A 127,763-nucleotide genomic window follows, 5' to 3' on the forward strand; every position below is an offset into this window, starting at 1 on the left:
GATGGCAGCGGGGGCAGCCTCTGCCTGCTAAAATATGCACAGCGGTGTGGGCAGAGGAATTAGCTATTAGATACACGGAGTAAAGTTCATGTGTATTAAGGACTAAAGGAAATGTATATAATATCTTGAATAAAGTTATTGACATTGTTACACACTGAAACAGGGAAAAAACTCCTTTTTATTTCACTTTCAATGTTGGTCGATATTGCATTATCTGAGAATTAACTGGGCAGTGTTGCTATATCTGATCATTATTTCCCAACACCGCATTTGGATTAAAAAACAACAGACATGAACGCAGCCAGAAAAGCACCCGCGTGCTGCGGGACAGCCGTCGGACCTCTGCGCGTCCTCAGTTATGCTGCTAACTCAGTTTGTAGTCGCTATTGCCGATTTCAATGATTCCATATGAACACGTTTTGTAGTCTTTTGCCAAGTGTCATAAATGTTCAGTGAAACAACGTGCATTTTATAGCAAATGTAGCCTAATTTTAAAAATGTGCCAATAGGAAAATATATGGGGCAAATGCATACAGAGTACAAAAACTGGGGGGAGGTAATATTATCATGCAATTATGCAATTAATTTTAACTAGGTTTCCATTTTTATACTGTGCATGTGTTTGGGAACAAGACCTTCACATGTCTCACACCTCTAGTGCCATCCCATGGCATCATGAAGGTACTACACAGTTTTGCTCTTTATTAATAACATTTGATAAATGCAATAGCAAAGGGCATGCAGTAGACCCTGTTAGAAGAGTTTGCTTGCGCAGATGAGTAGGAGCTCAGTAATTTTAACTTACCAGTGCAGGTTTAGGCACGTATATGCAAATGAACATTCCGCTGCATTAAATGTGTCATTAAACTGGGATTCTGGGATACGAACGCGTGCCGAAACTAACAGAGACGCCCAGGGTTCAACAAAGCGTCTAACAGAGTAACCAGGCAGTGGTGTGGGTGTGCTGATCCACCTAGGGAACAGGGGCCTAGGACACGCTGCACGGTCCCCTGAGCAACAGGTCTATTAATGCAAACACCAGGTTACTATGGTAACCAGAGCAGCCACAAGTTTGGAGAAAGTTCAGTGAAACCTGCGATAAAGACACAGCAATGGAAGAAGAGGACTCGCCAGCGGTTGATAAAAGATTTTATTTCATAGAGCAATATGTCCTAAAGACAATGAAGCTAAAACCCGATCGCTGGCACAAATGTCTGTCCGTCGAGGAGCAGAAACAAGTTATCCAAGACTTTCTGGACAAATCTGACAACACAACCCTTGTTGTGTCCCTAAATGCCGCCGGCCAGTTGATACCAACTTTCGGATTTGCAGGGTATTCAAAAAACAAATCCGTTTACTTCATCAAACGGAACCAGGGGGCTCTTTCTTCGGACACAATGCAAACAGACCTGCTCTACGGAGACATGTCCCCCTCGCCCCTGGAACAGTTCTCAGCTTTCGTAGAAGAGGTAGTCTGGGTTTAAGTGTGAAAACACACACACCCTCACACACACACACACACACACACACACACACACACACACACACACACACACACACACACACGGGCTAATCGGAGCAGGGTTAAACTGGCTTACTGCGAATATACACAGATCATCTCTGAACTTCTCTACTAATACACAACTCATCATTTGAAGTCTCAGACTTTTAAACATTTAGTGCCGATACGTTTCTAAGACTTTCTGAACAAGCAAATGTAAGATATCTTGAATTCTATTTAGAACTAATCAGAAACAAAGACGGCATATCTAAAATTTGCTTTACGACTAGTTATTATATCATTTTGGATACATTTTTATTTATTTTAAAGGTATATTGCATATAGTCAATAGATATGTTGAATTCAAATCAACTGCAAACGTGACGTCTATCATTCTATTTAAACTGTAATTAGAGATGTGTTGAATTAGCGCTGTGTCTAGTCGTAAAGGAATGACAGACATCTTTAATGCGAATCTGTTCAGATCAATACATGTTAAAGCCGCATGCCATGAAGCAGCAGTAGAGCTTCCCGGCACTTAGACGTAACGCAGAAGTTCGTCATGTCGCGTGCAGGTCGCAGCGCCGGTGCTGCTGAACGCGAGGAACCACTCCGAGTGGCCGCACGTGGTGTCTCAGGACGTAAAGCGACACGTGCAGGCCCTGAAGAACAGCGTGTTTGTGGTGGCGGGACAAGTCAAGGGCAAGACTCTGCTTCCTCTCCCCCCGGGATCAGAGAGATTAGAACAAACTGCCCTGGAGAGCGAAAAGAGGTAGGCCAGAACATCAGGGGTTTTGTGTGTTTGTTTTTTAAGTCACTGGCCTTAATTATTGCAGGTTCCTTGCTATCAAATATGGCATATTTTTTTATAGGGTTTGCTATTAATTATGATAGATTTGACAGTTTTGAGGATAGTTATATTTATTCACTATATAGTCATTCTAAACTAGTAAACTATTTGTTTTGTGGTTGGAAGGGTCTTTGGTGGTTTTATGGTCACTCATCCTTCTTTATAAGTTTATATAAAGCGCAGTGTATTATAACAGAAAGCAACTTAGGTTCATGGAGAACTTCCCTCAAGAGCTTGCCCTGTACAGCTGTCTTGAAGGCACGTTTCCTCTTGTTCTGCTCTGTGGTTTCGTCCTTGCACCACTTCCATGGCAACCTTAACTTGGAAACGAGGCCCCAGTATCTAGAGCTACAGCAGAATTTAAATCCATGGCTGTGTTTAAAAACAACAGCTTTCTGCCTTGAAGGCCTTTTTCAGCCCCAGATGCTTTAACTCTCTTCTCCCAACCAAATCTACAAAGAAAAACAAAGTGAAACCTCCAAAAGTCCCAATGTTTGAGGCTACCTTATAGTCCAAGCAGTTTTTTCTATCCTGCAGAGAAGATCTGCTGGATAAGAGCGTCATTCATGTCATCGAATCGATGGTGATTGAGTGGAGTCATCAGATTCACGAGGTTCTGAAGAGGGACTCGTCTGAGCCCCTCCTGCTAGGGATAAATCCCACCCCACACATGGAGCTGAACTTCTGGAAAAACAGGTCAATAAAGAGTGTTGCTATTACTGAAAACCAGGATCCTTTTGGTCCCTGCAGTTGGCATACATATGCAATAAGTCTGTAAAAAAACAATAAAAATCACACATACAATACTAAAAATAACTCCATGGTATAGGACTAGCATGTATACTGTGTGCACAATTATTAGGCAAGTTGTACTTTTGAGGATTGATTTTATTATTGAACAACTACAGTGCTCTCAGTCATTCCAAAGTGTTAATAAACCTCAAACCTGAATATTTAAAAAAGTGAGGTTTTGGAGAATATCTGTGTGTGCATAATCGGGCAACTATTAGTGTGCAGAATTATGCAACTAAATGAAAAACAGAAATGTTCCCATCTCTGTATCAACCACAGCCTCCCAGACACTGTTCAGAGAGCTGTACTGTTTTCTTTCACCGTAAATCTCCCATTTAAGAAGGGCCCAGAAGATCAATCTTATTTTTGGTGATTTTTGCCAGAGGAAAAGAAGCTGCCTTATAATTCTGCACACCTTGATATAGGATATTGATCTCCTTAGGCCAGACCCTCCCTCATTACACAAATACACATCACTTGATATGCTTAAATCCAATAAGAATTCAAGTTTCTACAGCTTGGAGTTGGAAAATATGCATAAAAATGATGATATGGTCAAAATGCTCAGCTGCCTAATAACTGTGCAAACAATGTGCAATTTATACAATATTATAATATTTTCTACTTCACATTAAATATATCTGTGTAATATTTGAGATAAGTAATTGGATGGGGGCATACGTATAAAATATATCATTGTAATTTTTTATCATAACAAAACATATAAAGCTACATAAAAATTTACCTTTTTTGCTCATTGTTAATTTTTGATTGTTTACTAGATATGCTGACCTTGAGTGTATACATGAGCAATTTAAGTCACCTAAAGTGGCCAGGATGGCAGAGCTTCTGGATACAATGGACAGCAGTTATTATCCTGCATTTAGAAACATGCTTCAGGATGTCATGTGTGGTAAGGGTCAAATCATATGCAAATCCTTCATTTACAAATAGCAAAAATGCTTTTTAAATGCATTTACCCTCACTTGATATGTCAGCCCTATTGACATTTCAACCACGCGTTCCTCCTGTAAAGCTCTCGAGGAGGCCAGGGACATCAATACCTTCTTGAAGCCTTTGCAGCGACTTACAGAAGATCTGGAGAACATAGAGTTCAGTGAGGTGAAAGGACGGATTGCCCCTCTCATGCACATGGTGTGCCTTGTGTGGTCCAATTCCAAGTTCTACAACACACCAGCCCGACTGATTGTGCTGCTATGTGAGTTCTGCAACCTCTTCATTCAGCAGGTATGGTATGCCTTAGGTCACTTTTTGACCAAAACTGTGAGCTGTAAACTGTGATTTTTAAAGCACTGCAGCAACGTCTGGCCTTTGTGCCATTGGCTGTGTGTGCCTTTTTCGCTACACTGTTCCTATAGTCTGAAACAGTCACTTCTATATGAGAAGCATATAGTGTCACGCACTTGTAAAAAAACTTTGGTAAAGGTTAGATAAGCTTGCGGAACTGGTGAATGTGTCTTTCTTGAATGTTCCGTTAGGCGCAGAGCCATCTCAACCCAGAAGACATCCTGAAAGGTGACATAGTGGAGAGTCTCGCTCGTGTGCAGATGACACTGGATGTGCTCACACACTTCAAGAGAACCTTTGAGGACAGAAAGAACAATCTGAGTCAGTACCAAAGGAAGGGGTTGGAGGTTAAACCATGGAGCTTCTCCCCTTGCATGGTGTTTGCACGGCTGGACCGCTTTGTGGAAAGACTAAAGATAATTGAAGTGAGTAGAGTGATATTTATTGACAGGACAAGGCCAGGGCGGGGTGCTTCCAGTGTGATATCTAAGAACTAAACCATTTTTTTTACACACTGGTTAAATAATGGTTATTATAATGTGTTCTATTCCTTTGACCTCAAGGCCTTCTTACTGACTGTGGTTGATCTGATGAAACTGGAGAAGGTGGAATTTGGAGGTGTTCGTGGGAGATCACTCAGCCAGCAGGTCCTGTTGCTGTACGAAGAGTTCCTGGAACAATATAAAACACTCACTGAGAAGTCTTACGACTGCCTTGACGTGTGCAACTTGGTAAGTAGAAGACGTACAGCAAACCTGTACAGACATTTCGATATGTGCCCATGGAGTGACTCGGAGGTATTTTCCAGGAGTTTGAGGCAGACATGGGTGAGTTTAAGTGTAAAGTGGAAGACATGGATCGGTGCCTCGGTGCAATTTTTTGCCAGGCCTTTGATGATGCTTCAGGCCTGGAGTATGCCTTCAAGGTGAGTGACAGTAATCCTGTCAGCAGCATCTGTAACTAATAAAACACAGGGCTAAGTCTGTCCTTACAGCAACATCAATTACTTTTGTATGATTGTCAAACAGATGATGGGACATCACACACAGATGTTGCCTGTTTTCTGCTTGTCCCTTATGAATTTTGTATGTCTGCATAAGGAAATTGTCAACAATTGGAGCCTGAATTGCTGGCTTGTGCTGAAATGACAAGCATTGCGGATTCTTAGCAGAGCATGTCATGAGCTATGGAAGGGAATTTTGGGATTCGTTTTCGCTTTGTTTCTGTCACAACGGCCAACGTCTCTGGAGCGTCTTTGTTCTCCAGGTGCTGGACATGTTTGGGAGTTTGCTGGAGCGTCCCCTGATAGATGCCGATGCTCAGAAAAAATACCCTGTCCTGATCAACATGTTTGACAAGGAGCTTGACTGCTGCATGGCACTCTATAAAAAACGTGTGCAGACCGAGGAGGAGCTGGGTGAGACCAACTTGATGTGACCAACAACGGGAAACACGAGGGGACCTGTCTGCAGGTCAGTATGGGGTATCGGCATGGTCTTAACAAGCCCCATGTTGTGTCTGCAGGCTACTTCCCCGTCAGTAAGAACATGCCCACTGTAGCAGGCGGTCTGAAGTGGGCCCAGCAGCTGCAGCAGCGTATGCAGATTCCCTACAGCAACTTCAGAAACATTCCCCATCTGTGAGTGCTTATGGGACGTTTGTTTGTTTGTTTGTTTTTAACAGCTTGTGTAACAGCTGTAACAGCTTGGTTTGAAAAGATGGATGTTATTTTGGGTTATTGTACATGCTGCTGATGTGATTTTTTTATTCTTCCCTTCTATATGCAAATAGATGTATGGAATCAACAGCTGGAAAAAATGTCACGCGGAAGTTCAACGAAATAACGCAGCTGCTCAAGCAGTAAGTGTGTGTGTGTGTGTGTGTGTGTGTGTGTGTGTCCAAAAAAACCCCTCTAAAATAATCGCAGTACCTATGGTGCAATCACATGCTCTGTTTGCCTCATTACCGTGTGTCTTAGAGCCCCTTGCTGAGTGCGTTTTGTCCTGCTCCTGTCTGTAAGTTAGGTATTCACACAAAACATCTTTGTAACCATTACTGTTTCTGCTCTTGTTTGCTACACAGGTGTCATCTTAAAACAAAGTCCATAAACATTGGTTTACTACAAGGTTAATAAATGTAAGCCATAGAGTATAGGTGTAACGCGCTCAAAAAAATGGTTGAACAGAGATGAACAGAGACATCCAGTCTCTCATGTGATTTATGGGCTCATTTGAAGACCCAGCATTTGTAGATTATTGCACAGGGGTCTGGTTTTCTCAAGCGCCTCCCTCTGCTTTTCCATGCCAGGACCTACAGTGCACCACTTCTGCCATGCTGTTAACTTGCACATCGCTGTGATGGACTGAGCTATAGCTGTTCATGCACATGAGTTGGGCTTCCGTGTTTTTACATTGGTTTCCAGTATCTCCCCACTGCTTAAACCCAGATGGCAAATTACCCAGTAGCCCCGTCCCATATTCTCACTAGTAAAAAAAATTCAGCTTTCTCGTTAGATGGTGGTAATCATCAGTGTTGCACAAGTAATTTAGTTATGGCTATTACAGGCATCTCTAGTTATTACTTCTTGACATAGAGGACGATGATTTATGTGAACCGTGGAGCTATTTGATTCCTTGGGACTTCCTGTAACAGCAATAAGACAATTAACCCTACATTTACTGCACAGGGTTCCAATGAAAACCCCAGTGCTCTGGCCTTCACAACAAGCTTATGAAGAGATTTCTTTAGCAGTAGGGACTGGATATATATTTCCTGCCTGACTTGTGATAAATGTATTTTGTTGTGTGCTGCTTTTTTGTATTGCAACCGCTTCCTTCCTTGAATTTATTCTGAACCACTTTAGTATTAAACACTGGACCTTATGTGCGCTTTGCTTAGGAATTTAAAGCCTAGACTTTTATTTCTAACCTTTCTTCAGTACGGTATTAGATTAAAAAGCATTTTGATTTTTTTTCCCATCTTCTTCAGAAAACAAAACAGTCATAATAAGGTCCATCTACCATATATACCCTGAAATGATGATTCCACTTTTCTGATATTCTCATTTGAATAATTCTCTCCATGCTCATTCCACTAGATACTCCTCTAAGCTTTATGATAGATGGACTGATTCAGTGAGTGAGAAGTCCCAGTATAATCTCAGTCAGCCCCTGATATCTAGAGACCCGGCCTCCAGACACATCAGCGTCAACTTCAGCCCACAGGTATGACTAACAATATTCTTGCCAGTCTTGTATGTGTCTGTGTACGTGCAGTATATGTAATATTATGATCTGTGTGAGAAATCCTGTTCAGTGTTATGAATGTTGTATGCCACTATGACTACAAATGCAGTTATCCATCACTGAGATTCAGAACCAGGATTACCACAGCTGGTAACCCCTCTCTCTAGCTAATATCCAGCCTTACATTACGGCAACACTTCATTCTGTTTTCATATGATCCACTCATTCCCTTCCCTTATCCTTGTTTTTTTCCCCTTATGGATCTCAATGTTCACATTTCAGGAAAGGAACTATTATTGTGTTCCCAGCATTCAGCCGCACACTTTGGTTCTAGATTCTGATGCCCTCAGGTTGTCTCCAGAGTCCCCTAAAAATGAGACATTCATTCCTTCACAAAACTCATTCCCTGATCTCTGCAAGCGTCCACTAGCCTTCCTAAACTGTTGTCTCTTCTGCTTTATGGCATCTGACCACACTGAACCTCTAACGTCCCCCGCCACACATAACTCACCGTATTCCCTACCCACAGGCCCTTGAGCCCAGATGCCTGTCGCCTGCCATGCTGGAATTCATCCCTCTTTGCTGTCTTTGGTTTTCTTAAAATGTATTACTTTGATATTGTTGAACAAATGTTGAACTCAATACTACAGTCAACGGCACTCATCGCAAAAAAAACAGCAAGCTTCTGTCTTTTCAGTAATTCAGGTTGTGATTTCCTTTTTAGCTATAATGTTGTTCTGTAACAGCATCATTGCTGGGACTACTGAAATGGTACTGAAACTGTACTGAAATGGTACTGAAACTGTACTGAGAGTGCGTTTTTGTTTTGCTCATGTGCTATAGCTGGTGTCTGTGCTCCGAGAGGTTCAGTACTTGGATAGACAACCAGAGGATATCCCAGATATAGCAGCTGATATTTACACTAACAAGGAGCTTCTTCGGCAGTATGTGGCCAACCTGGAGCTTATGGTGCAGTGGTACAACAAGGTGATTGGTACGGTGCTGGAGGTGGAGTTTCCACTCATTCAAAGTCAGTTGAGGAATATTGATGTCCAGCTCAAAGAAGCTGAGGAGTCAATCAACTGGACAAGCAAAGGTACATTACAACAGTGGGAAAACTATCCAGAATACCCTATAATGCACTTTGAATTTGCAAATATTTATAATATACTAATATTTATGATACTTTTCATATCATGTTAATCATGTTATGGTAATTTTATTAATTTATACATTCCCTCAGTTTTGTGCTACTTTTTATTAATTTTTAATGTACTAATTTATAAAAAAAAATTTATGTTAATGGAACCAGTTGTGACTGTTGTGTAAAAGATGTCATGTCACTACTAGGAATATGGGAGTACATTCAGAGTGCATGTGAGACAGTGCACGATCTTGAGAGGCGACTGCAGAGAACCAAAGACAATGTGGAAGAGATCCAGAACACCATGAAGACATGGGCTAATCCAATCTTTGGGAGGAAGGAGGAAAAGAAAGATAGTCTCCTCAACCTGGAGGACAAGCTGGAGTGCCTGGAGAAAGCCCAGGGCCAGATCCGTACCTCTGGAGCCAAGATCCATTTGTTACTGAAGGTCAGCGGTGAAAGGAAACCTTCTGGGGCATTCCTGCATTGACGAATGTCCTGATCGTGAGCTTTTTGAATCATTTAAGATCATGTATGAATAGTGACCTTTTTTAACATTTCAGGAGAACTTGTCACTTTTTAAAGCTGAACCATCTTCACCTGAGTGGAGGTCATATGTAGAATACATTGACGAAATGGTCATAGATGGTTTCTTCAACAGCATTGACAGCTCCCTCAAGTTCTTCTTGGACAATACCGGTATATTTTTTAAATTCCATGCTTAAGCCACAGTAAGAAGATGTGGTGAGATATTTCTGGTTATCCCTCGTATCCTTTGCATTATAACACCGTTCTTTAAATCCCTCTTGTGACTTGATACAGAAGAGAAGCCTGGTGTGGCTCCACTCTTTGAAGCCCAGTTAGACCTCCAGGTTCCAGATATGGTCTTCTATCCTCCTCTGGAGTTTGGTGCCGCCAATGGCTTCTATGACCTGGTGGAGAGTCTCATCAATGATATCTACACTATCTCCTCTCTGGTACCGCGATTGGCTGAGGACAGTGGCTTCCTACACTACCAGGTACTGTCTGTTGCCTAATAATTACCTTTCACCTGCCTTGCACCACCAGTGGTTAGCTGCCTTCTCATCCGGGATTTTGACCATCCAACAGAGTTTGTGTCGGACAGATTTGAGCAGTTATCATTATTTTACATGCCTGCATCCACAGGCTGATATGGAGGACATGGTGGATCTCGCTGACATGCGCCAGCTCCTGATGGTGCGTGTGGAGAGGGTCATGGCCAAGTGCTGGGAGTACCGTGACGGGTTCGAACGCTATGCCTACCTCTACGTGGACGACAGGAAGGAGTTTATGCGTCAGTTCTTGCTGTATGGACACGTCCTCACGAGTGACGAGATTGAGGCCCATGCCGAGGACGGCGTCCCGGAAAGCCCTCCGACCCTGGAGCGCTTCCGGGAGCAGGTGGACACGTACGAGAGGGTATACGAGGAAGTGCAGAAGCTGGAGCCCGTACAAGTGTTTGACGGTTGGATGAGGGTGGATGCGCGAGCCTTTAAAAGCACTCTACTCAACATCATAAAGAAGTGGAGCCTTATGTTCAAACAGCACCTGATTGACCACGTAACACACAGGTGAGTCAGATCAAAACTAATCATGTGTTGAAGTGTTGGAGTGTTTGCCCAACCTTGACACATGACAAAACGGTACGATGGGACTTTTCTGTTTATTGACATCGTGTGTGTTATCCTTTTGCTTGGTAGTTTGTCGGATCTGGAAGAGTTTATTAAGGTCACTGAGACTGGCCTCAGCAGGAAGGTGGAGGAGGGAGATTACAACGGTCTGGTGGAGGTCATGGGTCACTTAATGGCTGTCAAAGAGAGACAGAACTCCACTGATGAGATGTTTGAACCCGTGCAGAACACCATCGTCCTGCTGAAGACATATGAGCAAGAACTGCCAGACATCGTGTACAAACAGATAGAGGTAACTGTTTTCACGAAAAGGACTAGAACGTTGATATCAGCTAACACCTTTAAAATGGCCACGATATTAGTGTCTGTTTTAACAGAGAAGCACAATAAACTGAAGAAACTGCACTTCCACATTCCACATAACCCGACATTTTGTTGCACACGTTAGTTGGACGTTACAGCCAAAATATAAGACCTGTTGCGTGGGGAATGGGAAAACTAGCAACAAGCAGATGAACTCTCATTTGTATGTGCGATGCTATTAATGCTCAGGAGCTTCCAGAGAAATGGGCCAACACGAAGAAGCAAGCTGGGGTGGTGAAACAGCAGATGGCACCTCTGCAGGCCAGCGAGGTGGCGAACCTGCGGCGGAAATGCGCAGTGTTCGACGTGGAGCAGCATGCCTTCCGTGAGAAGTTCCGCACTGAGGAGCCTTTCAGGTACAGCACACAGGGCGCCACTTACCGTCCTGTGGTTAATAATAAAATGACTGTAAATGTCAGAGGCTGCATTCTGCTGGCCACACAGTATGATGGTCTGTTTTTTTCTCTCAGGTTTGACAGTGTAAATCCCTATCAAATGCTGGACAACGCCAACAAACAGATTCAGGAGAAAGAGTCCATCATGGCTGGACTTATTGAGTCAGCCAGCCTGTTTGAAGTCAGCATTCCTGACTACAAACAACTCAAACAGTGTCGCAAAGAGGTCTCCATTCTCAAAGAGTTGTGGGACCTCATCATGGTTGTGCAGTTTAGTCTGGACGCCTGGCAGACCACCCCATGGCTGGACATCAATGTGGAGGACATGGAGCTGGAGTGCAAGCGCTTTTCTAAAGAGCTCCGGGCGCTGGACAAAGAGGCCCGGGCATGGGATGCGTACGGTGGCCTGGATGGCACCGTGAAAAACACCCTGACTTCCCTCAGAGCCGTGGCCGAGCTCCAGAACCCGGCCATCCGACCCAGGCACTGGCAGCAGCTGATGCAAGCCACGGGGGTCCGCTTCACCATGAACCGGGACACCACGCTGGCCGACCTGCTGAGCCTCAACCTGCACTGCTTCGAGGACGAGGTGAGGGCCATCGTGGACCGAGCGGTGAAGGAGATGAGCATGGAGAAAGTCCTGACAGAGCTGGACACCACCTGGACAGGCATGGCGTTCACGTACGAAGCTCACCTGCGCACAGGTGTGCCCCTGCTCAAGTCAGACGAGGACCTGATCGAAACCCTGGAGGACAACCAGGTGCAGCTGCAGAACCTCATGACATCCAAGCACATCGCCTTCTTCCTAGAGGAGGTGTCGTCATGGCAGCGCCGGCTCTCGGTGGCCGACTCCGTGATCTCAATCTGGTTTGAGGTGCAGAGGACCTGGTCACATCTGGAGAGCATTTTCATTGGGTCAGAGGACATCCGTTCACAATTACCAGAGGTTAACACCACATGCTTCTTCATTTTCACATCATAAGACACCATATTCTAATTCAATTACACAGCAAAACTTCAGCCTTAAATAGTGACAGTGTAGACAGAGAGTTAGCATGGATTGTGCATATAAATCTCTGAGCAAGTAAAGAACATCAGTGAAAACAGAAAATTTGAATGTACTGCAGAACTGATCTGTTATCAACGGACAAGTCCGATGTCAGAAGCTGGCATACCTAAAACCAGACCTTTACTGACTTTGGAAGCAAACTGTCCTCCCCACTGGCAGTACACTTGTTGATTTAGTTCAGAGATAAAAACGTATGTCTTTTGAAAACTGAGCTTTTGGCCAAATGTGTCTAGATAATTATCATAGCCTTAATAGGCAGAAACCCAGATGTTTGTTAATAATGTCAGTTTTTTTTTTTTTACCACTGGGGAAATAAAATGCACTTGAGCTGTTCTCTCTTGACTGTCTCCACAGGATTCCAAACGCTTTGAAGGAATTGATATAGATTTCAAAGAACTGGCTTATGACACTCATAAAACGCCGAATGTTGTGGAGGCCACCAATAAACCAGGGCTCTACAGCAGACTGGAGGGCATTCAGAACAGGTTCACAGCTCTGCTTTTTCTGCTCGCTGCGTTTTCCCACGGCAGTGAGATATGGAGAGGAAAATGAATGCCATGTGATGGCGCCACTCATAGATTTGTACTGCTTGGAACCCTCGCTTTCTCATCATGAGATATGGGGGTGGGGGGGGGAAATTAATGTGCTCTGGTGGTATAATTCTTTTTTTTTTCATATCTCCTGAAACCCTCAGGCCATATTTCAGTAGCTGTTTTTCACACATGCCTATGAAAGCATAAGCTATACACACACACACACACACAGTCTGATGTTGGGAGCACTCCCTCCTGCAGGCTGGCTCTGTGTGAGAAGGCCCTGGCTGAGTATCTGGACACCAAGCGACTGGCCTTCCCTAGATTCTACTTCATCTCCTCCGCTGACCTGCTGGATATTCTGTCCAGTGGCACTGACCCACAGCAGGTACCACACGCTCAGCCTCATAAAGGTTTTTCCTGCTGCCTTTGTGATTTAAACATGTTCCGCATTTACTGGGTGCTGATACCCCTTTAGCAAAAAGAAGTGTCTGCATGGAATGCTAAGAAGTGTGACTTTTAAGGAGGTGCTTTTGGTGCAGTACCTGGCATTATGCTCCAGGTGGCAGTGTTGATCATTGCTTGCTAGGTTGACTCCAGGAGCAATTTCCTACCACTGTGGTGAATCTTATGGAAGCCATGTCTGAACAAACACAGTGGTCTTTGATTTAATTGAAGCTTTTTTTTTTTTTCCCCTGTGGAAAAACACACAGGTTCAAAGGCATCTGTCCAAGTTGTTTGACAACACAGCGAAGATGAAGTTTGAATCTGATGCTGATGGCCAGCCAACCAAAACAGGCCTGGGCATGTTTAGTAAGGAGGAGGAGTATGTGGCCTTCAGCAGGCCCTGCGATTGTACCGGCCAGGTATGTCCAGCTCCAAGCCTTTCCATGGCGTTCCTCAAAATTCACCTCCCACAAAAACTGCTGTCTCTGTCTGCTTAGTCATTGGACAGAAGGCGAGTTCTCTCCAAAGAGACGTACTGCAGTAATCGTGGCGATTGCTGCTCTTTCATGTAAAATAAAAGACTGAGCTGTGTCGAATTCATTTATCAGCACATTCCAAGACACGTCCATTGTACTGCACAATACTGTAAAGACTGTACGTTAACACGGACACTGGAAGTGCACCTCCCAATACACGGCCATTTCCTCACCTCTGTGTAGCGCCAGTCTGCCCTTTGAGGCCAAAGCAGAGACAATCTCTCTGGTGGTAATGAAATGCCAAGGTGAGCGCCTTTTGTTTGCAGGTTGAATTGTGGCTGAATAGAGTTCTGGACACAATGAGGTCTACTGTGCGGGACGAGATGACGGAGGCGGTGGTAGCTTATGAAGAAAAGCCCAGGGAACAGTGGCTGTTTGACTACCCAGCACAGGTTTGTAATCCCACTCTGCTAGTTTTCTGCTGGAAATCAGATGCTACCTGTAAACACCCACAGGTAAGGTGATTTATAAAGGATCCAGGAACCATACCGTGGTATTAAGATACTGGAAAATATTCATTGCCGTGTGATAAATGTTTCATAGACAGTGGCTGCTGGACCTTTATTTGATGCAATGACCTCAGCTGCTATTGTCAGTTTTCAGTTGGTACTTGAATGCCAGGAGGCATTATCGGATATCTGTGTGTGTGTGTGTGTGTGTGTGTGTGTGTGTTTCATGCCAGGTTGCACTCACCTGTACTCAGATCTGGTGGACCACCGATGTGGGCATGGCTTTCTCTAGGCTAGAGGAAGGCTATGAGAATGCTATGAAGGAATACTATAAGAAACAAGTGAGCCAGCTCAACACCCTCATCACCATGCTGATTGGTCAGCTAAGCCCGGGGGACAGACAGAAAGTCATGACCATCTGCACCATAGACGTCCATGCCAGGGACGTGGTGGCAAAGATCATCGCTCAGAAGGTAACGCCGTCGCTGACGATGTCGTCCTCTGGCCAGGTGTGCTGTGATGGCGGTAACCGCACCATCGTTTTGCATTCAGTTGCAGTCACTACGGAGAGCGATATTCATTATCCAAGAAAGCACTGTATTAGCTTCCTTAGTAAGGGAGTTTGGAGTGTGCCCCCTATGGAATATGCACACGATTATAGTTTGCCTTCTCAGTAAAAAGTCTCGGTGTGTTCCCTTAAGATTTCTCATATATTTCACTGTTCTTCGCTGTTATTGTCAAATAAAAATCCTAATGAAAGTGAAGTGGAGTGCGTGGCTTAGCCCGCTCCTCAAACGTTCCGTCCCCTCGCGCTAATCCTTCGTAATCCCCCCTCTCCCTGTCGCACACCTCCGCTCTACCCGTACGCTCCCCCCCCAGGTGGAGAACTCGCAGGCCTTCGTGTGGCTGTCTCAGCTCCGTCACCGCTGGGATGAGCGCGAGAGGCACTGCTTCGCTAACATCTGCGACGCCCAGTTCCTCTACTCCTACGAGTACCTGGGCAACACACCACGCCTCGTCATCACGCCGCTCACGGACAGGTGAGTGCTCTCCGCCCGGGGCTTGCGGCGAGCGCTTCCGAGCCCCTTAAAGGAGGCAAGCGCCCCTATCGAAGGCAGTCCCACTGAACGCGGGTTTTTTGCCGAAGTTCCTCTACAAGCTGTTCATACGAAAGTGCCCCAAACGGTGTCCGCGTGTCTTTGAAACGGCAACAAAACGGAGGCAGGCGTCTTTGATGGCAGAATCAATGGAACTGCGTCTTCTCGAGCATATGGCGGTGTTTGTAGCTGCAGTGCTGCTTTGTTGACCATGTCAGAATGCTGGCTTTCATCCACACTGAGATGAATGTGCAGGGGATTGCTACCAGTACAGATGGTCCGTTACGCACTGGTCCTTAAAAGTTGTATAATGCGCATTAAGAAATTTGCAGGGAAATACATTTTTCCCCATAGACATAGACTTGGTAACTAACAGCAGTGTTTTAAGGGTGCTTTGGTTTCACAGAGACATGTCGACAGCAGGATTTCCAAAAACTGCTGCATAGCATCCTTGGAAGTAGTGTATTTCATGTGGTCTCCAAATGAGCATTTGGAAACAAGCCTGGGTTGCAAGCCTGGATTAACACTCCAAAAAGATTTTTCCGTTCAGAAGTAGATGTTGAGGGCATGCATGTTCACGTCAGGCTCACGGTGTCTTAGCAGCGAATGGATTACTGGTCACTAAAATCAAAGCACCTGCACCCTCAGTGCTCAGACCTGGGAAACAGAATTCCTTCTCTATTTTCTAACCTTCCGTGTCCTACTGTGTGTGTGTGTGCTCCAAGTGCCCACTTGTCATATTACGTGTGTTCACCCGAACGCAGATGCTACATCACGCTGACGCAATCGCTGCACCTCACCATGAGCGGGGCTCCGGCCGGCCCTGCTGGCACGGGGAAAACTGAGACTACCAAGGATCTGGGCAGAGCCTTGGGCATCATGGTCTACGTATTCAACTGCTCGGAGCAGATGGACTACAAGGTGACTACGATGGATGATGCACACATCTCGGGGTCGATATTCGCAGGGCTTTGGAGTTATTTGCTTCTCCGCTCCCCTTCTCTTGAAGGATTGGATTTAGAAGTGCCCTCACCTCAGGCTCAATAAAGTGCTTGATTTGTTGTTTAATTAAGAACGTAATCGTGGTCGCTGACTTCACAGCGAGTTGGGAGACGTGAAGGCACAGTCCCCTTTCAAACGTTGCTTTTACAGTGGCCCGTTCTCCCTCGCTCTCTCTCCCTCTCTCTCTCTTCCTCTTTTTATTCCTGCCCCTTTTCATCGCCTGACTCTGTCCATCATCTCTTAAGATGTGTATTAAGCCAAGCAAAGCTGTCCTCTCCCAACACGAGGGCCAGAAGATTAGTAAAGCTTCGATGGCTTGGCTTATTTACCTCCTAAGCCGTGTCAACTATCTCCTCAGTATTCTGGCCTCATCTCTGCTCTGTTGCTGTATTTGTCTGCTGGTAGGGGGACAGAATATATATATATATAAAAACAACCATATAATATGGCGGTCAATAGAGGCGCAGCACTAATCTCCTCATAGCGCTTGTACCTGCCTGCCAGGTCTGCGGCATCATTACAGGCGCCGGCTGTACCCTGCAGTGTGCTGTCAGCGAAAGGGAGAGATGGAGAGAGAGAAGAATGGAGGGAGAAGCTAAGGACAGCACAGGGAGTTGAGCAGAATAAGCCACAGTTAGATTTAGGATCACAGACACCCACAATCAATTCCCAGTCAGCGTCTCATCTGTATCAGAAAGAGCACTGCTTCGTCTGCCGAAAGAGGCTCCTCTGGTTGCTTAAGGCAGATGGGAATAATATGTTTCGAATACATATTGAGTATCGATTGATTGCGGGGGTTATTAGCAACGCTAATCCTCTCCTCAGAACCGCGGAGGTTTAAACGGCCACCGCAGGAGAGGAAATTATGCAGGATCCTCGTGACTCAAGTGTAGTGAGTCAGATGGTAAGACAGAGGGCCTGTATAATTCTGTTGTCATGCTGCAAGTCATCTGTTTCCGAAGTGAGTCGCTCGGCATTCTACAGGAACATAACCGCTTCCTGCATTCTCAACGTTCTCTTGTCATGTCTCCCCTCCTGTGTCACGCAGTCCTGCGGGAACAATCTACAAAGGTCTGGCCCAAACCGGTGCCTGGGGCTGTTTCGATGAATTTAAATCGGATCGCGGTGGAGGTGCTGTCCGTGGTTGCCGTACAGGTGACGTGAACCACTGCAGTTTGGCCTCCCGTTAGCGCCATGCTAACTGCTCTGCAGCAGCCAGATGGAAACCATCCCGTCTTCATCTTGGATTCATGGGGCCACATTTCACGCTCAGTTGAGGAACACTGACGTTACTAGACTGTGTGAGTCCACAGGAAAGCCAAGCCTACAGCGAAGTATCGAGAGTGCTAAATTCCAATTTGTTCCTTACTCGGCAACTGCACAGTCCAATTATGCTTTACATTGCTTTAAACAGTGTTGATGCATCCATTTGATGTTTACTGCCAGGGTTTTTATGTGGTGTATTCTAGAGAAATAAGGGTCTCTTAATTACACAGTTCTGTGAGTCATGTGGGGCCCGCAGACATAGTTTACCCATGATGATGGCTAAGTTGACAATGATGAGCGTCATCGTCTACAAGCACGGTGTATGGTGGAGCATTTATCCAAGACGCGCATTGTGCTCCACTACAACAGACCTGGTTTAATGGCACATCCCTGGAGTTGGTGACTCAGAGATAGCAGCGTATGAAAGCGAAGGCCGGGAGGTGTGGGGAGCTGCCTGAATCCTGGAAATGTCAGAGGAGTGAATGGGTGTTTCTGCAGTGATGAATTATGAATCAGCGCTTACCCTTCACGCGGCATGTTTGGGAAGCGGCCGTCGCGGCGTTCTGGAGAGCCAGAACATCAGAATGGTTGTGCCAGCACGTTCATCAGGCCCCTACTTCCTGCGAGCTTGTGACACAAAGTGACAGGTGTCTGGTGCAGTTGTGTTTGATAATCCATTCTATTTAAGCTCCACAGCAGACATGATGGGAGGATACACTTCACTGAAGTTTTTACCTATTTATTTATTTATTTATTTATTGCAATGCGAGACCTAATCAATTTTCCATTCGCTTAGGCAAAAGCAAACAGAAGGCCCTGCAGACATATCAATATTGAGACAAATTAGCCTGGCTCTACCTTTCACCTTACCACAGTGCTACACAGAAGGCACCGCATTATTGCTAAATAGGCTCCTATGTTTTGTTTCCCTCTTAAATTCTAAAAGCCTAGAGGTGGTTTGCAACTATAGCAATTTAGCTAATGCTTCTTCAGTTTGTCCAGATGTGGCATAAATTGGCTAAGTAAACCAGAGTTTTCCAGAACAAACTTTGCCCTCCGTGCTTGGATTTCCATGCACTTCACTGCACCACTCCTGGTTCTGCAGGTTCATGAGCTCATCTTGGTGAGATAATATGCAAAATTCATAAATCTGGGATTGGGAGTTTCGGCAAGGCCACGGGAAACGTTAGCCTTATATCTTATTCAGTCAGCTCCATACAACATGAAACACATTCCTAATGTTATGTCACTGTTTACCTGCCACCTGTGCTGCGTATCTTCAGTGTCGAGTGTCGGTTACCCTGAATAATATGCATTCGGCAAACAGCTGACAGTGCTCTGTGGCATAGGTGGAATGTATTATGTGATGTTGTTATTTTTTGATGAAGGTTGCACTTGATGGCTTCTTTATTAAATATTCAGCTTCTTTACAGGTGAGTTTACTGTAGCTGCTTGAGATCAAATAGACAGCCGTCCACAGGCTTGAGACATTGTGGGTGATGTCCTGGAACCTCCTGTCTGTCTGTCACGCCACTGTGTCTGACCAATGGCCAATTACACTTAAATACTGTGATTTCCTCTATAATGGGGAAAAAAAAAATAATTTCTTTTATGAAGGTCATCTTTTTCACTGAAAATGGTACTTAGGCATACAAGTGTAGTATTCAAGTGATACTACAGTTAAACCTTGAGCATCGAGTATCTGTACCAATATCAGGTGAAAAGTATCCAAGATGCCATTCGAGACAAGAAGAGCCAGTTTAACTTCATGGGAGAGGAGGTGAAACTGGTCCCTTCCGTGGGGATCTTCATCACAATGAACCCGGGCTACGCTGGCAGGACAGAACTGCCTGAAAACCTCAAAGCTCTTTTTCGGTAAGTGTAGGACAGGTCAGTGGGTAGTCAAGCTCTGCTCACCCAGAGTCATGGTGAAAGCTTAACGTAAATGCTCTGCTCCGTTTAATTTTGCCTTATTCTTCACTGTAACTTCTTGGACTGTGCCCTCAAATAGCTTGTCTTTACAGAGGCGTGCATTTCCATGAGCAACTGCGTGTCTGTTCCTTAGGCCTTGTGCCATGGTGGTGCCAGACTTCGAGCTCATCTGTGAAATCATGCTGGTGGCCGAGGGCTTCATCGAGGCCAGACTGCTGGCCAGAAAATTCATCACTCTCTACCAGCTCTGTAAAGAGCTTCTATCCAAACAGGTGAAGTGCATTCAAACCAGGAGGAGTGTTGAATCAACACTCCAAACTTCAGCGGCTAACTTACACATATTAAGCAAAGGCTGGGTGGGTATTACAGCAATATTTGCCCTGTCAAACGCTGTTCTATTATGTTTTATGGAGAGAGACAGTAGCTACAAAGAAATTCAAATGTGGGGGTTTTTTTTTATAATTTGTTTTTCATTTTCTACAAAGGCCACAATTTGACAGTGGAAGCAGGAGTATTTGACTGTTTTGACAGGTGCAGCCTATCGCATCTAACTGTAATTTAATGAAGCATCCAAATTTTTTCCAGGCAAAATGTCTCCACTTTAGTATTGTGCAATAAAAAGTCTTGAAGCTCTCTGTTTAAGATTCTGAGCATTATTCTTTACTGTCCTTGTGCTCTAAGCAGCACTTTTCTGAGAGGCTGTCATTTAATTACCCCTTTTCAAAGTAACCTTTCTGTAAGATTATGCAGTGAAGTGTCATACTTTATTAATAATGTTTTACTGTTCACAACAGACGAATGTCTTTATTCTAAAACCCTCTTGTGTCCCAGGACCACTATGACTGGGGTCTGCGGGCCATAAAGTCTGTGCTGGTGGTGGCTGGCTCTCTGAAGAGAGGGGATCCGGGGCCGACCCGAGGATCAGGTGCTGATGAGGGCCCTGCGTGACTTCAACGTGCCCAAGATCGTGACTGACGACATGCCTGTCTTCATGGGCCTCATCGGGGACTTGTTCCCGGCACTGGACGTCCCGCGCAAGAGGGATCTGGACTTCGAGCAGTCTGTCAGGAGGTCCGTGCTGGACCTCAAACTGCAAGCGGAAGACAATTTTGTGTTGAAGGTGAGTGCTGCAGCGAGTTCGGCATAATACAGTTTGGCTGCTGAGGCGCCCCGGAACAAACCGCTGGTTAAATAAGAATGACTGGATGTGGCAGTCTGGCCAACAGGCTGTGACAAGACAGATGTTTACGAATCCTCTACATGATGCATGACTGCCAGCCTTTTTTTAATTTTCAAAAAACAGACAATTACATGGATGCGATATATTGTTTGTCAAGTATTTTTGCCTTTTCAATACTTACATATCCTTTTTTTTCCTTGTGTGTCATGAACATCATGATCGATCTCGGATATTCAAGATGAGTGATATTGATGAACAATGGCATTCACAGTGATCAACAAACACAAAAATAACACAAACCAGCCTTATTTTACATTAGGGGCACACCATATTGTTTAGAATATATGGGAAGGCACAGTCACAATATGTAACATAATTGCAATACAGTATTTTGTCTATGTAGCAGACTAATGTGTAATCAAGTAAAATAACACACAGCCACAATGCATGCAAATTCCAGTCGCTGTTGTCAACAGCTCGTCTAGATGGAGGCTAATAAGCTACAGCTTGTGTATGCATTGTAATAGATTTCCAAATGTAGCCATTTATCTTTGAAGTACTGTCTCCATAATCACACGCCAACCCACGACTGACAGGTGCTACAGAGCAGCCGTCCCTGGTGGGAGGTTCAGAAGGGCTCAAAATGTCACCGTGTCACGGGCAGAGAGATAGCTAGGGGCTGTGATGGATGTGGCAATCAGCATTTTTTCCAGCCTCCTCTATGCCTCTTCTTTCCTCAAACATGGCCTTTCCTTTAAGAGCCATAACCTGCTGTTTGTGTTGAGGCAAATAGACATTAGCGTCAAAGGAGTCTGGAACTGGATATATTGGACAAATACAAGGAAGCAGGAATTGCAGTGTAATAGTGCCTCAGGTGCCTGCACCGAGTTCTAATTTCCAGCATTAGACGGGGCCTCAGATATCAGCTTAGCCGCGCTCTCGGTAGCCAGGGGAAATAAGTGCAATCTCGCGTGGGTCAGAGTGCCACCCAAACAGCATAACAACACTCCATCAGAGGAGGCTGGGCTCAGAGGGAGGTGTTTAACCCCTGCCACGGCGCGTGGGGAGACATCCAGACATCGGATCCCAGCCCAGCCGATCTGAAGGCGTTCTGTCCTGTCTGACAGCGTGAACTTTGGGGCGCAGGATCGCCCTTTGATTTGCCCGAGGAAAGGATTGGGGAGGGTGGGAGACAGGTGCGTGGCAGGGGACGCAGGGTTAAGTGTTCGTCTACCAATAGCCGTCTTCCCTGATAGACATCACTTCAGCGCTGCAATCACTCGGCCCTTTGAGACGGCAAAGCAGCTCTGAAGAGCACGATGGGGAGCGACGTCAATGCCATTGATTGAACATGCCATCGCTCTCTCTCTCTCTATCTCTCCCTCGCTCTTCATTTCTCTCTGTCTATTCTCTCGCTCTTTTTCTCTCCGGCTTCTGTTCAGTCACCCTCTTCTCTCTCTTTCTCACTCTCTCTGTCACTTCCTCTTCATCTCTCGCTCCTTCTCTCCCTCTCTTTCACTCTTGTTTTCTCTGCAGGAGGGGTCCTCCTGTTTTAATGTTTCTTGTATCGTGTTAACGTTCAGCCCAGCTGAGTCCTACAGAGCTGCCCGATCTTCACCGGACATGTCACTCCTAAGACTCGAGCATTGCCTTCACAGTCACTCCTGGTGTGTCGCTTACTGTGTTCGCAGTGTTCTGTAGCCTCCTTCACAGTTCGGGTCCTCGTAATCCAAGGCCCGGTGTAGCCGGTTTGTGGAATGCCTGCATGCAAAAGCAAAATTCGGTTCCCTCAGGTGGTCCAGCTAGAGGAGCTGCTCGCTGTGCGACACTCCGTCTTTGTGGTGGGCAACGCTGGCACGGGCAAGTCCCAGGTGCTCAAATCACTCCACAAGACCTACCAGAACATGAAGCGCAGGCCTGTGTGGGCTGACCTCAATCCCAAAGCTGTCACCAACGACGAGCTCTTCGGCATCATAAACCCAGCCACCCGAGAATGGAAAGACGGTAGGACCCAGCACTGCCTTTTCCCTGCCGTCTTTAAATCGCCTGTGTTAGTTCTCTCTTTTTTTAACACCTGATCTGTTCTTGAGTTGCCGGGTGTTATGTTGCGCAGCACTGAGAATGGGATTTTATTTCAGGGCTTTTTTCTAATATCATGCGGGAGTTGGCCAACATCACCCATACAGGGCCCAAGTGGATTGTGCTGGATGGTGATATTGATCCGATGTGGATCGAGTCTTTGAACACAGTAATGGATGATAACAAGGTACAGCTCAGAGTCTTCACATTTCAGTGCAGCAGAGTGTATATGAGTTGCTCTGCTTATGTCTTTCTGCTGACATAATTGTGTACATGCCTGTAATTAGCCATCTGCTTAAATCCGGATAGCATGGATGTATGCCGTGTGTTTCGTTAGAAGAGTGTGCTGATTATACATGTGTGTGTGTGTTGGTGTGGAACGGTTAGGTGCTGACTCTGGCCAGTAATGAGAGAATTCCTCTCAACCCCACGATGAGGCTAGTGTTTGAGATCAGCCACCTCCGCACCGCGACTCCGGCGACGGTCTCCAGAGCTGGTCAGCCACCCCTCCACTCTCCTGTGGTCATCCTTAAAGGCCCATTAAGAGTTTCTGAAATCAGCAGGAGCAAATTGACTTAACAAGATTGAGAAAATATTAGAAACGCATACATTTTACTGGTGTTGATATGTGGAGGCTTCTTTAGTTTCAGGACTAAAAAACTAACAAAGTTGTTCTTTGTTAGAGCTTATATGCGGTTCATTTAGAGACTTTAGCATAGTTCAGTTGTGCTTTTGAGTATGTGACTCAATAACAGTCCTGGAATCAATGTTCTGGAATTGTCCTTCGCAGGTATATTATACATCAACCCGGCAGATTTAGGCTGGAATCCGCCTGTGTCGAGTTGGATTGATGGGAGAGAAATCCATTCAGAGAAAGCCAATCTGACTATTTTGTTTGACAAGTACATCCCAACTTGTCTCGACACTCTCAGGTCAAGGTAACACTGAAAGTTCTTGCTTTTGGATCCACATATCATTATGCTTTGTACTCCGACACGCTTTATGAATGTCTGCTCTCTAATGACAGTACTGAGTCATTGTGACGACACCCTAGCAGCGCTTCGCTGTTCCTTGGCTTTGTGAATGTCTGCTCTCTGACGACGATGCTGAGTCATTGTGACCACGCCCTAGCGCACACACTCAAATAGCAAGCTGCCGGGTTCTTCTGCAGATTCAAGAAGATCATACTGATCCCAGAACAGAGCGTGGTGCAGATGCTCTGTCACCTCTTGGAGTGTCTGCTGACCCCAGAACACACTCCCCCAGACTGCAACAAAGAGCTGTACGAGCTCTATTTCGTCTTCGCCGCCATCTGGGCCTTCGGAGGAGCTCTGTGCCAGGATCAGGTGATTCAAACATGTCCCCAAGCTATTTTAGAATATATTCATGCAGCGTATAAAGCAGTATCACACATGGTGTTTAAGTCCCTTATTTTTATTTATTTTGCTGTGCTGGTGTTTCATCTTGCCTTTTGGAGCTTGTTAAGCATATATCATTCATCAGATTAAAACTGTATGCCTGTCTATGCAGCTGGTGGATTACAGGGTGGAGTTCAGTAAGTGGTGGGTCACTGAGTTCAAAACCATCAAGTTCCCCTCTCAAGGCACTGTGTTCGACTACTACATCGACCCCGAGTCTAAGAGGTTTGAGCCATGGTCTAAAATGGTGCCTAAATTTGAGATGGACCCAAACATACCTCTTCAGGTTGGTCCACAAATGGTTGACCTTATGTTTACCTTAAATGTGACTACGACTGGCCAGCTTTGAAAATTCATGTATGCTTATTTTGAGAATAAGAATATCTTCTTATGTAATATATTTTATCGAGGCTGAAGGTGTGTGTGTGTGTGTGTGTGTGTGTGTGTTATGTAGGCATGCCTGGTGCATACCACAGAGACCATTCGGGTGAGCTACTTCATGGACCGCCTGCTGGACAGGAGACGTCCAGTCATGCTGGTGGGGAACGCTGGCACTGGCAAATCTGTCCTAGTGGCAAGCAAGCTTGCCTCCCTGGACCCGGAGAAGTACACCATCAAAAACGTCCCCTTCAACTACTACACCACATCAGCCATGCTGCAGGGTAGGATTGTGTGTTTGTGTGGGTGTGCTCCTTTATGAGAAACAGCATTTTTCCATTCATTTAGTTCAAAATGAAATTTTCCCAATTAATGCCTTTTTCACATGAACAGAAGGTTTGGGTTTTTTGCATTTCTTTCTTTCGCGACAGCGATACGGAGGCGGGATGGTATCGCGGCCGTAATACCGGCGCTCTCTCTGGGCGTTGTGCTGCTCCTTTGTGCTGTTGTCCTGTACTCCCTGTTCAGTCAGAGTTTGAAATCTATGGTGCTGCGGTGCACGGGTCCCAGCGCAGGCCTGGGTCACAGCTGCTTCCGTGTATGCTGGAAAACTGCAACTACAAACCGCAGGTTGCGCTTCAAAAAAAACAGACAGCAGAGGAGACGAGGAGAGGCGCGTCTGGACGCAGCCATGGGCGCGGTTAAGGGCTCCTCTGCGCTTCCTTCTCTTTTTTGCTGCAGTAATCGTTTTCTAAATATTTCGTGTCATCTCAATCTCATATTCATGAGGCTGCAAATTGGCGGTTCATTAACTGCACTTGCATGGTTATGTTTGCATGCGCAGTAACGCGAAATGTCCATTAACGCAGAACGAATGCGCACGCGGGGCTTTGGAAGGCCGAGGCAGATTAATGCGTCATGTTTTAATGTGGCCCCGCCAGCCATTCTGGAGAAGCCTCTGGAGAAGAAAGCGGGCAGGAACTACGGTCCTCCTGGAAGCAAGAGGCTCGTCTACTTTATAGACGACATGAACATGCCCGAGGTGGACGCCTACGGCACAGTCCAGCCCCACACCCTCATCCGCCAGCACATGGACTACATGCACTGGTACACGCGCTGATCCCTTATCCAGTGTTATTTACATGGAGCTGTTGTGCAGGCCTGGATTGTGTGTGTTAAGGCAGGTTCTGCATTATTAACCGTGATGTTGGAGTAGGATTGTAGGAGCCCAGATAAACAAACCTGCGATTCAGACACGCTAAGAATATCTTTTCTTCCGAGACGCACCTGCGTGGGTGCGAATGTGTGTTAGCGGGTAATTGCTGTGATGTGCACAATTATTCTAACTGATGCTATATGTGGTATTTGATGAGGAAATTGGATCAAAATGTGTACTTTTGGACAAATCTGTCATATTTTCACCAGGAAAGGTTTGTTATTTTGCAGCATATGTCCAAGGAGCATTAGATTTAAAGATGGAGAGAAATAGCTGAGGTCAGTTTATCTTTTTGAACTGCAGTCGATAAGGGCAAAGGCAGGATGTGCATGCAGATATTGTGCGTGTGTAATGGGGTGCTGTCTTCTCAGGTATGATAGGACTAAGCTGCAGCTAAAGGAGATCCACAGTGTGCAGTACGTGTCCTGCATGAACCCCACCGCTGGCAGCTTTACTATTAACTCACGCCTGCAGGTACTCTGAGCATGCATTCACCAGAAACACACACACGCTATCTCAGCAGTTCGGCAGAGTAGCGGACTGCGGAAGAATGCAGTCCGTTATTGATTATCAAATGCCTAAACAGTAATTACTTATCTAATCTGGTAGATCGTTAAAAAAAAATTCAGGCTGATCAATTTTGGATTGTTTGCCACTTCCTTTGGCAGCTTTATCCTTTGATTCACTGTACAAAAGTTGTTTTTTTGTAGCATTTGAATGAGTTAATAGCACTGAATGAAACGAGAATGAGGGGTTGGTAATCACCGCGCTTATGTTCCCTGGTGTCCCAATCCCTCACGCAGGACAGAGAGGTTAATGGCACCAGGCCTCTTCCTGTCATGGGGCAGTGGGAGTTTGGGTTCCCAGACACCCCCACCGGGCCTCCCCAGAAGAGAGAAACGGCTGGAGATTAACTCCATCTGGATAGGTTATCTCCTCTGCGCTGTGGGGTTAAGACCTGACACATGAGCTAATCCAAAATGGGAATATGGATTACGTAGAAAATGAATATCATGTTTGAAAATGTATTATGGTATGGTATTTTATTGTTATCTGATCTAATCTATTATAACCAAGCTCTGTCTTCACTCTTTGGACTTTTGCCTTTTGCCTTTTATGCAGCTGTGTGTAGTAAATCTGTACCATACCCTGTATGCTTTTCTTTTCTTCTCCCTGTAGTATTTTTCTCTCTCTCTCTCTCTCTCTCTCTCTCTCTGTTTGTCTTGGGTACAGTGAAGTTCACAACATTGCCTGCTTTCCTTAACACAAGCCCGCATTTCTGAGTCCAGCATCCGAAGCTGGGGAAGTCCGTTCGGTGACCATACGGATCCGGCACGTCCGGTTTGGACGTGTGGAATGAAGCCCCCTCATTGCATTTCTCCGCAGAGACACTTCTCCGTGTTTGCGCTGTCGTTCCCCGGGGCAGACGCCCTAAGCACCATTTACTGCAGCATTCTGGGCCAGCACCTGGGCGGGGAGGGGTTTGGCATGCCGCTGCAGAGGAGCGTGCCCCAGCTCGTCCAACTTGCACTGGCCTTCCACCAGCGCGTGGCTGCCACGTTCCTGCCCACTGCTGTCAAGTTCCACTATGTCTTCAATCTGCGCGACCTCTCCAGCATTTTCCAGGTACATATTCCAAGATAGGGACATGAATTATTCACGCCAGCCGACCAACGTCGCATCCCAGTGCCTCAGGCAGACCTCGGTGCTGGTCCGGCCTGTTTTCCAGGTGTAATTAACATTTTAGGGGCCTTATTACGTTTAGATTTATGGTGTTGCTTTCATAAACCTTTCAGCTGTGGAGAGTGAAGACACTCTAAGTAATTTTTCTTTTAAATGACTTATTGATTGGAAGGCAAAGCTCAAAATTTGAAATGACTTGGAAGGTAGTATAAAGGAAAGGTGAATAGATTACATCTCGCAGGTATTACACTTTTAATATATTTAAATGACTATGCCAATTCAAACTTAGATATGCCTGATGGCATCCTCTTGGCAAATATCTGTCCTTTCTGACTCAAAGGTCTCCCCATCTTTGCTTAAATGACTCTCTAATGAATTATTAATTATGCCATGTTTTCTTTCTTAATCTGCATAATCTGATGGAAATTGTTTCAGTTAATAATAAGCCTAGAAAACAAACTCCCATATTCGGCAAAAGATGTTTTTCACAGCACTTGTCATTGTCATTGAACTTTCTTTTTTAAATGGAGCTGGGGAAGTGTCCCCACTCCATGCCATTAACGAAAGCTTTACGCATAAACAGCTCAGTGTCTGCGCCTGTAAGTGTGGCACTTATGTTCCTCCGCTTGTTATTGCGCCTGCTTAGACAAGAGCAGTGTTGACCCCCCCAGGGATTTTTGGTGAGGAAGGAAAATGCTTTATTGGGCCTCTTTGCCTGGTATGGAAAAGATGAAAGACAGAAAAGACAGAGAAGGGGGACTGGCCTCTGAACCCTTCCTCATCGTTTTCAGTGCTGCCGCAGTAATGAAGCAAAATGAGAGAGGGAGAGAGAGAGGGAGGGAGGGAGGGAGGGAGGGAGGGAGGGGGAGGGAGAGACGCAGATGTGGAAGCTGAGAGAGTATTTGAAGTGCTGGCCATAGTTCTGCCTTACTAATTCAGCTCCCAGTACCCAGCTACCTGAAGGGAGACACACACACACCCTTAGGTTCTCTAAAATTGTACAGAATGTTTTTTTTGGCAATTATTCATTTAGAACAGCTGTTAAATTTGGTTTTTTAGGAAAGCTGGAGAAGTTGAGGGCTTGATGACTTTCTCAGAGGTAATTGGTTTATGATGGATTGCACCAATAACTGACCATTATACTCGGGAGTGGCCCACAGGCTCAATCTTTGGCCAATTTTGTCTCATGATTTTTTAAAAAATAGAACTGAAATAGTCAATTGGGAGCAATTTTTTTCCCTCTATAGAATGGAAAGTTTCTCCTGTAAATTTCTGAAAAAATGCCTCCTTTATTTAAATAGTGGCACAAGATTCTGACAGAAATAAAGTAATTAATTTTGAGCCTGTGAGTGTGGATTCTTAGATAATGAGACTCCAGTGAGGGCTAAATCCATCAGCGAGTGCTGCGAAGGCCCTGCAGTGAGGCGACAGCCTCCTGTTTTCTGTAGGGTCTGCTATACCTAAGAGGTATGATGCTAGGCTGTCTGTTGGGTACGTGTGTGTGTTTGTGTATGTCTGTGTGTGTTTGTGTGTGTGTCCTCAGGCGCTTTGCTGCCAAAGCTGTAGGAGAGGGCTGGGATTGTGGCTCACTGTGATGCAACCAGAAATCAGCTCGATTTATTAGACTTTCAGAGGAGGCCACCTTTCAAAACATGCCTCACCACCTCATGACAAGCTAATTATTTGACATACAGGTGCTGGTGAAGGCTGAACCAGCATGCAGATTTTGAAGAGAAGCTCTCCTTTCAAATAACATCTATGGATGGATACATTTCCAGGGATGACATTATGTGTGTGCCGAACACGAAGCCACGCCCCTTATGGGCGGTCTGGCATCGGTGTGGCTGCCCTGTCCTCTGTTTTTGCATCTCATCCATCAATTGCTGTATGTCACACCAGACATGTGGACCAATGTCACCTCACATGCAACGGCTGACTAATCGGATCAAGTGGTCATTGGCGCAGATAACTTGCCGTGGTGCATCCACGTCCTCGCCGCGAAATCCTGGGTGTGTTACGTTTACACATATGCGTTTGGCAGAGCAACGAGGCAGGCAAATATAGCGTTAAGACTCGTAAGGGGCGCTTGAGGCACGTAACGGAACAGGGGACCAAACCCAGGCCGCTGCAGGAGAGGCAGCGCCTCTACCCATTACACTATATCAGCCTGGTGTGCTCACTGCTGGTCCCTAAGGGCCTATGGGGCCCCACCCAAGCCGGCCTGTGCCGCGTACCTGTGTATCTGGGGACCAAAGATAGACTTCAGCAGGGGGAATGTCAGAAACATGATTAATTGCCAGTTGTCATAAACGTCTACGTCTTAATTAAAGCAGCGACAGCTCTGCTAAGAAAACCTCCGTCGTGGTGGTTGTTGGATGAGTTTGACTGAGAGCTGCTATGGGCCTGATTGGCTGGCCCTCACAATACATGCTGTTCGGTGACGCGCAACAGCTTGTGGTGAATGGGAGCATCACTTAATAACAAACAATTAGTAGGTAATGGGGTTGGGCGCAGATGCTGAACGCAGGCCAGGAAAGCACCTTAGCAACGTAACCTCAGCCGAGGAGTCTGCATTGTTCAACTTAGAATGCACGGCCTGTCAGAACCAAGGTGATGCTACGGTAAAGATAATTTTCTCTCTGGTTGTATAGGGCCAGTTAGCACCAGATACTGGGAGGGGGTATTTGTTCTGTCTGTTGAGTGTTAGGAGGTGTGTAAGCTTGCGCGCGCTGCCAGTTGTTGACGCCGATCTCCTGACTTTAGAGGTCTGAATAGAACAGAACTGTCAATCTCGTCTAATGAAGAAAAAATATTATACGTCATGGCAATTTAATAATGAATTTAATAAACTGACATAATAAATTCATGGGGAGGATATAATACCCATCAGATATCAAATGTTCTTGACAAATGGGTTGTGCTGCTCCCTGTGGACTATCAGTTACACAGACCCAAGCCTCTTGATTTTTAAACTCTCATAATTTGCTCTGAATGCAGGATGGCTGCCCTCCAGAGTGCTGCATAATGAAGCGCGTCGTTCTGTTGAAAGAGCCCCTTCTTTCCTTGATCCTGGTGTAGAATGACAATGCCTGACCAACACCCATTCTGATGATTTCAGGGCATTCTCTTCTGCAAAAGTGAGTGCTTGAAGACCCCCGAGGACCTGGTGAAGGTATATCTCCACGAGTCTAACCGCGTTTACCGAGACAAGATGGTAGAAGACAAGGACTTTGCTGCCTTTGACAAGCTGCAGTCGGAAACAGTAGGGAACCTTTCCAAGGTGAGAGGCTTCAGCTGTGCATCTGAGGAAGCAAGCAGCGTCATTAGGCCGGGTGAGGCCGCCCCACTCCCGCGCCGGCTCACGGGGGCAGCGTTAATCAGAGCAAAACCATGTCAGCCCCACTGCTATCAGTCCAGCAAATTAAGGGGGATTGAAAGGATGGCGAGAGGAGAAGAAAATATTTCATAGTTTTTCTTTTCCACCGCACTCCCCGACACCCTGTTTATCAAAGAGTGGTCATGCTAGAGAGACAGAACTGACACCCCATCTTCATGAAACACACACACACACTCACACACCCACGCACGCTGTCCAGTCAAATCTGCCAGGCCCAGCTGTGCTCAAGTTTTTAACGAACCCGTCAAGAAAGGAACCCGGCCAACAAGCAGTGCTGGCTGCAGAGATAGGAAAGAAAGAATTACATTAACAGTGTCAATTGAAACACAAAAGAGGCCAGTACTCTGGGTAAAAAGAATTTTAATGCAATTGGAGAGGGTCCCCTCCCAAGCCAACGACATGCTAGAGTTTTTAATCAAGATTTAATACTTGCTGCCGTGCTAAGAGGAGTTGGTGTTCCTGACAGGTTATAGAGGAGGCCCTGGAGGAGGCCAAGGTGATGAATATGTACTGCCACTTTGCCCTGGGCATCAGCGAGCCCAGATACATGCCCGTGCAGTCCTGGGACAGCCTGAACAAAACCCTCCTGGAGGCTCTCAACAGTTACAACGAAGTCAACGCCGCTCTCAATCTCGTCCTCTTCGAGGATGCCATGGCCCATATGTAAGAAGGAGGTTTTCCAGAAACTGTTCTGAGATCAGGGAGAAGGTGTGCTAAGTTAGCGAACTGTGATACGGTTCTTCCGTCGCACACTGCTGTCCCAGAACTCAACACCAACGAGGACAGAGCTGATGGGAAAGCATCAGGCTGATTATGATAGTGTTCTTGACGACAACGATGACGACGATGATGATGATGATGGTGGTGATGATGATAATGACTGTGCTCTGTTCTGCAACAACAGCTCTAATTTCCTTTCTCCTTTCTGCTTTTCCGCCCTCCTTGTCTGGTTCAGCTGTCGGATCAACCGCATCCTGGAGTCTCCCCGGGGGAACGCCCTGTTGGTCGGGGTGGGCGGGAGTGGTAAGCAGAGTCTGACGCGCCTGGCAGCCTTCATCAGCTCTCTAGAGGTCTTCCAGATCACGCTGAAGAAAGGATACGGCATTGCGGACCTTAAGGTGCTGTCTCCAATACCGCAATTGTCCATGAGGCAGCATTAGAGTGCCTCTCAGTTCCACAGACACATCGCCCCATCACCGTCGCATCACACTTAATGATGAGTTGACATATTAATGAGATACTGTTGTCAAGGGTTGAGGGTTTTTTTTGCCATTTGCTCTATTGTTGCGGTGTTTCTCACAGGAATATAAATCTTTTATGTGAGTGTGCTGGACAGCTCTGCAAAAGCTGAAGCCAATAGCATCTGAATAATTAACAAGTGTACGAAGAGGCTCTTTGGCACCTTGTGATAATATGTAGGCCTCTAGCTCATCAACTTTATGTCCACCACGTATTTCATTCCGGCTGTGTTCCTGGGGACATGGACGGGCTGAGTGTGTGTGTGTGTATTTGTGTGTGTTTTCAGAGCGATTTGGGCACGCTGTACATCAAAGCCGGGGTAAAGAATGTTGGCACGGTCTTCCTCATGACAGATGCCCAGGTCGCAGATGAGAAGTTCCTTGTGTTAGTGAACGACCTTTTGGCATCTGGTAAGCGCTGCCGTGGGTCCATGCCTGTTGCCGTGGGCATTAAAGCCAGCTCTTTTCTCCTGCCAGCTGTGAGGAGCAGGGTGAAGCACTTCTTATGCCTATGATGCATGGATTGCAAGATATTTAGTGGTGTGAGTCTGTAAACGCTTAAATGTGGTGATCTGGGCACTCAGTACCAAACCCACAGTCTAGGCCTGGTGGAATACTCACATCTGTTAATTCAACAGGATACCTGGGCCTCTTAGCCGTCATGGCCCCTAGGTCAGCCTCTTCCCTCCCACACAGGTGAGATCCCAGACCTGTTCCCTGACGACGAGGTGGAGAACATCATCGGCGGTGTGAGAAACGAAGTGCGTGCCCTCGGCCTCCTGGACAGCAGGGAAAACTGCTGGAAGTTCTTCATCGATCGCGTCCGCCGCCAACTCAAGGTGTGGGAGCGCTGTGATTCATGGAACCAAATGCATCTATGATGCAAAAAAACCCCTCTCAATAGACACTCTGTTCTTGTGATATAACTGTATGATAGAAAATGTACTCTTGTGTATTTGAAAATGGATTAGTCCTGCCATAGAGGCAGAGACCTCAGTGTTCATACAGGGGGTGGGGGCAGTGGGGAGGTGGGTATTGGTGGAGAAGATGGGAAGATGAAGAAGCGCCCCATTTTGCAGGTGGCCCTGTGCTTCTCCCCTGTGGGCAGCAGGCTGCGGGTGCGCGGCAGGAAGTTCCCAGCCTTGGTCAACTGCACGGCCATCAACTGGTTCCACGAGTGGCCGCAGGAGGCCCTGGAGTCGGTCAGCCTGAGGTTCTTGCACGAGGTTGAGCACATCGAGGTGAGAAGTGCCCGGAAAGTGGCTCGCACAGCAGGTCACTCCATAGGGGTGGACGTTGCGCACCATAATGCTTAGCACCTTGCATAAGAGATCAGAAAGGTGCTTTGGTTGTAGATGTAAAGGCCTGTGCCACTTGTGCAAGCTACAGGCGGAGCTTGGCAGCCTTGTAGCAGATTAATCAGTAAAAAATTGCACTGCTTTTACTGCGAGCGACAGCCCCGTGTGGTCCCTAAGTGAGAGAGACTCTCAAATTCGGCTGCTAATATAGTTTAGTACGGAGTGCGTTTTTTTTTTTTTTATGCAAGTCAGGATGCCTGGAGTCATGATGAAAATAATTAGGTTACACATGGTGGTGTGAAGATGTTCTCTGCTTTCTATTTGGGAGGAAATGAAACAATAATCTGAAGCGAATGCGGTGACATTGACACCTCTGGCGAGATGCTGTTCTCTTACACTTGGATGAAAATTAGACGATTTTTTTGTCTTCTTCTCTTGTCTAGCCAGAAATAAAGGAGTCAGTGAGTAAGTTTATGGCTTACGTCCATGTCAGCGTAAACAAGACCTCAAAGGACTACCTGGCCAACGAGAGGCGATACAACTACACAACACCCAAGTCCTTTCTGGAACAGATCAAGCTGTACAGGAACCTGCTGGCCCTCAAGAGGAAGGACCTCACCACTAAGATGGAGCGGCTTGAAAACGGCTTGCAGAAGCTCAACAGCGCGACCGCTCAGGTGTGCCCTCCACCATGACTGCATGAACGAAGCCCCATATTGCCGAGAAGTACTTTACTGTACTGTAAGATCTCTAGCGTCAAATGATCTACCCAATCAGGTCATGCACTCATTTCTGAACACCGATGAGGCCTGCTGAAGATGTAATTGAATAGATCGCGGCTTTCAACATCATTTAACGAATGGTTTGTTTAACCCTTTCTTGGCATGTTGGTCCAGGTTAAGTCATTGGAATCATTCTAACCGTGATCGAAACAAGAACTGCAGGGGTCACTTCCTAAACGGACACTGCAGTACTTTATTATCATTAAAGCCACAAGGACAAATTTGCAACAATTGTGGAAATATATTCTTATTTAGATTCCCAGTGCTCATTATAGAGGTCACAGTGATGTGACATCGTAGCACTCGAAGCTCTCGACATAGATTAACGGCGTCCTGTTTGGATTCTCAGAGGCAACGCACGTACACTAAAAAGAGCCATCATTGAAATGAACCTCAACACTCACTTCTTGGCACAAGCCATTTTATTTTTGAATGCCACCCCCATAGATGTCTCTTTGGAAAGACCAAGTAGAATGGGCTCTGATTGGTTGGCTCGGGAGTTGGTCCCCATTACTGCTGCACTTCCTTTTTTTTCAGCCATTAACTTCCCCTGTTGCTTTCAGGAAAGGCAGCGGGTCAGATCGTATCAATTCTGCAGTGTGCTTCACACATGATGTGCATTTTAATAAGGGTCAGAAAGGTCCGTGGAATGAATTAATAGCTGAACATCATCTCTGAATAACCAACATGTGATTTTTAGTATGCATAAACTTTGTGGAAATGAGCGTAATGTTGTCTGATGGCCCCACTAAAAGGGCTGCTGTCGCTGTGACTGCAGAATATTGTCAGTGCCAATTATTACCCTCGTAATGCGGCGTTGCTTTGGCTCTGGTTAATTCCAGGGGCTGCTTGTGTAACGCTCCCAGCGCTAAGAGCTGTGCTATGGTTTCGCGGGTTTCTTCTGAAGCTGACTGTGTCAGGTTAGAGGCGGGCGGGTATGAATCCCAGAGGTGCAGACCTGCTGAAACATTCTTCTCATTCCCAACTAATAGCCTCAGGGCTACATCCTGGGCCCCGTCACACTTTCGATGGATAAGCAATTGGAAAGCTCATTTGTGCATATAGATTGCACTTCCAGGGAAGGAGAGGGGGTGCAGAGAAACTGATGTGAATCTTTCGAAACTTTGTCCGAACATTCCATCGTACCCAGAAAGGCCGACGCCCACCACAGTGGCCTATTTAAATTAACGGCTCGGGGACCGATGAGGAAGAAGATGAGGAAGGAGCCTGGTTGGAAGAGCGGTAAAGCTCTCCGAATAAGAAGTCTCCAAATAAGAAGTAGGCGTTAATGAGGCTGAAAGTTTATTGGTGTTGCTCCAATCTGCTTTATTAAAGTGGGACTGCTGTACAATGTAATTAGAGGATATTGATGCAAGCCGCCTGCTCCCTGCCCACGTGCAGGAGCTCTCTTCTGGATGTTTGCCAGGTCATACGTTATTAGCTCCATGACTCTCTGCATGACCATTTTCCTTCTGTCTCACTTTTATCTTCTCGGTATTTCATACAACATGTATCATGCAGTGTAGTATATCGTCTTTCGAGTAAAAGGAGTCAGGACTGGCATAAACCTCCTTCCCCCAAAATGTTACATGTATATAAGCCATCGCGGGCTTTAGTATGCAGTGAAGCTAATGTATAGTTATCTTTGCGTTCGCCAGCCCGTGTGGCACGCACCGCTGATGGCGAAAGGGAGAGGACCAGTAGTGTCTAACAGAAGTCATCTCGGATGCACGTGCTTCGGTGGAAGCTTCGTGGTTTGTGTAGTTCATCCTGTGTAACGGAGCGGCGTGCACCTCCCCGAGTAGCTTCTCTTCGGCTGAAGAGGGGATCATTATAGCTGTTTCATGTCGTTTGGAGAGTACAGAGGGAAAGACTCCGATGAAGAGGGGTTTAAGTGTGCTTTCTAACTGCGCTTTGCGGGCAATTAGTACTCCATCATCTCTACCTCCTATTCATCAGTTTAATTACCCACACGATAGCGAGTTGATTTTGTGTGTGTTTCGCCGTCCTGCTACCCCGAAGGCGGTTTGTCCCAGACGTCTCATTTTCCTGTGGCTAATCAGCTCATTTGGAAGCTAAAAAAAAAAATCTGTTTTTGATTTCTCGTGTACCACCTTGAGAAGAGTTGAGTTTGCAGAGCAACTTTCTCCGCTTCACTCCTCTGACTGTTTGTGTAGTTAGCCGGCACACCACTTCCCTTTAGCTCTTTGCTGACGACAGTTATGAAGCTAATTGCTCATTCCTTGTGTTTCTTTCATTCCAATTTTCTCCTCTGATTGACTTTTCCCTCTCTCACAATGTTTGGCTTACAACGTTAGCAGCAGTAACATAATCGGGTCCTGTGATTAGAAGAGACCGTCTATTAAACGACCCACATCAGTCATATGTACACAAACACAACTGTGGTTCTTGCTCTTGTTCTTGCCTGAGAGAAATTTTTTTATTTATCAATTAAAAATGACAGCGCACTCATTTCTCAGATAAAATCTTAAATACAATTTTACCCGGACTCCAAAACAAAAACAAATGATGTGTTATTCATATGCTCCGGCGTTGCAATTACACGATAATGACAAATTCAGTGTTCATGCCACATATATCTTACAGCTTATGCATTTTGCAGTCGGCCACTTTATGCAATAAAGCCTGTGCACAGTAGAGCATGTTTTCCTCAGTTATTTAATCTCCTGTGCACCGGCAATAACTGATTATACAGGCACAAAACTTTGTTAGCCGTGACCTGAGCTGCTTTGCGCTGCGGTAGGTGGATGACCTGAAGGCCAAGCTGGCAGCCCAGGAGGTGAACCTGAAGCAGAAGACGGCGGATGCGGACAAGCTGATCCAGGTGGTGGGCGTGGAGGCGGAGAAAGTGAGCCGGGAGAAGGCCGTGGCTGACGAGGAGGAGCAGAAGGTGGCCAGCATCGCCGAGGTGGTGAGCAGGAAGCAGAAGGACTGCGAGGAGGACCTGGCCAAGGCAGAACCCGCCCTCCTAGCAGCTCAGGAGGCACTCAACACGCTCAACAAGGTCAAGACTACGGAACCACATAAATGGGCAACAGACTGTTGCATTGTTATAAGCTATTATAAGAATATTTTACCAAGAAAAACATACAAGTGAAAAGTAGCATCATGCTAACAGGTGCCCAGTGATTTTTATCCATTGTTAGCCACGATAGTATTTATGATCTGAAGCATAGTGTTTAGTATAAAATTATTTCGTTTCTAATTACTGTACAGTTTTTAAAATGTTGCATTACTTATTGTAGAACAACCTGACAGAGCTGAAGTCTTTTGGCGCTCCCGTGACCGCTGTCACCAATGTAACGGCTGCTGTCATGGTCCTCACTGCCGCCAGCGGCCAAGTTCCAAAGGACCGAAGCTGGAAAGCGGCCAAGGTGATGATGGCCAAGGTGGACACCTTCCTGGACTCGCTGATCAGCTTCAACAAGGAGGACATCCACAAGAACAGCCTGAAAGCTGTCCAGCCTTACCTCCAGGACCCAGAGTTCAAGCCCGAGCTGGTGGCCGCCAAGTCCAACGCGGCGGCGGGCCTCTGCTCTTGGGTCATTAACATTGTGAAGTTTTATGAGGTCTACTGTGAAGTGGAACCCAAGAGGCAAGCCCTCAACAAGGCCAATGCTGAGCTGGCCTCCGCCCAGGAAAAGCTCTCCATCATCAAGGCGAAAATCAATGCAAGTTAGCCAGGGTCGGACCTGGGTCTCATATTGTTATTCTCTGGTCTCCAAGAGTGTAGTCCTGATGTTCAGAGGCTTTGTTGTGTTATATGAGAAGCTCCTTGCGCAAGTATTGTATGTTCGGAAAGGCAAATTGCTGCATTATAACACAATAGATATTTAGCTATTTTGCAACTGCCAAGTGTTTGCCGAGTTAATGCCGAAATGTTTGGTGTTTTACACTTCGAAGTGGTAAACCTATGTCTTCATCTGCTAATTGTATTTCTCACACAGCATGATTTCATTGATGAGATGTCTAACTTTTCTTTAACCTTCCAGAGTCTCTCAGGTGCTTTTTTTCGGCTGAGCTGTATTTGTTTGCTCTGTTGTCGTGTAGCTAGCGTTTAGAAGCCTAGTCCCTGTCTGTGTCTCTGTGTGTTAACAGCTCCTGTTCCTTCTCTCCCCTCTGACAGCACCTTAATGAGAACCTGGCCACACTGACAGCTAAGTTTGAGAGAGCCACCGCAGACAAGCTGAGGTGCCAGCATGAGGCTGAGTCCACAGCACGCACAATCTCCCTCGCCAACGCACTGGTGAGCCCATACACACACACGGACACATACATACACACACATACACACACACACACATGCGTGCGCACACACAAACATGCACACGGACACATACATACACACATACACACACACACGGACACATACATACACACACATACACACACACACGGACACATACATACACACACATACACACACACACGGACACATACATACACACACATACACACACACGGTAACATACATACACACACGGACACATACATACACACACATACACACACACGGTAACATACATACACACACGGACACATACATACACACACATACACACACACGGTAACATACATACACACACGGACACATACATACACACACATACACACACACACACACATGCGTGCGCACACACAAACACGCACACGGACACATACATACACACATACACACACACACGGACACATACATACACACACATACACACACACACGGACACATACATACACACACATACACACACACACACGGACACATACATACACACACATACACACACACGGTAACATACATACACACACGGACACATACATACACACACATACACACACACGGTAACATACATACACACACGGACACATACATACACACACATACACACACACGGTAACATACATACACACACGGACACATACATACACACACATACACACACACGGACACATACATACACACACGGACACATACATACACACACATACACACACACACACACACACATGCGTGCGCACACACAAACATGCACACGGACACATACATACACACATACACACACACACACGGACACATACATACACACACATACACACACACACGGACACATACATACACACACATACACACACACACGGACACATACATACACACACATACACACACACGGTAACATACATACACACACGGACACATACATACACACACATACACACACACGGTAACATACATACACACACGGACACATACATACACACACATACACACACACGGTAACATACATACACACACGGACACATACATACACACACATACACACACACGGACACATACATACACACACGGACACATACATACACACACATACACACACACGGACACATACATACACACACATACACACACACGGACACATACATACACACACATACACACACACGGACACATACATACACAGACACGGACACATACATACATACACACACACACACACACATGCGTGCGCACACACATACACACACACGGACACATACATACACACACGGACACATACATACACACACGGACACATACATACACACACACGGACACATACATACACACACACGGACACATACATACACACACACGGACACATACATACACACACATACACACACACGGACACATACATACACACACATACACACACACGGACACATACATACACACACATACACACACAAGGACACATACATACACACACAGACACGGACACATACATACACACACACACACGGACACATACATACACACGCATACACAGACACGGACACATACATACATACACACACACACACACATGCGTGCGCACACACAAACATACACACGGACACATACATACACACATACACACACACGGACACATACATACACACACACGGACACATACATACACACACACGGACACATACATACATACACACACACACTGACACATACATACACACACATACACACACACGGTAACATACATACACACACGGACACATACATACACACACATACACACACACGGACACATACATACACACACGGACACATACATACACACACATACACACACACGGACACATACATACACACACGGACACATACATACACACACATACACACACACGGACACATACATACACACACATACACACACACGGACACAAACATACACACACATACACACACACGGACACATACATACACACACACAGACACGGACACATACATACATACACACACACACACACACATGCGTGCGCACACACATACACACACACGGACACATACATACACACACGGACACATACATACACACACACGGACACATACATACACACACATACACACACACACGGACACATACATACACACACATACACACACACGGACACACACATACACACACAGATACGGACACATACATACACACATACACACACAGACACGGACACATACATACACACACATACACACACAGACACGGACACATACATACACACACATACACACAGACACGGACACATACATACACACGCATACACACAGACACGGACACATACATACACACGCATACACACACACGGACACATACATACACACGCACACACACACACGGACACATACATACACACGCATACACACACACGGACACATACATACACACGCATACACACACACGGACACATACATACACACGCATACACACACACGGACACATACATACACACGCATACACACACACGGACACATACATACACACGCATACACACACACGGACACATACATACACACGCATACACACACACGGACACATACATACACACGCATACACACACACGGACACATACATACACACGCATACACACACACGGACACATACATACACACGCATACACACACACGGACACATACATACACACGCATACACAGACACGGACACATACATACACACGCATACACACACACGGCCACATACATACACACGCATACACACACACGGACACATACATACACACGCATACACACACACGGACACATACATACACACGCATACACACACACGGACACACACATACACACACGGACACATACATACACACGCATACACACACACGGCAACATACATACACACGCATACACACACACGGCCACATACATACACACGCATACACACACACGGCCACATACATACACACGCAGACACACACACGGACACATACATACACACGCAGACACACACACGGACACATACATACACACGCAGACACACACACGGACACATACATACACACGCAGACACACACACGGACACATACATACACACGCAGACACACACACGGACACATACATACACACGCAGACACACACACGGACACATACATACACACGCAGACACACACACGGACACATACATACACACGCAGACACACACACGGACACATACATACACACGCAGACACACACACGGACACATACATACACACGCAGACACACACACGGACACATACATACACACGCAGACACACACACGGACACATACATACACACGCAGACACACACACGGACACATACATACACACGCAGACACACACACGGACACATACATACACACGCAGACACACACACGGACACACACATACACACGCAGACACACACACGGACACACACATACACACGCAGACACACACACGGACACACACATACACACGCAGACACACACACGGACACACACATACACACGCATACACACACACGGACACACACATACACACGCATACACACACACGGACACACACATACACACGCATACACACACACGGACACACACATACACACGCATACACACACACGGACACACACATACACACGCATACACACACACGGACACACACATACACACGCATACACACACACGGACACACACATACACACGCATACACACACACGGACACATACATACACACGCATACACACACACGGACACATACATACACACGCATACACACACACGGACACATACATACACACGCATACACACACACGGACACATACATACACACGCATACACACACACGGACACATACATACACACGCATACACACACACATACACACACACGGACACACACATACACACACAGACACGGACACATACATACACACATACACACACAGACACGGACACATACATACACACACATACACACACAGACACGGACACATACATACACACGCATACACACACAGACACGGACACATACATACACACGCATACACACAGACACGGACACATACATACACACGCATACACACAGACACGGACACATACATACACACGCATACACACAGACACGGACACATACATACACACGCATACACACACACGGACACACACATACACACGCATACACACACACGGACACACACATACACACGCATACACACACACGGACACACACATACACACGCATACACACACACGGACACACACATACACACGCATACACACACACGGACACACACATACACACGCATACACACACACGGACACACACATACACACGCATACACACACACGGACACACACATACACACGCATACACACACACGGACACACACATACACACGCATACACACACACGGACACACACATACACACGCATACACACACACGGACACATACATACACACGCATACACACACACGGACACATACATACACACGCATACACACACACGGACACATACATACACACGCATACACACACACGGACACATACATACACACGCATACACACACACGGACACATACATACACACGCATACACACACACGGACACATACATACACACGCATACACACACACGGACACATACATACACACGCATACACACACACGGACACATACATACACACGCATACACACACACGGACACATACATACACACACGGACACATACACACACGCATACACACACACGGTAACACACATACACACGCATACACACACACGGACACATACATACACACGCATACACACACACGGACACATACATACACACGCATACACACACACGGACACATACATACACACGCATACACACACACGGACACACACATACACACGCATACACACACACGGACACACACATACACACGCATACACACACACGGACACACACATACACACGCATACACACACACGGACACACACATACACACGCATACACACACACGGACACACACATACACACACACGGACACATACATACACACGCATACACACACACGGACACATACATACACACGCATACACACACACGGACACATACATACACACGCATACACACACACGGTAACATACATACACACGCATACACACACACGGTAACACATACACACACACGGTAACATACATACACACACGGACACATACATACACACACATACACACACACGGACACATACATACACACACATACACACACACGGTAACATACATACACACACATACACACACACGGTAACATACATACACACACATACACACACACGGTAACATACATACACACACATACACACACACGGTAACATACATACACACACATACACACACACGGTAACATACATACACACACATACACACACACGGTAACATACATACACACACGGACACATACATACACACGCATACACACACACGGACACATACATACACACGCATACACACACACGGACACATACATACACACGCATACACACACACGGACACATACATACACACGCATACACACACACGGTAACATACATACACACACATACACACACACGGTAACATACATACACACACGGACACATACATACACACACACACGGACACATACATACACACACATACACACACACGGTAACATACATACACACACACGGTAACATACATACACACACATACACACACACGGTAACATACATACACACGCATACACACACACGGACACATACATACACACGCATACACACACACGGACACATACATACACACGCATACACACACACGGACACATACATACACACGCATACACACACACGGACACATACATACACACGGACACATACATACACACGCATACACACACGCATACACACACACGGACACATACATACACACGCATACACACACACGGACACATACATACACACGCATACACACACACGGACACATACATACACACGCATACACACACACGGACACATACATACACACGCATACACACACACGGACACACACATACACACGCATACACACACACGGACACACACATACACACGCATACACACACACGGACACACACATACACACACACGGACACATACATACACACGCATACACAGACACGGACACATACATACACACGCATACACACACACGGACACATACATACACACGCATACACACACACGGACACATACATACACACGCATACACACACACGGTAACATACATACACACGCATACACACACACGGTAACACATACACACACACGGTAACATACATACACACACGGACACATACATACACACACATACACACACACGGACACATACATACACACACATACACACACACGGTAACATACATACACACACATACACACACACGGTAACATACATACACACACATACACACACACGGTAACATACATACACACACATACACACACACGGTAACATACATACACACACATACACACACACGGTAACATACATACACACACGGACACATACATACACACGCATACACACACACGGACACATACATACACACGCATACACACACACGGACACATACATACACACGCATACACACACACGGACACATACATACACACGCATACACACACACGGTAACATACATACACACACATACACACACACGGTAACATACATACACACACGGACACATACATACACACACACACGGACACATACATACACACACATACACACACTCGGTAACATACATACACACACACGGTAACATACATACACACACATACACACACACGGTAACATACATACACACGCATACACACACACGGACACATACATACACACGCATACACACACACGGACACATACATACACACGCATACACACACACGGACACATACATACACACGCATACACACACACGGACACATACATACACACGGACACATACATACACACGCATACACACACGCGGACACATACATACACACCCATACACACACGCGGACACATACATACACACCCATACACACACGCGGACACATACATACACACCCATACACACACGCGGACACATACATACACACCCATACACACACACCCGGACACATACATACACACACATACACACACACATGCGTGCACACACACACACAAACATACACACGCGTGCGCACACAATACACAAACATACACACGTGTGCGCACACACAAACATACACACGCGTGCGCACACACAAACATACACACACACGGACACATACATACACACACATACACACACACGGACACATACATACACACACATACACACACACATGCGTGCGCACACACAAACATACACACACGCACGCGCACACACAAACATACACACACAGGGACACATATATACACACACATACACACACACATGCGTGCGCACACACATACACACACACACATGCGTGCTCACACACAAACACACGCACGGACACATACATACACACACATACACACACACATGCGTGCACACACACAAACATACACACGCGCGTGCACACAAACATACACGCGCGCGCACACACAAACATACACGCGCGCGCACACACAAACATACACACGCGCGCACACACACAAACATACACACGCGCGCGCACACACAAACATACACACGCGCACACTCACATAGACACACAGAAACATACACACACAAACATACGTGCACACACACACACACACACACACACACACACACACGGTGCACTCCTCTGGAAATCGATGGATTTCACTTAGATAACAAAAGTGTGAATACATCAAGGCTGCAGTGAGTGAACAATTCCAGCCTGATATAAAAAGCAGAACAATAATGCAGAGGCTTCGCTTAAACCCATGTGAACAAAATGAGGCATCCTTACTCCTGCTTAATGCTAGCAGTCAATCTTTGCATTGTTTAAAAATGCCTGACTTTTTCCTTGGCACACTGCACAAGCTGGTTCCAGCTACCTTGCTTGTACAAAATGTCACCTTTCCGTGTGCTGTCGTCAGGTTGGTGGTCTGGCATCTGAGAATGTCCGATGGGCTGAGACTGTGGCAAACTTCAGGCATCAGGAGAGGACCCTGTGTGGGGATGTTCTTCTCATCACCGCCTTCGTCTCTTATCTGGGCTTCTTCACCAAGCGTTACCGCCATGAGCTAATGGACAATACCTGGAAGCCCTATCTCAGCCAGCTTACGGTTTGTTTACCAAATCGTTTTTATGCGGACTGTTGAATCGGAAACCTCTGGATCAGAGCCTACCTCAGTTAGGGCCTTAGCCAGGATTACTGTGATGGGATTGGCAGGATTATCATTGTTTTCTAAGTTCAGATTTTTTTGTTGCCCCCTCAACCTGACTCAAAGCAAACAAAGCTTCCTCATCATCCATGGCCTGGGAGCTCAGCAGCTTCAAAATGAGATTGTTTGCTCACAATCGTTTGGCTTTTCTGGTACTGTTTACTGTAGTTCCTGGGAAGCACAGGCACCTCAGTTCCAGCTGTCTCCATGCTCTCCAGGTTCCCATCCCAGTCACCCCTGGGCTGGACCCCCTGGCCATGCTGATGGACGATGCGGACCTCGCCACCTGGCAAAACGAGGGGCTGCCGGCTGACAGGATGTCCACTGAGAACGCCACGATCCTCACCAGCTGTGAGCGCTGGCCACTCATGGTGGACCCACAGCTCCAGGGGATTAAGTGGATCAAAAACAAATACACTGATGACCTGTGGGTCATCAGGATTGGCCAGAAAGGGTAAAGATCACTGGCTACTCTCACAAGACAGCAATTCCCATCTTTTGGTAGGTGGTGTGGCTAAATTTTGCTTGTCACTCATGACCTTTTGGCGCCTGGTTTTTGGTCTGTAGCTATCTGGACTCCATTGAGAGAGCCTTATCAGCAGGTCAGGTGGTACTTATCGAGAACCTAGAGGAGACTGTGGATCCAGTGCTTGGGCCCCTGCTTGGTCGAGAAACAATCAAGAAGGGACGGTAAGAAGTGGTCACATTTCACTCCATATTTATCATGTATGTAGCAAATTCAAAATGTTATTGCTGCAATGCACCCTTCATGTACATACCGCCTTACCTTCAGAAACCCTTTCCAAACCACATTTTTAAACAAATGACATGGCAAACTCCACCAATTGATCAAATGGATTGCCTCGCATTTATGGAGAGGTTATATGCTGGAAATGCGGGATTACCGTGCATGCCGTGATATTTTGCCACAGCTACATAAAGATTGGTGACAAGGAATGCGAGTACCACCCGGGGTTCCGCCTCATCCTGCACACCAAGCTGGCCAACCCGCACTACCAGCCGGAGCTGCAAGCCCAGTGCACGCTCATCAACTTCACTGTGACACGCGATGGCCTGGAAGACCAGCTCCTGGCGGCCGTGGTCAGCATGGAGAGACCAGACCTGGAGGAGCTCAAGGTGGGAGGACTCCGCTGGCATCTACTGGCTCATGGGAGTTTTTTCACGATTATGCTGATGCGACGCTGTGCGGCCTCGTGCCAGGGTCTTATCGGGGGATTGTCGTGGGGGCTTTCATTAAAAGCAGGGAGCCAGTCTTTTGATATGGGCTCATCCTCTCGCCACTTCATTTGAGGGGGGAGTTGAGAGGATTGGAGCTAATTGGTGCCGTTTGGAGAGGTCTTTTTGAACCTAATTGGATTCATCGGGTTCTGTTTCTGAACTCGGAGATAATTAGTCACGTTACAATAATAGCCAGCATGTAGTCAATCACCTAAGCCAGGCTTTGCAATCGCCACAACTTGCACTTTTGCAGGACCCTTAATACGTCCTCAATGTGTCCTAACCTCCGTTCTAATGAGGTCACTGAGTGGTTCAGTTTAGGAATTTCTGAAGTGAGCCCTGCTTCAGTCTGACTGCACTGTCTGGATAATGGCTGTTGAGGACTCCTCCATAGACTATGTCAAACACTTTATGCAAATGGAACTAATCACGTGAAACCAACTCAATCAAAACCTCAGCCGCAAATGAGGCCGTTGTTCTAGATGAGGCCGCTGTTGCTGCCGTACAATCAGGGGTGAAGCTCTCAAACCTTCCTCTCTGCTCTCATTAGCTCCGCCTGTAAATATATTTAAAAAAAACCTCCAACATGCACTGCTTTCCTGAGCCCAGACTGCTGATGGCAGGGTTTTTAAAGATCGGAACTTCAGATCATTCGAGTGCTCTTGTTCAACGGGAGAGCGGAGCAATTGTGTCTCTCTCTTGTGCCCTGTTCCCTTCCCCAGTTTTAGTCTCCCGAAGGGCGAGCCTAATCCGAACTGGAAGGCCTGCATTAGCGGGCAAATCCGTGCATTTAAGTAACCGGTGGGGGAAAACGCGATTTACTTCAGAGCTACTTGTCCCTTCAGCAAAATTCACTGGAAAATTGAAATGTGACTTAATGGAGCTCGGTTAATTAGTGCTTCATTGAGACACTACAGAGAGGAGAAAAGGAATACCAAGCTGTATTATCGCCCTAATTAATATTAAGTTGTAACAAAAAAGGACAAAAAGTCACAGGCGTCCCACGCTCCTGATTTAGAGCTGAGTGGGAATAAGCAGGCCGTGCCGAGTGCCTCGTCCCTGCCGTGCAGAAGCCTGCGCTGTAGAAAAGACTCTTGTGTAACACCCTAGAGATTTCTCTTTCTTTTCCCACAGAATTAGGTATTACTTATCTTTGTCACATTACACAATTCTCCTTCAATTTTATTTATTTAAAAAACCATAAAACTACCATATTCAGACAAAAAAACCCCATAGTTTCGGTTTTTAAATGGCCCTTTGCTCAGGGAAGACCTGCCGACTCTGTAAATGTCATTCTCACCTCTGCAGGCGTCTGTCTGCCGCTGTAATGAGGAAGAGGAGGTCCTTCTCCTTAAATTCAGTTAGCCATCCATGCTCCTATTGTTGCATCATTATTTGCCTGAAATTATAGAAATATTATCTTGTTTTAATTCCAATTAAACCTCGTTCTGGCCGGTTAATTGTTTTCCTGAGTCTTATGAAATTGCACTTACCGTATGGCAAGAAAGGGCTAATCATTAATTACTAACTCATTAAGGGTACCGGTTGTGCTGGGAGTGCCTTCTCCCTGTTTTACTGAAGGTTTAGGTCCGGTTTAGTAAAGTCAGAATACAAATTTCTCCACGCACATCGCATTATCACTGGCAGGAATGAAATCTCATAAAAAGTAACAAGTCCCTTGGAACTCCCGCTGATGCACATCACAGTTATTTACATTTTCTTCCTGTGCTGTAGTTCAGACAGCTGACAGTAATGGTGTTTGGATTTTTAAATGGGCTTATTGAAGAAAAAAAGAAAGCATCATTATTTCACTGCCCACAACATCTGACTGGCTGCATCTTGCTTGAATCAGTCTGTATACCTGCTACTGCCCACATGTTGGGGCGTGTTTGTTCGTGTGTTTGTGTAACTGGCAGAACGTGGTGTGTGGATTCATCAGCACTGACAGCCCTGTGAAGGCTGGGGATAATTTGATGTTCTATGCAGGGTTGAAGTTGTTTAATGCACCCAGCATTCACCTCCTTGCCTGCGCTTGGTGGATGCAGATATCGATGGCCGTCGTGGAGCTGCCCTCTGCCGCCGGCCCGCGCGATGCGGCGTTCCTGATAACGCAGGCTGCTGTTTTTCTCTTCTTTGCTGTTCTTTTCTTTAGTCGGGCCTCACAAAGCAACAGAATGGGTTCAAGATCACGCTGAAGACCCTGGAAGACAGCATCTTATCTCGCCTGTCTTCAGCTTCCGGGAACTTCCTAGGAGACACGGAATTGGTGGAAAATCTGGAAATAACCAAACGCACAGCTGCAGAAATCGAGGAGAAGGTAGTGTGTCAGATGGAGCATGCAAGGGTTTGCCCTCCGCTGGAGAACTGTGGTGCAGTAGTTTATCAGCTTATAACCAAACCATGACAAAGGTTTTGAACTTTTTTCTTTTCTTTTGGTCTTGTCACAGTCATGGTCTTTATCTCAAATGCGCTCGTGTGTATTTACAGATGTCTTTTTGTGTGTATGTGCCTGTATGTGCGTGTGCGTGCATGTGCGTGCATGTGTGTGCGTGTGCGTGCGTGCGCGTGCGTGCGTGTGTGCGTGCGTGTGCCTGTGTGCGTGCCTGTGTGTGTGTGCGTGCGTGTGTGTGCGTGCGTGCGTGTGTGTGCGTGCGTGTGTGTGCGTGCGTGCGTGTGCCTGTGTGTGTGCGTGCGTGTGTGTGCGTGCGTGTGTGTGCGTGCGTGCGTGTGCCTGTGTGCGTGCCTGTGTGCATGCCTGTGTGCGTGCGTGTGCGCGTGTGTGTGTGTGTGTGTGTGTGTGTGCGTGCGTGTGCCTGTGTGCGTGCGTGTGTGCGTGCGTGTGTGTGCGTGCGTGTGCCTGTGTGTGTGTGTGCATGCGTGTGTGTGTGTGTGCGTGCGTGTGTGTGCCTGTGCGTGTGCCTGTGTGTGTGCGTGCGTGTGTGTGCGTGCGTGCGTGCGTGTGTGTGTGTGCCTGTGCGTGTGCCTGTGCGTGTGTGTGCGTGCGTGTGTGTGTGTGTGTGTGTGTGTGTGTGTGTGTGTGTGTGTGTGTGTGTGTGTGTGTGTGTGTGTGTGCTGATTTAGGTGAAGGAGGCGAAGGTGACGGAGGCCCAGATCAACGAGGCGCGAGAGCATTACCGACCAGCAGCCTCCCGCGCATCTCTCCTCTACTTCATCATGAACGACCTCAATAAAATCCACCCCATGTACCAGTTCAGTCTCAAGGTAGCCTCGTGCTGCTGACCCTGGACGGGACACGCACTTTTCACTGGCCTCTTTCTTTATTTCCTCCTTCCCCCTGATTCCGTCTGCTCTCCAGACAGCGTTTATTGTATTTCCTGTTCCCTTCTTCTTTTATGTTCTGTCTCTTTTGGCATCTGCTCTCTCTCTCTCTCTCAGCCATCCACCCTTTGTGAAATATGACATTTAATACAATGCACTGTCACAGTCCCTGGACACACACAAACTTGCTGTAATGGAATCAGGGGCCTGACTTATGATACGGACAAGGTGTCAGTATAGCAAACAAGAGGTTTGTGAACATTAGTGGAAGATTAAAAACGCTTGATTAAGTTGCTTTTGGTCTGTGTGATGAGGCTTCCTCAGCTTTCCAGACAGTCCTGATGCGCTGACAAAACGCAGTCTACAACGATCGAGCAATAATTGCCTCTTTCTTTCATACACGTTTATGCAGGGGGAGAGAACAATGATCTCCAGCAAACACTGATACATTTAGACTGAACAAAAGTGGTCCAGTAATGAAATAGAAATGATTGGAGTTAACTAATAATCCTTCTGTTTGTCTGTGTGTGTGTGTGTGTGTGTGTCATGCATGGGTGTGTGTGTGTGTGTGTGTGTGTGCATGCTGATGTGCATGCATGCCCATGTTTGTGCATATGTGTGTGGGTGCGTATGCATGCGTGCGTGCGCGTGTCAGGCTTTCAGTGTGGTATTCCAGAATGCTGTGTTGAAGGCAGCACCAGACGAGGCCTTGAAACAGAGAGTGCTAAACTTGACTGACAGCATCACTTCCTCCGTGTTCCAGTACACCACCCGTGGGCTCTTTGAACGTGACAAACTCACATACACTGCCCAGCTCACCTTCCAGGTGAGCTACGCGCCGCCTGCTGTTGGGCCAAGAAGGTCAAGCGGTGTCAACAAGAACATCTGTTGCATTGTATCTGCTTTCTCTCTGTCTCTGACTCTCTCAGCCTTTCTCTCATCTTCCTAGATTTTACAGATGAATAAAGAGATCAATGCGAGTGAGCTGGACTTTTTGCTGAGGTATCCTGTACAGCCTGGCGTGTCGTCACCTGTAGATTTCTTGTCTAATCATTCTTGGGGAGGCATCAAGGTAAGACAGCAGCGAGGTGATCGGACACGTGTTGCATGCATGCTAACACCACCTCTGCTATGTCTGACATACTGTAGTGTGATGCATATCACCCTGTAGTGGATTACTTACACCCTAACAGAAGACTTACAATACACTTGCATCATCCAGATCAGTTAGTTTTCATATAGTTTTCACAGGAATTTCATCTGGAGAAGAGAACCATAACTCTTTGTGCAACTCTGCAGCAAAAACAGAACTGTCCCTCTGCACCTCCCATTTCCCTTAAAGCCATTTCTGGATGCTCAGATGCTTATAACATGCAGTATGTTTAGTATTAGTGCAGGCATCCCTGAGGATGACATCGAGCAAAAGTTTACCCACTTGTCAGATCTGTCTGGCAATAAGCTGAACCTTAATGGCAAGTGTATTCCCAACGCTTTCAAAGCATGTTAATATTTAAAACAGAATCCTTAGCATCAAGTTAAATGATTTCTGAATTTGTTCTAAAGTCAGGTTTTGACTTGGTGTTCCAGTCTGTGCCCACAAGCTACCATACCCAGCTACAGTCACACCAAATACGGTGCTGCGTTTTTGTTTTGGGTTTTTTTGGTTCATGCATACAGTGACACTGATTGCATATCAGGGATAGTGATTGCACAATTTAGGCAACTCGAAAATGTCTCTCACTTTAAGATCATAAAATGTCATTATCTATTGCTATTGTAGTGGTTCTAACGATAATGAGTAACAATAAGGTAGGCCTGGTGTAAAATTCCTAAGAACAATGCTACATAAAGGTCCTTGTTACATAATGGTAGCTCAGTGGTGAAGGTACTTGACTTGTAATTGGAAGGTTGCTGGTTGAAGCCCCTCCACTGCCAAGTTGCCACTGTGGGGTCCCTGAGCAAGACCCTTAACCCTCAATTACTCAAGTTGTACTCAGTCATATTTGTAAGTCGCTTTGGATAAAAGCATCAGCTAAATGCCGTAAATGTAAATATTATTATCATACAGCTTGTGTATTATGCCTAACTTAAGCCAGGACAATGTTTGTTGATTTCTGTTCCGTCATTGCTAGGGCTCTTGACATTGCCCTGCTTTATATGTGAACAGAACCTTGTGCACTATTTTCTATGTGAAGTTAAGAGAACCCTTGTGCACTATTTTCAGTATTTTGGGGAGAGTTACAAGAGCTTGTCCGTCTGAGGAGGAGACGTCAGCTGTGTGAGGATGATGAGCGCTGCTGCTAAACCCTTGCTCTCCAGACCTGGAGTCGTACTTCCTAAACCTCAGAATCTTTTAGGCCCCCTCTGTCGGTGTGGGCGTTCACCCTTGCAGCCAGCAGGGGGCAGTAGCATGGAAAGGAGCACGCGGCCCTTTACTAATCATATTTGGAGTTGAATGATGTGATGATGAGTGAAGGATTCCTGAAATATTGACAATACTTGTACTGGGTAGGGTAAGAGTAACGCTGATTTCAGTGGTCATGAAGACTTTGAAGAGACTGCTGTTCTCTACAGCGTCACAGACCCCTGCCAGCACACCCCTGTGAGGCCCACAGGCCTGCACCTACTATACCTGTGTTCCCTGGTCACGTTCAGTGGTACACCTGCAATGCACTTATAGATGCTTCTGACCTGCACCACTAAGCTATAAACCCAATATTAATTATGTTTCCAATAATTCTTCAAATGCATAAGTGCTGCAGGAGCTGTCCCAGAAGACATCAGTGACTTAATAATATCCAGGCAACAGCAGTCCTGTGGTCAGAAACTGACCACAGATGAAGGGTTCCAAGATGGCTTTGACAGGCAACAGACAGACTATAGTCTCTAACTACATCTGTATGGTGTTTCTAATAAAGTGGTCAGTGAGTACATCTTCTCCTGCATTTGGAAAGGGGGGGTCTCCCACGTCACGATTCTGCCCTGATTGCAGCTGTCCCGCAGTTTTAACAAACCAAGCTGCCCGAACCGTCTGTGCCTTCACATGTCCGTCCGATGGTGCGTGATGCAGCGAAAGCAAACCTGAGACTCTGACCCTCAGGACTGACCTGCAGGGTCATGGATTTTGTCCTCTCTGCTGTGGCCGTGCCACCTGAGGGAAGACCTCTAAAGATACTGAAGCTTGCTGAGGACACGATCAGTCTCATTCAAAATGGTGATGAGTACAAACTGGCAGGAGGTGAAACAGCTGGTGTCCTAGTGCAGTTTCAACAATCTGGCACTGGGGGAGGTGATGGTGAACTTAGAGAACACCCCCACCTCTGCTTCCTCTAATTATCAACAGTCCAGCTGGCACCACAGTAGAGTCTGTCATATTCTTCCAAAGAGTAATCTCCCGGGATCTCCAACGGGAGGACCACGCCGATCCCATCACAAAGGAGGTGCGCTGTAGAAGGATGTGATTCCTTCGGCAGTTAAAAAGTTCAAACCACCGCAGGCATTAATGGCCCAGTTCCATTTGGCCATTATGAAGTGTGTCGTCACGTCATCTCTAAATGTCTGGTTATGTCAGCGGCTGCGTGAGAGGATGGAACCTCATTGCGTTGTCTAGCCTGCGGGAAGATTACTGGCGGTGCCCTGCCCACCCTCAAATTCCTCTGGAACACCAGGTCCCGTCAAGATCATGGCCGACTCCAGCTTCAGGGTTTCGATAGCACACCATTAAGATGAAAACAACTACACAGGGCAGCAGTATTTTCAGCAACTGGCAGCTGACTGTCACTGTCCTCCAGCGTCAACAGCGCGATGTTTCTCCTGGCGTCTTAACTACGTAGGCTACAGTGTCGTCTGAGCGCTGTATAACACTCTGCCCATGAACACAACGCATATGCTGCACTTGCATGTCTGTTCTGATGCTCAAGTGCAGCATCTTAGGCTTGTGCACAAACTTTATACATCTGTACCCCACATATGTACCATTTATACAGATGTGTAAGCATATGTTACAGATACAGACGCATACGTTGGTTTGTTGCTTATTCCTTATTGACACCACGTATATCTTGCTATGTACTGTTCTTATTTCTTTTTTAACATATGCATGGTAATATTGTGTAATGTCAGCAACTGGCAGGTCAGATTCTTCATAAGGCTGTTTTACCTGGCCAGTAAAACGGATTCTGGTGCTGAGCCCACAGAGCTGAACAGTCATGCAGAACCAGCAACTGTCAACTTAGGCAAGAGTCCCAAGTTTCTTCTGCAGAAGCAAACAGTCCACATTGCACTAAACTACAACACCCAAATGTATGGTTTTCCATAAGCAGGGCTTTCTGGGGATTATGAGTCATCGGCCTCCTGACGCTTTCAGAACCTTGGGCTTGGGTGGAAGAGGAGCGGCATGTGTCACGCCGTCGCTCGCAGATAAATATAACTGAGCAATAAGAAAGCCCTCCTTCCACCGCATCAGCACTTTGGGACTCTCCATTATGAAGGGACTCGCCAGTGTTTACTCAGCAGTTTGTGATTAGATTAACACCCTGACACCCACACCGGCGCCTGCTCCCAGACATTCTCGTCTTTTTCTTGGGACTTCCTTTGTTGCCGGCCTTATTTGGATGGCATGGCTCACTCAGCAATTAGACCCCATGCATGCATGTACTATATAACACATCCCAATCAAGCTCCAGACATATGATGCTTTTAAAGCCGGTGCAAACATGTACTACTTTATTCCTTTAACATAAATAAGTGCCTTTGACTAGCATTTATTTATGAGTGAACCACTGGGTAAAGACGTATGATCTAATGCCATGGGCCTGTATGTTTCTGTGTGTGTGTGTGTGTGTGTTTCTGTTTCATTTCAGGCACTTTGTGTTATGGAGGAGTTTCAAAACCTGGACCGGGACATCAAGGGCTCGGCAAAGCGCTGGAAGAATTTTGTGGAATCCGAGTGTCCAGAGAAGGAGAAGTTCCCTCAGGATTGGAAGAACAAGAACTCCCTGCAGAGACTGTGCATGATGCGTGCCTTACGACCTGATCGGATGACCTACGCCATCAGGTCAGCCGTCACACTAAACTTGTAGAAACAAGGTGATGTTGTCGGACATAATTGTTGCTTTTTTGATATTAGTTCTGCAGAATGCCATCTAGTAGTTTGGTAATCCATTATGCAGTCGCACTCCTGACAAACTGGTCATTTGGACCAGCAGATGGTCACTGCTGTTTCCCTTTCTGCTCCCAACACATCTGAACCAGATCATCAAAGGCTGTAGAATGCTGATTACCTGGTCCAGGTGTGCTGAGAGCTTGGAAATTCACTGAACACAGCACAAAAACTCACCAATCACCTCTGCTGCTAATTCTGCTGGTTTGTTATGAGCTTGGTGCATTTTACGTGTAATGCTCTGGGAAGCATTACACATATGTGGGAAGGCCCATACAACTCTGATTTGTCCTGCGAGTCTTCTGGCTTATGTGCTGGTACGTAACCAACAGCATGGGCATGTCTTGCACCATCCGTATGCGTGAAGGTTTTCTGTACGTTTCGTGAGTATCGGACATGATTTGCACTGGACACCGTGAATGGCGGGTAGATCTAGGGTCTCTGTTTTTCTGCATTCCTCTGGACAGAGACTTTGTGGAGGAAAAGCTAGGCAGTAAATACGTGATGGGCCGTGCCGTGGACTTCGCAGTCTCCTTCAAAGAATCAGGAGCAGCCACGCCCATGTTCTTCATCCTCTCACCCGGAGTTGACCCCCTGAAGGACGTGGAAAAACACGGTACTGTTGCTTGGAAGTAGTTTTCTCTTTTTCTTTTTCAGCCTTGACATTGAGAATAAACTTTTTAATGCCCTCTTGTTGGAGTCCACGGGTAGTTGATCTACTGCAGTACTGACTGAGTGCTGTTTGGGGGAATGGTTGGTAAACAGACCAACTTTGCCTCAAAGATAGACTCCTTGCACCAGGAGGCTGCTACTGCCTGGACATGCATCATGTCCTTTGAAAGGTGGCTCTTATAAGCTTCCTGGAAGAGTGCAGAAATTGATTAGACATGCCTGTTTGTGCAAGTGTGCCTAATCAAATCATAACCAAAGCGCAAAGTAATCAATTAGTGAGGGCTGGCCTGACAAGGAATCCTCTCTGAGAACGAGGCTATGTGAAACAGGAATCTAGATCATTTGCACTACTCATGTTATCTTCACGTTCTGTTGCAATGATTCCTGTGAACAAATGCGGAAGGTGGGTGAACATCTCCAGCGATGCCATGTCTTGCAGGTCGGAAGCTGGGATACACGTTCGACAACCGAAACTTCCACAATGTGTCGCTGGGCCAAGGGCAGGAGCTGGTGGCAGAGCGAGTATTGGACCTGGCAGCTCGTGAGGGCCACTGGGTGATATTACAGGTAGCGCCGCATGCTACACTTACTCCAAATCTTCGAAGGCATCCAGAGTCTTTGTTTCTGATAACATAGTTTTGGAGTGTAAAAATGCCTTTCTAAAAATTGCATTCTAATCCATTTTTTTAATATGGTGCTTTATTCAACAGGTGTTCAGTCGATTATGATATTCCAAAATTAGTGTTGCTGATTGGCAAGCTCTGGACGCTTCATGGACTGAGCAATGCATGGCAAGGTTGCAAAGGGGTGTGCAGGGGTGTGCAGGGTTGAAGGAGCTGAGGCTAAAAGATCTGGTTGAATGTTCTTTAGCATCTAGCAGCATCAAGAATTTAACTTTACCCATAATCTGAGCAAAATGATTGAACCGAACTGTGGAGAGTTCACGATGTGTTGAATTATTCCCTAAAGAATCAAAATCAAACCGAATCCTTGTGAGAGTTACCCGGCAACCTGCATTCAGCTGCCAAACCTGGGCTTTGCTAAGGAATTGAATGGCGGGGCCATGGGCTGGCACCTGGGCCCGGGCTGCGTGTCTCCCCAAGTTCTCCAAGGTTCTTCTCTGATGATTAATGGCCTGTTGGGCCCACAGGGAGGGGAGGGCCAGAGGAATGTGTCCTTACTCCATGCCAGTGATGGCCCACCCCAGGGAGAGAGGCGCACTCCACTAATGAGTCCATTAGATTGCTTCTTCTCCATCCAAATGTCAGTGTGAGCACACAGTCCCGTTCCCCCAGCTGCTTATTCTAAGTGTCAGTCTGGAACCTTGCCTATCGCTACGGAATATGACATATTGACCAAATACATGTGGTTAAGCTTATTACTTCCAAAGAATCGATATTTTTTAGGGAGCAAACTTTTGGATTCCGGTTTTGATTCATTTAGGGGCTATATGCAGATGGATAACGCTACCCTGCCTCTACATGGCAGGACTGTATTTAACTTTCTAAAGACGCACACGTACAGAATTCTAATCGCCTTTTATTGGCCACCAGAAATGGCAGCAGCGCGCCCAAACTGAGCATTCTTCCTTTAAATCCGCGAGCCCCTCCCCCGCGCCGCGGGGAAGGCCGGCACGGAGGCCAGCATTTGTTTAATTACCTTTTGCATACGTGCCCGGATCGATGCTCTCCGAGCAGCTCTGCTTCCTCCCATGAACGAGCCCCCACTTTCCCTTGCCCCGCATTGTCCGTCCGCCCCACCTCGGCGCGGGCCCCGCCCCCTGGCCCCGTCTCCTCTCATCCCTGCTTATGGATTCAGGCATTGCCGAGAAGCTCACTGGGTCAATGGAAAGTTCCCCTCCAGTGAAGGTTAATTATATTGCAGCGCGGCGCAGGTCCTGGCCAACGGGAATGCAGAAATCCACTCGCCGTGGAGAGGCAATCAATTGCTTAGATTGGGAGAGAAAATCCTCAGTCCTGGGAATGGAGTGGCCTAAACTGCCCCTCCTTTTCCGCTCCTCTGCCCTCTGTCCTGAAATGTACTCTTAAAGGGCTACAATATGCATTGAATAGGAGAGCAAAAGGGGGTGGGTGAGAGCTCAGGGCGGGGGCTATTAACGGACAAGGGGCCACGCCGGCGGCATTCAACTTTTATTGGCTTTTTAGGAAAAGAAATGCGTTGGCCGCTCGCCTTCACCCCGATCTCTGGCACTGCCTGTTACGAGCTGATTGTCGTCACATCCCAGTGCACCGCCGCTAGCCGCCTGAGTAAAAAGGCTACCTTGTAGTCCCACCAGAGCACAGGCAAACGCAAATCACGCCCTTCCAGGAAACTGTCATTTGGCTTGCTTGCCGTTCTACCGGGGACTTCATTTCGTCTGATTATTTAATTATGTCTTTAACAGGTTATGCCTAATGAATCAGATACAGTAATTGCGTAATCACTTCATGTCGCTCCAAAGCTGTTGATTGCAAACTCCGACGTGTCTCATTTCTCACGAGCGCACACGCGGCAGCTGTGGTCCTGCCCGCCGAGCGAGCGCTTGATAAGCTGACGCGTCATCTGGGAGATGGCAGCGAGGGCCACGTTGTGTGCCCTGCTGCAGCTTTTGCTAACCTGCGATGACAGTGTGTGACGCTTACGGTAATCAAAACACCTCTTCCCAGACAGCTGATTCTCTGCTCTCCGTTGCCGAGCAGAGACACTTCCTTGGGGGGGTTCATTTGCACTCAGCGACAGGCCTCTTCGTCCCTCTCTGCCCTCGAGCAGAAACAGTTTAGCTTGCGCTGTCGAGCTGTAAGTTAAAACAGCAGTCTGTTTTGTTTTCCGCTCTCCACTAATGGGGACCCTTTTTCTGGCTTCGAAGGCAATAACTTGGATCCCCTGCAATCTTCCAACACTCTCAAAAAGCCCGCCGAACTGGATTTATTTTCCTTTGTAGGGGGAAAATGACCGATGTGGCGACCTCAAATAACCAGTTTTTTTGTTGTTTGTTTGGTTTTTTTTTCCCCTTTTGACTATTGTAATTCACTCCAGCTGTATACAATAATTAGAAAAAAGCCTTGCAGACTGTCACTTCCACTGGATTAGTATGCAGTTCACAGCTCCGCCGGTCTCTGCTGAGACCTCACTCCTGGCTCCTAAGCCGAGCTGTCACAAAGAAGGAAGCGCAGTGCTGAGCACTCCGACTCCTGCTGTTAAGTGAACTGGCATGCCGGGTGCTTCATTTGGAATACTTTCACTGGGGCATGTCCTCCGTCTGACAGAAGAGACTGTAAACAAAGCGTCTGCTTGTCTGATCAGTCTACCAGATCAATCGTGATCATTGGCCATTGTAAAATCATTAGAAGTCATTTACATTTTGTATGTTTTGAACACTGTTTGAAATCATGAGATGGTAGAACTGTTTGGTTGATGCATTCTAATGTAGCCCATTCTAATATAATGCCGACCCAGACTGCTTTGCGTTTCACAGCTGTTGCAGCTGGTGCTCAGACGTGTTGTCAGTTGGCCTGCCTGCCATCGCCTTAATTTTAAGGTACAGTGAAACTGCTTTCGCCTCCCCGTCTGAACCAGAACATTCACCTGGTGGCCAAGTGGCTGGGCACCCTGGAGAAGAAGCTGGAGCAGCACGGCGACGGGAGCCACCGCGACTTCCGGGTCTTCATCAGCGCCGAGCCCTCCTCGTCGCCCGAGGGCCACAACATTCCTCAGGGAATCCTCGAGAACTCCATCAAGATCACCAACGAGCCACCTTTGGGCATGCTTGCGAACCTGCACAAAGCACTGGACAACTTCAACCAGGTACGGCGGCCTGCTCTGGCCTCGAAAGTCACAGAGGATACAGGAAATGACACTTTGGAATGGCACTGTGTGTAGATCCAGACAAACAAAAGCCCGTGACAATGTTTCTGCATGTGTTACATCACCTGGCTTCATTAGAACGGGCTTTGTCCCACCAGTGGGTCTGTTGTGCTTATCCTAGAAGAACCACAATCACTTGAGTCACTGGGGAGGTTGCTATGGCTAATGATGATAATTAAAATTCCGCATGTCTTATCGATGATACCCTATCTATGCCATTACCCTAGTGCTCTGGGCTCTGGGCTAATTTTGTGCTCGCTGAGCTGATGGCTATCTCTCCGATAAGCTCTATAGCAACGCACTGGTGTTGTAGCTTTCTAGGAGGTTTCCTTTGGTTAATGACTTCCATTTCAGTCATGTACGCACATCGAAAGCAAATCAATGCTGTAGGCTAAGAGAGACGGCAAGGTAAAAGACCTGAAGATCTTAGCAGCTCCAGCCAGCTGTAATAATCCAGGAAATGACATCTGCTTTCATATTGACCTTTTCAGCCACAGTTGCAAATGGCCAAATCTCTTCCTTTTGTAGTAACAAAATTAGTGGTTAACAATGATCATGTCTGTCTCTTTGATTGATTTGTCTGAACGTGATGCGCAGTGTTAGGAAGATTAATTATGGCTTGATGGCTTGCATCCTTCATGCTTTGAAGCAAACAGAGAAAAAGCCTTGATCGTGAAGGGCGTCAGGGGTATATGGATCAGTCCTGTCCCAGGGACACTAGGGGTTTATTGATATTTACATGGGATTAATACGAAATGCCTCATGCTCCTGCTTTTAAACATTTTGGTTTTTTTACACGAGCATTTGGACTGCAGGCGAATGTGGAGGGACTGTGGTGATTTTCACTGCATCTCAACACAGAAATCTGTGTGTGGAATCTTGATGGGCATCATGACGGAATCAGAGGCTCACACACACCAGCCCATTGGTCCCGGCCACCTCCGCCAAACAGTTCAAGCCCAGAGAACGTCCCCCTGCGGTTTAAGTGGCATTGCTGCCACGTCTTTCTTTGTGACTCCCCTGAGAGGTTGGGCTGCTTTTCATTTCACAAACCTCCCTCCCTAATTTAAGTCATCTGAGTTAATGAACCGGAAGATGGAGGACTGCTAAAAGCCCTGACAAGTGCTGACAATTAAAGGGAATTCTCAGGCCACAGAATTTATTGGAATGTAGTCTGGATCTTCCTAATGGCTGTAGGCTAGCTGGGAGCAAAGGAGAGAGGGTTGGTGATGGGGAAAAAAGGGTTGAGTTTCAACATCCACTATTTTATCTTTTGTTAAAAGCAGGAGCTGGGGGGTGCTCGTTGCCAAATTCCTTCTCTTCCTGCAGCAGTAAACATTCTCTCTCCAACAGGACACCCTGGAGATGTGCGCCCGCGAGAGCGAGTTCAAAAGCATCCTGTTCGCCCTGTGCTACTTCCATGCGGTGGTTGCAGAGAGGCGCAAATTCGGCCCCCAGGGCTGGAACAGGAGCTACCCCTTCAACACAGGCGACCTCACTATCTCAGTCAACGTCCTCTACAACTACTTGGAGGCCAACAGTAAGGTGAGGCCCGGCCACACCACTTCAGCACACACTGGGGGGGGTGCGGGTGCGGAACAGGAGGGTGAGGGAATACACAGCAAAAAGGGAGAGAGAGAGGGAGTGGTAGAGAGAGCAAAACCAAGCTTGTTGACATATGCACTACCTGCGGAACAGCGAGCAGGGCTTTTGCTGGAGCCGGTGAAATTGCCTTTCTCCTCCCACGCTGCAGCCTGCTCTGCACGGAGCGGCTCTCGACTACATGAAGCTACTTGTAAGTGGAGAGGCAGCCTGTGTGCAGGAGCTGCTATCAGACCGGTCTCCTCACATCTCCACACACATCCCTCTAAAGCCGTGCGCGTTTGCCCGGCCTGATTAATCTTAAGACATGAGCAGAATAACAAGACCAAACAAGAACGCGGCATTTGTGCGGCATTTATTGGGCCGTTCAGTCGTCCGCGTGTCTTTGGGCCTCGAGGCTCAGACAAGGGCAGAGTGAGGCAGTGCCTCGAGTCCTGTATAGACGCTTTTAATGCCCTTTGTGCTCACGGGTCTGGCATGTGGTGAGAGCCCCTAAATGCCCCCTCAGGCCCCGCTCAGTTTCTGCAGGGCTTATAATAAGTGCCTCACCTGGGAAGGGCATCGTCTGTCAGCCCTGTGCCAGCTAGTCGCATATTAGCTTAATCACATTACCCAGGGCCATAACCCCCAGACGAGCCATGACGACAGGCAGTGCCACGGGCCGAGCGCCGGACGGCCATCTAAACAGGCTTTTTTGTTTGTTTTTATATGTTGCGAGGTCGGTTGGGGTTTTTTTTGGGGGGGGGGGTTTGTTTTGTATCTTGTAATTGCGTAGTATAGTCTAAAGCCGTTAAGCCCGCAGACTTTACAGTGAGGTCAGAAGCTGACATATGCTAACAGGCTGACGGCAGCCAATGAGCGGTTAGGAAGCAGGAGAGGGGGCTGTGTGATAGGCCGCTGCTGCGTCCCACCAGGTGCCATACGATGACCTGCGCTACCTCTTCGGCGAGATCATGTACGGCGGCCACATCACGGACGACTGGGATCGCAGACTCTGCCGCGCCTACCTGGAGGAGTTTGTGCGGCCTGAGATGATGGACGGAGAGCTGTACCTGGCTCCGGGTTTCCCTCTGCCAGGGAACATGGATTATAATGGCTATCACCAGGTAAGCACACCCCCTGCCAACACGCCCACCCCTCCCAAAAGCATGGTGGAGCAGCAGATAGGTGCAGGATCTCTGAAGGGTTATATAGCCACTCTTATTTCTGCAGTCGGAAATGAGGGCATATCTGACGTATCGTCAGAGGGCAGGTACACTCTGAGGAAGGCGAAGCGTTCGAACTACGTGTGACTGCTCCGACGACAGCCTTCAAAACACAACTTATAGGCCTTAAAGGATGTGCACTACCTGCCCTCTCAAAGGTTCAAATAAATCAACACCTTTCAAGTTCAGTTATGCCCGCCAATAGCTCATAATAACACTTTTTTTGCATAAGGCAGTACGAGTTTGCCTAAACAAATCCTCTTTCACATTTCTCTCTATCTGTAATGGAAATGCATCATAAGAACATAAGATTCAATATACTTGACAATATCTGCTCTTTTTTTAATACTTGTATTTTAACAAACCAGTCCTCTGCCTGCTTTGGCGTTGTACACATGCACGCACAACTCTGAGGCAGGTTGAGTCTGCACGGCTCATCCCAAAATCATTAATGGGTATGTAAATGGATCCCCTGCCCTTGATGTTAGTTGAAAGAATACGGACCCTCAGTTGGGCTCCAGCGGCTTCGTTCCATCTCGCAGGCCTGCCAGCCGCATGCCAAACCACACGAGGGGTGTGGACCCCTGGGCTCTCGCTCAGCCTCTGCACTCGTGCTCAGCTGGTTCTCATCCAACTCCGAGTCAACAGCAAGTGCACTTAGAGCTCACAAGTTCCGAAATTGAAAACTGCTTTCAACCTCACTGGGCAGATCGCTGTTTCTCTAGCAGCAGCAGAGCAACGCTCCTGCCCTGCACTGCTACAATAAGCATGTCATTCCCTGATTGGTTTTGACATAATCAAGGTGGTGTTTGTTTTTATGGGACCGATAATTTGCTACAGTTCCAAGGGTGTAATTGATGGCGGCCGTCTTCTGCCGCTCGGTGACCCCGGGCACAATTTGAGTCAGTGCGATTTAATTAGCTCTGCTGCTGTCACTGTCCAGCCCGTATAGTGCGCCGCGTCCGCGGGGACGGAGAGAACACAAAGACGTTCGTTCCATCCTTAGTTCTGCCCATTTGGCCTGCACGTCTTGACACTAAGCTCCTCTAGAATATGAGCTAGATGGTAAGGGCTTTGGGGAGTGAGCTGGAGGAATAAAGACGCTTGGCTTTCCGCAGAGAGGTTGGTATTGTGGAGTGTGTAACAACACCGGCTCCCATCTGGGGTTCAGTCCACGCGTGTGCCCCTCGCTATGCCAGTAACAGTCCTTGCACAAGACTCCTGACGCTACAGTTTGCCCATGTCTGTAAAATGATTGAAAGTGTAAAGTCACTCTGGATAAGAGCGTCTGCCAAACCCGGAAATGTGAATGTCGGGAGAGGGGGACGTTCTCTCCTCCCTTCCCTTCTTCTCGCTCAGCGAACCTAAGGTTTTCAGGGCAGACGTCACGGCAACGCTGCTGCACATGCTCACTCGTACAGCTATCTGAAGATTCCCTTCGCTCACACCCTCCGGCTTTTTCTGTCCCCTTAAGCCGTATTTGCGCGGCCATGCAGACCCTCTAGAGTGATTGGTTCTCGTTTAAAAATGGTAAATCGCAGTTTGCATTCTAGCTGTGTTGAATCTGACCTCCTCAGCGAGGTTTAAGTGCTTTGTGTTTTCAGCCTAAATGGTTCGGTTTTCCTTTCTGTTCTCCCGGCCCTGGTCTTGCTTGATCTCCAGTACATAGATGAGGCGCTGCCTGCCGAGTCACCCTATCTGTACGGCCTGCACCCCAACGCCGAGATCGGCTTTCTCACGCAGACTTCAGACAAGCTCTTCCGCACCGTGCTGGAGATGCAGCCCAGAGACAGGGGCTCTGGCACCGGCAGCGGCACCTCGCGAGACGAGAAGGTACCTGATGCCTGAACGCATACACGGCACGCGCCCACACACATATACACATATGTATTACACATATGCATTACATATGTTCTGAGTTTGGTTTTTTATTCAGTTTGACGTGTGTTAATATAGCTAAGTCCTTCTAAATGAATTCACTAAATAAACATTCTGGGCTTTGTAGTCTTCTTTTGTAGTCTTCTTTCTCTCTTCATGGTGATTTTTTTTTTTCATGTGCTCCTGCCATAGTCGGGGCTTAACACAGCAAAAATTGAACGTGTGCACATGAGCGCACCTAGTGAATCTTCTTTAGCCTGTGAAGGCTTTTGTATCGTTAAAGAGACCGACTCAGTGGTCCTTTCCACGTTGACCTCTGACCTCTGTGCACCCGCAGCATCGTGTACCCATCACGGCTCGTTATGCACAATGCTGCATCATCACTGCATGTCCTCGCCTCTGTTTAACCCCGTTACCCTAATCAGTGGGCAAAATGAATGTCCTATCCCCTCTATTGACCATGGCTGCTCTCAAAAGCTCTGCCCAGTACTGTTGGCCTGTGCTGGGCCAGAGACCCACTCGTGTTGGAGAAGGTTAAGTGGAGCTAATTCCCTGGCAGTGAGTTGGGATCAGGTAGCCCTGACATTTCACAGATTAGCTTTGGGAGCTGTGGAAGGGTGCTGAGGTCCTTTATGGTGGCTGACCTTTTCTGGTTAAAAGACCGGGATTTGGAGATAGTGACCACTTTGCATTGAACCAGTCATGTAGGTGATGGAGAAAAATGACTCTGTTATTTCTATATTTATTTAGCTAGTGATTGATAATGATTACATGTTCTACACCCTTAGTATGTAATGTTTTCCTCTGTCAAGTTCATGATAGTGTGCAGTTAATTTGTCTGTCGGGGACATATAAGAGAAAATGGCCTTTTTGTAATCTGCATAAGAGGTCTTGGCCACTGTGGGGGTGTATTTGAATGATCTGAAATGTCGCCCATGTTTGCTGGCACACCCCCCGCGTGATAGGTGAAAGCCGTCCTGGACGAGATCCTCGAGAAGCTTCCGGATGACTTTAACATGGTGGAGCTGATGGGGAAGGTGGAGGAGAGGAGCCCCTATGTGGTGGTGGCCCTCCAGGAGTGCGAGCGCATGAACATCCTCACCCAGGAGATCAAACGCTCGCTTAAGGAGCTTAGCCTGGGCCTAAAGGTACTGTAAGCCATTTTACACTCTCCCAACGCAACAATGCCTGCGTATTGATTTTCATAGAGTATATGTTATTAGAATCTGTCATGTAGTTATAGCATTGCTCTCCTGACCCATTTGATACGGCGACACTTCTAATGTGCTCCGAGTGCCCCATTACAGGTCATTCTGTAGGAATGAAATTTAATCGCCAGGGCACCTCCAATCGATGCCACTGCTCTTTCTAAAGCTATTTTAAGTGCATTATACCACTGAATGCAGTTACAACCTCAATTAAGGAGAAATAGGGAGCATTTGAACCTGAGCAAAGCATAAGCTGATTTAGCGAGGATTGCTGCCTCAATCATTGAAGAGAATTTTAAGAAAGAGTGAAAGAGTTAAGACTTCCTGTGGCTATCGCGCTGAAAGGCCTAAGTTGCCCTTGGCTCCAGTGAATGGCCATGTAACAGCCTGAGTTCGCTCATGGTCACATTGTAAGAGTGTCAAGAGTATCAACCCCCCCCCCTCCCTCCCACTGCTGTTCTTATAAAAAGCCATTTTCTTTGTGTGCCACTGATTCAATATGAGCATGATTAATCGCTTCTGAGTCTGGAAACCGCCACCTTTTGCCAGCCGGCCATGAATCTGTCGTCCCGCATTCAGGGTGAGCTGACCATGACCAGTGACATGGAGAACCTGCAAGGCTCCATCTACCTGGACCAGGTGCCCGAGGCGTGGACCAAGCGGGCCTACCCGTCCACGTGCGCCCTGGCGCTGTGGTTCACTGACTTGCTGGTGCGCGTGCGCGAACTGGAGGCCTGGAGCTCGGACTTCAGCCTGCCACCGGCCGTGTGGCTGGCCGGCTTCTTCAACCCACAGTCCTTCCTCACGGCCATCATGCAGGCGACGGCGCGGCGGAACGAGTGGCCACTGGACCGCATGGGCCTGCAGTGCGACGTCACCAAGAAGAGCCGCGAGGAGTTCAGCTCGCCGCCGCGCGAGGGGGCATACGTGCACGGCCTCTTCATGGAGGGTGCCCGCTGGGACACGCAGGTAACGGGCCGAGGGAGCGGGTACGAAGGACATGGCAACCACGCGCAAGCACTAGTAGAGCTGAATGGACTTTTTTGCGGTGGAATTCAGCATCTCAAAACAAGAGGCTGTTGAATGACAAAAAGGTAGTAGATTTGGAGTGCAGCGTTGTAATGTCAAGGCAATGGTCCCTGAGCTGGAGAAATAACCTTATTTTCTGTTTTTGAGAAATGGCCAGTCAAAGCTGCGGGTTATTACTCTGGTGTCATAGCAAGGCATGGCGTGAAAGAGCAGATTGCTTCTGAATGACACAGCAAAACATAAGCACACACACACCCAGAAGCCACCCCTGGCAGAGAGGTGTACAGGCTACAGTGGATAACGTCTACCAAGAGCTAGCACAGTAGTAATACGGTGATGCGCACACACACACATCCCCCGAGTGTCACACAAACATGGCGTGTTACTTGAGTTTTTCAGCCCACTAGTTCGAAACCGAGTTTCGCTACGACTGAGTCTCTTAATGACACCAGCTGGATATTAAATGGCAATGTAAGGTTAATCACCCAATTGATTTGGATACATTAGTTAAATTAGATTTTTTATCCCTCCCCCCCCCAAAAAAAAAGAATAAAATGAATTCCTTCTTTTCGACGCAGCGCTGTATGTGTGGTCACAGGGTGTTTCCACGCATTTCCACGCCTCTGTTGCACTGCTGCAGGCTGCCGTGGTGAAGGTGCCTGATTTTTACGAGAGCATGTAAATGTGTGCTGCTTTCCCAGTGCTACTCTGACGGCAGCTTTTAAATACAGGGCGTGAAGACTGCATGGGCCTGCTTTAATTGCTTTGCTATTTGCTATGACTTAACAAAAGTTACTGATTTATCACAGAAATGCAATTTTTTTATATAACATTTTTTTTTTCTCAATTTTCAAAATGACAGCAAATGCAGCTTTTTTTTATGTATATATTTCGGTCGTTTGCATGGATGGTAGGTGTGTGGGCTCCCAGGCTCAGGAAAAAAAACGAAGATCCTCCACAAGTCTATCGACTGTGTGCGCAACTGGGAAAGAGCAGAGTCTGACATTTCCCCCTGACACACCTGCCAGTCAGCTGTCTGACTGATTGTGTGGCAAACTCAGACACACAGCGCTTGAGAAGAGCGCACAGCTCGAAGCCAGGCAGGGCAGACAGGAAACCCGGCCGCAGGCATGTGGGTGGAGGTAAACTTTCTTATACTGTTCAGAGGAAAAACTCGGAAGCTAAGTCGTGGCGGTTGTGGCATTGCTTACATTCGTTTGAAGCGGTGGAGTTTGGGCTCGTTGCGGTGCTGTTAGGTTGCCAGCTGAAGGACAACTTGAACAACCCATGAACATCCCCTGTGGACTGCTGCAGTGTCAACACTGTTTGTATTTGTCGCTTATAAAAATCTGAGGAGTCCAGCCTCCTCCTTTCCTCGCTGGACTCCAGGAGGGTTCATTAACAAACAAAATAATAAACATTCCTGCCCACAATGTCCGTCCAGTGTGAAAGGCAAGCCGATTTTAGTCTCACACGTGCTGACTTTCCCTCCTTCAAGGAGACCAGTGGATTAATGCAGCCATCGGCTGGGAAAAAGCAACTCTTTGCTGAGATTATTTGAACGGCTTTTACCAGGATTTAACTAATTAATTTCACTTGAATGTGCTGGTAGGGTTATATAACTCAGTGGTGGCTTGTTTTACACACATCATGTACTGGATAATCTTAAACCATATATAAATATCACATAATTCATTAAATAAAATCTGTAACTTCTATCTTTATATGACATCTCCGCGGTACTGAAGGATGCGCTATGTAGCCTGCTCCCTGTGCACTGTCTTACAGGCAGGAGTGATGGTGGACGCCCGTCTGAAAGAGCTCACCCCCGCCGTCCCGGTTATCTTCATCAAAGCCGTTCCCGCAGACAAACAGGAGACCCGCAACGTCTACCAGTGTCCTGTCTACAAGACCAGGCAGAGGGGACCTACGTATGTGTGGACATTCAACCTGAAGACCAAAGAGAGTCCCTCCAAATGGACGCTGGCAGGCGTAGCACTGCTTCTTCAGATATAAAACACGAGAGGGAATGACCATCACCATGACGACTCCGCTGAAGACATGAAGACGCCACTGCACTGCGTGTGCACCCTCGCCAGAAATCTGACTTTACACTTTTATGTAGATGTTCTATATTTTTAATCGGAATGTATACCTCTTATATGTCGGTGTGATGGGATAATTGATTAAAATGTTAATACAAAATGCCAAATCTTCATATACAGGTCAAGTTTGTAAAGTAGAACATCAATGCAAGGGTGTGTAGGCTTGCGCAGAAGGGCTTTGTTGTAGCTGGATGCCAAATACATCAACTGGGTAGATACTTTGGTGAATGTTTCAGAATGTTTCCATGACTACCTAATGGTTTAATAAATGCCAACTTTGTTGCACTTCAGTAGTCTTCACACATACACTGCTTCCTTCTTCTCGTACCCAAAAGTGCACTTATATATTCTGAAGTTGCTTCTCTCGTCTGTGCCGCCTTCCTCTGATATGGGATGTGCCACTCTTAAACTCCCCCGCATGGCCCACCCACTCGAAAAAGGTTTTCCACCACATCTTACACACACTACAATGGCTGGAGGGAAGAAAACAGCGCGGAGGTGCTCGGGCGAAAACTGCAATCCCTCAGTAGTGTTCTTCAGTGAGTCCTCCAGCACAGCAATGGGACTCGTGGGACCCCCATATCTGTTATTGAGAAAACTAACAACACGCACAGAGACAGCGGCATGAAGGAGAACTCAGAGAAAGGGGAATATGAGGATATCAAATATACAGGGAACCCAATTATAATGAGCTAGCAAAAGCTGTGGGTTTGTTTATTTTTTACCTAATGTATAGAGGTTTCATGGGTGCGTTAAGAACCCATAAAAAAAGTACCCGCAGGAGAAATCGGTTAAAGAAGTGTAGAGTAACTCACGATTCATGTATTACGTGCGCTTGTTTGTGTGTGAGAGAGCGTGAGCACGTCTGCTTGGTTGCAGGAGTATGTGTGCTTGCGTATACATGCTGTATTATTGATAATATGTTTAAAATTTTATCCTCTCCGCCGAAGAGACCCCCCACAGTAGTAATGTATCAGTACCAACGCTGTAGTTCGGAAATGTTATAGGCGTTATGATGTAAGATCCCAATGTTCACAAATGCTAATCCATAGCTATAACGTTTCAATATGAAGTCATATTCCTCTGTGAAATCTCTCTGGAGTACTGGAGAAAAGTATCAGTCTCAAATCAATTTAATTCTGGTTGCTCCCTAAATTGTCCTGCATTGTTTTGTTTTTGTTTTGGTTCTGTTGAATGGGAATGGAATCTGATTCGGATAAGTTTTGTTGAGTATCTAGAAATATCCATATGTACTACATTTTGACACATGAGTCTACAACAAATGGCATCCCAAAACGATGCACATAACAAACCCATGAAGAGTGTAGACGCCGGCGCCTGGCTGGCATCTGGTGAATGGATGGAATCAATTAAATTGGTCTGTGAGGATGCCACTGATATTATCGGCAGCTCTGTGTATCTGCACAATTAACTGAGAGGTCATATCGTGTTAAGCAGGATAAAAGCAGCAATGAAAAATACACTTCCAAGATGTCACAGCACCCGGTAACTATTCAGAAATGTTTTGTCTGAGCTAATAGTAACTGGCAGTAGACACTTTGGACACTTTGTGTTTTGATCTGATGGACTTTTGTACTTAACATTTGAAATATCTGTTTCACGATTTATACAAAAGTTGGGCATGACCTAACACTTTAGTACAGCCATTCATATTTCACCACAGAAGCCATGAATGGCAGCCTAAAGGTAGGAAGATATGGAACAAAGATGAAACAAAAATGAGAACTGAAAACCTCTGTATTGGCATTCAGGCTGATCCCATAGCACCCCCCAGCCCATCTGCTCCATCACAAGACCTTCAATAATGGACCAAACAGTCGTGCGTGCTGAAGAAATGCCGTGTCCCTGCAGAAGCTATTGCACTTCCTTTGCTCTAGCCCCGCACCTCTGCTCGCTTGCCGGAGTGCCATTATTTTCCACGCCACAGCCGGCAGTCAAGCTTTTTAAAAAGGCCAAACGCAGGGCTGACAATTCATTTTTTCGCATTGCACAGGGCGTGTTTGCGCTACAGGGACCGCGGTGCGCAGAAGGTGTCAGTCCTTGGGAGAAATCCATCAGAGGCTCCTGCTCGGGAACAAGCAAGGAGGGGCCTTTAATCATTCTCTGTGGGAAATGTTGGTTGCTAGGTTACAGGTCAGTCTTGAGAAATTGCTAAGGCGAAAGCCAGAGATGGCGCAGAATATGTAATATTAAAATAGTCTCTGGGTAATTCCTACAGAACTGTATCATTTCTTCCCTTCGTTGTGACGAGCAGGTGGTTTGCGTAATAGGACTGATGGGATGAAAACGTAACCCAACCCTTGCTTATTTACCATATGTAATATCCTATAGGCCTAGAAATGTGCATTAAACTATGCTGGGTAAGGATAGTTAGAGAAATGTTTAGATATTCAGAGACCTCCATTTGTCAGTTTAGTGAATGTATGCTGTTTATGTCTGTTTTTCATCATTTCTAATTTGAATATATTTTTCAACCCACACTGGAGGTACTCTCACTGCTAAACAACACCTGGTAGCAGAAATATAGATCACTATAGTTGGTGTGGCACAAAACCCAGAACACACACACTTCAGTAGCAGAGTAAGATGTTTGACTGCCTTGACTGAATAAATGCACGTGTCCTCACACAGCAGTGTGACAGCTGTCCGTTCTTCAAGAACACGGCAGAGAACTCGAATCTGATACACAGTAAGACCTTCACCTGAGCCAGACTGTGACATAAGAACCGAGTTACTCAGCATTCCCCATCTCTCAGTGTGGGAGCTCCAGGGATGACCTTTGGCCTACGGTTCAGGGCCGTGTCTTTAAAGCAGCCTGTCGCGTGACACGTTGCATTCACGTGCCTCGTTTTCGATCTGCATTCTGAAGGGAAGCAGCGACATCACAAACTCTCACACCATTGCTCTGCCCCCATGGCCGGGGGCACGCTGAGAATACCAGAGCCTTTGTTTGGCATGATAGTTGGTTCTGCGTCCCTAAAGTTCAATGAATTTAAAGAAGGTTGGTGAGATTGTGTTTCTTGGTATGCGCGCAGCACGTATTATATGTTGAAGAAGAAAAAATGCTGGTGTGTTTATCAGAAACTGCCTTATTCCCCTCTGCAAATATTAATGTGTTGCAGATAAAGAGTAAAATAACAGGCAGCAGGATGTGTGATGTGTCCTGAACTCAACACTGCTATTTTTAAGCAAAAGGGGTTTTGTTTTGTTTTTTTTCTTTATTCGTCAAAGCACAAAGCTCATCAGAAGATGGTGTTGTGAAGTGCACTTCACACACTCTGTCTTCAAGATTGTCAAGAAGACATCGTCAGTCTGGAAATGGGTCAGGGTCTATTTATGAACACTCTGACCTCTGCACCCTTTTAACATTGGTGCTAGTGTAGCCCGCGACGAATGGACATGTATCACACGATAACCCTGTTGTTACCTTGGTGCAATTTATGAGGTGCACAATAGATATCTTACAGATCAGTATCATGTTTAGAAAAATAAGGATGGTTTATTTGGAACTACCACAACAAGCGTAATATATTCAGTTGTCTGGTGAGTCACTCACTGGAGCACAGTCTACAGCCCGATATGATGAACAGCAGTCATGTTTGTTCAACAACATTCACCCAGGGCTCATCCTACAAACACGTCGGAAATGACACACGTACATTACTGTATTCATTTAAAATGGTCCAATACTGGGTTAGTGGGTCATCTAGGATTCTCAGAACTCTAAAATAAAACCACAGTAATACAAACGCCAACCAGAACAGACTTGTCCATTTACTGTGGCTAAAACAGCTTATTTACAGTCATCTATGCAAAAGGAGCTTTCCATTAATTAACGGACAAACTGGTACGTGCTAGCCATCACCAACCAAATAAACAAACAAAACGGAAAACAAACAAACAAAAAAAAGATAATTATTTGTCATTTGACTTTTAATCGCTTGTGCTTTTTAACCCACGAAACCACTTCATCGTCGAAATGGATGAGCCGTTGAGGCACCAAATAGGAGTGCTAACATCGGTTTAGTTTAAGAGCTTCTAAAGCTATGACGAGAACTGGAAGTACAAACAGTATGTGTATTTATATATTTATAAAGTTATACAGTTCCATTCCATGTCCACGCCATCTAGCAACACGTGCCCTCATGCCTCCTGTGTATCTGCTGTCAGTCTCTGTGGTCTTCCGTGTGAAGGCCTGCTGGACCTCCGCGTGTCTTATGTATGGAGAAACCATTCTCTATCCTCTAACACACACACACACACGCACAACTATGACAGATATGTGCACAGAGTATGTTTGAGCTGGTGTTGCGGTCAGCGACTGTGGGACAGGTTGTGCCTGGATCAAGGCAGGCCGTCTCCTGTCGGGGCTGGCGGTGGGCTGGCCAGCCGCTGAGGTCTGGGATTAAACAGTTACTTCGGTCTTGCTGCCTGTGCGGTAGTGGTGGTGGTGTGCCGCCTGCGCGGCCGCCGTTGCGTAGTGGAGCTGCTCCACCGTCTGCGTGCGGCGGGACGCAAACGCCTGCCTCTTGGAGGCCGTCTGGTTCATGGTCAAGGTGCTGTGGGCGGGCGGGGCGGGCCCACCTCCGGCTCCGCCCCCGGCCCCGCCCCCTCCTCCACTGCTGCTGTTTGAGGCACTGGGATGTGAGTGCATTTTGGTCATCTTGTAGCGGTCCATGACCGGCGTGGTGGGCACGAACACGTCCGTGTGCGATATGGCCCTGGACATGGAGCGGTCGCCACGGAAACTGGCCCGCTTGCCGCCCGGGGCCTTGTCGGGCGAGAGCAGCGGGTCCTGCGAGCACAGGCGCTCGTGCGAGTAGAGGCGCTCGTGCGAGTGCACGCGCTCCTGTGAACAGTGCCTCTCGTGCGAGCGCACCCGCTCCTGCGAGACCAGGCGCTCGTGCGAGCGTAGACGCTCGGCCGAGAGCAGCTGCTCTTCGGACAGGATGCGGCCGCCGTACGGCGATGGGCCGTAGGGCGACGTGGGGTAGTCGTGCGCGTAGCCACGCTCGGGCGACAGCACGCGGTCCTGGGACATGGCCCTCTGCACCCGCCGGGGCCGCTGGCGGGCCAGCGCTCCCTGCTGCTGCGGTGCTGCCGATTGGGCCTGCTGACTGCTTGGAGACCCCTGGTTCATCTGGATCATGTGGAGGGGGAGCGTACCCCGTGCGGCCAGGTCCGGGAGGTGTCTCTTCCGGCTGTAGTAGTCGTCCATATCCTTGTCCGCTGTGGGGAATTAGAGACGACAGGTTACTGGTCAAAGCATCGCGATACCTCCACTGTCCCCGTAGCCTAAATGTTTCTTTTATTTTATATTTTTCTTTGATGTCCACTGATGTTTGTGGGGCTTTATGTTCCGAAAACATTATTCATTTTTGACCATTTTCCAACCTCTCTTTATCTGTTACGGTTAAACAGGCTATGTCCGTTACTACACCTGTAAGATGGATGTAAATGATCTCTGTTCTGATTGGCTGTCCTGTATTGTGACTCATTCAAAAAGCACTGAGACCAGAAACATGCTTGGGAAGTGCAAAGTAAGTAGGCAGGGTTTCAGGGTTTCAAACTACTGTAGGCTAAATAGGCACAGATATGTAAATGACTTAGTTCAGTTATTTCAAAATGAGCTGTTTTGCACTTTACATATAAGGACAGTATGGACTGGTCGAGTGAATGGTGAGTGTTGAAACATTAACAATATTTACATATTACATCAAAATCCTTTATTTCAGTAAAGCTTTTGTTGTTGCCTAGTTCTACTGAGTTGAGGTCTGCTTCCATTGGGTTGCACATACCAATGTATTTCCACGTACTGTCCTTCTTAATTCTGTTTTTTCCAGAATGTGTGAATGTATACATGAATTTGCAGTGCATTTATAATGCTACATTGTCAGGTCAGTGGATACATTTTGCCATTCTGCAGTGCATTGTAATTTATAGAGCATTTTTCAGCCACTGTACAGATTTTTGATGGACAACTGGTTAATGATCAGTTAGGAGATCAATTTTTAACATATCAATACTGGACTATATAATGGTCTATTAGTGGCTTTTTTCTTGTGTTAGAAAGTCAAAGCAAATCAAAATTGATCACAGCTCAAACATGTCATTATGCACGCACACACACACACACACACACACACACACACGAAATGACTACTGTATCTGTAACAAAATGTTTAGAGATGGAAATAATTAAATTATGGTCTGTCTCCTCAGAGACTGAATTAATGCAGAATGGGGTAGCCGATGACCTTGAGTTACATTTGACAGATTTCTCTGCACACACTCACTGTTACACTTGACAGATCTCTCCATACACACTCACTGTTACACTTGACAGATTTCTCTGCACACACTCACTGTTACACTTGACAGATCTATCCATACACACTCACTATTACACTTGACAGATCTCTCTGCACACACTCTACCCCACACAATTACAGTGCACCACTTTGGAGAGGAATAAAACAACATTCAAGTAAATTAAAACCTCAAATCAAAGAAACAGAAGGAAAATAACTGCTGTGTGTAGTAAACCCGAGGTACAGATTTTCACAGTACAGCACACCATATTAGGGACTCTGAGGAGACTGCGTTTTCTGAAACACATTCAGCCGCATCGTTTCTCATAGGCAGACAAAGCCAAGTTCCTCACCAAATAAAAATGCAGAATTCTATTTATTGTTTTACGATGTGTTAATAGTAAGTAATTTGGTTATGGTTATTATAGGTGCCATAAATACAGCAGTATGCATTGCTGAAACTTTTAGGACACATTGCATGAGACTACTCAGTAGGGAATGTGTTTTTATGCTCCAAGACACATGTATTTCTTTGATAATTAATGAGATCAGAGTGCTTTGAAACCATAAAGAAACAGCATTCATTTCCTCCTGGTAGTTGCACCCTGCAAGATACAAACATAGCTCCCAAAACCTTCACTACACCCAAATCATTTTAGAAGCACACCTGGAAATGTGAGGAGTCATGCTTGAGAATGTTTCTCCGGAGGGTTTGGTGGCAGATATTATTTAGCGGTTGTGATTGTATTCTGCTTTGCATAATGGAGGTGAATTGCTGAGGGGAAGGTCTGTCCCATAGTTCACTCGGATCCAGCGCCAGACTGTTCCAGGCTGCTCCATGTGCAATTACACTAGCCTTTAGACTCATTTATTCTTCACTTAATGGATATAATAAGTTGGGGCCTTATTCACCAAAAATCTTCCCTCAACTAGATCAATGGAGCACTGGAGTCCAAGGATGTCTCTCCCCTCATAGAAAACCTTTATAAAACCTGCTGAATTCCTACAGTCTTTTCTTTAGAGGGGGTTTATGAACTGGGCTTGTAATGAAAGACGAGAGCTGTTCTCCCTCACAGAATGATATAATCGATCATATGTGACAGATAAAAGTGTGCGTATGTAATATAATAAAGGTATGTCAGTATCTCATTACAAGTTGGATTTACTTAATAATATCGTCCAAAGCACAGCTACAATCTAAGAGTTATTCATTCACATTAATTCACAGCATTGTATTGTTTAGGGACAAAAAGGTGCCAAACTCCTGTGTTCCTGTAGCTCAGTCGTCCTGCAGAGACTAGTCCCAGCTCTCATACAACACAGCTGGTCCTGAACACCTGGAGGAGCTGAAGAGGCTCATTAGGTTCCACCGGGCCCAGCAGCAAGACAACAGGCACCTGGTCTGAACGAGCAGCACCGTTTGCCCCCGATAGACTCCACGAATACTGCCGACCGTCAGGTGCTATCAGGGCTGAGTGCAAAGTGCAAGGTTGGGCTCAGTTCTAGCAGTTCACAGAGATCTGTTTACTTCCCGCTGCTAAGAACTGTATCAGTCCAGTTTAAGATGAATTTCTGGACAGGACTCGGTCAAAGCAACCCGGAAAGGAACGAGAGTGCCGTGAGAGGAGTTTGCACTTACTCAGCCTCTTGAGTGAGGAGTACTTGTTGAGGTCGGCCTTCATGGCAGACTCGTAGGAAGGCGGCAGGTGGGAGAGGCTCTGGAATGAGCGGGAGAAGGACAGGTCGTACGGCTCCGTCTGCGACGTCAGGATGCTGCTCATACGCGTGTTCTCTGGGGGGAAGACAAGACAGCGGAGCAGAAGGCACATCAAAAGAAAAGACGCGTGGGGGCAAAGTGCAAGTGTCCGACTTTCAGGCGGCTTCGCCCGGCAGCACAGCCCGGGCTCCAGACGGCACCCCCCCAGCTGGTGGTGGGTATAGCAGCGCAGGGGAGGCAGCAGCGGGCGTGGGGCACGCTGGAACTGGCAAGCCCGAGCTGTGGCCAGCTGAGCGCCATCTCCAGCGCCCCCCGAATGACCAACCTCCCGCCCACCCGGCCCATCTGTGAACAGAGGGTGCTGACTCCGTGAGCCATGGAGGAGGGAGGGCTCTGTGCGCCCGTCGTGCCAGCCTAGGGCCGGGCACGGCTGTGCAGGGATGTAGCCCGGTTAAAAATAGGCAGCAGCTACTGACGCTGAGGGGCGTGGGGGGGGTGGTGGTGAGACAAACACGGCACAGCAGGGAGCTGGGAAGGGTGCAGCCAGTGAGGGGAAGAGTGTTTACACAACAGCGCTCACTCCATCGTGCACTGTGTTCAGCACACGGTGGATCTCGATGCTTTTGATCCCAGCCATGGCTGCTGAAACTGCATAGCAAGGGAGTTATCTTTATTTAAAAGGGGCGGGTTGGTGGGTAGACAGTGTTGGGGGCGCTTTTGGAGAGACAGAGAGAGAGGGGGGGGGGGGGGGGGGGGGGGGGGGGAGGGGCAAATGGCATCTCGAGTGTGTTTCGGCTGTAGAGACTTACCACGCCTTAGAGATCTGTGAGCTAGCAGATACAAGCAAAAACAAAAAAACAAAAAACAAAACAAAACAAACAAACAAACAAAAAAACATGCATTTCAGTAAGAACACTGTGCTAAAGAAAGCATACACTACAGCCAACATGTAAAACAGCTGAAACTTTTGTAATGCCTCTTTTCATGATTAAATACAGTTTTTACACGGTATTAAACGTAGTTATTAACATCCCCTAATTGAATCAAAACGTCTCAGAAATGTCACAGCCAAAGAAGGCGACGTGCCGCAGCGTTATTGGGGAAAGTTCCACCGCCATAAACAAAATTAGCCTCGCTGAGAAACAGCAATAACAGGCTTTGTTATATCACAGGCAATCTGCGGGGGAAATCTTTGGCGCTTGTTAGGAATGGCCATGCTTCTCCTTCACCCCCCACACCACGCGGCGAGGTAATCCCTCCACTAACGAGACGAACAGTGGCCGCGCGCTAGCGAGAACACGTAAGGACGCTAGTGCAGAGCTTCGCGTGCCTGTTGCGAGCTCTCGCTCCATCTTTCCGTCAGTGTGTGTTCATTAGCTGCGACGGAGCGCAAACACGCCACGGAACTTTTCTTTCTTTTTGCAGATGCCGTCGCCACACGACTTGACTCGTTCGTGTTCTTGAACCGTGTTGTGCGCGTCGCCGCGGCAGGTGAAGATGAAATTAGTGGCGTGATGGCCATGCTACGCCCCTTCACACTGCATCCCGCGGAGTCATGTCATTGCAAATGGCAACCTTTGACTCTACGCAAAAGGCATTTGAGCAGAGATGGGCTTTTGAGACACATTACGCTTAAATCATCTCCTTGGCTCTCACACCCAGCCTGTTATAATACTGGTCCGATTGATTACCCTACTCTCTATAGATGTGGCCACGTCTCTCCTCTTCCAAGTCTGTTGAATCTCGACAAAGCCATCAGTCTGGGAAGGCTAAATCTACAGACCTTTCTGATGCCTCCAGCTGTAGGCTTGTAATCCATGATGCACAGTGGAGAACAATAACTACCCTCTTTGGCTCGACATGGGTCAGTGTCTGTTATGGGCCACAGCTCTGCTAGATTCAGCATGTTTACCAGTATGCCACTACCACATCATACAAGCATTAGCATCAGAAATTGCGCAGTTGAATTCTGAGCGGCTCCCTGGCCACCCCAAGCTTTTGACAGGTGGTGACATAGTAAAAGTCTCTCAGAACCCAGTGCAGTGGATGGCGTGTTTCAGCGGCAGTGCAGGTGCTTCTGTCACGGCACGGTTCTTACCGGTTTTGGGCGTTCGTGTGGGGCTACTGAGTCCCAGATGGTTATAGTTGTGTTGATGAGGGCCTGCAGAAGAAGTAAGGACAGGCTGATTCGCCAGGGAAATGAAAAGGAGAAAAAAAACCCATCACGGTCACGATCCAAACGGTCTCTTATCCACAGTGCGAAACGCTCGGATAGGAAACACGGTCGGTTAGGGGGCGACAAAGCGCCCATCGTAATATTAATAATGGTCCAGCGCACATAAATTTGCATGAATTAAAGAGCAAACAGCAGTGGTGAGGAAAATGTGAGTGTTCCCGTTAATCACATGGAGCAGCAGCCAACACAGATTTACATTCTACATGACAGGTGGGATTTCAAACTGGAAAACTTAACACTACAAAAACAGATCTTTCAGCTGCTCCCGTGGAGTTGGTATTTGTCGTGCCACGCTAAGTTTAGGTAAGCATAATACTGTAATGAGTGCTGCATATACAGAACACGTACATTCAGAAACCACAGAGTAGGGTTTTCAGAGTGAGACACATCACTGATAAAACCATGTTTGGAGCTAGCTCACGGGTTGACGTTTATTGTTCTGTGTTTCGATGACCTCTATTACCAAGCTGAATCTGCTATCTATCAATGTGCAGCTGTGTGTTTGTGTGTGTGTGTGCGCATACCCCGCAGGAGTCAAATACAGTCAGCAGCAGACTGTTTTCTGATGTGGGAGTGTTCAGGTTACAGTACTGCAGTGGCGACTTTTGCTGAAAAGCAGAGGAGGGGAGGGCTAGTCTGGTGCCTTCAGTCTACTGTGTGGTGAGCCGTGATGAATGGCAGCTATTCTGAGCTGGCAACGAGGACCCCGTAAAGAGCCTATGATAAATGATTGCATTCTGGCATGGACCCTGCGCCACACTCTTGGGGGTGTTTGCTGTTGTGCCTGTTTAAAAATGCATCTGAGTGTCTAGTTTAACAGTGATTTACGTCTGTCATACAGTGGAACATTTGTAAGCATTCAGAGAGCAGGACACTTGTGCCACACAACAACTTTGTTTGCTTGTTTACCCCCCCCCCCCCCTCTATCTGTCCAACTCTCTCTCCATCTCTCTCTCTCTCTCTCTCTCTCTCTCCATCTCCCTCTCTCTCTCCATCTCTCTCCATCTCTCTCTGGCCATCTCTCTCTATCTCTCTTTCTCCATCTCTCTCTCTCCATCCCTCTCTCTATCTCTCGCCATCTCTCTCTATCTATCTATCTATCTATCTATCTATCTATCTATCTATCTATCTATCTATCTATCTATCTATCTATCTATCTATCTCTCTTGATTTCTGTGGTCAATGTCGAGAAGATTTCCCCTGAAAAGAAGATCTCTATTGACACCATTCAAGACGGCACGTTAGAAAACCAATAGTGCTCATCCTCCTCTGAGATGACGGTCTGTGTGGCTGACGTACGTCTCAAGTCCTGTCCACTCTGCCAGACGACTGCAGCAGGCTCTGTAATTAAATCTTCCCAAGTCCAAGTGAGGGAGGAAAGTTAAGGGCAATTTAAAGGGCCGGCGCAGCACCAGCGTGAATGCCGCGCAGGGCTGTTCGCATGCTCTTGGGCAGAGGCGAGCAAGAAGCTGTCGCTCGCGACTTTGCTCCGAGGCCTAATTAATAACCAGCTCAGTCCAGTTCAGCGCTCACACTTCAGTCCAGGGACCAATTAACTGCTTTCGAGTGGTGAGAAGCTCCAGGCCTCCCAGTTGCAGTCGTAGGTCCCCACAGGCCCCGTCACGGCTCCCACCGCCCCGTTCGGGAAAGAGCCCTCTGAGCCGGAGCAAGGCAGAGCAGCCACTGTAAGGCAGCTTCCGGCTGCCGAGTCTCCGCCTTTCCTACGAACGTGGACCCGGCTAAGATGGGGCTGCGGGTGCGCCGTCGGCCGTCAGCGGGAATCGCTGAGCTACCCACCCCTCATGCCCACATCTGCCCTCAAGGCTGCGGAAGTGCGCGGAAATACGGAACTCGGGTCATCACTACCTGCCGACTGGTGTGGTCTGAATGAGGCGTCCGCTTGGCAGGGATGTTAAAACAAAACCGAGTGGTGGATGTGCTCCTGGCCTGGTGAGCTCCAGAGCGCCGTCGCACTGCTGCGCGCTCCACTGCTCCGTGAATCATGTCCAACCCACGCTGTTGATGGGTTTGGCCTTTCAAAACAAAAACAGTATATGGGAGTAGCGCTCGCTGATCCCAGCGCCTACGGTGGATGAATCCTCGCACCGTGATCATTCCTGTTTCACACCTAATATATCCTGACAACACCACCCCTGCCAGTACGCATAATAATATCCAGATGGTGCAGGAATGATTCAGTAGTCTGACATTTGTGTTGCATATTCATGATGGAAAAACTGCATCGACATCACAAATGAGTGACATGTGTTGTATTTGTATGTTCCGGTAGAAATACGATTGAACCATTGGAATATTCTCCAAAATAAGTCAACTTCACAGTGTAGGAGCTGGTTGCTTTAACACATTGCCTGAGAGCCTGTTTGAAAATCCAGCTAGTGCTATGAGTCCAATATTTTTTGCACAGATGCACAATGAACCATAGCATACATTTAAAAAAAACAAGAAACATCCATGATTTGCATTAACAGTGACCTCAAAACACGTTAATAGTAACTCATTTTGCACAGAACCTCGGCACGTGTAGAGCCGTTGATGCTCTGAGTTGAATCAAATCAAAAATTCCTTGAAAGGTCCAAGTGGAAGTGAATTAACAAGGTCACGTGCGAGAGCATTTGTACGAACAGCTGTGTGCCTTCAGTGCCACGTTCGCCACCACACCCCGGGCCTCTGCATGCGGCCTGCGACTGCCTCCCTCACAACCGCACCATGTCAAAAATAAATCTCCAGTCCGGAGTAAGAGCTCTCCTGATGCCTGTCTGCCGACAGTCAGCACTACCTCGTCGAATGGACGCGTTGTGATTAAACAACTTTAAAAAAGTAAAGCCATCTGTTCACGAAGAGCTGATGGGTGCATCGCTGGCTGGATAGGCCATGAACCTCAGGGTCTGTAGAACCGGGAGGAATGCACATCAGTGATCCACCATCAGCAGAGTCAGGGCGGTCCTTTTAAAAGCTTGCCCTTTGCCGTTCAGTTATGTCCCCCCACCCTCCCAGCCCAGCCCAGTCCAGCCAAGCCCAGCCCAGCCCAGCCCAGCCCAGCCCAGCCCAGCCCAGCCCAGCCCAGCCCAGCCCAGCCCAACCCAGCCCAGCCCAGCCCAGCCCAGCCCAGCCCAGCTCAACCCAGCCCAGCCCAACCCAGCCATAACCACTGTGCGACATAAATGTGCACCCATGCCATTTAATTACCAGAGCGGCGTGTGATGTATGGGGAGGGGTTCAGCCCCGCCGGGCTTGTCGACAGGCCTGAATGTAGCAAGCTGCCCTTCTCCTCCTCTGATGGACAGAGAAGCTGGACAGCCACTGGAGATGGCATTTAGCCACTGACAAAGAGCGCTAACATTTAATTGCACAATGTTAAATGCCATAATGGTCCCATGTGCAGGCTGTTTTGGCTTAAAATCCGCTGCAGTTCACTGTGGAACTCCCCCAGCAATTAAAAAAGAAAAAAAAACAGGGACAAAAAAACCCAGCATTGCCTGCTTCCAATGCCACTTACTTTCAGAGAGGAACGCTGGCTTGGTGACGGCTTTTAAACTCTCTACGCTAACATTCCGTAATAATAAACCCTACAGCTTTTCTAGCCCTCTGTTTCTTCCTCACAGCCTGGAAGACATGCTAACCCCAAGGCCACAGAGGTGAAACAGCTTGATGTGGAAATAATAGCTTAGTCTTGCTCACAAAGTGCTTGATCCTGCGCTGACACGTGCGCTCTTCGACTGAATGTGGAACCCATCTCAGGAGGCCAGGATCTGCATTCTCGTGGCTCATTTAGCAATATCATGGGCATGAGATAATATAACGAGCATCGACCCACAACCCAGCTCACTGACCTTGTACCAACGCACAGGGAGACATTCTTAACAGAAAACGCCTGGTGTGGCACCCAAGCTCATGAGTCTGCGTGTTTGCATGCGTTTCTTCCAACTCTGCCATAAACGTGCGACATCAGTAACGGCGTTATGAAATGATCCCATGCCGAGACTTCCAGAAGCGTAAACCAAACCGACGGGACATGAGTGCACAGGATCTTCGTCTTGCTGTCGTTCCAGGTCGCCGGCTCCCTCTGGGGGGCTCCCAGGCTGTGGGACGTTTCCTTGGTGAGGAGCACCGTCGAGTTGCTAACAAGGATAAGCACAGATTTATCTGATGTCTTCTTTCATTAACAAGAAGTAACATCATCAATAAAGCTGTCCTTATCCCTGCCTCAGCCCACGCACTCCTCTTCCGGCGGGGAGCGCAGGGGGCAGGGGATGCTAGAGTGATGATACAGTGGGGAGGGTAGTGTTACGTAGCATACTTTTCCATGGAAAAAATAAACAGGATGGGCAGAACGGATACACGACTAGTCGACCGCTAGCCCAGGCCGACACGATGGGAAGTGGCGGTCCACTGGACTGAACATAGCCACTGCAAACACAGACACGGGGCTGGTAGCAGTGGCCAGGGGTGGAGGTGGGTGGAGGTGGGTGTAACACTCCACTACACAAAAGTGCCGCTCCTACCATGGTGGCTCTGAGATCGCATCGGCCAGTGTCTCTCCCCTAGAAGACACAACCAAGCAGAGGGAGGCAGTGAGTGGGCGATTCACGCTGTCATACCCAACACAAACACACGGAGAATGCACGCTTTCATAATGCTCGGCCTCTCCCGAAGAGGATACTCTGATTGTCACCTCTGTTCTTTTTCTGAGAGAGACTAGTTGAAATTCATAGGATGAATCAATATTTTTTTTTTTTCACTCTGTACAGCAAACAGTAGCTTTGGGCTAAATGAAGCACAGGGCAGAACAAATCATCACGACATTTAGTAAGAAGAAGTGGAGACATGTTGAAGGAATGCACCTAATTTCAAATTAAAGGTGATATATGTGTCACTTCAAAGCATTAATGACCATGCTGAATCATCCTTTAATGCATCAGCTGTGTGTCATGGGATATGCACTCGTCGCAGACTATATATTCTCTTGTATTGTGCAATAAAGCAAACAAATTGTTGGAGACACAGTTGAAAGCTAAGCGTAAAATGTGTTTTTATCCAATCAGATAAGCTCCTGCAAGGTAAGGCCATGTCATCCATCATCCACTGTTTTACTTCTGGTTTCTTTAAATTGATAAAAAAGTGAGTCTATTGCTTTTTTTTCTCCAGTCATTCGGTTTGAGTAATCATGCTGGAATTTAAGTGGACTTTAAAAAACATACTTCCATTTTCTACACGTGGCTTGTTATTGTTCAGACAAGTTGGATTTTAGAGGAAGACGGAGGACAGAGGACAGCTCTCTCCTCCACATTGTACCTTTAACAAACATCCAATTACACAAACGTACACAAACTGCAAAAGGACACCGCAGTACATTCTGGACAAACATATTACTGAGTGTTGCATTAAGCAGATACCCTTATATATATGTATATATATATATATATATATATATATATATATATATATATATATATATATATATATATATATATATATATATATATATATAGAGAGAGAGAGAGAGAGAGAGAGAGAGAGAGAGAGAGAGAGAGAGAGAGAGGATACGGAATAAACATAAAAGAATCACTTGGCAAGGTACTGTCCTCGTCCCAAACGGAGAACAGGGTCTCAGTCATCACTTATACCAAGTTTGTTTTCTCTCTTCGTCAAAGCATGTGTGACAGATTTTCACTCCCTGACTGGACAGCGTTTGGTCTCTGTGTGGGGAGGCTGCGACTGTCCTTCTGTGAGCGTAGGGCCAAGTGGTCATTACCAGACCGAGGTGTCTGCTCTGCTGTACCGTGGCAGGATGAACCTTAACTTCAGGTTTCACTCGTCATCAAACATGGGGAGACGGTGAAATCTGATTTGACGCGCGACACCCTAATTTACTCCCACTTACCCAGGCATGTCCCATTTAGCCATATTTCACTGAATGTGTCACTTTATTATGCTCGCTCTGACGTTATTGAAGACGGCTGGGTGGGAACGAGGCAAATGAGTTCATCTCTCTAGAGACGGTTTGTGGTCTTCAGACGTTGGGCAAAGCGCAGCTAAACTCTGCCACCTGTCCTAATTACAGAAGGAGATGGTGAATATGAAGAAGGGAAGAAGAGAGAGAGAGGCCCCTGAAGTGGGGGTGTTTCTTCACTAAGCCATGATAGAGAGGGCGAGCGACAAAGAGGGAACAAGAGAGGAGGGGGTGGTAGAGAGAGAGAGAGAGATGAAAGGATGCTGTGAAGTTGCGAACACTAACGTGCTATTACCACAGGCTAGCAGAGGTGCGCCTCTTTGATCCATCACTATCGATTAAACATCAGCTTTGCATAGCCGCCCCCCAGACCGAGGCAAGGGCGGCTCTGAGTTTTGCCTGGGATTCATCTGGCGTGTGAGGAGAGTCACGATGCCAGCCCAACATCCTCCACCCCCTTAACCTGTGTTCTATGAAAGGCCAGCCTTAGAAATTTACACCAAAGATCGACTCGGCCCGATAGCGTCCACCGATGTTATCCGTGTTCCTCCGAATCGTCATTACAAATCGGACTTCCTCCAACATCAAAGAGGGAAGATGTCGGTATCAAGGACTCCGCCCCCCTGTTGGGAGGGCCAGCAGAGAACCACAATTACTCCTTCAGAACCGTGATGGGGTGGAGCCCAGCAGGCCTGCCTCTTCGGTCGTCATGGCGATTAATGGCCGATTGGATCTGGGTAGTCCATCAACCAAGTGCTGCAGGGGAAGTTTCCACTAGCCAGGCCACAGGGACACCACAAAGACGTGCGACAGCCCATACCCCAGAGCACTCCAAGCGCACGACTTCTCCCTTAATGGTAGTCCGTGTTTGCCGAGATTTTCATTTAGATTGAGGCCCGGAGTAAGCAGCCTCACAAGGGTTCTTCTCCCGCCGGCTGGCTTTTAGAGTTGGGCTTTCACACTGCGTCGATGCATTTCTGTGAAATCGATAAGCCGGAGTATAAACCCAGAAGGGAATACCGTACCGGGTCTGCAGGGTTAATGCAAACATGGGTGAGGCGGAGAAGACATGAGAACCACGCCGGCATGCTGGGACTGCGTTAACAGGGGGGTGTGGGGAGAAGGGTTGAGGGGTGCTCCGCAGGGTTTGGTGTTTCCCCCTGATTTTAACACACCCACTTCAACAGGCTATGGCTCTGATTTGAGGCTGTGAGAACAACTACATCTGGAGATTCGTCCACGGGTTCAGCCACCACGCTGATGTCCGGCTCTGAGAAACCCCCCAGCGTTCCGATCTCCCACTCAGCCTGCCAGGAACATGCTCGGGTGTCGAGGCACGGTATTCGGCTCTTTCCCTCACGGTCAAGGTGAGTAAAGAGGATCTGCGGAAGCACCACGTCGGGGAGAGAGAGAGAGAGAGAGAGAGAGAGAGAGAGAGAGAGAGAGAGAGAGAGAGAGAGAGAGAGAGAGAGAGAGAGAGAGCGTGTCTGACTGCGTCTCAGCTCTATTCTGAGCACTGGAGAAAACTAGGCGCCAGTGAAAGGATATCTCCTTCTCACCGGCTCGATGGAAGTTCGATGGAGCTCTCAACCTCCACACCGAGTGCATCTCTGCATCGTGGAAGGACACCCCCCCCCCCCCCCCCCTTCAACTGTGCTTCACACCACAAGCAGATTGTGGGGTGGTTTTTAAAAAAAAGTTTCATTTGCAAATCACGGCAGCTGCCTTGTTTGTCTCTAGCTCCAGGCCACACCTGAGCCACGCAGCCAGGCCGAGGAGGTGGTGTGGCACACAGGGCTGCTGGTTCCTGCGCCTCCGTGTCACTCGATACACGCCGCAGGCCCTCGGGCGAGGCGAGGCAGCCGTGCCGCAGTCAACTGGAGGAAAAATAAATAAACAAACAAGCGAAGCCGCTCCTTGGTCCTTACAAGCATCTTTTGTCTCTGCTGTTGCTGTCTTAAGTATCGAAAAATCAACACTTGCCATGATAGGCACCCGGGCGTGGCAATAACTCACTTTAATGAAATATCCTGAGCACTGCCAGGGAGAAAAGGGGAGATCCTTTTGTTCTGAAGTGCTGAGATTCACTGCCATTAGCATAGGAACAAATCAACTGGCACGAGAGGCTCGGAATAAAGAGAGGGAGAGAGAAGGAGCGCGAGAGAAGGAGGGAGAGGGTGAGAAAGGGGAGAGAGAGAGAGGGAGAGGGAGGGATAAAGAGAGGGCGAGAGAAGGAGGGAGTGAGCAGTGTGTACGACTGGTGCGATGCCCCGCTGAGAGTGATAGGCTACTAACTGCCCGCGCCGTCGTAATGCCGGCATAATCACAAGAAAAGAGGCCGTGTGAAACGGAGGAGGGCCGCGCTCATAAATGTCACCCCCCCGCATCCACACAGGTAGCTACTGCAGCACAGGGGCCATAGAAACGTGCAAGATGCACAAGCAACTGCCAGTTCCTGGACAGCAGACAAAGCCAGTGCTCCGGCAAGACTTTTAAACACGCATGACTCACTGTGATTAGACAGAAGCACAGTTTGAATTCCGTTGCATCTTTTTTACTTACTTTTAAGTCACATAATTTCATTGCATGTGCACCAGTTAAAAAAGCATGCTTGTATAATTTAGACATATCTCTCTGGTGGTCATATAAAAAAAAAATAAAGACCTTCATAAATTGGTGACAAATACACAATTGGCAAGGAGCTGAAAAAAAGACACCCAGCGAGAGAAGAGTTGTTGGATTTGCTTCAGATGTAAAGGATCGTCCTTTTGAATCAGCCCACTCCAGCATACTTGAGATATACTGAACATCAAACAACCTCGAGAGACATGAGTGCGGGGTGTGATCTCACCAGTCTTCTGCTCGGAATAATAAACTTGCAAGACCGTGCACTGGAGAGAGCAGGGCAGAAAGAGCGAGGAGAAACGAGAGCGTGGAGTGGGGGAGAGGGAGAAAGAGAGGAAGAGAAGGAAATAGAGAGAGAGAGATTCGTAATGTGAGACAGCAGGTCGGAATACGGCGCTGCACATAGATCCAAATGATCAAAGTGAAGGATGGCGTTTTAACGCAGGGACCCATACCTCATCGTCCGCCGACAAGCTCATTATCCAGCACTCATGCGGTAGGGGGCAGGTGAAAGCGACGGCAGAAAGAACAATAAAACGTGCTCCTCCATATGTTCCACAAGCTGCTGAACTGTGCCTGTTACACACCTGTCAGGTACCAAGTGCAATTTATGATCCCAAAGTCTTAATCGTCGTCTCTTCAAGATAGAGACATACACATAAAACACGGACAGGCTCGTTTCACACTGTCAGCACAACGCATTTTAAACCATAACCTTTGAGGAGGCTTCTAAAGGGCTCAATCGGCTAATGGCGTGTGGAAATGATCAAATTTATCCTTCTTTTCCACGGGCAGCTGCTCCCATGCAGATGAGGTACGATCCAGCATGTTATGCAAAATTATTTTCAGCCCTGTGCAGTAACAAGTGTCTTATTTATTTATTCGCTTGTTTATTTCGCTGTTTTCGGTGCTCCTGCTGCACCCACTAATTAAATCCGGGAGGATTTGGAATTCTAGTAATTGCAAGCCGTCATTACACGTGATGCCATGAAGATAGATCAACACGGAATCACATTGCCAAGCAGAGGCCCTGGCTGACAGAGAAATCGACCTTCCAGGTGGCTACAGACACACATTCAAGCGTCCCATCTTATTTTTTGAGCCATGAATATGTAAGAACTTCTTTCCACAAAAGAGGGGAGCATCAAATCAAATCTTGACATGCTTATTGAGCAATGCAATTTTCCAGTCTCTGATGGCCTTTTCTCTAACAAAAGCAGACAGACAAAAGCACTGGTTAAATATTTATTTTTCCTTATACACCGTTGCTGCGTCGGTTCCACTCTCCTGTGATTTGGGGGAGACTGTACAAAAAAAGGTTAAACTAGTATCATCCCAAACCACAATCGCCTATTTCTTATTATTGTGTCCTTGCATCATGCCAGAGCACCTGGCAGCTCGGATAAAGGCAGCTTCTTTACTCTTTCCTGCTATTTTGAGGCGAGGCAGCTACTTGGCCTCAAAGCCTTCTCCTTAAGTGTCATCGCATTGTATGTATCACTACAGGAAACAGCTGCAGAAGCAAGCATACAGTCGCACTCTCAAGAACACCTTCCCTGCGCTCAGGCACGCCGTAAATTGCGCGGCACCCGGTAAGCGCCGAGGTTAATGAATCGAGCGTCGCAGTTCTACCCGGTCCGCAAATATCACCAGCCTGCGTTGCCTCCAGAGGCGCCGTGGAAGTGCCTTCCGAAAGTTGCCCGGCGTAGAAACCACGATTATGAAAAACAACAGGAAGCAAGAAGAGCTGAGATGAAATCACAATTTTGAAAGCGACAAGGAGAAAGAGAGCAAAGCTGGGACAATGGAATCACTCTTCTGCACTGGAGCTATAAAATAATATATAATATTACATTATATCTCACAAACCAAGACTGCCCCATTTATAGTTGTCATTTACTGCCCCCCAAAACAACTACGAATAATAACCCCTTTTTATAAGAGTGCCAAATTGTCTATTTATACAAAAAGGATGTGAAATATGCGTTTATTATCGGGCAACATTTAGGTTTGTCCAGTTGTGAGTCATTTCCCTCTGTAGCGGCAGAGCATTACTCACAGTCAAGGGACTTCTGATTCTCCATTTAGATAATGCACTGCTGAGTTCTGTGGGCTGCTTGCAAAGGAGACACAGCACTGCGCACGGCGTTCAGTCTGCGCCGTCTCAGTCGAGAGGGGAAAGCCGTGTTGTTCTAGTCATGTTACCCAGCCGAGTCACCCAGTCAAAACCAGCAGCATAACTGTGAGACAGAGGAACCCGAGCTTCCTTTTTCACTAACAAAGCCATATTTACAGCCGCAGCAATTGAGCTAGATAAAGCCCAAGCAGAACGGCACAGGCTGGACTGGATAATACGTTCCCATCGTAGTCACCCTTCTCTGGCACCTGCCCCCCTACACAAGCATATTAGTTGAGTTTTAATGTAGCACGCGCAAGCTATATAGTACAGCCCTCCATGTAACTCAAGTCCTGCTGCCTGTTATTGACCCATGTTGAGACTGCAGTGATCTGATGGCTGTTATCTTTTCGTGTCTGGTAATAGAGAGTAGCCATGTCAATCAATACCTTTTCCGGAAACATCCACAAGCGCACCATGGAAACAAACACTACGCAAACACCTGACCACAGTCACAAATAGGTCAGTGCCAGCATAGCAAATGGACAATTAATGTTGTTGGATAGAAGAGGAGAGCTTTCATCTTGCCAAACAACATGCCTGCATTCATAGTTAAAAGAAGCCCGGTGTTGTAGGTTTGTGGGGGAGCTAGAGGAGGCATTAAACACAAATGTACAACAGGAAGGGGCTTTTCCCTGCGCACAGTCAAACGATGGGGCTGCATTTCCAGATGCAGTGGTGATCATCTTGACAAAAACTTGGCATCAAATTATAAAGGGGGGTTCCAAAGCTAAGACCAGCAATGAAAATCGATCGAAGTAATCTCCAAGACAACAGTCATTTGTTTTTGAAACAAGTAGTTCAAGCCACTATGCAAAAACGTGGAAACCTGCATACGTTTGGTACTGCTTTCCAAGCGCTATTGGAAGGGTAACCGTGATCAAATGGCAAGGAACTTAACGAAGATGATACAGAACTGAGGAAGCGAAGAGGAGGTGAGGGGGAGAACAGGCTCACCCCCGCTCAGGAGCAGGAGGGTATGAGAAGGAACCCCTGCAGTTAACAACTCAATAATATCTCTCTTCCACATCACCCGGGGCTCACGGGAAGAGGATGCACTTGTACACATCCACCATGGCCACATGTGAAAACCACTATGCATTCCACATTACTGAAACAACAAAGAATCTGACCTGTGGGCTTACTGGTCAGCACGGAGAGCTTTCTGAGACAGGCAGCGTCCTATAACCAAGCCGGTATTTCAGGTGCTGGATACTACAATGGAAGGCTTTTTCTGTCTCTTCACAAAACCCCCTCAGTCTTGAGAAGAGGGAGAAAAAAAGAATTATGGTCTGTTTTTCTTGTGAGCACCCAGACCTCAGAACTCTTTTAAGATTTAAAGACACTTTTCCATTGTTGCGATTTAATGGCATCATTAAGGAAAAGAAACAGCCATTTGCAAAGAAATTTAATTCCTTATAATTCTGTTAATCTGATAGGGTTGAATATTCAGAAGAAAGAATGTGGCAGTCACTAAAAGCAAAGTAAAATTTATGGAGCTCTTTCCTTGAAATGGAGGCCTTGTACTTTTGTGTAACTGCACAAAGGAATTTAACCCAGTGCTGTGTACACCTGCTGACCCATTGAATGTATAGGTTTGATATTAGCTCTGCTGGCAAACAAAGCACCACTGTTGGCACATCATTCCAGTCGCTGTGAAAAAGTGTGAATTCCCTCAAAATACAGGGTAGATAACGCTGACGGTTGGTGCTTTGCAGAGATAATGCATTTCTTACTTGATAGCCTTGCGGGGTGGTTTCAAAGGACCTGGTCATTGCTCAAATAGCTTCTGATATGTCTCTGAGCAATAGTGATAAGCACATGGGAGTACAGTCAACAGATCCACAATCGATAGCTGAATATAAATTAGTCCCTATCGGTAACAATGCTTTCAACTATAATGTGCTAACTTTCATCTGATAACGCACAAGCTATATGTGCATGTGCGCAAAGTATTATTTGGAATTGACAAAGTGTTTGAAATAGTCGTGTTTATATGAAACTTGTGAAACTTTGATGCACCCATGTATCTCAAAAGACAATGAGAGAAACGCAGATTTATTTAGCCATTAGGAGTCCCTTTAGAAAGCCAGTGTGGCATCAAGGGAGGAGCCCAGAGACAAGGCCATTTGCAACATGAAAGACGTTCATTATGAGGACCTGATGGTCATTATCTCAAAGCAGCAGACTTTATTCTGAGTTAAACGGGCATTACTATGTTGCAATATTTCTTTTTCTAATGTTGTTCTAATGTCCAATACACACTTTACCATCATCTATAAAATCATCAATGTACAAAAGAAAGCTGACAGGATCCAACTTCAAGAGTCATATTTAAAGACTGCCCTTTTGCAATAGGCTATGATAGATTTTTTCTTGGTTCAGTTCCATTTCATGGTGAAATTACAGAACATCAGTTATGCCGTATAAAATTGCTGGAAAATTATCCCAGAATAATCTGTTACATGTGAACATTATTTCCACTGACGTTTTATTAAGAAAAGAAGATCACCTTAAATGGTATAACGTGATACTTTATGCATTTCAGTAAAATAACATAAAAGCCCATTTGAAGTGTATGTGATTGGCTCCCAAGCACTTTCAGAAATTCTAGACATATGATACAAACCAAAGCAAGGAAACAGTGTAACTTAACACTAAGTGATCTTATTATAAATATCTATCATGCTTCAACAAGGTAAACAGTTCTGCTTTTTTTTTAATTGACCTCCAGTTAATTAATTAAGGGATCTGTCAGCCATGCTGCACTCTTATAACACTGCAGTTCTGACCAGGCACTACCATCCAAGTCGGAACTGCAAGTTCGACAGAGATCATTTTGTTGCTGGAATTTCTGAGCTGTGACACGTCCTCACACTCCTCCGCTTGGACCACCAACACAGCCGGGGGGGGGGGGTGTACAACACAACCAGATGTCCAATAAGTTCAAAACCATCCACCTGTCATGTTTCTTTCCGTGTATCACAGTCCTGCGCGAGCCGCACTGCGGCAACGTTGGGGCCTGGTGTCCTGAAGCAAACCTTCAAGAACTCTTTCCAGGCCTTGGAGCACCAGCACACTCTCAGTTCATTAATAGTCCCAGAGTGTTTAATCTAGGTGATATGTGGGATGAAAGGAAAGTTATAGACGTCACAGATCCTTATGGGAAATATGTACTGAAGGGGGAGCAAGAGCTGTATAGCAGGTTATGTCTCAGGCAGCCAACAGTAACAGCAGCCCGCATGCTCAAGCAACTAGATTACACCTGGCGTGCCACGGTGCAGTGATTAGACCTAAAGCCCATGCAGACAAGCTAAATGCTGCAGAATAACTCGCGGTGCTCTATAATATCATTAATTACGCCGGGTACGTTGGCGGATGTATGAGTTTTGAAACTAGCAGCCCGTGCCAGAAGTGATAATATCAATATCAGTGATGAGTTTCAGGGTGCAAATGGACACGGCGCACACGCCGATGGAGAGGTTGCCGGCGTCCCCGCCCCCATCCGACGCGTGACCGCTCCTCTATTTACCGCAGTTTAATTAAATATGTTCAAGCTTGCCTAGACTGTCGGATCTCTTGCGAGAACTGGCCAGGTCTGCGGATTTCTCCCGCACAGCTCACAAAGCCGTCACCGCTCGTCACAAGGTTAATACAATTCTAATTACATCCGGCCATTATTAAGTCCGTGGCGTTCTGTTCTGAGCGGGTGCGTTCGAAGCGCGAGTTCGGCAGCCGCGTTTTTTCGGCTCCAGTAGCGCGAGCCCGTTCGGTGCCGACATCCGCTACATAACACAGTCGGCACGGGCGTTAAATGCGCATTATGCAGATTTACCTCTTCTACTCGCATTATATTGCGGTGGTGAATAGAACAGTTACATTACGCTGCATATCTCCGTGCCATTACACACTCTCAGGCAGTGGTTGGAAACTAGCGCGCGATCGTAGCACACCTCCCATCAGAGCAAAAGCGGAAAGTAGTTGGACCTGTTTGGGATTCGTGCGCTCAGCAGCGCGCTACACGTGAGAACGCCCAAGATTGCGCGTTTGGTGGAATGGCGGCGGTATCTTTTACTGGTTACAGAGTTGTTTAAACGAGCCAGATGGGATATTAATAGAGCAGGGACAGCCGGCAACACTCTCACAGGAAATAAATCGATACGGTGCCTTTGAGATGCGAAGCATCAGGGAGGCATTCAAAAAAACCTGCTCCCAGAACCAAGCACCATATTGTCATGACGGAGGAGCAGGGGCCGCGCCTCGAATAATCTAAATGCAAAGTCTGCGCGCCGCGTTGGTTATGACAGTGATATATAATAAAATTATTCTCAAACTGCTGACAAGAACACACTCTAGCCCAGGACTGTTACCTAAAGAAACCCGCAATACTAACTTGCTGTTGTGAATCAGTAGCCGGAATATACACATGCTAGTGTGAGGGAAGCGAAGCGCAAACGAAACAGCAGCTGCCTACAGAAAGTGGCATCGTGGCAGAGGGGATCTCTCCGTCTCCATGGGCCTGTGCGGTACTTGGCCTTGGGGTCAGTGCAGTCTGCAGACGAGCTCAGCCAACATCCCTGCCACGCAGACTGACACCCTCCCACAGCCGTGCGCATAATGACTGAGCCAGCCTCCATTTTATGGGGGAAAAATGATCCGTTGAAAAGATCAGAGTACAAGCAAAGCGCAGTGTTGTGCACGTAGGGTTCCCGAATCATGCTATATTTTACAAAGGATACACATTCCGCGAGGAAGGTTGCAGAAACAGCCAAATATCTCAGAGAAACGTGCCTCTCCTACACAAACAGCTTTCAGTTGCTTGCTGGGCAGAAGACCCGCCCCCCCCCAGGCTCGAGACAGCGATGAAGTGGCGACATTGGGATCTGCATTCACGCCGCTACGCGTCTCCCCTTCCACCACACTGTGCCAGCCAGCAAATCCCAGGGCCTCCCTTCCCAGCCTCCTCCTTTCCCATTACCAATCCAGCCGATGCTTTCTAGTGCCACCTGTCATCTCAGAGAAGGTTTCGGGCAGCTTTTATGTTAACCTATACCTGTCAGCTATGTATCACCCCATTTTCTGTGTGATGCATACACACCTACTCTGTGGGTCTAAAACACTTCAAAGCCAACCCTGCCTTCTCTTTCTTATAGGCTTATATCTGGTTATTTTCCTCTCAGGATTTTAAAAGACTACATCCAGCATTTACAGACACCATACATTTTGGTGTTATAGTCACCTACAACTTACAAATATTAATGTTACAGCAACGCTACATGGGAATATGTCAGAATCATCCTTAACTCTGCTTGTTGTCATCACCGTATCAAATTTAGGACTGTTTTGATTTGGGTTTTTTGTTTCATGATGTGTTTGTTTTTTTTAGTCCTAGTCAATAGCATATAGCAATAATTCTGAAAAGGGCCTCCATCCATTAACCCCCATACTGCACTAGCTCCCAGCAGGAGTCCAATCAGCAGTCTCACTGTATCTACATCTCTCCAAACAACCTTCCTAAATATACACACTGCCTAATGGGAGCACCCAGCATTTGTTACTATTGAAAAGGCCCATCAATTATGCAACGAGCGCATTCAATCAATGCAACGCAGGACAGAGAGCACCTGTAGCTGTCAAGGGCATTTGACAAGCCAGTCAGGGCCACTGCAACAGCCCAAGGCCCATTAAAGCACAGCGGATGCATTTAGAGGGATCTTTAGCATGTACCTGTGCTCCACGACTAATCTGCAATTTGCCAGACTTAAAAAAACAAAAAACAAAACAAGGGGCTGGGATTTTTCTCTTTTTCCTTCCTCCTGCCAAGAGCCAATGACGTCCTTCCCCGAGCCTTTCAAGGATTTTCAGCTCATTCAAAATGGACCTCGATGAAAAAAATGAGGCAATTACCCAAAGCCTGCTTCAGACGGGAACAACACGAACCTCGGTGGCCCCAAATCCTGCGCTCTCCCAAGGCCACCCAGCTGCGCAGAACACTCCGCACACAGGCTGCCAAGTTCCACCTTCCTCGAGACTTAGCGCTGCAGACGTTTAATCCCTTAACGGTCACAGCTGGAGGACGTTAATCTGATTAGGGCTGCACCTGCACAGATGGCGTGGCTCTTTTTGCCGAGGGCACATCTGCGGACATTAGAGCGGTGGCAGGGTGCAGCATTGGTGTTCAGGAGGCATGCCGCCGTCTCTGGTTCAACAACCAATCACGAATGGCACCATGCCCTGGTAAATTAAAATGGACAGAGATGCCCTTTATAATTCCACCGAGCCGCTAGCCCCAACCTCCATGTCTAATCTCCAGCAAATGACTCTGTGGATGAATCATACCTGGAGCTGTTAAATTCCAATTTGCGTGGCATTACTTACATTAAAAACCCCAAGGCTGACTCCGGCCTGGTGTGCTGAGAATGACAATTGTGGTTTCTATCCGAGACAGAATGGCAAATTTTGCACACAACAAAGGGCAATCATTCCATTTGTGCGGCCTTACAATAGTGAGTGAGAATGGGCTTCTAGGGGGTTGGGGGGTTGTGCAGGGACGAACAGTGACAGGCTTCCCCCTTCCCCAGCCTTCTCCCTGCTGCTTCCATATGAATAATAGATTACAAAGGAAAACTAGAGTTTGCCGCACTTGTGGGGAATGGAATGCATATAAGGTCAAGGAAATACCCTTGAGAATTATTACTTACCACCTGAATTCAGTTACATTTGTTTGGTGAGCCTCACACATGTTAATTTCTCTGAGATCAAACAGTTCAACTATTTGTTGGTTATCTCTCTCTCTCTCTCTCTCTCTCTCTCTCTCTCTCTCTCTCTCTCTCTCTCTCTCTCTCTCTCTCTCTCTCTCTCTCTCTCTCTCTATATATATATATATATATATATATATATATATATATATATATATATATATATATATATATATATATATATATATAATCACTACAATAGATTGCAGTTACTCACTCAGAATCTTCAGATTATATATATATATATATATATATATATAATCTGAAGATTCTGAGTAACTGCAATCTATTGTAGTGATTATATATATATATATATATATATATATATATATATATATATATATATATATATATATATATATATATATATATATAAACACTACAATATATTAGTTACCTGCAATCTTCAGATTATATATATTATATGTATATATATAATATATATAATCTGAAGATTGTAGTGATTATATATATATATATATATAATCTGAAGATTCTGAGTGAGTAACTGCAATATATTGTAGTGATATATATATATATATATATATATATATATATATATATATATATATATATATATATATATATATATATATATATATATACATATATACACACTGGAGATATTATATAATATTATACAATAATATATATTACTGGAGATACTGGTGATATATAAATATATATATATAAATCCCCAGTATCTCCAGTAATATATAATATTATATAATATCTCCAGTGATATATAATATATATAATCACTTTGCCTGCACTGGGTTCATTAAACCATGGCTTTATTACACATAAATCCATCAGCAAGGGCTCCACTGAGTGGGCAAGGATCCAATAAAAAACAAAAATGTGGGTATCTTAACACTTGCCTAAAAAGCCATCAAAGCACACATGAAAGAAGAAAATGTGTGAGTTTAAAACAGAAACAAATTCTTTTTGCTTCGTCTTTCATCTTATAATCCATTCACCCGGGAGCCCAGTTCCAAGAAACATGTCTGTAGCAAGTTCATGAGTTCATTTTCCTTTCTGGTTCAAGGCATGTTGGGTAGTCTTATCTGACCTGGTCCCTCACTGATCGGAAGGTTCCAGGGAGAACTAGGGCTCTATCATGCTTATCTAAGACCAGCTTTCTCTTTCCAACTCCTAACCAGAACCTTTATAACAAATCTCACAAGACTGATTGCTTAAAAAAAAGGACCCTCTGTCCCACAGAGCGTGCAAGGTTAGTGTAGCCGTACCTGAGACATCTCAAGAAGGGCTGAGTGCTAATCCAAGCTACCACAAGGCCTGACATGAGTTTTGAGGTGAAATCATGCTCTATATTCAAGTCGTCTAACTTTAAAGTCCCAGAGAAAAAAAAATGCAAGAACCTAGAAGTAAGGTACTATTTCTGTACTTGCAACCATTTGTCAAATATTGCAACAAAACAACAAAGCACAGCAACAAAGCAGCGTTACTGTATACTGAGAGTGATGCTAAAAGTGAAACCATTTAAAGAGCACTGGATGAATTCTTTTTTCCCCACTAGACATTCATCAGAACCGATTATCTTAAAACTTTAAAGTGAGAAAAGACAAGGTTTTTCCTAGTTTTTTATACAGTGAAATTTAACAGAGAGCAGTATAAGGATTGACAGTTAAGCCCATTCAATAATAATCCCATGAAGAAAACTACGTTTCTAAGAATACGACAATATGATGTTATATAATGCTACATAAAACTTGCCTTATATGTCCTTCGGGGACTAATGTTGCTTGCTACATACCCTTCAGTAAGTCAACCGTATAACAGAGCAGAAGGAGCACTCATACGAGTGTCGCATTAATTAAAGTAACATGGGAAATGTGGCATATGTGTCTCTGTGAGGTGTGCAGTATGAATGGCGATGATGGTAACAGCCATCTGGTCAATTACAATGATCCACTAATCTTGCCCCATTTGTGTGTCAAGATTTCTGAAAATGGCTTCTCTCCTCAATCCTCAGTTCTCCTTACAATAAATAACAAACCTACAAGGGGGCAATTTTCATTAAAACTCCTTACATTTAAACTGATGCAAAAAAAACAAAACCCAAACATTAAAGTACCTGCACTTCCTCTAATGAGCTGTGATGAAGAGGCACTTCACCACGTAGGGGGAAGTCCTGATTGATGCAGCACATTAACACGGTGGCCTACCCGTACACACAGCAGAGTGTTCCCGTGTCTTTCCCCTGCATTACTCTCCGCTCTTTTTTCACCTGACTGGCAAAATAAAAAAGAAACCAGAATTTTAAAAAAAAAAAAAAAAAAAACGATGTTTTTTTTTTTTTCCATAGAAGGCTTCACGCTTAGCCGCAAGACAAATCGCTGGTTTGAAAAAGATGGTGGAGGACTTTGCTTTTTCTTCGGTGTCTACTTGTGAATTATGGATACCGGGTTAAAAACTGTGGAAGCAATGTCTTGAAATTAACCAAACATTATTAATATATGAACTCAATTTCAGTGTTAACCAGACCATAAAATTACCACTGAACTGTGGCCATCCTTTCTCACGCACGTCCAAACCTGTGGGCTACAAACGGCTTTACATCCGCAGGAATATAGGAAGCTGTGTTGAGGAGCAGATGAATCAGCCTCTCTGGTCAAGCCCATCAGAGTAAGAGCAGGAAACAGGACTGAAGCATTGTGTCAGACCATTTCCCGCAAAGCCATTACTGGTATCAGTCATGCACTCACAAGTGGGCAGTGTGGAGGCTCATACCTTTAGCTGCCTCACAAGAGATGAGCATAAAAGCCTTATACGTGTCATAAAAAATACTGAAATAACAACTGCATTTTATAGTCCTGTGGTATACGCTCCTCTGTACTCGCTCTCACTGGACACGTTGAAAAGAGTATGACTTATCACTGGGTCTTTTCATGTCTTTATCTTTTCACTTTCTTCAATACATTAACTGGCTTTGGGGGATTTCTGGGCCTTTGCATGCCACGGCACAAATTCCACCCCAAACCCTGCTTAGAGAAGAGACCGGAAGACTCGGGGAAGAAAGACTAGCATCGATCGCCACCAAGCCTATCTTAAGAGAACGTACCGACATAAACCACCTTAAATTAAACACAGCACGAGCATCTAGGACCACTTTCATCACTAAAATGAGCAGTGCAGCGCAGCGCAGCAAACGAACTGGGCACATATATGGCGCATTCTGCGTGGTTAAAAAAAAACCCTCAGAAGCTTACATAACACCTTCTTCATAAAAATGCACCTCCCCAGGCATCAAAAGCAAATGCTGGTTAGGAAAGCTACAACGTTCGTCGCTCCTGTGTTCACCACGCAGCTCGCCTACGAGCAGATTCCAAGCAGGCTTTGTCTCGTGGAAAGGCGGCAATGGGTGCATGTTGAGAGTGACTTTGCTAGCGTTTCCCCACTCGCCCCGCTCAGAGATGAGGCTTTCCGTGTGCGCAGGGGACTGCTGCGTGAGACGGCTGCTCCAGAGGAGAAGGAGGGAGACCGCACTGACATTTACAGACTTTGCTGTTTATGGACACGGCAGGAGGCATTTCCTGTTTGTTGTCACGCTAATGAATTCACTGGTAAGGATCTTGGCAGCCCGGTTAAGTCACCTGCCCACACGGGTCTTAATCACCAGCACGGGCTTCATCTTCAAGTGACACACACGCACATCTGTCAGAGAATTTAGCGCCTGCATGGCTTCACAGGAGCACAAAGAAAACACGCAAGGGAATAATTATCGGATTGCCGCTGGTAGTCTTACGTTCTCTGTTTTCTTGCTGTGGCCGCAAAGTCAGCGGGCACCGCGGTGGTAAAATAATCTCGTCTATCAACCTAGCAAATGGCAAACAGCCATCAGTTCCCTCACGTTGGCAGGTAATCCACTAATCTACTCCCTTTCGCTAAAAACAAGTTCACTGTGTGGCACCAGGTCCCATTGGGATGCCAGTGAGTCGCTAAGCATGTTGGCTGTGAAATTGAATGGCACTCTGGATTTCCGTCAGATAATAAACTGCAGTCAGGCATCAACCGCTTTAGTGTTCCTCCTTCGCGTGCATGAGCACTGCAGAATGTGTTAATGACCGCCCAACCGTAGACAGATCACTTAGATCCGTCAAACGTCTCGAGGTACCAGTTATGCTAAGTGTCAATCATTCCCATCAAGACCAAATGTGTAATCAAATATTGTACATTGAAACTGAAAACAATCAAGAAAGTAAATGAGGCTTCAGCGAGTTGTGTGCGTTACAGAGACAGCAGCGCCTGAAGGAAATTGCCTATTCCAATACAGACTCAAGGTAGGAGCCATCATATTTGCCCACTTTATTTCAACCAAAGGCTATGGTGGGCTTGATTTTACAGGGAAACACATTTAGGATCGGAAAAAGCAAATACTCCAACCTTTGGTCCCTGTAACAGGGGTATGCAGCAGTAGTTCTCCGTTCTCAGCTCACTGAGGATGATATAAAGTAGACTGTACAACCTATTTTATCTCAGCCAGCTGAGGTAGCTTTTCATTACTGCCGCAGAAATTTCAGGAGATTGTGTTTCATCAAACTGTGGGAAACAGAGCCAGAGACAGAGGAGTGCTCCAGCGTATGTGGATGGCTAAAATGTGACACTCCAGTGCTCTCAAAGAAAGCGAAATTAGAAAGCACTGAAGCAAGCCTTCTCCAAGAGCACACAGAGCAGATGGTCACTCCCCATTAAACTCTAGCAGTTTGTGCACAATTTAGAGAACTGCAATACAGTACAGCGAGCACTCCTCCACACCTGGCACGCTCCTTCTTAAGGGCTCGCCCGTAACGCTTTTCTTACGGTCATGCTCCATACTCTCGTCACAAGGGCGTGCCTGTACCCCTTTCTTAAGGTCATCAAAGGTACTCCTTTTTTAAGGGTGTGCCCTGTACCCCTTTCTTAAGGTCATGCTCTGTACTCTCTCCCTAAGGTCGTGCCCTGCATCCCCCTTCTTCTTAAGCACCGTACAAGAGAAAACAGGGATCAGAAGGGAAGCAGAAGCCCTCCACTGAATTCTCCTCCTCCTCCTCCTCCTCATGACCGCATGGAATGGGTTTTTTTTTGTACATTTGTTTGCGTGCTTGCTTGCCTGTTTTTCTTGAAGGCTCTTTTGAAAGGCATCAGCCTGAGCAGCGGAATGCTGATAAGAATGTTGTGCGAAAAGATCGTGTGGCTCCAATGTCTCTTCTCACAAAGAGCACGAAGCAAAGGTCAGAGCCCTGTGGTCAGACAAACCAATCGCGCACTCCCCCGGGGAGTGACAGCAGAGCTGCCGCTGTGCCATTCTGGGTGAATGCTTGACGAATAGCACCACCAAACAGGCACTAGTGATTAGATTATGGGACATCACCTTTTTTTAAAACACCATACTTAATGAACAGTGATTAGCAACTCGCTGATTTCATCTAAAATCCCAGTGTGGTGCCAATTGCACCATCGACTGGTCATTTCCTTTTGAGATTCTCTCATACCAACAAACTCCAAAGACTACCAACTCAAGAAACCTCATTTTCATCTCCCCTTCATTGGAATTTCTTTGTCATGGCAACAAGACTCTGCGCAGTCTGCTGTGATCAGCTGTTCATGAATCCTTCTCCCTCCGTCATCCTCGCGCTTCCTCCTGGGACCAACAGCACTGAACTAAAGCTTTGTACTGTAATTAGGCCCCTGGACAGAAGCTGAATCATTTAATACCAGACCCCCAAAAATGAAATCGCGTCCGGACGCACCACAAGCTCTCCTGCAAATCGCCCTTCGTCTCAAGGAAAGACGCAGTAATGGGCAAGTTTCCTCTTTCTCTGTTTTTTGCTTTCCTGTTCCTGCTGACTCTTGCGTCAGGTGGACCTTCAGCAAACAGCCAGCAAAACATTCCAAGCTGCTACAGAACGGTCATTGAAACGATAGGCTCACTTCCCACCCGGTGACGTTCCTGTCCGGAGCGCCGAGCTAACGACGAGCCCAGGAGGCAGGAGGCCGCGGCGCCTCCTCACGCCAGCGAGAAAGAAAGACGGCGAGGAGGCCGACGAGCGAAGGCAGAGCGAGTTAACGAGGTGGATAGCATTCTGCCACAGGCCTGCTTTTGTTAACGAGAGGTACGGTATCCCAACTCCCTCGACTATTTGGGCTTTGATTGCGATTGATTGTGGCAGCAATGGTGCAGGGTGGATCGTAAAAATACTTACTGCCTGTGTGTGTTGCTGTCAAGGTGCAGTGGGAGATACACTACACACTGATCTATAAAAACTATGGACTCACTAGGCAAAGCAACTTGGATGTTGCTAAGAGTATGCAGATTTATGTTCATCCCAAATTTTGGATTACCAAATATCAGCATAATCAATAATGTTCCAGGGTCTCTTGTTGCTCTCGAATACAAAGTGATATCATGTGCACTGAACAAATATTACAAAAACAAAACAATAATAATAAAAAAAACTTCCAATTAAGCTTCAAAAAGCCAATACAGGGTACCTTAGAATACAAAGATGAAAGTGTGAAGGAAAATTCAATGCACTCTTTCTATTCACATGGAGCAAAACCAACATAAGACAGAGGGGGACAAAATGAGAGTTACCCATGAAAACTGTTTGCTTTGATGTTGAACATTAAAGAATTCTAGTTCTGTCCAAATAAACAAGACTCGCCTGTCATTCCAGAGTGGATCATGGTGCATTTTAAAATGGATTTAAAAATACATTTGAATCTGAAGCTACACAGACAATGGCACTACAACTTGGAGGGATAATGTGCCCATATTTTGCAGGGGGCAGTGTGCAAGCTGTTGAATCCAAAGACACACCAATACCTTCCCTCCTCATATTTCAGGAAGCATGGGTAAAAATAGCCGGTGTTTCCGCCGCGTGCGGGTGAACAGGCCGTGGTGGAAAGGGCACTAAAGACACAACAAAAAAAAAAAAGCCACCTGGCAGGTTGGGGGTGAGGGTGGGGTGAGGGTGGGGTGAGCTCAGGGGGACAGGCACAAAAAAAAAAAGAAATGGATTTCAGGTCAACGCTTTGTAGCTGTGAAAATGAAATGCAGACAGAGACATGATGTGTAATGGAGACAATGGTGCCTAATGGCAGTGCAGTTCTCTCTCGCTCTCTCTATCCTATGGGTGGATGCGTGATCTATGGTGCTTTCCTGGGAGGGAGGCTCTTGATTTACCCGGCTACAATAAGCCCGGTATAGCTCTTAGGCAAAAGGCAACGGGTGGACGGGTACCTGGCAGGGCCAAAAAGCGCATCTCCCCAGCATGACATATAAACCAGCAACGTGTTTATCGTCCCGCGCAATTAAGCTCAATGCAAAATTACTGATGGCGTGACATCTGTTTGCTTATCTGGTGAATAGATCTTCCGCCACCCGATTCTTCACCTCGCCTCCTTCTTCCCATCAGAGGGCGGTGAGTCTTCGAGAGACGCCACTGGAATGGCGCAGAAGGTGCAAGTATATAATGAACGGTCGAGCTGTTTTAGAGGCAGCGCGGCGCATGCATGTTAATTAGCGCACCGCCAACATTCTCGCACGAGTAGGATGGGTAAACGAGCAGGTCTTGTGTGGGTGTGAGAGGGGACTGCCACCTCGCTGGGCTCAGCCCGTACTGAAGAGGCCTCAGCATGTCCTATGCATAGAATGAAGCTGCTACAGTATCACAAACATCAGACTGCAACGTTGGGCTGTACAACACAAGGGAATGGCTCAATAAGCCAAGGGCGTTGAGGCAGAGAGTGATTGAAATAAAACATGAACATGTTTTCTTACCTGCCTTTTAACCAGACGGTGGTCAAATCGTAAAAAGTATCGGTTTTACAGTTGTAGCAAACATGACAGTGCCTGGCACTGAAAAACAGAGCCTGGTCTGTTTACAGTTTTCATTTCTACTGATTGTAAGGGGTAAACTCTAGCATGCTCACAGCACTAAATGTGCATTGCTACTCTGCTGCTGAACTACGAGCACTGGGGACTAGGGCACATGCACACTATGGTGAAAGCACATCGAGCCACTTTGCTCCAAGTCGCTAGCGAGCAGGTGAGCACCTTTCACTTGGCCTCTCCCCAGAGTCACGAAGCCAGACGAGATGAAGTTGTGCAGGTCGTGACCTCCGCCGCGGACGCCCTCCTTCGGGTAATGTCCACCTGAAACGAGTTAGCCAGCAGTGAGGCTTGAGCAGGAGAACCATGACCTCTGACCCCTGACCTCCTGACCCCCACCCACACCTGACCCACCCTTCATGTAACAGAAGATGGATGGCATAAGGAACTTTGTGACTAGTCTATTCAGGGTCACAAAGTCCCCTCGCTCACACAATATTCACGGCCCAGGGCAGTGGGAATATCAGATGCTTGTGAGCAGCTTGCATTATTTGTGCTCTTGACATTGCAATTGCTGGCGAAATGAGTATATTATAACTGATATCCTGATGATAACCTTGAATGCCATTTGGATAAATAAGCTGACGGTAAACCCAGCTGCACACATCAGATTTAGAATCGGATGGCAATTACTGATACAGCAGCTTGCAAAGTGAGATAAGAGGGAGATTTTGATTGGAACATAGGTGGCAGTAAACATGGCTGTGCATTCTGGTAATAATAAATCCATCCACTGCTCAGAATTAGGAAAGGCACAGCTGTGTTTTTTTCTGAGCTGTGGAGGAGGAATGAAATTGGGCGAAGCAGAAGAGTGAAAGGAACAGCAGAGCCTCCAGGACTGCTCGGATTGTTAGATGCTGTGTGCACCACTGGAGTCTCAAAAACAAGAGAAGCTCATCCGTGCCGGTCTGCATTTCTGTCGTGGATCTCCAATAACAACCGGACAAACCCGGCAAAAATTGAGACGCTACGGCCCGTTGCCACTAAAGGCGAACTCTGACAAGGTCCACTGAGAGGACAGTAAGAGGCTGAGGGTTCAGAATGGGAAGAAACCGCAGAAATCCACGACAGGACAGGTCCTTGCATCCCGGCTGTGGCAGACAGCAGCCTTCACTCAAATGACTGATCTGGCTGAGCCTTCATTAACAAGCGCCACCACCTGACCACCAGGCTGAAGCCAACCGGCTGTTCTACGTGTTACCCCGGGGAGTTGTGAGACTGAGTTCAACCTTCAAGTTTTCAAGTGCTGCCGCCAAGGGCATGAATTTCGAATGTGCTTTAAATTACACCACCACACACACACACACACACACACACACCTTCCTCCAAGACAAGTGTGTGAGTGTGTGAGGCAGTGGTTCGTTTAAGGCGCATCGCAGAGAGGAGGAAAGCCGATGCAGTCAGTCCCAGCATCCTCCTTCCTGTTTGCGTGAGTGCTCAAACCCGTTTGGGAAAAATTGCAGTTATTAGTACGATGTTATAGCCTGGGCTATTTTGCTATTAATTGGTGAGGGGGAAAAAATGCAGAGCCTGCAATATAAAAACTAAAAAGATAAAAAGGTGCAGAGTGCATAATATTATGAAATTGCCCACTAGCATTTCACCTGTTAATTAATTGAACTAAAACATAGTCTAATAAGACAGGAACGTTTATGCATGCAGCGCCAGTGTTGGTCTCTTGAAGCAGCATCAGGGAAAAAGATGCGCATGTGCTCATGCAGATGCACTGGCACAATGACATCGCTGTCCTACGGCAATGCAACTGTTTTTGGTTATATTAATGTTCTGATAATCTTTGTCACTTCATTTATTAGGCAATTAATTAGTGCATTAGTATAAAGTAATTAGTCGCTTTGCTTTGATGAAATGTTGATGAAACACTGCATCATATGGATATTTTCTGACCCGGCTCCCATTTTGACTGACTAAATTAGTACTTATTGTAGGGTACACTGATGTTGTTTAACAAACTCTAGCACTTATTGTTTATTACACTTATCATTGTTTAAGAGACCTTATGTATTTGTATTTCTAGTCATCAGCATTGATCCCTGTATCAATAATTGATCCCTGTATTCTACAGTTCATTGGTATGTTGGAGTCTAACCTGCTGTACTGTACTAGGGTGTATTCTGTGAGGAAATGACAAAGCAATTTGTAAATTGCTTTGGATAAGAGCGTCTGTTAAATGCTGTAAATGTAAATATTTTCAAATAACAAAAGAAATGAATAATCACATAAGTCGAGTAATTTTAGGATCAGTCTATATGAAGGAAGAAGAGCTTCACTATACTTTCCCATATCTCAGCATATCTCATCATTAAAACCCTCAAAAATATCCCATGATGCAATGCAGCAACATTAATGTCACCTTAAAGACTTGCATTTTTAATTTGAGCTGGCCTTGTAGTTTGGCAGTGCATTGGGCTCCAATTTGTATTCCAAATGACCCACATTCCTCGAGAGTCTTAGGCCCCTCCTCACGCCAGAGTGGGGCAGGGTTGAATGGCCTCTTGTGGAAATACGGCCTCACTTTCCTGCGCACAAGCGGCAGTCGGCCTGTGTGATGGCTGACCTCGGGCGCCGATGACAACACAAGGTTTCCCGGAAACAGCTCAGCTTCACAACAGCCCTGCAACTTGGCCCAAACAAACAGACCACGCCTGAACCCTGGGCTCGGACGGCCCGGTGGTGTAGCGTAGGACTGCAGCTGTGTGTGTGTGGGACCAGTGTGTGGGACAAGGTCACCATCACCTGCACTAGACAGCTATAAATGGCGGATAGGCATAAGTCACATACAACTCATGCTGGACCAGTGATGCATTTTGGTTAAGCTTGCAGAAATGTGTCACATCCCACTGTTACTGTGGACAGTCAGGACAGGACAGGAGCGACTCACTTCTTGTTTTCTCACTGTACTAGTGATAAATAGTCTATGATTACTTATCTTGAATAAAATCAGTCATAGTTGTTAGGTAAACAGCTCTCCACATAAATTTATGTTCTGTGAGACTGCAAAAAAAAAAAAAAAAAGCTTTAAATAATTATTAAATAATAAATAGTGGAACAGCCTTCAACTCAAATGCAGGCCAAAATGGTGGTCGACCTTTAGAGCTTAATCCTAAATGACTGTTCCAATTTGGCACGCACAAATTGGTTATTTATCGAGTGTTTAGCGAACGTATTTAGTGAGGGTCATATCGTGCTTTAGCAGAGAGACGACGCGTGAGCCTCACGAGCTGGCTCATCCTCGCACTGTACCGACGTGGCTCGACTGACAGCTATCTGGCACCCCGCCAACCACGCAGCCTACACAACATCCGCCACAGGCCTGACACGCTCCTCTTCCCGGACGTGTGTGCACCAGCTCAGACGAATCTCCACCCTTTCGTATCAAAGCCAGGCTATTCATTATATCCACCCCAAGAGCACTCCATGCAAGCCGTGAGTCAGGAATGCAGAGTGTGCGTGTGTGTGTGGTTTCAGGAGCATTGTCTTACCGTGGTTCGATTTGGAGGCATGAACAGGGGTGTAATGGTTTTTGGAGCCTGTTCTCTGTGGCGTGTTGTCTTTGGATGAGCTGTTCATCGCCGCAAAGTTTTCACAATTGTACTGGGATATGGGAATGGGGCCCTGCTGCCTCAAAATATCCGCTAGGGCTCTGAGGGGTTAAAGAAAGTAAAGCATGAACAGCAGTGATGGAATGGTTAAACACAACACCAGGACTCTGTGAGCAACACGACGCTACCCAGGAATTATAAGAGCTGACATGGCTCAGAAATAAGCAATGCAAACACTTGACTGTGAAAACTTCAACATTCTGAGGTGCACATAGTTAGCGCTGGGCTTGGTAATTCAGATTAATTCTGCATTAGGAACATGTTAGTTCTGCATGCTGACTGGGAAAAATGTCATTTGCTACTATCCCCTCCTCTAGCATGATGGAAATGTCAACAGTACACTTTCCAATTACACATTCTGTGTGTGTGTGTGTGTGTGTGTGTGTGTTGGTTTTGAGGTTTCTTAAAAAGTGCATTTTATAAAATGTAGCTACCAGTAAAAATCAGAACAAGGGTCAATGGCTGTAAATACATCTGCTTTACCTCTGTTAGCAAATGATTTCAACACCAGTTTGGTCATCCTTGTTTGTTCCTGTGGCATGAGTTCAAGTATGGCACAGACAAGTCAGCCACTGTGGTGGATACTGACTAGAAATGTGAAGAAGTTTAAACCAGCAGAGAATTTCATAATGCATGACCTGCTCTTGGCATGGTGTTTGTGTTTGGGATGTAACCAAGCAGAGCTATGTTTATCACATCATAGAGTAAATCCAGGACTTGAGAAATCCAGGAATTATTAGACAATATACAAGACATATTCATTCCTCCAATATGTTGGCTTTAGTACAGTGTTCAGTGAAAATCAGTGGTACTTGTGTGCACTCTTTTAATGCTAGGGCATTGTAACTATGAACTGTATCTCTGCATCTCATAGTCATGGTTACCATCAGGAAGACCACTAGAAAATAGAGCGTTGGAGTGAGAGATTAAAAAAAAGCTCCTAAAGCTGTGTCTAGCAATTACCAAGATTGAAAACTGTCTATAGGAGGTGAGGTGAAGTGCATGGGAGACTCAGATGTGGGACAGAGATCATCATCTGCTTCGTAAACAACTCAAAAGGCTTTATGAGCAGTCCAGTCGGGAGAGGACACATTTATGAAATAAGATATTATCGTACAGATCAAATGGAGGGTAAAATTGAAGCATCTCTAATGAACTGTAAAGTCTCCCTTGGACAAACACAGAAATGGAAGGGTGGGGTGGGTGACTGTCTTAGTCTGTCTTGAACCAGTGCCATAGAGAGCCATAATGGTGCATATTCCAGCTCCGTTTGGGAATCTGGTCACGACCAGCTCACACCACATTTAATATTCCATGCGAGCATTGGTGCAAAAATAACAACACATGTGCAGAAGGGGGAGAAGGCACAGACAGGCATTCTGTCATGTGAACTTCTCAAATATGACAGGAATTGCTGAAATTCCCAGTACAAAGTGTCTGTCATGACAGGAATAATAGACTATATATGTTCAGTCAAAGTATATGAATTTCTTGTACAAATGGGACTTGTGGGATGTAGACCATGCCCAGTCCTGCTTACCTGTGAATGTTCATTTCCTGAGGTGGTTGAGTGGCTTTGTCATAAGCGACTTTGGTTGAGACGCCAACGACTATGATGAACGCTATGACCCCACAGGTGATATAGACCGCGGTGTTCGTTTGATCCATGCTCGGATCGTACGTGTCACCTGTTGGAGCAGGGGACGGGGACACAGTCTTCACCCAGTCGGGTTTGTTGTAATTCTTGCAGGTTCTCTGATTTAATCGGTTGACTTTAAACTGGCAACAGAACCGCAAGAAGCAAGAGCCGCAGCAGTACCGATGATCGGTGTTATTGCACTCGAACTCCTTATCAAACTGTCCGCTCACGTCGTAGTAGCCCAGGCAGGTCTCGTGAGTACCCGCTGCGGGAAGCTGGACCTGCGCGCTCCGCTGCGTGGATGTCGGGGGTGACGACGTATTGTTCAGCTCTTTTGGCTTCTGGCTTCTTTTGGGCACGGGCTTTGTTCGCTTAGCGGTTGAGGTGCACAGCACGTTCAAGGGGTCCAAATAAATCAGAAGAAGCAGAAAGTGTTTTATGCCCATGGCTTTCTCTACTTTTTTTTTATTATTATTTGGCTTTATTTTATCGTGCCCTTTGCGATTATGTTTTCTTGAGTCGGGCGTTCAAGCGAGTTCGATCCTGCAAGGTCGAGACAGTCCAAAAGTTGCGGTTCTGGTGTTCCCCTGCATGACTGGTAAGGGTTTCACACGAATGTTACGGGGTGCGTCGAAGGTGCCATTAACTTAACTGGGATCGCGTACTTTTGACGCCCATGGTGGAATGATATGAGCCAAGCCAGTCACAGGGAAGCGCGACTTGCGTTAATTAATAGTATTGGATGGACGAAGAAACATCGCTTGTCCCCTGACAGCCCCGTTGTGCGTCAGTGACCACCCTTTGCGAGAACTCTTGAATAAGCAAGCTTTACATCTTGCGCTGGGAAGAAGTACACATGAAATTAATTTTCCATTAATCGTCAGTAATTAAGACAAGACATTAACGCTGACAGGGGGTGGGTTAAACGACAAGACTACTTTTAATTTTACGTTTCATTTTGCATTCCTATTGACTGTTGTCTTGTCTCCAGCCAGCCTAGTAAACATTTTTGCACTTTAGCGCACCTTGTTTCATTTCTCTAGCATTCCGTTGCGCAGTCATGCCTGTACGCTAAACGCTAAAATGCATTCCAGACGTAACCCCACAATTATCGCACTACCTTTATTTCACCACCTCTCTGCTAAGTCAAAGAATAGACAGCAATAAAGTCACTTTCCACGTACAATTATTACTAGATTCGCTATTATTCTCAGCAACAAGCATCTGCCCTTGAACAAACATGGTTTTATTGCTTTTGCAAAAACGAACAATCCCTTTAAGTCAATTCGATAATGTTTTCTTTTCACCATGAGTATAAAATATCACCATGTTATCGAATGTAAGCTGCACTTACCTCTACTCTCGCTCTTTGGTTCGTGGGTACGCGGCTACTAGTGAACTGGATGGCAGCATCCTATACAGAAACAGACCCCTTTCAGCGGTCCGCCTCCCGTCGTGGGGTCTTACATCACTAAAGTGCTGGCGTCACACCTCCAAGTATTGCTCTCACACTTCTCACTCTCAGGCAGATGTACGCTCGCTAATATTTGCCAGTGCCACCAGCCATTGTTTCAGTTCTGCTGACAAGCACAGTCATTTTGTGACACGTTACTTAATGAGATTGGCAATGACCTAGAAGAGGTTTTATTATCTTTTACTTAACTGCAAAGCTCTCATTCACTGTCATAAAAGAAACCTTTTGACCGCTCATCAAAGAGTAGAGCTCGTTTTTAGTACTGCTTCGGGACCCCCCCCCCCCCTCTCTCTCTCGTTTCGTAGATTTTCGAGCCTGCAGACTTTACGCGAGTTCAGAGACAGTTTCACCAATGAAAGAAACAGCGTTGGGTGACAGGCTGTCCGAGCGCGTGCTCGTGGTGTCGGGCAGGAAAGATAAGGCATGCCTAACACTTCAGGTGTTTCCCACCATGTTTCATCCTCAGAGCAAGCCACGCATACATCATAGCTCATAGTAACGTGTTTTTGCACACACCATAAAGCACTCCGCTTTGTCCTCTGACTGTGACCTTTTAAACTTGCATGAGACCTGAGCATGTCGAACACATGAAAAATCATTAAATGGAGAAGACTTATTGTACTCTGGCAAGAGAGATTTCCTTTCACAGGATCTGGTGAGGTTTATTTCTGTGTCTCTGTTTTGCTTGTGATATCCATGTGATGGTTTTAACCCCCATTCTAGAAATTCTGACCCTGATTCCTTTTAATAAAGGGCGTATTCTCTTTCATTTCTTTGGACTTTTCTGCTGTCTTTTCTTGGAAGCTACAAGCAGATTCTTGTATTAAGAAAGTGGAGATGATGGTAAATAACACTGGCCCAGTTCACACTGTTGTGTCTTGAAAGCAGTTCTGCTTATGAAGCCTCTTTGGTCTTGGATTTGTAGTTGTGACTGTAGAATTTTCATTTCTAGTTAAAAATTTGTATTTCCCGCTGAATGGAGATGCGCATAAAGAAGAGATGAACAACAAAATCAAGGAGTTACCATTACATAACGTGTAAAGAGTAAATTAAAAAAAAAGTCTGATATGTTTTCACATGTGAGCTTTGAGCATCTCTGAATGAACAGCCTACACAATCCGCTGATTATAAAACCTGGAAGCAGTTGCTAAGTTACCACTTTTTTATGATGCCATCCATACTTGCTATAATGAAATATTTAAATGCTTCTTGTGAAGTTTCCCCAGGACTTTAAAAGATATATTAGGTTCGGAGAGTGCACAGTTTCAAACAAGAGTGCAATTCCACTCTAAATAGAACATGCATGCACCATAAAGCTTGTTAACAAATGGAGTGATGCTGTTAGTACCTCAAAATGTAGGTGCACAAGATTCACTGATGTAAAAACTCGCTAGATGTCTCCTGTGCTTTGTTTATGGACAAGAGGATTGTAGCGGTGGCCGGGCTTTGGCACAGGAGACAGGAGAGGAAAGCACCTTCAAAGCCATCCCAGGTTCTGCCCTATTCTAGAGCCAAATAGCATTGGCCAGAGGAAAGCTACAGGCTGTATGGCTCTGCTAATGAGAGTGCTTCCTAAGGTGTCCCTCCTGAAACTGGAGTCATCCGTTCTTGCTCCTAAAGTGCCTTTACTTACCGAGTTATTTCCCTTGCTAGTTTTTCTCAATTACGGGTATTGTGGCCCGTACGTATTAGGTGCAAAAGACAGGGACTGTGAGACAGCATTTCAAAAATTCATTCCCTCTCAAAAATCAGCATTTGCTTCCAGTGGCCACACACGTCATGAAGTATTGATTTGTGTGGCTGTGCTTTTCTTGTCTGGCAGGCAGAGTGTAGCCCTGCCTGACCGGAGGCTCAGGAGGTCATGAGACAACATGAGCGTGGGAAACGTGATGGCCCCGCCATGTAGGAGGTGGAGGAAGAGTCGACGCATCCTCTGAAATGCTTTTAAGGTTGTTGTGGCTGCATCATAAACCCTGACCCCTCCGCCCAAATCAGGCCCCTAACAACCTTCCTCTCTTCTTCCCTCCAAAAACAGCATGCCATATGGATCCCAGTAGCACATTGTTCCATCATCGCTATAATTGCGGCGAGGTGCCGATGATTTATTTGCCTTGCTGCTCAGCCATACTGTGAACCACCGTAACAGTAATGAAGTTATTACATCGTTATACCTCATAAAGATGTACTACACACTGCACTCGTCTATTCAATTATATAAAGAAATTCTCATAGGAGAGCGTTTGCTTTAGCAATCTACCTGATTTACAAACACAGTGGCTTCCTATCACCCTGATAAGTGATATTACTTAATACACTGCAACCGTGTGTTTAGCTAACTGACTGAAGGATGAGGACAGCACCTTGGGTTAATATGAACATAAAATTAGCATATACACAATGTACGCATAACGCCACAATTAATGTGCTTTCAAGCTGAGCACCCACAGAATACATTAAATTGACTATTTGTATTGCATAATAGTGCAGGTCTTTATACACCTAATGTTACAGGACAATAACATGTGGGCATGAAAACAGCTCACGGGACCTTCAAAATTCCCCCATAATTGCAACATTTTCCTCAGTACAAATCCACATCACTCACAGCACAAAACAAAACCAATGAGGCAAGCCTTGCCTGGATGAGATCTTCCCTGCATCTCTCATCTTCTGCTGGGGGTGTTGCAATCTCTTTCCCAGAGTTAACTGTACAGACCCACACTGCAGCACCACATTAAGGTACAGCCCCTGCGTGCCTCGATATGTGCGTGGCATCTCTCTGTGAAGAAAGTGCTTTGTCAAGAATTTCGAATATTTATCATGTGCTGTAGGGGGAGAGAAGGCAGGATGTGCAAGCTATGAAGTCATCATGTGAGCTGAACTTACAGACGATCGCACCAGAGCAGGAGACATTATGCTGGTGCTTCCTGTATAATTCTAATCTTTAAAGATTTTCCATATTGAGGTTTTTTGTGACAAGCCTTGCATTTTAGGTTAGGTGTGTTTGTTTGTTTCCTTCTTTCTTTGGATGCAGAGACATCCTAAATTCAGTGAATATGAGGGGATGAGGAATGAGGGCCCAGGAGCATACTGAATAATATATATTATATATGAAGGGGACATGGGGGACTTGTTTGTTTGCTTGTTTACATTTCTGCTTATTGTCATAGAAGGTTATGATTTCATGAATAAACAGTTTCCCTGTGTGTTAAGCCCTCGAGTCAGTGAAATTAAGACAGACTTTCGAACATAGGAATGGCAAGTTGAACACTCAATCATTTAAGTATTATGTATTATAGCTAGAGCAGAGAGGATTTTTTTGTTGTTGTTTGTTTGTTTTTTGAGAAGTATCCGCTCTGGTATTGTTGCAGACGTCAGGAAAGTGATCCACAAGCTCCGTCCAACGGCCTCCGGCCCTCACGCGTGCACTGCGGGAGACAGAGGACTGTTGTGCCTCGTGAGTTAGGAAGCTGGCTTCTACACACCTTCCTTTTGCAGTAGCCACGGTTTTGTAACCTTCGCCGAAACCGAAGGAGATTATTGGCATCGTGTACTCTAAGTAACACAGGCGCAGAGGCAGGTGAGACGTCACTTTCCTTCCAGGCGGCGACAGCTAATACGCAACGCGCGTACTGTAGCAAAAGGAAAGTCGCGTTTGCAGCACCCTGGAGAGCAACCGGCGGTCCTGGGGCGGATCTGTTCCGCGTCTTGGGGACTATACGCGCCCCACCCTAAAATAATTATTAATGTATTTATAATGCACTGAAGGCAAATCGCATTTTCTGAAGGAACCAGTTCTAAATGTTCACAATTTAACGCGAGCACAGCCGCGTAGCTTCGCTAATACACGAGGAACGACACAGCGATTGCATATCTGCTAGTGCTTCCAGAAATTTACATTTCATCAGAGCGTGAGCGATTCTCTGTCTCAGCCTGCATATATTAATCATGCTTCTGACATGAACAAGCTGATGTTTTCCTTCAGCATTTCACAGGTTCCTGAGCACAAGATGTATTGTGAAATGAAGGCTCAGTGAATGCACGAATGGAGCTCTCCGCAGCACGCGGCGCTGTGCATGCACAGCTGCTCACAACGCATATCCATATGCCTTGATGACGCGTTTGAATTCAAACATGTATGCGAGCCGCATACTGCGATTGGCACATCATTGTAAAATTACCTCCTTAAGATCTCTAGCGCAGGTGTTGTCAAGGCAACTTGGCCTAAGCCTGCATTAATTTTAGCTTTATGGCTCAGTTGAATAAACTATCGCTTGGATTAACTGATGGGCTTGTAACCTTTTGAAGTATTTATGTATTATCTATATATTCAGTATTATGTATAACAACATACAATACAGAACAATTTTTCAAAGTGCCTCATCAGGCACTGTGACTGCAATGTTATGACCTTATATTGAAGAAGTGAGATCATGTCATAATTTAGAAAAGTTGCCAGTAAATCTAAAGTCTTCACTTCATTGTCAGATCTGCCTGGTAGCAGTTAAGTTTTTTTATTCGAATTTTGAGCCTCTCAACAGTTTTTACACTCCATACATAGTATGCTCTTTATGATAATACGGGTTACTTCCAAAAAGTACTTTTTGTGACAAACTAAACCTATACAGAGATTCATTACAGAACACATATTTCAAAGTAAACCCTAACCTTAACATGCATGAGGACTACACAAAACGGGAGCATATTTGTCTTAGCAATCCTTATGTGATATTACATGATACACTGAGATTCCAGTCACTTATTAAAAGACATACTCTCCTCCTCCTCCTCCTCCTCTCCCTCTCTCTCTCTCTCCTCCTTTCTCTCTCTCTCTCTCTCCTCCTTTCTCTCTCTCTCTCTCTCTTTCTCTCTCTCTCTCTCCTCCTTTCTCTCTCTCTCTCTCCCTTTCTCTCTCTCTCTCTCTCTCTCTCTCTCTCTCCTCCTTTCTCTCTCTCTCTCTCCCTTTCTCTCTCTCTCTCTTTCTCTCTCTCTCTCTCCTCCTTTCTCTCTCTCCTCCTTTCTCTCTCTCCTCCTTTCTCTCTCTCTCTCTCTCTCTCTCTCTCTCTCTCTCTCTCTCTCTCTCTCTCTCTCTCTTTCTCTGTGTCTTTCTGTCTGTCTCACTCTCTCATTGCTCTTCTAACATTTCAGGGTTTTTTGCCTCAGTTTTTGCTTCTGCTGTCCCTGTCCCTGTCCCTGTCCCTGTGCCTATCCCTGTGCCTGTCCTTGTGCTTGTCCTTGTGCCTGTCCCTGTCCCTGTGCCTGTCCCTGTCCCTGTCCCTGTCCCTGTGCCTGTGCCTGTGCCTGTGCCTGTGCCTGTCCCTGTCCCTGTCCCTGTGCCTGTCCCTGTCCCTGTCCCTGTCCCTGTCCCTGTGCCTGTCCCTGTCCCTGTGCCTGTGCCCGTCCCTGTCACTGTGCCTGTGCCTGTCCCTGTCCCTGTGCCTGTGCCTGTCTCTGTCCCTGTGCCTGTCCCTGTCCCTGTCACTGTGCCTGTGCCTGTCCCTGTCCCTGTCCCTGTCCCTGTCCCTGTGCCTGTCCCTGTCACTGTGCCTGTGCCTGTCCCTGTGCCTGTCCCTGTCCCTGTCCCTGTCCCTGTGCCTGTGCCTGTGCCTGTGCCTGTCCCTGTCACTGTGCCTGTGCCTGTCCCAGTCTCTGTCTCTGTGCCTGTGCCTGTCCCTGTCACTTGAACCACATCTTAAAACAAATACATTTAAACACAAGAGAAATTTACATTCCAGTTTTATCAAATGATAGTCTGGTAAACATTATCTTGGTAAATATGAATCTTTTTATCCTTTTAACTGTTCCTTTAGGTTTAATGATGAGAAATTATTGATATTTGTATCTGTATCAATAAACTGTATGTACACAGTAATGCCTTACCTGAGCCCAATTCTGCCACCACATTCAGTGGCACCGGCTTGCGAGACTGGACGCCTGTCACTCTCTGTCAGTTGTGTGATTACTTCATGCAGAGGTAAAAGAGTTATTGAGATGGCTAGAGGCTAACGCAGCCCTGTCTGTACCTCTCGGAGGGATACTTTTACATCCGCTTCTGTTTTGCTCTCTCCTGACGTCATTTTGCAGGATGAATGAATTAAGTGGGTCACAGCTGCCGTGAGGAGCAAGTTCTGCTTTCCTCACCAGGCTTTTTTTGCGGGGCCAGGCAAAAATTGAAAAGCCGTGTTTCAGCTAATACCTCTTCCCCTCCATCATAGCTCTCGGACTCGTCTGAAGCAGGACGTGTGGGCTTGAATGTTAAATTGTCCATTTTCCAAACTGGGGATTCTTTGGTTTCAAACCACCTGCTGGTCTCATGCTTTTATTCTGTTTTATTCAAGGCTGTTCTGTGTGCTGACACCTGGATCCAGACCACTTGGTTAAAGCTTAAGGGATTATAACTAGGCTTGCATTTCATCCATTATAGTACTCTAGTGCTGTACTAACCTGTAATGGACTGGGAGGGTAATAAAACTGGCCCACAAAATTAAAATATTCTACAACGCAACGATATCATGTAGTTTTTCCATTTTCATTGATTTGTCCCTGTTGGTCATTAAATATTACCCATCAACTGCACGGTAGCACCTTCCAGCAACTCTCCGCTTTCTCAGTTTCAGATCTGACACACAGGTCCTTCCTGAAGTGTAAAAGAAATAGAGAGCTCATCCATAATTGCTGGAGTCATTGATGATGGAAGGTTATACACAAACGCACAGTCAGTGACCTCTTCTGTAGGACTACCTGGTTTTATGCACCTCTCGTAGCTGGGCCACGTGTCCACCGCATTCTCAAAATGTGCGACCAAACTCTGACCTTCTTTGTGAGGTGTCAAAACATCACTGGCACGGAATTGACCATTAAACTATCATAAGTGAGACATCATTTATTCTAAAAATGATTGCAGAACTCTCATTCGCCATAAACCTGTCATCTCCCAGGCACCTAATTTATTGGTTTTGCCGTCTTGTGCATCTGACCAGAACCACCAATAGGTACTACAGCTTGTTGCAGGGAGGTTGGAGGCTTAAGGATGACTAATCTCATGTCTGTTCCAACACGAGTACAGTGCCGAGCACTTCATCTGGTTGGTATGGTCAAGTAGAAGAACCTGAGATGTTATGCCTGTCGGGAACAACCAGGAGCTCTCCAAGGTAGCCATGAGAGTGGGCCTGCATATTTATCACATGCAGACTGCAGACAACAGAGACTCTTCATTCTCTTTCAGTACAGCAAATGCCCATGAGATGAAGAGGGGAGGAAAAACAAATACCAGAGTCATCAAATATAGCACAGCAAAGTCTGCACACACAAGCCCTTTATGTTTGTGCATTTCAGTCTTCTTGTGGCATGAATGTGAATATTGCTGTTTAAACACCTCACAGAACAGGTTCTTTGTCTGACACCTTTGCCCATCGAATGTCGAGAAGAATGTGAAGGTTCTGGCAGAAAACCACTGAAAGTATACATATCGTCACGGTCACTTCTCCGAGAGGAGGTATGCCCTCGCTGTTAATATCATGGTCGAGTTCCACTGAGAGCTAGAAAGGGTGGTCAGTTAGCAGCTGTTGCTAATAAGGAGGCGTCTGGGACTGTTGGCTGATGGTAAATATAGACACAGCGAGGACGGATACTTAAAGAAATAATGGGAGGTGAGAGAAAGAGCCACTGAAGACACCTGTTCCCATGCACAAGACGACAACAGTTTACATGTCATTATTCCAGTGCAATATTGTGTGCCACCTATTTTCCAAGTACTTCTCTGGTGTGAGAGGTTTACCTACAGAGCCCGGTTGGAAAACGAGTTTAGCTCTGCTGTCTTCTTTTAATGCTCATTTTCCAACATGAGGAATTAGAAAAGAATGGGAGACCATCTACAATTGGTCTAATTCTTTTTCAATTGCTACTGGACCAGCTGAGCCCCAGATGCCTCAAAGAGAAAGCACGTGTGCATCTGCCCTGTCGCTTCCAATCGCAGCTTTAATTGTTAAAGCAAAAGCACCTTTAATAGGCCTTGGCCAGCTCTTAACTCAGACATTAGCTGATTGCTACACCTTTGTTATTCGATAGCTTAGCCTGATATCTTGCTTTCTCATCTGCAGACCAGGGGTATCTTATCCTGCTCTGCTGCCTCCCTTTATCCCACAGCCCATAAAAGGCCATTAATGGATCTCTACTAATCCAGGCACTGCAGTAAACAGTCAGGCCAATTACTTAGGGAGTCTGGGAGCTAGGAGGAGGGGCTGAGTTTTAACTGTTTGTTGGAATGATTTGTTTTGTTGTAAGTAACATCCTGTAATGAATAGTTGTAGTTGTTGGGAAAGGAAAGAAAAGGAAAGGAATCATTTTGAATGAGTAGTGTCAGCTATAGTACAGCCCAGGTGCTGTACAAATCCTATGGTTTCAACACCATTAATCAAAACAGATGGCTCAGAAACACACTGCAACAGTACAGCAGAGTTTGGCTTCCCTTTCATGCATCTCAGTTCCTCTTCATGGTGTTTCACAGATAATTATATTTGAAAATAGGCGTATCAGTCAAGAGGCAATTTATTAGCCAGCCAAGACTGCCAAATCCCACCATCTGTTTCTGTTGGAGCAAACCCTGAAATCCAACACCACTCTTCACCATCTTGGGAAAAGACGGACACTGGGGATGTTCTGTGTGTAACTTTAATATTAGGTTTATGAAAATGTAAATATGATCAAATATATAGCTGATATAAAGATTTCATTTCCTATTAGTGGCACAGGTATTGTAAATTTGTCTTTGAATCATTCTGTAAAGCCAAATACAAACAGTGCACCCATCATCTTTCTTTCTTATTTATCGTATGATTTTAGAATAGCCACAGAATAACTGCAATTCAATTAAGTTCTTTCTACCAGTTTGCCTGTGAGGAGTTCTTAAACAAGGCACCTTTACCTTCTTAGCTAAGCAGCTAATTTAGCAGTGCAAACCATATAGTAATGATTACCACACAACCTGCAGTAGAGTTTTGCGATTTAAGGACATGTAGGTTGCCAGGGTTACTGTCCTGCCGCAGCAGGCTTAAGTCAATTAGCCACATGCTGCATTTACAAGGCAATGTGAGATATGGGCCCATTTAAGGGCTCACAGAAGTCTTTACGGACCAGTTTAAAAGGCTAGTTTACTTGAATATTCTGTCCAGCAAAATGCTTTACCTTGTTAAATGAGGAAAAAAATTTTAAATAGCAATGCATCTTAAAAAGCCAAAGTGACTGCTTGCCTGAGGCACAGCTGTGTGCTCAGACATCCAAGAAGTTAAATACACAGGACCAAAAAAACTTGTCTTAGCATCTACAAAACATCCGTCCTGTTATCCTGTGCTTAGAAGATGTGCTGAACAATTATGCACAGTCACCTTTATGTTTTTTTTTCAACAAAAGCCCTATTCTGTATTCCTCAAGCAGGTCTTGAGAAATGGAATCCTTGCAGAGCAAGATGAATTTGTGATGTTGGTGCTGGGTTTTTTGGGGGTTTTTTTAATTAATTTTTTTGTCCTGGGGACTCAAATGCCAGCAATGGTGAAAATTATTAGATGATCTTTTAAACTTAACCTTGAGCACAGAATGTCCTCTATCACCTGAAAGTTCATTATGCACAGCGCGATGGTTCTTGCTGACAATAGACACTACTTTTATTCATAATAGCACATAGGTATGTCATCTGCATGGCATGCATCCAAAGTCCTTGACTTTTGCCATTCATCAGCCATTTGTGTAGGTCACAGTCTAACGATGCAGCCTTTACAGCTGCAAAAATGGCCCAGTTGAGGACACTTACTGTAATTGTACTAGTTACGCATTTTGCATTCAAGTCACAGTTCCTGTAACAATGTGTACATGACGTCACAGGGCCGATACTTTCACCTCTGGATGAATAGTAACTTATATCCAGCGCTGACTCCCTTGAACTCCCTAAAAGAATAGCACTTTCCACAAATCATCATGTGTTATAAGGTTCTATTTTTGCTGCCATGCAAAGTTTCTGAATGTTTTGTCAGCTTTGAAAAGAATTTGCACTTTGTCTATCACATTATTGTCCAGAATTCCTGTTTTTAAAAAGATTCACACTGTGGTGTAATCCACATGAAACTCTGCAAAAGTATAAAGTAATACACTGAAGTCCTGGCTGGAATAATGTGGATTTTCCTAAAGGCCAAGTGCTAAATAATACCTATGCCTGGTGTAAGCCACCAAGCAGGTGGTGTTGTGATAAACATTCATTTAGCTGACACTTTTATCCAAAGTGACTTACAATAATAACAGAGTACAACTCAAGGGTGCAATCAAGGGTTAAGGGCCTTGCTCAGGGGCCCAGTTGCAGCAGTGGAGGGGCTTCAACCAGCACCCTTCCAAATACAAGTCAAGTACCTTAACCATTGAGCTACCACTGCCGGTTAATTGGTTACACAGGCTAAAGCTTCCGTTCCTTCTGAAAAGGGATCCCCACCCACTCCAAGCTTCCCACTCACTGAGATATACGGTGAGAATCCCACAAAACGCAGGATCACATTTTCTCTGCTCCCCTGGGTTTAAATGTCAGCTATCACAAGCCGGTTCTGAGGCTTGTCAAGGCCCAGGAGCCGGTAGTGGATCAGCTCTTTAAAAAGGAAAGCCATGAAGGAAAGTTAACTGGCTGTCAAGCTTCCAAAGAGGTTAGAAAAATACAAATGTTCAGAGTAATAACCTCCTCCCTCCAACCCACTCTCAACTTAATAAAACAAGTTCTGATGGGTTGAACTGTAAGTGGCAGCCCAGTTAAGTGTAAGGACTGCACACTTAGCACTCTCAGAAAGTTTGCACCCATAGCTGAGATGTGAGGCAGATGGGGCTTGTGGAAATGGGTTTGATTCCAGTAAGCACAGGAAACCCTGGAGATTTAGGGAACAATTTAATGCACGCATCATTTGGTCCTTTAATTTCAGTCTCCTGTCTGGAGGTACAGTATTCTATGGCTGAGTGGCTCCTATCCTCATTACAAAGGCTGCAAGGCTCACTCCAGAGACTCCTACACATCGGTTTCACTAGATATGACTTCTGAATTATATGAGTTAAAACACCATAGAACCCCTTCACAAACAAAGACCTTCTGTCTAAAGGGCTGTAGGCAGTCCATGAAATCACAAAGAATATTTGTATTTTGAGGAAAAACTTTCCTATGCTGAGAATTAAAAACGTGATGGGATTTGGCGTCAAACCATGGAGTGAGACAGTAGAGTGAGAAACGGACAGGATGATAAAGCAGTGACAGAGAGACAAACAGTACAGACACGGAATATAATGCATACTGTGCTCCCCTTACTAAAGAAATAATGCATTTATGAAAGTCTGTCATGGTATATTTAATTATTTACAAATCACTGAGAGTGGCAGGGATTCACTTTTATTTCAGTTCAAGAGTTTTGTCAGTTAATGTTGTGATTGATATAACTGGGTTATACGTCGGCTACACAAACCTGAAAACCCGAACGTTTTTTTACTGATAATAAATAATGAACGAGTGTGTTTTGGATAACAGATCTGTGAGTGTCTCAAGGGCCAAAGTCTTTGTCCAGAATATTGAGATGGAGAATTTTTGAACATATAGTCTAACCAGGTGTTCTCTAGCCAGCCCCTTGGGGACTCTAAACCTTTGTATAAGGACAGAACAAAACAAAACAAAACAAAAAAACAGTGTGGATGGCAAACCCCAAGAACTGGGTTGGAATTTTTTGTTGTTGTTTTTGTTGCTATTTTCTGCAATCTTTTTTTTCTGCAATACTGTTTTTGCTGCATCCACTAATTGTCTCTTCTTCTAACAATTTTTTCATTATTTGTGATCATTGCCTAGTTTTTAGAGACCCATTCTGCCTTAGAGTGTAATAAAGAATTCTACCAGAAACTGCTGTTTATGAATCCTGTGATATTTATGACCAATTTTGGCCCTGCCTCATCTCTGACTTGAAAACTAAAAATCTAAATGTCACCCAGTAAAGGTCAGGACTACACAGCCATTTCTTCTCAGCACTCCCTCCCTTTTCAGGGAACAATGTTTAGGGCTAAAAGTAACTGCCATGCTAACATGTCAAAGGCTCTCTACATTCTTTCACAGTACCAAGAAGCGAAACCTAGTTAAACTTATCTGAAAGAAGTGGGAAAACACTATTAGATTCAAATCTCGTGGAGAAGTGGAAAGGGTCAACTAGGGGCAATGTTGCAGCCAAGCACATCAAACTGAGGAAACGATCCAAAGTGTACTTGGCTACAACTACTAGTAGAGAAAACGCCTGTAACTTCAAGTCATATTATATTCTGTATTTCACAGAGCTCTGGTCAGAGGAGTTATCGATGCAGCAAAAGCTTCAAAGGGAATGAGCAAGACAGAAAAAGGTAAGGTATGTGAAACATATCACCTTAAATTAATAAGCCAGCAGGATCAGTGAGCCATTTCTGTTTCCTGGGGCTTTCTTAAAAGTATGCAAGGGTTGCTGTTCATTGGTGAAATAATATCTCTAAAGTGACTAAAATGCACCATCCAGAAAAATTAAGAATTACGTGGCTTGAATCATACTGTGGTGTAGAAGCTCTCTGAGGGCGTGACGAATTCGTAGGGGTATGTAGGTCTGGTTATTTCCACTTTGCTTTCTCACGTTTCCGCTCGTTCAGATGTCATGGCTGGAATGAATGTCTTTCCATCATCCTCGCATATATTTACGTAATGATGCTTTGGCATCTCGTGAGCTTGTCTGGAACGATGCTGCGTCACGGGGAGAGGTCAGTGGGTAGAGGTCAGTGTGATCGCCGCTGGTGAAAGCCGAGTATCAGATCATACTTCTCCAGGCCGCGTGCCACAGCCAGGGCCAATTCCGTGAGACATTAAGGTTGAGCAGTGAATCGGGCCAGCTGCCAAATGCACCCTTGAAAGGCAGACTTTTCCTATTTAGCAAAGTCAATAATCAATAAGCAGCCAGCCTTATTTCCATAGCAATGAAGCCCATTAATTTAAGATGCTCAGCGGTGATTTCAAATTCTTCAGAAGCATTCAATAAAGCTCATGCTCCCCAAACACGTCCATCTGCCACACGGCTCCACACTGCAGCAATAAGGAGTCATTTATGTATTACGCTGTTTTGATATGATAATGATTCTGGCATAAACGAACCACTATGAACCACTTGCTTATGCTGCACTTTCCTTATCCCGTCTCGCAGTGGTAAAGTGCTGGATTGTAGTCACGATACATTAAGGGTCTAAGCAAAGGAAGAGCTATGAGTATGAAAAATAATTAGTTATACATTTAATTATCTCCGAGCGCTATCTGGATGGTCACTGCAGTGGTGTGTCTGGGCCGAAATAAACTGCTCAGGGATATCGCCACAGTATCGGGCTTTGGAAGATAGAAGCTATTACATCAGAGTTTGTCGGTAATATGCAATAATTCTCATGGATGGTCATTTCACATCTGCTGGTACTTTCCGTCACCCACCTCCCAGCCGAACTCTGTGGATTATAGAAAAAATAAAAGTTAAGATATGTGAAAAACTGCTTTTATGTCTCAGCTCTTAATGTTGCACAAATCTAAAGAAACTGGGTCACCAGAAATATATGAATGAAATGGATTGATAGAGGCTGCTTGAGCTCAAGCAATCGCAGTAATATTAGGCTGAAAGCTGGAGCAGAAGGGACAGGAAAAAAATAATAAATCTGTCGCAACCACAAAATTAATTTATTAGTCAGCCTTTTTTAGCGGGGGTGGGGGGCTTGCTGGTGTTAGTTAAGTAGTTACGTTATGGGGTAATCTGGGGAATATTGTAGGCATTCAAAATAAAGACTCTTAATGAAGCATCCGGTATTATTAACAGATTGGCATGTAGGACCATGTGGATTAGATCTATTTAAACAGAGACTCCTGAAGTCCATGTTAGAGTCCTTAGAAAGCTGCACAAGCATACTAACACTGCAGTGTCAACAGTAATATCTGAAGAACGGTGATATTGAACTGAGGTGAGGTGATGTGTTTTATAGAGTCTTACTCTCACAAGATCGTGGGCACAAATCCCTTCATGGGGTACTAAGAAAGATGGTTTCATGACCATGGGGTATCATGAAGTGCAGAGGAGTCCAAGGGAGCACAATTGGCCCTGTTCTTCAGATATGAACGATGGCCACGTTTCCATCTCCTTCTATCATCCAGCGAAATGCTAACAACTCCTGGGCACCTGTGAAGTCACGTGCATCGCCGGGTAGCTAGTGCTCTCCTCCAAGAGCGCTCAGTCCTGTGCCGTGAATGGCACCTCAGAGGAACACTGTTCATGGCTTCATGTGTTTTGTAGGATGTGAGTCAGAAGCCCCCACTCCACCCACATTGCCACAGTAGTCATGGTGTGTTAGTGCAAGAAGGTGCTAGTGGTTGGTTATTGGCAATGATTAAATTGGGAGACAACTTGGTAGGGATAAAAAGAAAGAAAATATGTCTTTTATATGGAGCAGTATGTTGGGTGTGTTGGCCATTTTGAATATCAAAGTCCCCATGACTAATCGTGGCTTTCTGCTCTATGCTCTCGGTTTGCTTTACGTATATTCACAAGTTACACTGGAACTGTTAAACAGTGTTCAAAAAAGCATTCAGGGCTGTATGGAACCAGTGTGTGATGGAGAACTATTCGCTTTACAGCCCAACGGCGACACTAAAGAGAATTTTCCCACAGGGTCGGGAATGTGCCCCCATTCCCTCCATTCTTCCAGTCATGATTAGAATGCACAATGCACTCCGCATTACAAACATTTAGAGGACAAAACATTCAAGCTGAACATCACTGAGACGCCCCGTCGGTCTCTCAAAGAAAAAAAAACTTGACAATGCAGAGAACACAGACTGCCGCTCCACGCTTTTCAACTACTGCAATAAATAAAAGGAAAGGTGCGCTAGGCAGCAGTGGCGTAAAGGAACGTTCACTTCACAGGAATACTTAAACGTAATATGAACAAAATACCTAACGCTCTAAACCCCGCTTTCTCACAATGGCCTTGAGGAGCAAATAATGATTTCCGACCTGTCCTGAATCAGTATGCGGGCAATAAACTACACACACATGAGTGTTTCAGGGTGTTTAGAATTTCATCACACCTCTGCTCACATGGGCGGCTGGGAGTGAAGTTGGGGACCAGCCAGAAACACAGGAACAAA

General features: G+C 46.2%; 2 protein-coding genes across 3 annotated transcripts; one reads left to right on the forward strand and one right to left on the reverse strand.

The window, feature by feature from the left end:
- Nucleotides 1–1,105: 1,105 nt before the first annotated feature.
- dnah9 (dynein, axonemal, heavy chain 9) lies at nt 1,106–70,430 on the forward strand. The gene is given in 72 exon segments (XM_026999642.2): nt 1,106–1,469; nt 2,077–2,273; nt 2,889–3,047; nt 3,926–4,056; nt 4,180–4,391; nt 4,643–4,876; nt 5,015–5,182; nt 5,260–5,376; nt 5,718–5,868; nt 5,976–6,090; nt 6,243–6,311; nt 7,549–7,675; nt 8,540–8,792; nt 9,047–9,288; nt 9,404–9,539; nt 9,663–9,859; nt 10,008–10,432; nt 10,562–10,784; nt 11,045–11,211; nt 11,326–12,196; nt 12,674–12,804; nt 13,114–13,240; nt 13,566–13,718; nt 14,102–14,227; nt 14,518–14,757; nt 15,164–15,324; nt 16,146–16,302; nt 17,432–17,443; nt 17,445–17,495; nt 17,497–17,538; nt 19,367–19,524; nt 19,715–19,853; nt 20,413–20,487; nt 20,489–20,701; nt 22,555–22,765; nt 22,900–23,027; nt 23,228–23,336; nt 23,631–23,778; nt 24,012–24,186; nt 24,371–24,544; nt 24,713–24,920; nt 25,578–25,743; nt 26,224–26,326; nt 27,239–27,478; nt 30,654–30,815; nt 31,399–31,595; nt 31,888–32,050; nt 32,458–32,581; nt 32,867–33,009; nt 33,250–33,411; nt 33,912–34,145; nt 37,015–37,275; nt 37,517–37,942; nt 38,398–38,517; nt 46,599–46,787; nt 47,105–47,340; nt 47,454–47,576; nt 47,819–48,023; nt 50,278–50,442; nt 51,207–51,347; nt 52,060–52,230; nt 52,354–52,476; nt 56,267–56,460; nt 57,033–57,181; nt 57,677–57,804; nt 60,814–61,041; nt 62,455–62,646; nt 63,618–63,809; nt 65,571–65,741; nt 66,752–66,934; nt 67,574–67,963; nt 69,812–70,430. Coding segments are annotated over 72 exon segments (13,398 nt in total). The 5' UTR covers nt 1,106–1,112; the 3' UTR covers nt 70,040–70,430.
- A 3,193-nt stretch (nt 70,431–73,623) lies between these two features.
- Nucleotides 73,624–112,499, reverse strand: LOC113570930 (protein shisa-6). 2 transcript variants are annotated; one of them, XM_035533217.1, is made up of 7 exons: nt 112,454–112,499; nt 111,001–111,939; nt 109,341–109,501; nt 106,006–106,104; nt 80,276–80,338; nt 78,100–78,252; nt 73,624–75,378 (listed from the first exon to the last, which is right to left on the reverse strand). In XM_035533217.1, exons 2-7 carry the CDS (start codon nt 111,543–111,545, stop codon nt 74,555–74,557), a joined length of 1,845 nt encoding a protein of 614 aa, XP_035389110.1. In that variant the 5' UTR covers nt 111,546–111,939; nt 112,454–112,499; the 3' UTR covers nt 73,624–74,554. The 2 variants fall into 2 exon arrangements, with proteins under 2 accessions (XP_035389110.1, XP_035389111.1); XM_035533218.1 differs by lacking the exon at nt 80,276–80,338.
- Between the last annotated feature and the right edge of the window lie 15,264 nt (nt 112,500–127,763).

Source organism: Electrophorus electricus, chromosome 14 (assembly GCF_013358815.1).
Source record: "Electrophorus electricus isolate fEleEle1 chromosome 14, fEleEle1.pri, whole genome shotgun sequence".
NCBI lineage: Eukaryota > Metazoa > Chordata > Actinopteri > Gymnotiformes > Gymnotidae > Electrophorus > Electrophorus electricus.

What these genes read in the sequence shown, in the direction of transcription:
- LOC113570930 (XM_035533217.1), bottom strand. Translation starts at nt 111,545, where the DNA reads ATGGGCATAAAACACTTTCTGCTTCTTCTGATTTATTTGGACCCCTTG. An exon ending in CAGGAAATGAACATTCACAG is followed by an intron (nt 109,502 to 111,000) that starts GTAAGCAGGACT and finishes TTAACCCCTCAG; the next exon opens with AGCCCTAGCGGATATTTTGA. An exon ending in TGCCTCCAAATCGAACCACG is followed by an intron (nt 106,105 to 109,340) that starts GTAAGACAATGC and finishes AACTCGTTTCAG; the next exon opens with GTGGACATTACCCGAAGGAG.